At 55.7% G+C, this 123,937-nt stretch overlaps 8 protein-coding genes and 1 long non-coding RNA gene across 24 annotated transcripts; 3 read left to right on the top strand and 6 right to left on the bottom strand.

Moving 5' to 3' along the window:
* The first annotated feature begins 3,061 nt into the window (after nt 1–3,061).
* SLC34A1 (solute carrier family 34 member 1) lies at nt 3,062–15,914 on the top strand. 4 transcript variants are annotated; one of them, XM_032336879.1, is made up of 13 exons: nt 3,062–3,135; nt 4,336–4,456; nt 4,579–4,728; nt 4,818–4,946; nt 5,019–5,162; nt 6,045–6,156; nt 6,280–6,475; nt 6,557–6,652; nt 12,193–12,262; nt 12,542–12,709; nt 13,918–14,034; nt 14,138–14,262; nt 14,893–15,914. In XM_032336879.1, the coding sequence occupies exons 2-13, from the start codon at nt 4,348–4,350 to the stop codon at nt 15,394–15,396; spliced, it is 1,920 nt and encodes a 639-aa protein (XP_032192770.1). In that variant the 5' UTR covers nt 3,062–3,135; nt 4,336–4,347; the 3' UTR covers nt 15,397–15,914. The 4 variants fall into 4 exon arrangements, with proteins under 4 accessions (XP_032192770.1, XP_032192772.1, XP_032192773.1 ...); XM_032336880.1 differs by having other exon boundaries at nt 3,110–3,135; nt 4,291–4,456; XM_032336881.1 differs by lacking the exons at nt 14,138–14,262; nt 14,893–15,914 and having other exon boundaries at nt 13,853–13,936.
* Nucleotides 15,915–16,985: 1,071 nt separating this feature from the next.
* On the bottom strand, nt 16,986–17,528 carry PFN3 (profilin 3). The gene has a single exon (XM_032336886.1). It carries the CDS (start codon nt 17,443–17,445, stop codon nt 17,032–17,034), a length of 414 nt encoding a protein of 137 aa, XP_032192777.1. The 5' UTR covers nt 17,446–17,528; the 3' UTR covers nt 16,986–17,031.
* A 924-nt stretch (nt 17,529–18,452) lies between these two features.
* On the bottom strand, nt 18,453–26,170 carry F12 (coagulation factor XII). 2 transcript variants are annotated; one of them, XM_032336883.1, is made up of 14 exons: nt 26,050–26,170; nt 25,627–25,684; nt 22,214–22,313; nt 22,004–22,074; nt 21,595–21,705; nt 21,326–21,457; nt 21,072–21,176; nt 20,729–20,912; nt 20,451–20,653; nt 20,132–20,354; nt 19,791–19,927; nt 19,544–19,693; nt 18,863–19,011; nt 18,453–18,766 (listed from the first exon to the last, which is right to left on the bottom strand). In XM_032336883.1, exons 1-14 carry the CDS (start codon nt 26,104–26,106, stop codon nt 18,599–18,601), a joined length of 1,848 nt encoding a protein of 615 aa, XP_032192774.1. In that variant the 5' UTR covers nt 26,107–26,170; the 3' UTR covers nt 18,453–18,598. The 2 variants fall into 2 exon arrangements, with proteins under 2 accessions (XP_032192774.1, XP_032192776.1); XM_032336885.1 differs by having other exon boundaries at nt 20,747–20,912; nt 26,050–26,169.
* Nucleotides 26,171–32,453: 6,283 nt separating this feature from the next.
* Nucleotides 32,454–59,705, top strand: GRK6 (G protein-coupled receptor kinase 6). 3 transcript variants are annotated; one of them, XM_032336868.1, is made up of 16 exons: nt 32,454–32,665; nt 36,325–36,420; nt 37,607–37,719; nt 37,839–37,916; nt 38,211–38,311; nt 38,609–38,701; nt 38,808–38,871; nt 39,004–39,144; nt 39,430–39,620; nt 40,345–40,382; nt 40,492–40,581; nt 41,441–41,649; nt 41,758–41,895; nt 45,469–45,606; nt 45,688–45,822; nt 59,620–59,705. In XM_032336868.1, the coding sequence occupies exons 1-16, from the start codon at nt 32,614–32,616 to the stop codon at nt 59,638–59,640; spliced, it is 1,698 nt and encodes a 565-aa protein (XP_032192759.1). In that variant the 5' UTR covers nt 32,454–32,613; the 3' UTR covers nt 59,641–59,705. The 3 variants fall into 3 exon arrangements, with proteins under 3 accessions (XP_032192759.1, XP_032192758.1, XP_032192760.1); XM_032336867.1 differs by lacking the exon at nt 59,620–59,705 and adding an exon at nt 46,494–47,628; XM_032336869.1 differs by lacking the exon at nt 59,620–59,705 and adding an exon at nt 46,015–46,585.
* On the bottom strand, nt 42,474–53,544 carry LOC116586651. The gene is made up of 3 exons (XR_004284097.1): nt 52,046–53,544; nt 48,237–48,277; nt 42,474–42,754 (listed from the first exon to the last, which is right to left on the bottom strand). It is a non-coding gene; the product is annotated as an uncharacterized LOC116586651 (long non-coding RNA).
* A 131-nt stretch (nt 59,706–59,836) lies between the features above and the next one.
* On the top strand, nt 59,837–61,053 carry PRR7 (proline rich 7, synaptic). Its single transcript, XM_032336878.1, has 2 exons — nt 59,837–60,272; nt 60,477–61,053. Exons 1-2 carry the CDS (start codon nt 59,861–59,863, stop codon nt 60,872–60,874), a joined length of 810 nt encoding a protein of 269 aa, XP_032192769.1. The 5' UTR covers nt 59,837–59,860; the 3' UTR covers nt 60,875–61,053.
* A 267-nt stretch (nt 61,054–61,320) lies between these two features.
* On the bottom strand, nt 61,321–76,186 carry DBN1 (drebrin 1). Of its 2 annotated transcripts, XM_032336864.1 has the most exons (15): nt 75,870–76,186; nt 71,192–71,247; nt 70,468–70,580; nt 70,212–70,286; nt 69,949–70,095; nt 69,726–69,803; nt 69,315–69,466; nt 69,167–69,230; nt 65,474–65,533; nt 65,268–65,391; nt 64,397–64,534; nt 63,894–64,058; nt 62,775–63,451; nt 62,406–62,508; nt 61,321–62,208 (listed from the first exon to the last, which is right to left on the bottom strand). In XM_032336864.1, exons 1-15 carry the CDS (start codon nt 75,953–75,955, stop codon nt 62,138–62,140), a joined length of 2,109 nt encoding a protein of 702 aa, XP_032192755.1. In that variant the 5' UTR covers nt 75,956–76,186; the 3' UTR covers nt 61,321–62,137. The 2 variants fall into 2 exon arrangements, with proteins under 2 accessions (XP_032192755.1, XP_032192757.1); XM_032336866.1 differs by lacking the exon at nt 64,397–64,534 and having other exon boundaries at nt 75,870–76,183.
* A 6,955-nt stretch (nt 76,187–83,141) lies between these two features.
* PDLIM7 (PDZ and LIM domain 7) lies at nt 83,142–99,085 on the bottom strand. Of its 6 annotated transcripts, none has more exons than XM_032336871.1 (13): nt 98,977–99,085; nt 97,913–98,019; nt 94,154–94,305; nt 94,043–94,073; nt 93,435–93,553; nt 92,659–92,795; nt 92,461–92,497; nt 91,425–91,495; nt 91,033–91,279; nt 89,897–90,077; nt 83,885–84,005; nt 83,671–83,786; nt 83,142–83,499 (listed from the first exon to the last, which is right to left on the bottom strand). In XM_032336871.1, the coding sequence occupies exons 2-13, from the start codon at nt 98,006–98,008 to the stop codon at nt 83,413–83,415; spliced, it is 1,395 nt and encodes a 464-aa protein (XP_032192762.1). In that variant the 5' UTR covers nt 98,009–98,019; nt 98,977–99,085; the 3' UTR covers nt 83,142–83,412. The 6 variants fall into 6 exon arrangements, with proteins under 6 accessions (XP_032192762.1, XP_032192763.1, XP_032192764.1 ...); XM_032336872.1 differs by having other exon boundaries at nt 91,425–91,486; XM_032336873.1 differs by lacking the exon at nt 93,435–93,553 and adding an exon at nt 93,042–93,058.
* Nucleotides 99,086–104,956: 5,871 nt separating this feature from the next.
* On the bottom strand, nt 104,957–112,172 carry DOK3 (docking protein 3). 4 transcript variants are annotated; one of them, XM_032336861.1, is made up of 7 exons: nt 111,762–112,172; nt 111,437–111,597; nt 109,928–110,123; nt 108,709–109,014; nt 106,246–106,345; nt 105,964–106,136; nt 104,957–105,863 (listed from the first exon to the last, which is right to left on the bottom strand). In XM_032336861.1, exons 3-7 carry the CDS (start codon nt 109,991–109,993, stop codon nt 105,165–105,167), a joined length of 1,344 nt encoding a protein of 447 aa, XP_032192752.1. In that variant the 5' UTR covers nt 109,994–110,123; nt 111,437–111,597; nt 111,762–112,172; the 3' UTR covers nt 104,957–105,164. The 4 variants fall into 4 exon arrangements, with proteins under 4 accessions (XP_032192752.1, XP_032192751.1, XP_032192753.1 ...); XM_032336860.1 differs by lacking the exon at nt 111,762–112,172 and having other exon boundaries at nt 111,437–111,751; XM_032336862.1 differs by lacking the exon at nt 111,762–112,172 and having other exon boundaries at nt 109,928–110,039; nt 111,437–111,751.
* Between the last annotated feature and the right edge of the window lie 11,765 nt (nt 112,173–123,937).

The following is a 123,937-nucleotide window of genomic DNA, read 5'->3' as shown; positions in this document are numbered from 1 at the left end:
CCTCTCTGCCTATTCGTGATCTCTGTCTGTCAAATAAATAAATAAAATCTTTAAAAAAAAAAAAAAAAGAAAGAAAGAAAGAAGAAGAAGAAGCAGCACACCAGGGCGCCTGGGTGGCTCAGTGGGTTAAACCTCTGCCTTCAGCTCAGGTCATGATCTCAGGGTCCTGGGATCGAGTCCCACATCCAGCTCTCTGCTTGGCACGGAGCCTGCTTCCCTCTCTCTCCCTGCCTACCTCTCTGCCTACTTGTGATCTTTCTCTGTCTCTCTCTCTGTCAAATAAATACATAAAATCTTAAAAAAAAAAAAAAAGAAGCACCCCTAAGTTCATAAAGAGCACCTCGGATACAGTGGCTCCTGCTCCGGGTCTGATCAGAGCAGGGCAGGAGAGAGGAACATGGCCTGTGGTCGAGGTCCTGGACCCAATGGGGATTGGGGGTGCCAGGCACCCCTAGACAGCCTCTGAGCCCAGTGTGACTTCACCAGCACTTGTGAGCCCGAGGACGATTCTGACACGAGAACTCAGCAATGACTACCTGCCCCTGGCTCAGCAACACCCCTCCCACCCATGCACCCCAATCTTTGCCAAATCACTCTGTCCAGTCTGGAGAGTTTCCGGGACACCCGAGGGATCACTACATAATTAAGTTTCAGAACAGAACATGATGCAACCATTAAAAACAACATTGGCCCTGAGTGTAAATACACAGGGAAGGTAATATGCAACGGTAGGTGGAAAAGAGCAAGACGCAGTCTTTCATAAACAAAAAAATCCAAATAGGTGAGAGAGGTACAGAGAAAAGGCTGAGAGGCGGTGTTCTGTGACAACAACGGGTTGAAGAAGCAGGATTGTTTTAATTTTCTTTTTTCTGTGAATGGAGACCTTTCTAGGATGCCCCACGTGGCTGATTGCCTGCCTCAGTTCTTCAGAATCTCCCAGAACAGGTCATAAGGCTCTATGGCTGATTTTCCAAACCAGGGCATTTTTTAAGTGAAAGGGAACTGTGGGCCAACAGTCATCAGCCAGGACTTGGCCAGGCAAACCAGGACTTATGGTCACTCTATCCAAAACCGATCCAGTTGCCCCTCTGCCCACCCCTCCCTGGTCCCCTGGGGCTTCTGTGGCCTAAACTGACACAGCCACAATGTGGAGGGGCCGGGATCCAAACCCAGGCTGGCCTTGTTGTCTGCTCTTAGCCACTCCAACAGAAACTCCATTATGAACACTAGCCAGCAGACAACCCCACAGTGTCCTGCAAATTAAGTACAAACTAGCTGACTTTTGTCACGTTAGAGGGGAGCTGTGCAGAAACATCCATCCACCTTGATGAGAAAGGCTGGATTTGTGTCACCCCAATATATGTGCGATATAATAGGCTGCAGCTCTGGGGGACCCTGAGCAATCAAAGGGCAACCGGTGAGCCCAGGCAAGTTGTTGACCTGAAATAGGGTTGCGAATCTAGAGGAAGTGGAGCCGTTCCCTTGGTGGGGACACTGCAGCCATCCCCGGGACAGTAAGAGGGGCACACAAGCGTGAAAAGAACGCACATGCTGAGGGACTCTTCTAGTCACTGAGATGGGTCAGCTAGCTCATTGAATTCAACCACTGCAAAAGAACTGCTGATTGCCATTTTATTATTATTTTTTTTAAGATCTATTTATTTGAGAGAGAGAGAATGAATGAGCAGGAGGTGCTGAGGGAAAGAGAATCCCAAGCAGATTCCCCACTAAGTGTAGAACCCAATGCGAGGCTCGATCTCACATCTCACAACCCTGAGATCATGACCTGAGCTGAAATCAAGAGTGAGACACTTAACCAACTGAGCCACCCAGGTGACCCTCTGATTGCCATCTTATACCCGAAGTGACTTGCCTCAGCACCCCAGGCTAACCCAGGGATTAGACAGGAGAGAGCTGACCTAGCCAATCTTGGCTCAGCACAGAGTAGGAACTCAACTATTGTTCTTGGGAATGGAGGGACAGACACATGACTGGCTGGCTAGGTAGCTGGGGGTGGTGGTGGTGGATGGATGGATGGGTGGTTGGACAGGTTACTCAGGCAGTTGTCCAAGCTAGATTTTGAGTGGAACCCACCCCTGCTGGATCTGTTGTATCTTTCTCCCTCAGAAGGGAATATCTCTTCTCATCTCTCTTGTACAGCTGGACCCTAATTCAAGCTCCAGAGTCCTGTGAAAGGGAAACAAGCTTCCCAAAGCCTCCCTAAGAGTCCTCTCTGGGTTTCGGGAGTTTTGCAACAGACCCCATACCATCATCAGCATCTCAATCCAGCAACCCGGCTGTCATATAGCTCGTCTATCTGCCGTGCTCCCCTCCCCCATTCCACTACCCAAGTATCCCTGGGATGGAGCTACTCATCCCTCCTGGTCCACTGGATTCAGACCCCATCATCTCTTCTCTAGACCATCTCATCAGCCTCTTGGCTGGTCCCTATGCTTCCAGACTTGCCCCTTTGACGGACAACCTCCCGCTAAAGAAACCATTCTAAAATGCAGACCAGGCCCTTCCTGAACCAGGCCCTTCCTGGAACCAGGGGTTCCACATTCTCTCAGACGAATCCTGGATCTGTGGTTGCAGGCTAGAGACTCTCCCTGACTCAGCACTATGCAGCCTTTCCGGGTTTCTCTCCTGTTACTTCTTCCATCGCATGCTCCCTCTCCTCTAAATGCCCCCAAGACCCACAGACAGACCCACAGACATCCAGATGCATGGCAAGGCTATTCCCACGGGGAGTCGTGTTAGGCCAAGAATGAGGGGAAGGGGCTGGAGCCGTGAAATTTCCTTGAGGACTATGGGAATAAGGTGCCTAAGTAGCATCAGGATCTCTGCTTGGGGGCAGAAGAGGTACCCTAGCTGGGTTTGGGTCTCTGTCAGGCTGAGTTTCTGTGTGGGGAAAGGGAAAGTTTGATCATGGACTCCCCCAGCAGAGCTGACGATTAGTAATTAACTGGGAGGAATCTCAGGGGGGGAGGTTAATCGGGGAACAGAGGGAGGGCAGCTAGGGTTTTAGGACTTTGCCCTTGACCCAAGGGTATAAAGAGGAGGGTCCCAGCCCTTCCTCAGGCCCCTGGGGCTTCCTTAAGCAGCTGAGCAGGAGCTGAAACACAGAACCCCAAGGTAAGCCCAAGGCTCCCCTCTCCCAAACCCATCCCCAAGTCTTAGTAGGCAATAGCCTATCACTCCTGCTTCCTCTCCTCTGCCCTAATTCTGCTTCCCCTTCCTGCTCGGGCCCAGTCTAGTCTGGCTTACCCCCCACCCCAAAGGAAAGAGGACTCATGCTCTTCCAACACTTGGAATTTAGCTCAGCACCCCCACTCCTCCAAACAGCCAAGGGCCCCTGGGACAATATAGGGGTGTGGGATTATGGGTAGCTGATAGAGGCTGGGGTACTCCCACCCCAACAACCAAGAACTCCTGGGACAGTTCAAGGGGCCCTAAAGCAAACCAACGGCTTCTCAGATTGGAGATAATACAGGGAAACCTCCTTATCTAAACCAGCCTTGGTCTGAAACTCATTCATGGGAGAAAGGCCATCAGTGTTTGTTTATTGCTAGGAGGCAGGGAGGCAAGTGGGGAAAGAAATTCAGTTGTGAGGGTAACCCAGGAACTCAGGATTCTGGCCAGTAGACCCTTTCCTGAGTGCATGTCCAGCTGGTCCCAAGAGCCAACAGGTGTCCATGTCTCCTCATGGCTCTCAGAACGGTCAGAACTCCTCCTGCATGTGCAGCCTTGGCCCATATCCGCAAGCTCGGCTAACACACGTTCCCCGGCCCCCGCCGGCTGCAGGGCACTCCCAGCTCCTTCCTCTCCAGGGGCCCCTGCACCCGCGCCCTTGTCCCTTGCCATCCGGCCCCTCCTACTCATGTTCATCTCAGCTTGATCATGTCTCCCCTCCACCCCCTGCCATGGGGCACACTGGTAGCACTTGTATCTGTCATTAGAACCCTTGGCCCTATTGCCACAAGAGATTATTTCATTGACATCTGTCTCCCCGTGAGACTTGGAGCTTTCTGGGGGGCAGGAGCTGTCCTTGTATTTAGCCATTGCTCTACCCCAGCGTCTAGTCCAGTGCCTAGGCTACAGCAGATTCTTCATAAATACTCACTGCCTGATGAGTACAAGCATCTGGCCCGAGTACCTGAGCATCTCTGCTATTATGGGGTAGAGGGCATACTTCCCTGGGTGTGTGTCTAGGGGTCACACACCACGGGTATGTGTGCGTGTGAGTATGGGGGTATGGATGTGGACAGTGGGTGTGTGGGTATGTGTAAGTTTTCAGGACAGTAGCTGTCCCTCAGTGTTGCTGCCACCCCACAGTGTGTGCCCAGGATGATGTCCTATGGAGAGAGGCTGGGGGGCCCGGCTGTCTCCCCACTACCAGTCCGAGGGGGCCACATGATGCATGGGACAGCCTTTGCCTACGTGCCCAGCCCTCAGGGTGAGTGCTCCTCCCATCCATGGACCCTGAATGCCCACAGTCGCTCACATCCCAGTGAGGTGTCCACCCCTCTGAGCCTATCCCAGGGCTTCTGGGAACTCCTAACCAGCCTCCCTCCCCAGTGCTGCACAGGATCCCAGGGACCTCCGCCTACGCCTTCCCCAGCCTGGGCCCTGTGGCCCTTACCGAGCACAGCTGCCCCTACGGGGAGGTTCTGGAGTGCCATGACCCCTTGCCTGCCAAGCTGGCCCTGGAGGAGGAGCAGAAGCCAGGTGGGTCCGGGCCGGGGGTGGACAGCAGGGGTGGCAACATTCAGTACCCTAGCCCCTGGCCCCAGTGCTCATGCCCAGCCCATCTCCAGAGTCTGGGCTGGCCCAGAAGCTGTGCCGGGCTGGCATGACCCTCGTCAAGGTGCCCCTGATGCTCGCCTTTCTCTACCTCTTCGTCTGCTCCCTGGACGTGCTCAGCTCCGCTTTCCAGCTGGCTGGAGGTAGGGCCAGGGGGAGGGGATTGGGACAGGGTTCCTGAAGGGCATCACGCAATGCTGGCTCCTGGTCCTCAGGGAAGGTGGCTGGTGATATCTTCAAGGACAACGCCATCCTGTCCAACCCAGTCGCGGGGCTGGTGGTGGGGATCCTAGTGACCGTGCTGGTCCAGAGCTCCAGCACCTCCACGTCCATCGTTGTCAGCATGGTCTCCTCTGGCTGTAAGTAGGCCCGCTGTGGCTAGGGAAAGGGCGTGGGGGGCTGCGTGCCCTGGAGGGGGCTGATGCAGCATGTCAGGGCTGGGGCCAGGGGGAGAAGGGGGCCAGGGAGTTAAGAGCAAAGGGCAGGACTCCAGCTTCTCGCACTCCATTTTCCAAGCTGTGGCCAGGAATAGTCTCAGCCAGGAGGGGTGTCTGAAGATCTGGAAAGGGTGACAGGTGGGGAGTCCTGCCCCAGGAAGGCTCAGCACCTTATCACCCATAGTCACTTATTCCACTGGCCAGGGAAACAGAACCTGCTGGAGCTATACATATGATTTATTGCAAGGAATTGGTTTACATGATTGTGGGGCTGGCTGAGCAAATCCAAAATCCATAGGGCAGGTTGTTAGGAAGGGTAGGCTGGAACTCTTGGGGGAAAGCCAATGCTGGATGGCCTCCATTTTGCTCTTAAGGCCTTTTATCTCGCTGGATGAGGCCCACTGAGATCACCAAGGGTGATCCCCTTCACTTAAAGTCAGCCGGTTGTAGAGGTGAATCACACCTGTGGAATACCTTCCAGCAGCAGCTAGATGAGCATCGGACTGAATGACTGAGTCCTGTAGCCTGGCTAAGCTGACTCATGAAACTAACCACCACGCTCGTGTACCATGCACACATGGGTACAGATCTGTCTCCACGTGCCGGACTTGGGCCCTCGGATCCACACGTGCACGCACAGTGCATCTGTCCACCGTGCTTGGTCACACACGTGTCCCTGGGACACCAAGGCTGGGCAGTATCGTGGCAGAACTGCCCAGGGGGGGCTGGGATGTGGGCAGGTGTTTCCGGGGCAGGAGCTGGTGGCCCTCACACAGTCAGTGAAGGGCTCTCCTCTTCTGCTAGTGCTGGAGGTGAGCTCTGCCATCCCCATCATCATGGGCTCCAACATCGGCACATCTGTCACCAACACCATCGTGGCCCTGATGCAGGCAGGGGACAGGACTGACTTCCGGCGGTGAGGGGGTAGAGTGGTGAGGGGCCTGTGTGTGTTGGGGGAGGGTGGTCCCCAGGGCCAGGAGCCCCCAGCTGAAGTGCATCCTGACCCCGGCCCGCCCTGTAATGTGGCCTCCCTGCCCAGGGCCTTTGCAGGGGCCACGGTGCATGACTGCTTTAACTGGCTGTCGGTTCTGGTCCTGCTGCCCCTGGAGGCTGCCACCGGGTACCTGTACCATGTCACTCGACTGGTGGTTGCCTCCTTCAACATCCATGGCGGCCGCGATGCCCCCGACCTGCTCAAGATCATCACAGAGCCCTTCACCAAGCTCATCATCCAGGTGGGGCAAGGCTGGCGTGGAGGGTGATGTGGGATAGTAAGGACCCCTCTCTCACGCCCCCCACCCACATCTTGTGCACAGCTGGACAAATCTGTGATTACCAGCATTGCCACTGGCGACGAGTCCCTGAGAAACCACAGTCTGATACGGATCTGGTGCCACCCAGACCCCACAGGGGTAAGTCTCAGGTCTGGCCACAAGGAATATTGTACCAATCCCTTCCAGTCCCCCAGCGGCTTTGGGGAGTTATTACCAATCAACTTGAGTTGGCATGTCATTGATCTAGCCCAGTGGTTCTCAAACTGTGGACCAGAGGCACTTGTGCCACCTGGGAACCTATTAAAGCTACAAGATATTCAGCCTTTCCCTAGACCTAAGTAGGTCTAGGAAAAACTATCAGAAAAAACTTGAGGGGATGGGACAGAGCAGCCTATGTTTCAACAAGTCTTCTCAGTCAGCTCTGCGCTCAAGTTTGAGAACCACTAATCTGGCTCTACCTTCTGGCTTCACAGGGAGAGTATAGGTTCTGAAAGGCTGAGACACTTGCCCGAGCTTGTCCTACCATTTCAGGGCCCTGAGGACAGATCTAGCAGTCTAGGGCTCTCTTCTCCCCGCCAAGATGCCAGGGGTTCGTGACTCAGCTGTGCCACGTTTAGGGGCCCAGGTAACGTGGCAAGGGGGTGAAGGGGTTATGAGGGTGCCTGGGAAAGCTGGACAAACAGGAACAAGAAAAGGGGGCTGTGTGGAGACCTCCCTGGAGACACAACAGCGACTAGTACTCTTGTCGGGGCTCTTCCCCTGGAGACTGCCACAGGCATGCATCCATGTGTCCTTCTGCACCATTTCTACTGCCCAGAACGGAGACCTGTTTGGATCAGTGGGACGCTTGTGCACCTGCCATGACACCAGGCTCACAAGAAAGCAGGCGATCGGCGCACTTTCTCACTCAGCCACGGAAAGGGAAGTGCTTCATCAAAACCCTGATCCACGGTATTTGCTTTACCTCAGTTGCCACATCCAAGAAGCGACTCCATTCAGAACAGAGCGAAGGCAACCCGAAGCCCAGGGCTCAGCAGGCCCGGCCCCCTCCTCCTTCCTACTTGCTACTTGATATCACTGGCCCTTGATCCCAGCGTGAACACAGAGCAGCCTTTCAACCCACCTTCTGCAGTGGCTTCCTTCGCATCAGAGCCGTGCGCAGCTCTGGTCTGGCACTTCTGAGTGTTTCAGGCAGTCGGACATCAAAAAGCCCATGCGGGCAGCTCTCAGGCTGGCTTTGTGACCCCTCCAACATGGTGCTGCCTTCTCACCTGCCCCCTGGGCACTCTCTGAATTGCCCAAAACCTCTTCACTCCATAGCAGAATGGGGGCGACACAGACATCACACCGCTGGATCTTCACAGGAAACAAGCCACAGGAGGGAGCTCCTGGGCTGCGGAGTCCCTCCCTGGTGCCTGCCTGCAGCTGTGCTCAGCTGGCCTCCCCCCACTGCAACAGGTGCACCAGACGCTGCCTGCCCCTGCTGGAATCCTCACAATGTAGGGCAAGGTAGACGGACAACCCATCTTCTGCAGGAGAAACCCGGGCCTGCTTGCGTGAAGTCAGCCACCCAAGTTTACCTGCCCAGGTCGCTGTCCCCACTGCTCCCTACATCACTTCCGAGTGCTGGTCTCGCAGCCCGCTGTCCCAGAAGAATGGGTCCGCCACAACAGTATCCATACGGGATTTCCCTGGCTTGAAGAGTAGCAGACAGGTGGCATTCGAGCTCCCTTTTCTCATCCTCTCTTGAGGTCAGTCCATGTGGAACATGGCTCCGCAGCCCCGTGCCTGCTCTGTCCATGTGTGCTGGGGGCTCTTCCTACACCAGACTCGAACTTTTCCTGTGACCACCATGTCTCCCTTCCAACCTGTCCTGGTGGCCTCCGTTCTCCGCCCCCCAACTGGACCCAACCTCACCCAAGCCAGTCTCCAAGAAACCCAGTCACCAAAATCAGTATTGGGAATCTGAAGGTTTCCAGATGGTGGAAGAAAACCCAGAGGCAATTTTAACGTTCCAACACCTCTTGACACTCCAGGGGCCTACCCTTGTCCTGGGAATTACCTTCTTATGTACTCACACTATGGACTGCCAACCCTACTTGCCTGGTTTAAACAAGCATTCCTCAAGGACTTGCAGCCAGGGACATAGGATTTATCTCTGGTCCTTTTTTTTTTTAAGATTTTATTTATTTATTTATTTATTTATTTGACAGAGTGCGATCACCAGTAGACAGGCAGACAGGCAGGCAGGCAGAGAGAGAGAGGAAAGCAGACTCCCTGCCGAGCAGACAGCCTGATGTGGGACTCGATCCCAGGACCCTGAGATCATGACCTGAGCCCAAGGCAGCGGCCCAATCCACTGAGCCACCCAGGCGCCCTATCTCTGGTCCATTTTATAGGCTCAGAGCGGCTTGCCCAAATCCATACCATGGAGATAAGATGAAAATCCTGGTGGAATCTGGAGCCCATGCTTCTGAATCTCCATCTCACTGCCTCTTCCAGAAGTCAGTCTGGTGTCCTATCATGTATGTCCATTTGCTACTCTGCCCATCCCGCCTGAATGCCACAGCTGACCACAGCCAGAGACTTCTCCAGCAGCAGTAGGTGCGGCTCTAAGGAGTTCTCCACTTTGCCACCAGATGGCGCAGCTGGCACGGTGATTTCTGCTTCCAGAAAAACAAAGACACTGAGCTCCCCTTCTGCTTCAGGCTGAACTACGGCACAGGCTCACATCCTGTGTGTTTCTCCCAGGGAGAGGATTCTTGGAGCCTCACAGTCTTCTGCGAGCTTAATCGTGTCCTGCACCTCCTACTGGCACTTAAATCCTAACTCTCTTCCAAGAATCCTCAAAACAAGCCCCTGGGAAGCGGTGGGCAGCGTTATAGACCTCATGCTCCAAGGGAAGGAAACTGGGGCCCAGAGAGGTTAGGTGTTTGGTCCAGTATCACAGAGCTGGGAGTGGCTCAGATGGAGTTTCAGCTTAGGACTCTTGGGGCTCATTTATTCTGTTCTTCCCACAGAACTCACCCCTCCTACCACATCCCCAGGTCCAGGAAGGATGGGCACACCTAGGGGTATGTCCCAGACCCTGGGCTGCCCAGTTCTTTGTCAGGGCTAGAGGAGCTCCCACCTTCTTGACAAGGAAGCCCTGGGCCTGCTCCCTTCCCTCACTCAGTACCCACTCCCAGCCTGACCATACAGCCTACACATTCTCTGGCATCGCCCCTCCTACTCCTCTCTAGCCCTTTACAGTCTCTGCATTCTACCCACCTCCCCACCAGCTCAGCCAGAGCCACATAACCCAAGCCAGAGGCACAAAACCCTGGCAGGAAGGTCAAGGGTCAAAACCCTAGACCTTAGCCCTCAGGTTTGCCCTGCCCACACACAGCCAGCCCTGAGTCAGATGATACCCCCTGAGTCAGATGATACCCCCCTCCCATGAAGTTCCTCCCCTAAGAGACCCTGGGCCCAGCCAGGTCAGTGGGGCACAGGCTGATCAGGTACCCATTTGTCTCAGGGATCATTTGCCCAGGGCTCCAAGCTAGTCCATCACAGTGTTCCCCAACAGGGCCAGGACCCTGAGACACTGTCAGGAGCTATTGATCCTAACCTAGGACATCAATCTCACACAAACACATAAGCACATGCTCTTCCCACCATGTGGTCCTAGATGGGCCCGGCAATGGAGGGGGTCTAATCCTGATTAGGAGGCATGATGTCTTACTGAAGACTTAACATAAGTCTGCAGAGAGCACTTGGCACACATTTCCTCCCGTAACCTTTACAGCAGCTCTCTCTTTCTCTCTCTCTCTCTTTTGTTTTTAAAGATTTATTTATTTTAGAGAGAGAGAATAGGCAGGGGAGCAGCAGGCAGAGGGAGAGGGAGGAGGCTCCCCGCTGAGCAAGGAGCCCAACGTGGGGCTCGATCTCAGGGCACCGGGACCATGATCTGAGCCGAAGGCAGATGCTTAACCGACAAGCCACCCAGGCACCCCTTTATAACAGCTCTTATGTCATCTGCTTTAAACAGGCTGAGAGGTGGCATGATTTGTCCCAGGTCGTTGGCACAAGAAACAGGACTTGCTCACATCCACTGGACAGCTGACACACGGCTTTCCCCCTTACACCCAGCTCTCGCCTACCCACACAGCAGTTACCATGGCCTCCCCAGCCTGCTTTTCCGGTGGAGTCCACCAGAGACTACTCTCTCCTAGTTTCTCAGCTTGCAGCGGCGGCCTGGGTTTGAGGGTGCCCCAGGGCCCTTGTCTGGCCAGCTAGAACACATATGAGTATACTGCCTCACTCACAGCAGCTCAGGCCACTAAGAGAAACCAGATTTCAAGCCAGGTGCCAGAAATAGTTCCCATTTCTAGCATACATTTTATAAATGACATGATTTGGAATAAACCCTAAAGGAGCCATGACATTGAAGGGCCACGGCCCCACCTGAGACATGACCCTCAACACAGGAAAGGTCTGGGGCTGTGCTGTGGAGGGCAGAACTTCCTGGGACCAGTGCCCATATCAGCTCCCAGAGGTGGCAGAGGGTGAATAAGGAAAAGGTGTAGCTCTGGCATTTTGCTTGGGGCCCTAGGCGTTCTTGTCCCTTTCTGGGGCTCAGTTCTTCCTTTGGGCTGGGATCCTCAGTGCAAGGAAAGGCTCCCCAATTACATTCAAGAAAAAATAATTCCTCAGTCCAACGAGGCTGCAAAGTAGTGGTCCAGACCAATGTGGCCCTCACATAATTGTAAAGAATGGGATTTCTCTTGCAGACTCGGGCCATTTGGCCATGCAGGGCTTCATCCCTGGATGGCGACAGTGGCCTGGAGCTGAATGGCTGCTGCCCGTATAGGACCAAAACGCAGTCCTCCACCTCCTCCACGCTCAGCCTGAGCCCCTCAGTTAGGCTACCTGCCTGGCCCTGGGCCCTCTGAATTGGGGGGCTCTCTCCCCACTTAGTAGGTGGGTAAGAAGTAGGTGGGGACTGGACTTCTGCCCCCTGGTGGTCCTCCTTCCCCATACCCCAACCTTCCCCATAAGGATTTGAGCAAGAGGACAGTGAGCTTGGACTAATGGTGCCTCTGGCGAGAGGATGGGGGCACAGGTGCTGGGGAAGGGGGCAGGGCAACACCAGGAGAGGGCTGGTAGTAAAGAATGGGGAAGGGAGAATTTTCATAAGGAGGGCCATGGTCAGAAGCACCCAAGGCCAAGGAGAGGTTGAGGAGAACAAGGACAAGAAGCCACAGGACTGGGGCGTCTGGGCAGCTCAGTTGGTTAAGCGACTGCCTTAGGCTCAGGTCATGATCCTGGAGTCTCGGGATAGAGTCCCACATTGCCTCCCAGCTCAGCAGGGAGTTTGCTTCTCCCTCTGACTCACCTCTCTCTCTTCGTGCTCTCTCTCAAATAAATAAATAAAATCCCTGTGGGCCCCAGTGAGAGCCAGATGGGTAGATAGGACAGAATATGCAGAGGGCTGACCGTGGCCAGATTCTTGTGTGGCAGGTATTTCCACCCTCAACTCTCCAGCAGAAGAGACAGGCCAACTGTCCAAGGGCATGTAGTCAGGAGGACCACCTCCACCCCCTACCCCCACCCCCCGCCTCTCCCTAACCTTCCCCCTTATCTCCAACCCCAGGCTACATTTTCCTAAATTCTAAGTCAATCTCCTCTTAATCCAGGTTCCCACCCCACTGCCCAGGGCAGAGGCCAACACCAGCTGGACCGTTGGAAATGTCACCATGGAGAAATGTGAGTGCCTGCATCACAGATGTCTGGCATGGCAGGGGCACAGCTGGGCAGAGGAAGGGCTGCACCCACCCCTGCCCCCTGCCACTGCTGCTATCAGTCCCAGGAAAACCAGCTATCAACCAGCTCAGGTCTCGGGCTTGGGTAAATCCCTGCTGTTGAGGCTAAAGGAGCCTGGGGTGGGACTTTAGGCTCCAATCCTAAGAAGGCATCAAAAGTGGGGGGCTGGGAACCAGCTGTGGGGGTTCAGCTCTCAGCTGCTTGACACTTCCCCCCTGCCAGGCAACCACATCTTCGTGGACACAGGGCTGCCTGACTTGGCCGTGGGGCTCATTCTGCTGGCCGGCTCCCTGGTGCTCCTGTGCACCTGCCTCATTCTCCTTGTCAAGATGCTCAACTCTCTGTTGAAGGGCCAGGTGGCTAAGGTCATTCAGAAGGTTATCAACACAGGTGAGTCCCCAAGAACTGCATGTGTAGACCCCAGGACAGGACCTTTCACATCTTACTAAGTCCCACTGCTGCTTTGCTGTGTGATCTGGGCAAAGCCCTGCCATCTTGAGCCTGTTTGTCCCTGTGAGCAAAGAGGGGGCAGAGTCAGGTGATTTCTGAGGCTCCCGAGGTGCTGGCAGCTGGTCATCTGTGGCTGCCCCTGACTGTGGTTCCATTCCAGTAGGTGGCTCGAAACAGATTCTCAGTGGCCACGGACACATTCAACAAATACTCCCTACACCCTTGGCACTCCCTACACTCTGGTGCCAAGGGTCCAGAGCTGAGCCCCAGAGACGGTCCCACCCTCAGGGAATTCCCAACCCAGAGGAGGAGACAGATGTGTAATGAAAAATAAATGATCGAGGGGGGATACATTCATATTGAGGGGTGACTCCCAAGGAGAAAGCAAAAATGACAGAGTATGGAAAAAGTTGCTTTCAGTGGGCAGTCAGCAGCCTATGTGAAGAGGCCAAAATGAGGAATAGCAGTCAGATGTGGCTGAAGAGTGTTCTGCACAGAGGGAACAGTCAGTGCAAAGGCAAAGAGGCGGGAACAGGCTGGGCAGAAAGATGGCCAGCAGTGTGGGGGGAACTCAGTGATCGAGGTGGGGAGAGGTCAACAAGATCACAGGGAGGGAGCCGACCCTGGGGGCCCCCACAGGCTGTGATCAGAGCCTGGACTTTAGTAAGGGTAACGTGGGCCCTTGAAGGGTTGGGGTAGGGGGGTGACATGGTCTGATTTTCATCGGAAGCTTCATTTCAGGCTCTGGGGACGGTGCCTGGCACTGGCAGAGGTTGCGTAATGAATGCTGGGGTCAGGTGCATTCATGGATCTCTGGGAGCTTCGGGATGGGAGATACAAAGTCTGCCAGAGGGCCAAAGGTCAGGGAGGGCTTTTCAGCAGCCTTGTATCCACACGAAGCCCTGAGGAGGAACATGAAGTAAGAATGATATTCTGGGCAGAGGGGACAGTCTGATGCAACCAGGCTGAGAAGGGCCTTTAATCCAAGACCAGGGAGGGCGAGTAGAAGCCCCCGCAGTTGAGCAGGGGACTGGACAGACAAGGCCCCACCTGAAAGCTGGTACCCAATACCTCCTCCCTAAGGTAGGTCCTGGCTCCTCTGCCCATGCCCTCCTCCTGACCCTGCTGGGACGGGGGTGTCCTCGTAGACTTCCCCGCCCCCTTCACCTGGGCCACAGGCTACTTTGCCATGGTGGTGGGCGCCGGCATGACCTTCGTTGTTCAAAGCAGTTCTGTGTTCACCTCGGCCATCACCCCACTCATTGGTGAGTGTCCATGGCATGGTGGGGCAGGGGGAGGGGCAGGCTGGCAGGGAAAGGGCCAAAGGAGGTGCCTGGGAGTGAACCTAGCCTCTCTGTCTACCCCCAGGCCTGGGTGTGATCAGCATTGAGAGAGCCTACCCCCTCACGCTGGGCTCCAACATTGGCACTACCACCACGGCCATCCTGGCTGCACTGGCCAGCCCCCGGGAGAAGCTGTCCAGCTCCTTCCAGGTACTCTGGGAGGGTGCCTGCCGGGGGTGAGACAGGGCTGGGACTGAGGTGTGGCACCTGACACAGGGTAGGACACCACATATGAAAATTTCTGACTGCCTACTAAGGCCCACCCACTATCCTAGGCTCTGTGGAAACCGAACGGGGCAAAGTCGGCCTGGTGCCAGCCCCAAGACCTTAGCATCTACCGGGCAGGATTTACCTAGATAATCAAGCAAACAGCAGCTAGTGGGATCTGAGCTCTGAGGAAGGGGTGCAGCAGGACGGGGGGCTGGGCCATTCTCGGGGACCAAGAACAAGTAGGGGGGCAGATGGCAAAGGGGTTGCTGTCCTAGGAGCAAAGGAGTGAGGACAAGCCTAGGGCTGGGGCCAAGGAGCCACGGAGCCAGAAACTAGTATGCATCTCTTTGCTGCTGGGTTCAGGAGGATCTGCTGGGGAATTTGCGAGAGGGGTCAGTGGGAGGAAATGTGTAGTGTTAGGGCAGAAGTGTCTCAGTATTTTCCTAGGAGCACATCAGCCCTGATTTTGCTGCTGCCCAGGCTGGGCCAGACTCCCGTTATCCAGCCGTGCAGGCAGGACAGGGAGCGGGGGCCCATGCCTATCTCAGCCCTCTGCCCTCTCCTCTACAGATCGCCCTCTGCCACTTCTTCTTTAACATCTCGGGCATCCTGCTCTGGTACCCGGTGCCCTGCACGCGCCTGCCCATCCGCATGGCCAAGGCGCTGGGCAAACGCACGGCCAAGTACCGCTGGTTTGCCGTCCTCTACCTCCTCTTGTGCTTCCTGCTGCTACCCTCGCTGGTGTTCGGCGTCTCCATGGCTGGCTGGCAGGCCATGGTGGGTGTGGGCGCACCCTTCGGGGCCCTGCTGGCCTTTGTGGTGCTCGTCAGCGTCTTGCAGAACCGCAGCCCTGGACACCTGCCCAAGTGGCTGCAGACGTGGGACTTTCTGCCCCGCTGGATGCACTCGCTGCAGCCCCTGGACCGCCTCATCACCCGCGCCACGCTGTGCTGCGCCAGGCCTGAGCCCCGTTCCCCACCGCTGCCTGCCAGGGTCTTCCTGGAGGAGCTGCCCCCTGCCACCCCCTCCCCCCGCCTGGCACAACCTACTCAACACAACGCCACCCGCCTCTAGCCTGAAGTGCTGCCGGGGGGCAGAGAAGGGCCTGCACTGGGTGTCTGCTGTGGACGGGTAGAAGGGTGTTTCCGAGCATACTGGGCATGGGCCTGTCCTTGGGTGGGTCCACAGAGGTCTGGGCTTGTGGGACTGAGAGTCCGTGGCATCCTGCATGTGTGGACTGATGCACCCGTGGGGGGCTGTGAGCAGGCTGCAGGGTACCTGGCTATGACTGTGAGTCCTTGGCCCCCAGGGGGGTCTTGTTTGGAGGCCTGTGCTTGGCTCTCCTGTACACACAAGTCCAACTCGGCAGAGCGGGGAGTAAGGGTGGGTCCGGAACGGGACTTGCAGCTGTTTGCTTGCGCAGAGATGCGGGTGCCTGAGTCACTGGCTGAGTTCTCACCCCTCCCCGTCACCTTCCTCCCTCCATTATACCACCCTCCACATCCTCACCCCGATGTTCTGCAGTACCGCCACAACCCTTTCCCGATATTGTGTGATGAAAAAGGAATTAAATCCTCATTATGCATTTACAATTCTGTGTGCTCTCCATCTGGGGAGGGAGGGAGACCATGGCTTGGGGTTCAGCAGCACTATTACCTGCAAGCTCAACAGTCCACCTAACCCTGCCTTAATGAGTCCAACTCCTGATTCAGACTTCCTGGGAGTCCTTCCTAGGGGCCGGGGCCACCCCCAAGGCAAGTATAAGGAGGGCATTCTGTGCCGACTCCCTCCCCCTTTCTAGGATAACATTAGTGTTCCAGAAAACAAGTGACAGGTGGGGGCTTGTCAGGAGAGATGGGGTGGGGGGGACAGGAAAGGTGAAAATAGGCAAGAGAGGCCATGCCCTGGGCCCTGGAGCATAGTGGACAGGGGACCTACCCTCCCTCCCATCTTTGTCCTTTCCCTTTGGGCAATAAACCAAGCTTCACTTAAACCCATCCAAGATTTTCAATTCCTCCTTTTCCATGGGGGCCCTGGAGCTGAGGCCTGCAGAGTGAGGGTCAAGGGGTAGGCAATACCTAAGTTCTTCCTTCTAGTCCAGAGAGTCCTCTGGGGTCTTTGGACTCCAAGAGGGAAGGAAGGCCCTAGGGCCCCAGATCTCACTGTGATGGTCTTGGACATGTGCTCTCCTTCCGCTCCCTTTGGGGTATGTGGAAGGAGACCCAAGAACCCGAGAGCCCTAGAGGTGCTCTCCAAGCTACCAGCCCCACTCCATCACCCACTCACAACACTTGCAAAGGCTTCCTCCTGCCAAGTGGAGGGGGTGAGAAGTGCACCGCCCTCCAGCCTTCCTCCTGACTCCCTGACACCCCATAGCGCCAGGCTGGGGTGCACCTGCGGAGGGATGTGGGAGGGGCTCCCTTTATAGTGGGTCTTGCACACAGGTGTGGAAAGTTATTTTGGGAAAGGACTCTGGGAAATCAGGCCAGAGGTTTCTACGGGGCACTCATGGGTAGGAGGGCCGGGTCTAGAGTACGGGAGGCTGGGATGCCTCTGGACTCAGAATCCCAGCCCATCACGTAACCCTGCCTGCAAGAATCTTCCAGGGAAACTGGTCTCATCTGCAACTGCCCTGTGCACAAATACAGGATGAGCTAGCCACGTCCAGCATTTATTTTGCCCGTGCCGCCCCGCTGCCTAGCTGTCCCGCTAGGTGCCCTGCTTGCGCAGACCCTTGATCAGTTCATGCACCGTCTTATTGAGGATGCCCCCGTGCACGCCGCGCCTGCCCATGAGCACGAGGAGCACGCGCGGGGTGTGGCCGACGCAGACCGCGCGCCCATCCAGCCCCTTGGTGCGCGCGTCCAGAACTCCATCGCCCTCAGACAGCAAGTGGTCGCGGATGACGCAGCAGCGGCGGCCCGCCACGCTGAGGCCCGACAGCAGGAAGGTGCGCCGGTCATGCCCTGTGAGCACACCCACCTCCTGCGGCGATATGGCAGCCAGAAGGCCTCCGGGGCGCGATGCCCACACGCAGCGATTGTCTGAGTGACCCACGATGGCCACGTCGTCAATGCGCTGGTCACGCAACACCGCACTGATATAGCCCTTCCAGTCTCCCATTCCGGCTCAGAGTGCGCCCCCCCGCGTCTGGCCGCACTTTCCCGGGCTATCCGGCTGTTCCCGGTGCCTGGAACCCCAGGCACTGTGACGCTCGTCGGGGGGTGGGGGGGTTGTGACACTGAGGCATGGCGATGTCACAGAGAGGCTGCATGCACTGGAGAATGTATACGTGGAGCGAGGGGAAGGCGTGGTGAGGTTGGAAAGTTAGCCTAAAAGAGGAAATCGCGTCCTCCATATAACCCTTGAAAAGCTAACTTAATTGGCTCACCACGCACAAAGTACACATGGGTTTAAGAACAAAAAGAGCAAGTCTGGACAGCTAGACCTCGCAGCCTGGTAACCATTCAAACCCCAGAATCCCCAGTTTGGTTCAACGTTAAGGAAAATCAGACTCTCCTGGAAATCTGTTAAACAGATTGCTGGGTCCCAACTCAAGAGTTTCTGATTCAGTAGTATGGGAGGCAGCCAGAGAAAAATGCGTTTCTAACAAGTTCCCCATTGATGCTGCGACTGGTGGTCCAGGCACAGTTTGAGCCCCACTGCCCTAGTGCAAGTTGGTGGGGGAAAGGGGTATCTTCCACATTGCCAGCTCTGAGTCCACACCCGTGTTTTAATGTTAAGCCTTTCTGGCCCTGGTTCTCCGCTTCCACTGCATATGGAATCATCCAGAGAGATAGAGAGATACTGATTTAATTGATCCGAGGTAGCTCTCAGGCATAGGTTCAAAAAGCTCCCCAGATGATTCTGGTGTACAGTAGAGGTTGAGAACCTTTGTTCTAGAAACTTCCAATGTTAATATTAGTTTCAAACAAAGAGTAAATAATATGGAGTCAGCTTGCTCAGGGCTTGGTACACAGTACCGCTTAGTAAAAATCCACTGGACATGAATCTCTAATATCTTGTTTAAGATCTCAATAGATCCTGTTCCCTGAGGGGTGTGGAGAACTGCACGGATTTACTGTCTTGGCGTCTCCCATCGGGGCCCCTGCAGAGCTGTGCCTCTCAAGCATTTTCAAAAGTACTTTATTGAGTGCCTACTCCAGGCCTGGGGCTAAGAGGAATGGAACACAATCCCTGCCATCCATAATCATGGGCCAGCCACCCTTCCGTTCCAGAATTGCTCAGGAGGGAACGATGAGTCCCTGGACGAATCTCAGGAGTTGATGTGCTCCTGGATCCAGGTCAGGTAGCTGGCCACGTCGGTGTACACACCTGGCTTGTAGCGGTCGCCACAACCCGAACCCCAGCTGATGATACCTCGCAGGATGAGCTGGCTCTCTGTGGCATCGTCCTCACACACTAGCGGGCCCCCAGAATCACCCTGGGTCGGGGATACGCGCCTCAGCACCCTTGGTCTGGGGTCTGCACTTGACCAGGTGGAGGAGGGCGCCAAGCCCAAGCCCGCTCAGGGACTCACCTGGCAGGCGTCGGTGCCGCCCTCGAGGAAGCCAGCGCAGAGCATGCCGGGGGTAAAAGAGGCTCCGTGCACTTCAGGGGCGGAGCAGCGCTCCGAAGGGATGAGCGGCACCTGCGCTTCCTGCAGGAAACTGGAATATTCCCCCGCCCCTGCGAACCAAGAGCGCGTTCCTCACACCCAGTGCGACTCTGCTTGCCGCCCACTAATTGGCCTCTATAGCAGCAAGCTCGTGAAAAAGAGAGTTGCTCTTAACACCATTTTATAGACAAGAAAACTGAGACCAGAGAGGACCCGGGATTTGAATGCGCGGGGCGGAGCAGGACTGCTTTGGAACACCACCCCCACTAACCCCCCCCCCCCCAATGTCTCAGAACAATGCTCGCCAACTAGCGAACCGACTGCCCCAGCGAGGCCGGCATTCTTGGTAGCTCTTGCATCGCAGTGCCCAGAAAGAACCAAGAGAAAGTGTGATTCTCTCTGTACCCCTTAGGAGACGCCCCCACCAAGCACTGAAGCCCAGGCCCTGGCAGGAAGGGAATGACTGCAGAGACAGGGGCCCTGCGAGTCCTCCCAACCCACCAGGTCAGCGCCACCTGTCCCCAGTGGTACCCAAACTGCGGGTTTCTCTCGCCTACCCCAGTGGCCAGAGGTGTCCCTACCAACCCCAGCCGTTCTGCCTACCCTCGAACTGGTGGCCCCAGCCGGCCACCTCGCAGAGCGCGGCCTCGGGCTCGGCTGGGCTGGCAGCGCCGCTCGGCAGGCACACCGGCTGAACGAAAGGCGATGGGAGCGCGCAGTGGCCGTCCGCTGTCTCCTGCAGGCGCAGCAGCGCTAACCCAAGCGGGGAGGAGGGTGAGACCCCGACGCCAGGACTCAGAGCCCTCCCCCACGCTTTTCCCCTGGTCGCCGCCGGGGCGCCCCCACGCACCCAGGTCGTGCTGGTAGGTGATGGGCGAGAAGGCCTCGTGCAGGCTGTACGCGCGCACGGCCAGCGTCTGGCACTGCTCGCAGCTCTGGTTATGGCGGTCCTGGCCGAGCACCACCGTCAGCTCCTCAGGCGCCGGCCTGCAGGCGGAGGGGGTGCGGGGGGGTGGGGAGCGTTCTCAGGGCAGGCCATTTATCTTCTGCTCCTGAGCCCTTTGCTGGGTTTCAGCTTCCTTCTGGGGGGCTGGGGAAGGGTGCGGGGAGGTAGGGCAAGGGTTGGGGCGGGGGGCGCGCGGGAGCCGGGCACGTAGGAGCCAGGAGCTGAGGGTCCGGGCGGGGACTCGCCGGTTCTGCAGGCAGTGAGCTGCCGTCAGCACCCAGCAGGAGGCGATGAGGCTTCCCGCGCAGAAATTGTGGCGCCAGTACAGCGCGGCGATGTAGGGGTGCGCCCCAGGCAGGGCCACTAGGCCCCCGACGACGCGGCTCAGAGAGGACAGCCGTTTCCGGAGCCGCTGTCCGCAGCCCGAACTGGGCACAGAAATGGGCTGCTCCGGCGTGGCGCCCGAGGCTGTGGGAGCAGCTCAGGCTGAGTGCTGGGAGACCCACCAAGGGCTGGAAGGTAGCTCGCCGTGCACCCTCCGATTTCCCGCCCCTTCCCAACTACCTGGGGTCGGGGGCTGAGGCTTCTGCAGTGCCAAAAGCGAGGGCAAGGGAAGGTCCGGGTGCCCAGAGGGAACCCGGCTTGGAGACAGGTTCTGAGGAGCCGCCAGGTTTGGGGCCCGGCACCGTGCCAGGCGGCAATATTCCCAGCTCAGCCGGTCGCCACTCCACACGAAGCACCACGGGCGGGTGTCATTGTCCGGGTTCCTACAACCGCGGTAGGGGGCGCTGTTAAAGCGCGAGGAGCCGCAGAGGGCCCTGGGGCAGAGGGGGACGCCCTACCCGCCCCATCCAGAGCACCGGCAGAAGGCATGGTTGCCCAATCCCCAGTTAAGCTCTTGCTCTGCAGTCACTTTCTGATAGGTGGCCTCGGAGACCCACGGTCGACACCGGGCACCCGAGAGCGCAGTCGCGGCTCTACCGCGGTAGTCCTGCCCGCGGCCTTCGTAGCAGTGCGCCTCAGTGTCTGGGGAGGGAGGAGGCTCCTTGCAGTCGGGAGGCGGTATGGCTTCCCACCACCCTCTCAGCCCCTTTCCCCACTCACCCGACTCCCGCTCCCGGAGCCCTTCCTACCTGGGGGCGGAGCTTCTGCGTCCCCCAAGATCCCGACTCACCCACCACTCACCCACGTCGCACATGCGTCCAGCGTAGCCAGCCGGGCAACGGCACAGTAGGTGGCCCTCCGCTTCTAAGCAGCTGCCCCCGTTGAGGCAGGGGTTGGTGCGGCAGACTGGCAGATGGAGGGCACTGAGCCACCTCTGGGCCCAAAGACCCCACAGAGAATTTCCCTTTCCTTGGACACGCCACCCCATTTCCTAACAGCTGCTCTTCCCGACCTTCAGCTTTCCTCCCAGGCCAGTTCTCGACCCATCCACTCACCCTGGGTGGCCAGCAGCTTGCAGTGGGCCTCAGGACCCTTGCACTGGCACTTGGCCACACCTGCTGGCTCGAGCCTATGCCATATTTCTTTCTCGTGGAAGAACTGAAGAAGCTGAGGCTCAAAACACTTCTCTGGGGACAGAGGAGCGGGAGCAGTGGTCTCAGGAGAGGCTGGGATCTTGCCCAGTCCCTGGGGATCCAGAAACCAGTAGGCCCAGGACTGCCCTATTTCCCCAGGATCCTCTCCCCTGACTTCACCATCTCCTTACCTCTCTCGCAGTGCTTCCCAGTGAAGTGTTCTGGACAGATACAGTGTGGGCCATGTGGCATGTTCACACAGGTCCCTCCCTTCTGGCAGGGGCTGTGTTTGCTGCAGTGGTCTGAGAGATGGACACAGTGAAAGGAAGAGTGGAGAGCCTGAGTCAGACAGCCGGGGTCTGGGGGGCCAAGTCCCTACCCAAACCTGCTTGTCTTGTGACCTTGGCACTCCCAACTTTCCATGCTTTAGTTTACCTACCTGCAAAATGGGGCTACCTTCTCTTAGAACCTTCCCCTCCAGAGGGAGGGACGGGTCTGGATGGGACCAAAATACCAGGTGTATAGGTGCTAATGACACCCAGGAGAGTAACTAGTGGGGAGGAGAGGGCCCCGGGCCACCCCAAAGGCTGTGTGTAGCACCTTGCACTTTCTTGGGCTCCAGGCAGTATCCCCATTGCTGGTCCTGCTCGAAGTTGGGGGTGGTAGCACACCTGTAGAAAGAGATGAAGCTTCCCTCCTCTGCCTTCCCCTGTCAGAGCCCCTCTCTCCAAGCAGGCTTCCGGGGACAGAAGGATGGGCAGGCTCCATCTTCCACAGGCCCCGGCTCCCACCCTTTCTGGGTAGTCTTACCAGGGCCGGGGGCCGGGCCGGCCCCTGTGGATACATTTATGGTACAGCTGCCGGTTGTACTGGAAGGGGAAGTAGCAGGGTTCCCCAGTGACCGTGAGAACTGCAGAGATAACACAAGCCCTGATGACGTTCCCCCTTCCCCACACTGCCCAGGTGCCACCCCTCAGGGTCTGGTTGGAAAACAGGACCCTTGAGAAGATCACTGTGCCTTCAAGACTGCATTGTGCATAAGAGCTTCAGCTCTGCAGTCAGACAGCTGGAGTGGACTCCAATTTCACCACCTACTCGCTGTGTAACCTTGGGCAAGTCTGCAGCCCCAGGTCTAGAAGAGTGCTTGCCACCCAGTAGGCACTTAATAAATACTAGTCGACTGCAGAAGTCGCTTGACTGCTCTGAGCCTTAGTTTCCTCCTGTGTAAAGTGGCAACGATAATAATATAGTTGACCCTTGAAAAACCCAAGTTTGAACCACACAGGTCTGCTTATAAGTGGACTTTTTGCAATAAATACAGTACTACAGATGTGTTCTCCTTATGATTTTCTTAATATTTTCTTTTCTCTAGCTTACTTTATTGCAAATATATATTTTTTAATACATTTAATATACAAAGTATGTGTTAATTGACTGTTTACATTATCAGTAAGGCTTCCTGTCGGTAGGCTACCCTAGGCTATTAGTAGTTAAGTTTGGGGGAGTCAAAAGTTTTACATGGATTTTCTACTGCACAGGAGGGAGGGCATCAGCTCTGCTAAGCTTGTGGTTCAAGGGTCAACCATACGGTTGAAGAGCTTCGGTTTTGCAAGATGAAAAAATTTTCTGGAAATGGAGGGTGGTGATGTTTGCAGGCCAACAGAATGTGCTTAATACCACTGAACTGTATACTTAAAAACGATTGTGATGGTAAATTTTATGTAATGCATATTTTATAATAAAAATAACTTTTAATAATGCAGATATCCTAGTACAGAAAACATAATTTTAAATGAAGACCAAGTTAAAAACAGCATGTCAAATGTGGACCTATTTTTGTACAAATATATTTACATATGCATTAAAAAGAAATCTGGAAGGACATGCTCCAAAGTTTGTAGGAGTGGTTTTTTAAGAAGATAGTGGATTACAGAGGAATTTTTTCTTCTTTTGCATTTCTGTAATTTCTAAAGTTTTTACAATGAAAATATTGCTATTATTATTTTCTAAAACTGTACCCTCAAACCTCTCTATTTGCCATATTTGCAAACCTGCCTTCTTGCACAAATTTATATGTATTCCCAAAACCAATTCTCAAGATGCTTTTCTGGTCATTCATAGACATGCACAGAACAGTGAAAAATGTGAGGTGGCTGAAACACATTCCTAGCTGAGGGGAAACAAGGTAACGCTCTGCCTACTGTTTCAGCTCTTCTCCTGTAAAGAAGTGTCCTTTAGGAGTGCCTGGGTGGCTCAGAGGGTTAAAGCCTCTGCCTTTGTCTCAGGTCATGATCCCAGAGTCCTGCGATTGAGCCCTACATCGCATGGGGCTCTCTGCTCAGCAGGGAACCTGCTTCCTCCTCTCTCTCTCTCTCTCTCTGCCTGCTTCCCTGCCTACTTATGATCTCTGCCTGTCAAGTAAATAAATACAATCTTAAAAAAAAAAAAAAGTGTCCTTTGGGACTCCTGGGTGGCTCAGTCATTAAGCATCTGCCTTCGGCTCAAGTCCTGATCCCAGGGTCCTGGGATTGAACCCTGCTTCACTCTGGGCTCCCTGCTCAGTGGGGAGCCTGTTTCTCCCTCTCCCACTCTGCCTGCTTATGTTCCCTCTCTGGCTCTGTCTTTCTCTCTCTGTGTCAAATAAATGAATAAAATCTTAAAAACAAAACAAAACAAAAAACCAAAGAAGTGTCCTTTTATGGCCTACTTAGAGCCACATTTCTGAAATCTTGTACTTCTGGTAGATGCTTTTACTGTTGAAAATGGCCCGCAAATATAGTGTTGACTTTCCTAAGTGCAAGCAGGTCATGATAGGTACTACGGAGAGTGTTTCTGGGTGAGATAAGCTTTGTCCAGGCATGAGTTACAGTGCTGCTGGCCACGGCTTCTGTATCAATGATGTAACAATAGATTAAGGAAAGCGTCTTGAAAGAGAAGCACACATAAAACGAGATTTTCTATCGACAATTGATGAAAATGCCGTGACTGGAGCTCACAGGAACCTCATCTTATGTTTCCTTTAGGAACAGCCATTCAGTATTTGGTAATTCAGTGGTCTTGGTGACTTTACCGAACATGACAACCAGGAATGACAGGACTTGAAGATCTACTTCAGAGAAGGGTTGTGAAGCTTACATGAGATAATATCTATTGAGCTCTTAGCACAAGGTCTGGCCCATAGTATGTGTTGAATAAGCATCAGCTGCTATTTTGTTTCTAAAGGCACAGTGGCACCTGCTGAGGGCCAAACCAGGAATAGGAGTAAAGGAGAAAGTTTTAGATGGAGCTTTAAGATGCCAATGGGATGGACAGAGAGGAGGAGGACCTCAGGTAGGTGGTTAGGCAAGGGCAGGGCACCTAGGTTGGCTCAGGCAAGAGAGAAGGAAGCAGTTCAGCGGGTTGCAAAAGGATGAGGAAAGGAGGCAGAGGCAGGCAGTGTTGGGTGTGGGGGGCCCTAGTGCCACACTGAGGAGCTGGGCCTGGCCTCACTACACAAGGGTTACCAGGGCAGGGTCCACAGGATTTCACAATTCTAGGCAAATATTGAGAGCCAGGAAGAATGAAAGCAATGGAGAGTCGTGGCCTGGCTTGAAGGGGAGAGATGCAGACATCCCCCTTTAAAAGAGAGCTTGGTAAGTAAAAGCTAATAGAGTTTAATCATTAACCAGGCCGCAATCTGTGGGCCGAGTGCTTCACAGGGATTAACAACTCATTTCTCGTCCACAACCCTAAGAGGTTTTACTATTACCAGCCTTTATGGTTGAGGAAACTGAAGCTTGAAGAGGTCAAGTCACTTGCCCAGCACATAAGGGATGAAGCCAGGGTTCAGAGGCATTTAGGTTCCGGAGCCCTGCTCTGATCCTTCCTTGTTCATCAAGCCCCCCAGCCTCTGTGCGGCATGACTGATGCCCGTGAAATGTACAGAGGGAAGGGGAGGAAGAGGAGAGGCTAGGGAAATGAAAGACGATGGGAAGGCACTGGACTGGGCACTCAGACACAGCTCAAGGCCTGCCCTCAAGGAGCGCACAGTTCACTGGGGGTCCCCAGTTCCCATGGGCACGAGCCCGGGTGCACAGTAGACACACTGGTTTGAATACCAGCCAAAGTGGAGACAAAGTGAAGAGTGTCGGGATCCCTCCCCTTGCTCCAAGGGCCCAAAACTGTTCCTCAACATGCTCATTCCCACCCAAGAGTCTCTTAGGAAGTGCAGCCAGGGTACTTACCCACTGTGTGCTCATCCTTTCTGTGCTTATGCTCCTTGGGGGCTTTCCAAGGTGGAATCTATAAGGGAGAGAAGAGGGCAGAGAATTTTCCCAGAAAGTCATAGCCTGCCTCTGATCCCATGCCAGTTCTCAGCTTCCTCTCACATCTCAGAAATGCAGAAATTTCCTCAAAAGACCTGGACCCTTCCTCTTCCCCTTGTCTCCTCAAGGTCCCTTCCCCCAGAAATGAAGTCCATGTCTTCATATCCACCAGCTCTGGCTGTCTCTCTCTCTTTCTTCCTTCTGGGCCTTATGGGTTATTCTCACCTTTCCAAACAGGCCTGCCAGTCCCCTGGACCAAAAGGACATGAGCAGAGGCCAAGGCTATGATAGGAACCCTCAGGGCTATCCCAGCACAATCCTCCTGGTTCCCAAAGCCCTCACCAAAAGCGCTGACTCCAGGCTTCCCAGCAGGGACCCCAGAAACAGCAGAGTCCTCATGGTGTCTGTCTGTTAGTCCAGCTGCTTGCCCAGGAGTCCAGGTCAGCAGAATTGGTCAAAGGTTCCTGAGTCCTGGGACGTGGAGATTGGCCAAGCCGCCCTCCTGAGCCTTGCAGGGCACAGGCTGTTTGTGGAAAGCCAAGCAGAGCAGCTTTCTCACTAGGCTCCCAAGGGCGGAAGAGTTGGGATTTGCAGTGTGTGGATAGAGCGATGAGGAGCTGGTCTCCCCATCTATTTCACAGATAGTGGGAAGCAGGAAGAGGGACCTTATGTTTCAGGTCCTCCTGAGGGGAAGTTAAAGAGATCGAGGAGAGGTTTCCTATTTCAGTGATCTTAGAGTCCATGGCAAGTAAATTCATATTCTATTGCTGCCAAAAATTAACAACAAACTTTGCAGCTTAAAACAATACCCATTTAGGGTGCCTGGATTGCTCAGTGGGTTAAGCCTCTGCCTTAGGCTCAGGTCATGATCTCAGGGTCCTGGGATGGAGCCCCACAACGGGCTCTCAGCTAGCAGGGAGCTTGTTTCCACCCCCCTCTCTCTGCCTGCTTCTCTGCCTACTTGTGATCTCTGTCAAATAAATAAATAAAATCTAAACAAAACAAAAAACAAAACAAAAACCAATACCCATTTGTTCACAAATCTGTAGGTCGAAAGTCTGGCACTGTGTGCCTGGGCTTTCTGCTCAGGGAATCACGAACCTGATCAAGGCCAAGTTCTCTGGGAGGTCTGGGGTAAAATCCACTTCCAAGGTCATTCAGATGATTGGCAGAATTCAGTTCCTTGCATTTGTAGGACTGAAATTCCAGTTTCTTTGCTGACTGTAAGCCAGGAGCCAGCCTCAGGTCCTAGAAGCTGCTTGTATTTTTGCCATGTGGCCTCTTCCATCTTTCAAGTTAGCGACAGATAACCTCCACCATGTTGATTCTCTCTCACACTTTGAATCTCCCTTGCCAGTTAGAACCCCATTCCATTTAAGGGCTCACCTGATTGGGCCAGGCCCACCAAGGATAATCTCATTTTAAGGTCAGTTTATTTGGTACCCTAATTACATTTGCAGCATTCTTCTACACAACATCTAGATTTGTGTTGGGTTGAATAACGAGGAGAAGGTATGTATTCACCATGGATCCTCGGGACCATCTTAGAATTCTACCTACCACAGAAAGGGAGCCAAGAAATTAAATAATCCCATGAGAAAAATGCCAAACCAAGAGCTACTACTAAGAAGTGCAGTTGGAGCTCAAGGGAGGGAGATAGGGTGGTATTATTGTTTCTCCTGCCCAAAAACCATTTACTGTGGTTTAGGAGTGACACCTGAATTTTCCTTTGGGAACCAATCTGCCTTCATCCTCAGTTCTAGGGCTTCCAGCTCTATCCTCAGTTCTAGGGCTGGCCAGTCAGACAGCATGGTAACTCCAGATCACAGCCATTAGTTCAGGGATAAGCATATACATGTTTGGCCAATCAGACTCTGCCTTGGGACTTTTGCCAGAACTTTTGGGAAAGAGACCCTTTCTTCCCACTGGTGTCACCAGGAATGCAAGCCCGGAGATGTTGTTGGCCATCTTTGTCACTGCTTGAGGAGAGTCTGCCTGACAACGAAGCCTACGCACAGGAAAAGTGAAACAAACAGGGAAGGAAGGAGGGAGGGATGCTGTGGGGGTCAGATGTTCCCTGTCGAGCCTCACCTCCTGGTATGCATGCTTTGTATAGTCTCTTCCCACACCAAGTCAGAGTCAGAGCTGTTCTTTGTGTCCAAGAGAATATGGCGGAAGCCCAGGTCATAAAAAGGATTGCGGTTTCTGCCTTGGTTTCCTGGATTGCTCCCTCTAGGAGAAGCAACTACCATGTTGTGAGGTCACTCAAGCAAGCCTACAGAGAGGCCCATGTGAAGAGAAAGTAAAATCACCTGCCAACAACCAAAGCCAGTCTGAATGGGCCACTTTGGAAGTAGACACTGCAGCCCCAAACGACATCTGGTCTGCAGCGTCATGGCAGACCTTAAGCCAGAACCATTCAGCTCAGTTGTTCTGACTTCTTCTTCTTCTTTTTTTTTTTTTTTTTTTTTAAGGTGTAATTGATTCTTGAACTTCAGAAACAGTGAGAAATGATAATTGGCTGTTGTTTTAAGCCATAAATGTTTGGATGATTTGTTACCCAGCAATTGATAACTAATACAAATGGACTGATTCCTAATGACTCACCCCATCCCTCAGCTGAGGCAGGAGTGGGAATGTGATCCATACCTAGCCAATCAGAACACTGCCTCTCTCTGCCCTCAGTGATTGGCTCAAAATGAGCACCTGACCCAAATCAGACCAGTCAGAGGCAACCTCAGGATTTTTGCTGGAATCTTCAAGGTAGAGGCTTTCTCTTCCTATAGAAGTTGCCTCATTGGGGTGCGTGGGTGGCTCAGTGTTTGGCTCAGGTCATGATCCCAGGGTACTGGGTTGAGCCCCACATCAGGCTCCCTGCTCAGCAGGAAGCCTGCCTCTCCATCTCCCACTCACCCTGCGTGTGCTCCCTCTCTCGCTGTGTCTCTCTCTGTCAAATAAATAAATAAAATCTGAAAAAAGAAAGTTGCCTCATTCATAAAAAGTGAGCATGGGGCTGCTGGTAGCCATCTTTAACATCTTAGAGAGTAAACTTGAGAATAAAGACAATGCAGATTGAAAGCAGATTAAAAGTCAGAATATGGGAAAGACAAATTTTAAGTGACACTATTTGAGACCTGGGATCCAAAGACACATAAAATCAGAACTACCACCTCTTCTTTTCAGTTACTTGAACCAATAAATTCCCTTTTTTTGCCTAAGCCAGTTTTAGTCATCACCAGAAGTCCTAACTGTTGCAAGACTTCATGTATTGTTACCAGGAAGTTCCTAAAACAAAACAAAACCTCTCACAATCAATCTGTAAGTCAGTAGTTTTAAGTAGGGAAATAATGACCATAGAAGAAGGGACTGGAAGAAAAAAACCAGTAGTGAACTTGAATCAGAAAACCTTCAGTTCTACCTTGGCCACTGATACCCACCCCACAGTGTGACTGTGGGTCAGGGGCTCAGCTTCTATTAAGCTTTTTCAATTTTAAAAAAAATTTTTTTAAAGATTTTATTTATTTATTTGACACACAGAGAGAGAGATCACAAGTAGGCAGAGAGAGAGAGGCAGAGAGAGAGGAGGAAGTAGGCTCCCTGCCTAGCAGAGAGCCCGATGCGGGGCTCGATCCCAGGACCCTGGGATCATGACCTGAGCCGAAGGCAGAGGCTTTAACCCACTGAGTCACCCAGGTGCCCCAAAGCTTTTTTTATTTTTTAAATTCAAGTTAGTTAACATATAGTATAGTATTGATTTTTGGAGTAGAATTTAGTGATTCATCACTTATGTATAACACCCAGTGCTCATCAGAACAAATGGCCTAGAGTCCATCACTCATTTAGCCCATCACACCACCAACTTTCCCTCCAGCAGCCCTCAATTTGTTCTCTATTGTTAGGAGTCTCTTACGGTTTGCCTCCCTCTCTGTTTTTTTTTTTTTTTTAAGATTTTATTTATTTATTTGAGAAGGATACAGAGAGAAAGAGAGAGAGAGAGAGAGAGAACATGAATGGGGGGAAGGGGCAGAGGCAGGGGGAGAAGCAGAATTCCCGCTGAGCAAGGAGCCTCATGTGGGACTCAAACCCAGGACTCCAGGATCCTGACCCGCACCGAAGACAGACCCTCAACCGACTGGGCCACCCAGGCAGTCCTCCCTCTCTGTTTTTATCTTATTTTATTTTTCCTTCCCTTCCCCTATGTTCATCTGTTTTGTTTATTAAATTCCACATATGAGTGAAATCATATGGTATAATCAGATGATATTTGCCTTTCTCTGACTGGTTTATTTTGCTTAGCCTAATACACTCTAGTTCCAACCATGTTGTTGCAAATGGCAAGATTTCATTATTTTTGATGGCTGAGTAATATTCCTGTGTGTGTGTGTGCGTGTGTGTGTGTGCACGTGCACGTGAGGGCACGCACCACACTTTTTTTGGAGAGGAAGAGAGAGAGAGAAAGAGAGAGAGAAAAGGATGGGGGTTGCAGAAGGAGAGGGAGAGAGACAAACTTAAGCAAGCTCCACGCCCAGTGCATAGCTGGATGCAAGGCTCAATCTCACTACCCTGAGATCATGACCTGAGTCAAAATCAAGAGTTGGGGGCTTAACCAACTGAGCGACCTGGGGGTGCCCCCACATCTTCTTCATCCATCCATCAGTCAATGGACATTTGGGCTCTTTCCATAATTTGTCAGCCTCTATGAACCTTAACCACCACACCTCTCTAGGGAGGGAGGGACACTCACTGCCTGGCCAGCTTGTTGAGATGGCTGAATGGGGATGCACTTGAAAGGGCAGAGCCTGGGGGCACCTGGGTGCTACAGTCCTTAAGTATCTGATCCCTGTTTCTAGCCCAGGGTCCTGATCTCAGCAGAGTCTGCTTAAGACTCTCCCTCTCCCTCTGCCTCCCCCCAACCCTCCCCCTGCACTCTCTCTCAAATAAATAAATAATAAGTCAGGAAGAAAGAAGGAAGGAAAGAGGGAAGAAAGGAAGGAAGGAAGAAAGAAGAAAGAAAGAAAGAAAGAAAGAAAGAAAGAAAGAAAGAAACTAGCAGAGCAGAGCCTCGCATATGGTTAGGACTCAATTTACAGAAATTTGCGAAGAAACTTTCCCATATAGACACACTTCCCCTTCTCAGCAGTTTCTACACATCTGCCCCAGTTCTTCCTGCACATCTGGATGTCTTCCAACAACTTATATTAGAGCAGAAAGGCACCGTTCTCTTGCCCTGGCTTCCATCTTTGTACAGCTGGGGCATGGGTCTATGGGATAAGAAGTCAGAAGCCATCAGGCTCCTGCTCACAGACGTCTGGATACCCACACACAACAGCCCACTTCTCTCTCACAGAGACTTGGGGCATAAATTTCAAAAGGTGGCAGAACTGCCTGTTCAAAGACGAGTTTAGGGGATCAGAAAGTACCTCCTCAGTTGGTCGCACCGTCTTTCTCCGTTATTCAGGCTGTCACCACGGAACCTTTGTACAAATGGAAGCCATTCCTTCTTCCAGACTAGTGCTATCTGCCAGAACTTTCTGTGATGATGGAGATATTCTCTGTATTGTCTATCACGGTAGCCACACGTGTCTATTGGATCTCCTCAAATGTCACACCCTAAGACCATTATCCCCTCACACTTTAGTATTTTGTATTTTAGTATTTTGTCTTAATGTCTTAATTGCACTTACCACTCTCTGTGACCATCCTGTTTATTTATAGGACTAACCTTTACCACCCTTCTAGCATGTAAGCAGAGAGCTTGGCTGACACTACTCTTTTCCCCAGCACTGTGTCAATGCCTGGCACAAAGCGAGGGCTCTGAATTTTTGGATGAATGAATGGATAGGGATCAGAGAAAACTGGCTGAACTCGGCTCTGCCTTACTCTTACTCGCTCAGTTTAGGCAAGTCTCCGTTTTGTGTTGTGTGAAGTGGGAGTGGAGGGAGTAGGATGTTGGCCTTGTTTTCTTCCAAGCTTCTGGCCTCTAGTCAGCTGCGGGACTTCTGACACTTCTGTTCACCACCTGTATAATGGGTGTGAGCTCACCCCAACGTCTCGGGGTGGTAGCGCTGCCTTATAAGGCCGCAGAGCCAAGGGCGGGCGAGGCCGTGTGGGTGGAGAGAAATCACAACATCCGGCTGCAGGGGCGGGGCGGGGGCCCGGAGGCCAAGGAGCCGCTGGAGAGGCCAACCACCTCCTCGGGTCCTCTCCCCGCTTCCGATGTGCGCTCTCCAGAAGGGGCCAACTCAAAGGAATACGGCTGAACACATGGTTCAAAACAGTTCGAAGCCGGCCCGCAGGAGGCCCAAGACAGCAAACCTTCGCAAAGCCCAGGCTGGTCACAGGGACCCCGACCACACCATCTGCCCCAGTTAAAGTGCAGCAAAGAGAAGGACTGACGCCCCTTTTATCCAATTAAACATCCGGCCTCCAGGGCGTGATCCAGAGGCCCCACCTCTGTTGTCCTAGTAGAAGGCTCGGCCCTAATTGGCACTTGGCTGTCCTACCAAGGCCCAGAAATTCGAACCTAGGGGCTGAACCCCACAGCAGACCAACCAGGAAGAGGTGACGTATGAAGTCCCGCCTCCCTGCTCCTTTGGGCGAATCCCTGGCTTGGAAGGCGGGGGTTAATAAGGAGGCTGTCTAATGGGAAGACGGCGCGGGGAGCACCCGCCTGGTTACTGGCCGCGTAAAGTAAACAGAGGGCAGGGCTGGGCGGGCCGGCGCCGGGGTGGCCCCCAGGAGGGGGCGGAGTGTGCGCGGCGGGCGGCGGCGGCCGGGGAGGCCCGGGAGGCCGCGGCGCGGTCACTGCGAGCCGAGCCGAGCCGCGCCGATCGCCCTCCGGCCCCGGCTCCCGCGAGCGATCCCGGCCGGCGGCGCGGCCCGGCGGGCCCGGCGGCGCCGCAGCCCATGGAGCTCGAGAACATCGTAGCGAACACGGTGCTACTCAAGGCCCGGGAAGGTGAGGCGGCCGAGAAGGCGGCCGGGTGCGGGGAACACGGACGCGCGGCCTCCGAGTTCGGCTGGGCGCCCCAGTCTCCAGATCTCGTAGGGCAGCGCGCTCCGCGCCCTGCACCCCGCGCAGAGGCGAGCCCTTCCGGCCGGTCGTCCTCCGCACCTGCCCCGGGGTGCCGCGGCCCAGGAAGGGGCGGGGGTCAGGCCACCGCCCTCGCGGCGCGGGCGGGGGGCGGGGTGCGGTGAGGGAAAGAGAGAGGAAGGAAGAGGGATGGGTGGGACCTGGGTCCTTGGAGAGCCTCTCTGAGGCCTGTCCCAGGTGATAGGTGAGAAGATGTCCCAAGAAAGGGTAGCCTACCCCACGTGTCTCAGGCCCAGACCCTAGCGCCCAGCCTGGATCCCCACAAAGTTGGTGCAGGATAAAGGTTGGAGAATGAATGAGCGGAGCCACTACGGTACCACAGCCCACCTGGTTTGGGGGTAACTGCTGGTCACATAGGTTGCTTTGTGCCTCAGGACACTTGGGGACAGAGGCGAATGGGTCATGATTTTTGTCCTCAGGAAGCCCATGGTTTAGTGGGCTAAATGGGCACAGAAGTAAGTGCGAGCTGTGTTTTGAAGGCAGAGAGCATGTGGGGCTGGCAGGACTTAGTGCAAGGCCTGGCAGAGGGAGCAAGTCTGGTGAGTGTGTACCGAGCTTCTCAGGACTTCCGCCCCAAATGTTAGGAGACACCTGCTCTCTGAAGGTCCTGGGGGACACAGGACCAGACTTGGTCCTCACTGCCTTCTGGTCAGTCTGGCCCTAACCTGCCATGGTCCACCTCAGTAACATAATCACGGAACACTCATTCTGTGCCCTGTCCCGTCTAGGGTGCTGGGGACCAGCGGTGAACAAGACCCTTCTTTTTTGAACTCTAGGGCAGGGAGGTCATGACATGGTCATTTTCCACCCTTTGCTGGGCTTCCAGGCTGAGTCGTCTGCTTCACTTTTCTGCTCCATTTTACAGGTGGGAAACAGGCTCAGACTAGGGACTAGCCCCCAAGTCATACAGTGAGACTGTGGTTGACCCAGGCCTAGGACACAGGATGTCCCCAATATAGTCTGAAGGCAGCCCAGAGGAGCCCTCAGATGGCACAGCATCTGGTACCCTCTGCCTGCCTAGCGTGTGTTGCCCCCTGGGAGGTGCTGCCTGGAAGTAGGCATGACAGGCTGGGTCCTTAGTGCCCAAAGCCTTCCTTATCTCCTGTCCCTTATCGAGTCTCAGGGCTAGGCCTTCCTTCTAGCCTCTGGGGGCATCTGCCGATTCTGTTCTGCCTCGTCATCTAGCCAGCTAGGGAGGAGGGGTGGGGAGAGCCTGGCCAGGCCTCCCTCCCTAGGGCTGTAGCCAGTTCGGGCCTTAGGCCTGCTGGGAGCACTGCCTTGACTGGCCAGAGAGTGTGACACCTCAGGACAGGCTTCCTCAGGCCATGGGTGAGGTGTCGTGGGGTATGGCCAGACCTGGAGTGCTGCCTTCCCTGAAGAGCCCATACCCAACCTGGTTCTGCCCCTCCCACCTGCATGGTTCTAGACAAGTCTCTTCTCTCTAAACTTTAGTAACACTTTTTGGGGAAAGGTTGGGGATGGGACATGAAAACTAAAAGAAATCCGTGTTGTCACTGAGCCCTAAACCCTGGCCCATAGACTGGTTGCATTGGAATCCCTTCATCAGCTGGCTGAGAGCTTGGGGCCTGGCCTTTGCCACCTCCCCAAGGGGTCTGAGGCCCTGAATGGTTTGGGAGCCCTGGGATGGCTGGCGTGGCATGTTTGGGGTGGGGAGGAAGCATGGGTTGTGTTCCTAGGGAGATGGGTTTGAATTCTGCATCTGGCACCTCCAGGCTTGGTTATCTTGGACAAATTGATTCCTCATTTCAAGGCCTCCATTTTCTCATGAGGTTGTATCTAGTGTGGCAGCGTTGCTGAGGATGAAGTGGGGAGCACTGGTGGGGGGGAGAAGGGAGCAAGCCCTTGTTTAGTCCTCCTTCCTTGCCCAGGCACCCAGAGGCCCAGGGAGGGGGCCAGCCTAGGCCAGGGAGGAGTCCCACTGACTCTTGGTGGCAGTTCCAGGACAGGATATTTGCATGTGACTCTTGTTGCTGCCTTGATGTGGCTGGGAGGAGGGGGAGGAGGAAGTAACTGGTGGGGGGAGGCCAGCGGATGGAGGGTTGGGTGAGGGACCTGTGGGGGTGGGGGAGGAGTTCCCCTTCTGGAGAGGCCTTGCCCAGGCTTGGGGGTGGGGGTCTGTTGCTCATTCACAGTGGAGCAATGACTGTGGGGTACGCTGTGTGCAGGCTGCTGCAGGGCTGCTAGTGGGTTTCCCAATGGGTGTCCTGCAACATTTCCTCCTCCAGGCGGCTTAGGTCACAGAATCCAGGGAGGCACCCAGCTCTGCCCCGTCCCTGGAACAGCCCTTTCCGCTGTGCCACCTGCCTTCAGTCAGGCCAGATGAAAATAAGGCTGGCTAAACCGAGGGGAAACTGAGGCCAGGCAGGGCAAAGTGGCTGCCTGAGCTTGACATGAGTTGTTGGAGCCGAGACCCTCCTCTTGTCCCAGCCTTGCAGAGTACTAGACACAGACTGTCCCTGTCACCCTGACAACACCTCTGGAGGCAGCTTTGAATCCAAAGTACCTATGAGGGTATTGAGGTCCATAGAGGGCAAGTGATGGGCCTTAAAGTGTGAATTAGAGATTCAGACCTTTGACTGTGGAGTTCCAAGACTCGGGCCCTTCCATTTTCAACCTCCTGGCCCAGGGGCCGCATCTGGCTAGCTCTCTATCAGGTTTAATTCATTTGGCTGCAGTGGGTTTTTACAAAAAATACAAACCAGTATTTCCCATAACAGTCCAGATTCCCAGATTCCCAGCTAGCCACACTGAGCCTGCATTCCTGCCTGGCAGCAACCCAGGCATGCTCGGTGCAGTTCACCACACTCCCCACCATTCCCTATTTTCTCCCACCTGGCCCACATTTATTGTCCCATCTGGCTCTGTAGGCACCTGGGCTGCTACTCTGGTCTCAGCAGCTACAGGTAGGGAGTCAGATGGGTAAAATGAGGCAGGTATCAGAGCCACGGAAACCCTTGTGTACTGAAGTGGGCACCCTGAATGCCAGCCCTCTTGCCACCACGTTGTTCGAGTCTCTGATAGTTCTGGTACGGGGCCAGGTAATAGGGGCCTGAAGCCTTCCCAGGGACCCAGGCTGCCCTGTGCCTCTGGCATGTCTCAGGCAAGTCCCACATGTTCTAGAGTCTCTTCCTTCTGTGCCTTGACTTACCTAGTTCCCACCACTATTATGTCCTCTACTTTCTTCTCCTGGGAACCTCTTACCTGGTAGGAAGCAGCTAAGGCTTCCTGGAAGCTCCCCCTTCCACACACACCACCCCCATCCCCTACTTCCAGTGGCCTGTCCCTGCTACCCTCTTGGCTCTTCGGCTCAGGAGCCCCCCGAGCAGGAAGGCCCAGGGGACCGTGTGTGTCCCAGAGTCCAGCAAAGGCATGCTGATGCATGTGGGATGAAGACCTGAGGTCCCTCCTAGAATGGGCTGCCAGAAGGCTTCCAGATGCCCCGCGTGGGGAGGGAAGTGGGGTGGTGGTGGGACTGGAGACCCAGCGCCCGTTTGCTCCCACAGGTGGTGGTGGGAATCGCAAAGGCAAAAGCAAGAAATGGCGACAGATGCTGCAGTTTCCCCACATCAGCCAGTGTGAAGAGCTGCGGCTCAGCCTCGGTGAGGCCTGGGTGAGACTCAGGGGTGCTGAGGGGAGCCTCCCCTGAGACCTCAGCCTGAGGCAGGCAGGGTTGGGGGGTTCTGGGGAGCAGGAAGATTGAGGCTGCACCACCCAACCCAGTTTCAGTTCCTGGGCTTGAGATGGGTGGAGAACACGGTGCAAACAGGACAGCAGAGGAGGTTGGGTGGGTGGGTAGGGGGAGTAGGGCAGGGTCAGATTTGGGACAGTCTGAGAGAAGCCGAGGAAAGGGGGTCAGGCCTAGGGTTTGAGGGACAGAGGGCACAGCGGAGGCTGGAGCCAGCCCAGAGGGGGACTGTGTGAGGATCCCCAAGCCCATGTTTAGCACAGGCCACCTCAGAGGGGTATGAGTGGCAGGTGTTGGGGAGGGGGCAGCAAAACCTGGACCAGAAGAGCCAGGACCCCTGCTTATCTTCGCTGAGGCCCCAAGTCTGCACAGCACCCAAGGTTACCTAGGCCCCTCTGACAGCCCGCACGTGGGCAAGGAGTATACCATGGCTGCTTCCACGGCCTAGGAAGGAGGCCCAGCCTCGAATTCGCCGGAAGCCACAGCTTCCTCCTGCACTTTCGCCAGGCAGGCAGCAGGTTTGGGCCTAGCCTGGGCCTGGCCGGAACCTCACAAACCACACCCAAACCCAGCACTGTGACGTCTGTAGGTGGTGTGAACCAGGAGATAGCAGGTGGAGGTGAGGGCCTAGCTCTGGGGCCATACTCCGGGCTGTGTGACCTTGAGGTAATGACTTGGCTTCTCTGGGCCTCAGAGTCCCAAGCTGTGATGGAAATAAGAGTAATGTTGGCATACGTGGGTGGCGCAGTTGGTTAAGTGTCTGCCTTTGGCTCAGGTCATGATCCCAGGGTCCTGGGATGGAGTCCCACATCCGGCTCTCTGCTCAGCAGAGAGTCTGCTGCTCCCTCTGCCTGCCACTCCCCCTGCTGTGCTCGCTCTCTCTGGCAAATAAATAAATACAATCTTTAAAAAAAAAAAAAAGAAACAAAAAGAGTAATGTCCACCTCAGTGTTGTGGTGAGGGTTCTAAAGAAGATAATGGCTTCCATACTACAGGGCTGGAAGCTGCTACTGGGGCTCAGGGCCTGGTGGTATGGACAGGAGGGCCCCACCGGCAGGCTCCAGGTCTGGGAACCCAGTAGCTCCTACCCCTGCTTGCAGAGCGTGACTACCATAGTCTGTGTGAGCGGCAGCCCATCGGGCGCCTGCTGTTCCGTGAGTTCTGCGCAACCAGGCCCGAGCTGACCCGCTGCATTGCCTTCCTGGATGGAGTGGTGAGTGCAGCCCAGGCCAGCCCCGAGGGTGGGCAGGGGCCCCTAGGCCAAGTGTGTTCCATCTTCCCATACCTGTTGTTCTGCCCAGACCCCAAGCTTCCCTGCCTCCCACCCTGCAGGCCGAGTATGAAGTGACCCCCGATGAGAAGCGGAAGGCCTGTGGGCGGCGACTAGTGCAGAATTTTCTGAGCCACACGGTGAGTGAGCCGTGATGGAGGGAGGACAGCAGTGGCCAGAGCTCAGTGATGGGGAGAGGAATGACTACAGCCTGGGCAGAGAGTGCTCTGGAGCTAGACGGGGTTCACCAGGCAGACCTCGGGCAGAGAGCCCAGGAGGGTGGGCCAGGCCGGGCAGTCTGCCAAGGGCTCTGCTTCACCCTGCCTCAAGGGTAGCATGGAACTGAGTCCAGCAACTGGGCAGACTGGCGCAGCACTCACCTACAGCAGGCCAAGGGAGCCCCCTGCACTGACCGCTTTATTGCCTGTCCCTAGGGTCCTGACCTCATCCCTGAGGTCCCCCGGCAGCTGGTGACTAATTGCTCCCAGCGGCTGGAGCAGGGGCCCTGCAAAGACCTCTTCCAGGAGCTCACCCGGTAAGCCTCTCCCTGCCCACAGGCCTGGAATTGTGTCCTGAGGAGGGGGCTTTTGTGGGCCTGGAAGGCTGTGAACAGCTCAGCAGCTGGGGAGGGAGCTCAGCCTCCCACCCTGGCTTTGCACATGCTGTGTGAGCTTGGATGGGTTGCCTTCCCTCTCTGTGGCATCTTCAGCTTCTGCAGGGTGCATGCTTCCCACCTCATCGGGTTAGCAATGCACATAACAGGGGTTCTGGCCCAACAAACTGAGAACCTGGGGGTTCAGAGGCTGACCCACGGGCTGGGCCCTCTCAACAGGCTGACCCATGAGTACCTGAGCATGGCTCCTTTTGCCGACTACCTCGACAGCATCTACTTCAACCGTTTCCTACAGTGGAAGTGGCTGGAAAGGTGAGTGCCTTGAAGGCTGGGCCTCGGTAGGCTAAGTTACTGGGAACTCTCACAGGCCTTGGGCCCCTGCTTAGCCAGTGTTTGCTCTGAAATCCCTTGCCCACAGGCAGCCAGTGACCAAAAACACCTTCAGGCAGTACCGAGTCCTGGGCAAAGGCGGCTTTGGTGAGGTGAGTGGCCAGGCCAGAGCCCCTGATGGAGAGGGGTGGTGGGGTACAGTGGTACAGCACCCCTTCTCTGAACTCCTATAGCCCCAGAAAGGGCACAGCTGATCCCTATTTGCCCATCTACCTTGGTTCCAGGTGTGTGCCTGCCAGGTGCGGGCAACGGGCAAGATGTACGCATGCAAGAAGCTGGAGAAGAAGCGGATCAAGAAGCGGAAAGGGGAGGCCATGGCACTGAATGAGAAGCAGATCCTGGAGAAAGTGAACAGTAGGTTTGTAGTAAGTACAAACAGGAGACCCCTCCCTTGCTCCTGGCCCTGCATTTGCCCTGCCCTCCCCATGCCCTGCTAGGTCTCCTGCCCTGCCCTATCCCCTCCAGGCACCACGTTACCACCTTCTGAGATGCCTGGAAAGGGCGGGTTTGGGGTGTCGACACCAGGCCTGGGGAGCAGGCTGGGTCCCAAGGACTGGCACTGAGAAGGATTTTTTTGGGTGGTCGGTGCCAGCCTTTTTGCGGGGTGGCCTCTGGCCCCAGCTTGAGGGCTCCGGTCCCCTTGACCACAGGTGAGCTTAGCCTATGCCTACGAGACCAAGGACGCGCTGTGCCTGGTGCTGACGCTGATGAACGGAGGCGACCTCAAATTCCACATCTACCACATGGGCCAGGCTGGCTTCCCCGAGGCGCGGGCTGTCTTCTACGCTGCGGAGATCTGCTGTGGCCTGGAGGACCTGCACCGGGAGCGCATCGTGTACAGGTGACGGCCCTGAGCCTGCCCGCAGGGGGCGCTGCAGTGGGGGCATGGGCGGAGGCTGCCAAGGCGCACAGGAGCCCGTTTGAGCCCTGCCACACTTGCCAATGCCCAGTGCACTTGACCGCCTCTGGGTCTGGCTCGCTCCCATGAATGCTGGTGTTGTCACCCCTCTCTGTGTGACCCTGGGTTAGTCGGCTCCCTGCTCCATATGCTCTTTACTTTTCTGGGAAGCAGAGACTATTAATTCCTGCCTTGCAGGTGGTTTTAGGGGCCAGATGAGATAACGCGGTAAAGTGCACAAAGCCCGGCGTTAGGCGCTTGTCAGCGGACAGCTCGCCTGTCATTACGGGCAGTGATTTCATTTGAACCTCACAGTAGCCCCATGAAGGGACAGATGAGTAGCCCCATTGGACAGGAAAGGTAGTGTCAGCCACCAGAGTGGTGGGGGAGGGTGGGACTATATCATCACCAGTGGAGAACAAGGCTCCGGCTGCTGTCCCCCGACGGAGCTGCTCTCCACTTGCCTGGGGAATCCCAGGAAGGGTGTCCTGACTGGACAGATCCTGAGGCTGCTCCCTCAAGTTGGGGCTGCTGCAAGGGAGGGCAGGGCCTCCTCTCAGCGCAGCAATAAATGACTCCCGCACCTTCCTGCACATTCCATCCCAGGAGACAAGTGAGCTAGGAGGTGGTGGTGTCAACATCTGACCCTGCCCTTCTCTCCCCACAGGGACCTGAAGCCGGAGAACATCCTACTGGATGACCACGGTGGGTGAGGGGGACCTCAGAGGTGGGGTGCTGTGGAGTAGGGCAGGGTCTGGCTCACCTGCTTCATGCCCTACCCCCTGCCCCGCCCCGCTTCTCCACCCACATTCAGGTCATATCCGAATCTCTGACCTGGGGCTGGCGGTGCACGTGCCAGAGGGCCAGACCATCAAGGGTCGTGTGGGCACTGTGGGCTACATGGGTGAGTCTCCCTCTGCCCTTCCGCCTTGCCTCTGGGGTTCCCTTGCTGTCCTGGCTGGACCCCACCACTTCTGTTTGGGAGTCTTCTGTGTCTTGGGAGTAGAGAGAGCTGATGGCCCTCTTGTATAAATTAGGCCCGAGACTCAGCCAGGGGCCCCCCACACTGCGGATACGTGTTCATTCACCAGATACTGAGCTCCTGCTCTTGGCTGGGCTTGCCGGTGGCTACCAAGAAGAATGAGAAGGGGCTGAATTTAGCGTCCCCATCCTGCCCTCTCCTGAACTGCCCAGGTCCTGAGAGGAAGTGCCCATCTGCAGTGCCAAGATAGGCCCCATATTCCCCTTGGAGACCATGAGACATGGCAGACAGCCCCAGTTGCAGGGCCCACCTCTTGTTTGTGACGTGTCCTCAGGCCACATATTGCTGCTCCCAGCCCCACTTGGCCCAACTGTAGAGCAGCCATACTGGCTCCCAGAGTGGCCTTGAGGATGCAGAGAGGCAGGAGGGGCAGAGATCCCCATGTGCCCCGCCCAGCAGGTGTAGGTATGCGGCAGGTGAGTCTCTTCTATACTAAATCCCAAGATTACAAACATAACCACACAGGCCTGATGTGGCCTACACTTGTGTTTAAATCAAAGTGTTTTTAAAACAACTGGAATGGGTTACCAACATATGATAGGCTGGACACCTTCATGTTAAAAACACAGATTTCTGACTTCTCTTGAAAAGTTGCCAAACCTGGCCTTCTGCAGGGCCACATTGACCCCTTTTGGTGGGGCAGGGGCCATCCCATGTTCTGACGTTCCTCCCAGGCGGTGCCTGCCGTCGGGCCCTCACTCCTCTTTACCCCACTGCCCAGCTCCAGAGGTGGTGAAGAACGAACGGTACACATTCAGCCCAGACTGGTGGGCGCTGGGCTGCCTCCTCTACGAGATGATCGCAGGCCAGTCCCCCTTCCAGCAGAGGAAAAAGAAAATCAAGCGAGAGGAGGTGGAGCGGTTAGTGAAGGAGGTGCCTGAGGAATACTCCGAGCGCTTTTCCCCACAGGCCCGCTCGCTCTGCTCCCAGGTATGGTGGCCATCAGGAGGCAGGCTGGCTAGGCGTGGGGACGGGGGTGGGAGGGTGGGGGGGCGCCACCTCTCCCGGGCCACCTTGACCTCCCCTGCCCTGCTGTAGCTCCTGTGCAAGGACCCTGCTGAGCGCCTGGGGTGTCGTGGAGGTGGTGCCCGTGAAGTGAAAGAACACCCCCTCTTCAAGAAGCTGAACTTCAAGCGGCTAGGAGCTGGCATGCTGGAGCCACCCTTCAAGCCTGACGTTAGTGCTTTCCACTCCTGCTGAGGGCGGGCCGCACTGTGCTGGGGCAGGCGGTGGGGGGCTCGGGGTTCAGGGCTCTCGGAGGCGCGGTCAGGACACCTTGAGTTTAAGTGTCAGGAAACCCAACTCAAATGGCCTGGCCGGCAGGACAGAATTCAGTGGGCTCTCATAGGTGGAAAGCCTCCGGATTGATCTTGCTTTGGGCATGCCGGGACCTGGGGCTCCAGCAGTGTTGCCAGGGATTCCCTCTTCCTCCCCCACCCCGCCGGACTGGCCAGCATGCGGTCTTTACTCTCTGGCGGCTCTTCTAGGGTATGGCGGAGGTAGACCCAGCATTTCAGGTCCACGTCCTACCAGCTCAACCAGCCCAGGAGACACAGTGTACCTCTTGCCCAATAATTTCAAAAGAAGTCCTAAAAGGGGGTTAAAAAGTCCTAAATCTAGTGCTTATGGCCACTGATTGTTCGGAAGCCCCTCAGCGGCCACACTTGGATCACTTGCCCACCTGACCCACAGCCAGTGGGGGAGGTTGGGTTCCTGATGGAAAACCAACATGCCCATTGTCAGCAGGGGTCAGGGGCTGAATATCGGCGCCCACCACACCTCGTGGTGCTGATCTCACCCATTTACTGAGTATCTTGGGGGGTTAGGCATCCCATGGGCAGAGACATCCTCGAGTCATTATATTCCAGGTGGCAGAAGCCCAGCTAAAGCTTGTGTCTGGCATGGAGCTCATTCCTTCATTTGGCCAGAAGGTCATAGCGTTGAGCCCGCATCAGGGTTTCGTGCAGTGTTGCCAGGACTTGATCCCTCGGCTCTGCTTCATCCTGTGAATTGTCCTCCCACTGAGTTCAGGCTTCTGTGTGTGAAGTCACAGGGAATGTTGTGAGTGGCCAGGATGAAGTTATGTGCTTGCCCTCCTCCCATGTGTAAGAGGACTGGGTCCTGGCATTGACGGGTCACTGGCAGGCCAGCCTGATGGCTGTCAGCCACACAGTGACTGTTTATTCATTCAGCAAATGTCTGAGTGCCCATAAGTGCCAGAGCTTGGAGATAAAGAGGTCAGCAGGACCCAGTCCTGCCTTCCTGTTGTAGAGAGGAGCGTGCGGAAGTATGCACTAAGAGAAAAAGAAGAACAGCTAATGTCAAAAGGATAAATGTGGCTAAGAAGAGATAAGGAGTGATGGGGGTGGGAGTATTTTTAGACAGGGTGGACCTGATGGTTAAGCAGAAGCCTAAAAATGTGAAGGAGAGAGCTGGGCCGAGTTTTGGGGTGAGAGCATTCCAGGGAGAAGGAGAGGTCTCGAGGGAAAGATCAGCATGGAGGCCAGTGTGGCAGGAGTGAGCGTGGGCTGGAAGAGGTACAGGGTTTTATTCTAAGTGTGACAGGGCCTGGGGGCGGTGGGCGGGGGTTGAGCAGGCCTGTGAGGGGTTGGGGCAGGGCTAGAGAGGGTGAGTACAAGTGGGAGGCCAGCTAGGAAGAATTGTGCCTTGTTGGCCTCACCAGCATCCTGGGGTGTGGGCCTTGCTGTGAGTGATTGAACTGAGAGCAGCCTGCCTTGGGGCCGACCCCACAATCAGGTTTCCTCCTGCTTCCGGTATACTCTTCTCATCTAACCTTGAAATCATCCCACCACCCCGAGTCTTCAAAGTTAGAAAATCGGTGCTCTGGACTTTAACTTTTTAGACAGAACAGAGAAGAAGCAAGTTTGATACTGATACTATTTTAATAGCTTTGTTGAGATTTAATGCACATACCCTATAATTCACTCGTTTAAAGCGTGTGACTGAATGGCTTTTGGCATATTCAGAGTTGTGCAACCATCACCATAATGGTTTTAGAACATTCACATTACCCTTTCCCTCCCACCCAACAAAATGAGTGCCCATTTTCCTCTCCCTGTGGCCCTGGCAATCCCTCGTCTACTTTATGTCTCTGTATATTTGCCTGTCCTGGACATTTCATGCAAATGGTGTTATACAATACAGGGTCCTTTGTGACTGGCTTCTTTCACTTAGTGTAATGTTTTCAAGGTTCATCAGTATTATAGCCTGTACTTTGTTCCCCCCTTTTTTTTTTTTTTTAAGATTTTATTTATTTGAGAGAGAGAGCACATGAGTGGTGGGGAGGGAGGCGCAGAGGGAGAAGGAGAAGCAGACACCCCCTGAGCAGGAAGCCTAATGTGGGGCCCGATCCCAGCATCCTGGGATCGTGACCTGAGCTGAAGGCAGATGCTTAACTAACTGAGCCACCCAGGCCCCCCAACCCCCTGGCTTTTTTAAAAAACTATTTATTTGAGAGAGAGCAAAGCAGGGGAATAGGCAAAGGGAGAGGGAGAAGCAGACTCCCCACCGAGCAGGGGTTCCCTACATGGGACTCGATCATGACCTGAGCTGAAAGCAGACACTTAACTGACTGAGCCACCCAGGTGCCCTACTTTCTTCCTTTTTAATTACCGAATAATACTCCTTTGTTTTAGTATGCTGCATTTTGTTTATCAGTGGATGGACATTGGAGTTGTTCCCACTTTGGGCTTATCGTGAATAATTCTTCTACTATGAACACTGGCATGCAAGTGCCGGTGGGGACATATGTTTTCATTTTTCTTGGATATATACCCAGGAGTGGAACTGCTGGCTAATATGGTAACGCTGCATGTAACCTTTTGGGGAAATGCCAGATTGTTTTCCAAAGCAGCTGTACCATTTTACATGATGATGTGTTGTTGTTTTTAAAGAATTTATTTATTTATTTGACAGACAGAGATCATTTCATTGGCAGAGAGGCAGGCAGAGGGGTGGGGGAAGCAGGCTCCCTGCCGAGCAGAGAGCCTGATGTGGGGCCCAATCCCAGGACCAGAGCCGAAGGCAGGGGCTTAACCCACTGAGCCACCCAGGCACCCCTTTGACGATGTTGTTTTAATTGACATCCTTAATAGCAGAATTTAGAAAACAACGCAAGGATAAAAAAGACACTGGCCTTCTGGAGTGAGGTGGGCTCCCAGGAGGGGCCCTGAGGGTGTGGGGAGTTGGGAGGACTGTTCTAATCCTCCTCAAGTTGGGAAGCTTGAGGGGATAGGGCAGTCCGTTGGAACATCCTGGGACAGAGGACCCGTCAGTGCCAGGCCCTGCATGGGGATGCTTAGCTCAGGCAGCTAAGATCCTGCCTGCACTGTACCCCCAGATGGCCATGTGTGGGTAGAGGGGGTACCTGTCACTGATTCTCTAAGGCACTGCAGGGCTGCTTGGCTGCAGCCAGTCAGCTCCCATTGACAGGGAGAGGCATGGCCTTTATGAAGCCTCACCAGTCAGAAGCAATGAGGGTTAATAACCTCCAGTTTGCAGAGTGGAAAAGACCTCAACGAGAAGGGACTGCCGTGCTTAGTAAGTGCATGGGGCACCTAGATTCTGACTCCCAAATCTGAGAGCTGCAAGGGTTAGGGCACAGCCAGGCTAAGGCTCGGGTGACTTTCAGGGCTGAGTTGCCCGTGTGCATGTAGGTGGGCAAGCATACGGGTGTGCCTGCCTGTGAGTCTCTTGCTTCCGTCTGACCGCTGTTTCGGTCCCCACCAGCCCCAGGCCATTTACTGCAAAGATGTTCTGGACATCGAACAGTTTTCCACAGTGAAGGGTGTGGAGCTGGAGCCCACTGACCAGGACTTCTATCAGAAGTTTGCCACGGGCAGTGTGCCCATCCCCTGGCAGAATGAGGTAAGGAGCTGCCTAGCTGGTGGGCTGGGCTCCAGAGCAGAGGCCTGGAGCCGGCTCTCACCGCTGCCTGTGCTTGGGCAGATGGTGGAGACTGAGTGCTTCCAGGAGCTGAATGTCTTTGGGCTCGATGGCTCGGTTCCCCCAGACCTGGACTGGAAGGGTCAGCCCCCTGCGCCCCCCAAGAAGGGACTGCTGCAGAGACTCTTCAGCCGTCAGGTAAGCCCCAGTGGCATCCCGGCCCTGCCCCTCACCTAGCTCCAGGGGACGGTGGGCGGGAGGCAGAGCTGGTGCCCGCGCGTGCTGGGAGTGGGCCTCTTCCAACCACGCCACGTGTGCCCAGGGTCTCTGGCCTCGTTCCCGCCTGTCCCCTACCCCTGGCTGGGCTCACGGCCTCTTTTCTCTTTCCAGAGGTGAGCAGTGTGGGCTCCCCGTGGGTTGGCCTTGCTGCCGGGCCTCGGGGAGCCACGGGCAGCCCTTCCATGGCAGAGGCAAGATGTGGGCGAAAGAAGTCTGGTGCCCGCTCCCCCCCTTCCCCCAACTACTTCGTTCCCTGCACCCTGGCTCCTTCAAGCTGCTGGCCTTGCTTAGCCATCTGTCTCCCCATGCTCTGCCTCCACCATCTCTGGGGGAGAGGGTGTGGACAGGGCCTTGCTCTGGCAAAGCCCGAGATCTGCCCGGACCCTCTTACTTCAGCCTGCTGTCAGTATCCTCTGCGCTGATGTCCACACATGTCTGGCCTGAGCTGCTGCTCCAGGCCCCTCGCAGGGAGCCCCCAGCCCAGAGCATGGCTCCAAGCAGCTCCTGGCAGGGCCGGCCTGGGTAGTAGCACTGGTGGCTAATGGCACTCGCTCTGCCTCTCTCCCTCCGTGTCTTCCCCATCCCTCCAGGATTGCTGTGGGAACTGCAGCGACAGTGAGGAAGAGCTCCCCACCCGCCTCGAGCTCCCCACCCGCCTCTAGCCCCCAGCCTGAGGCCCCCACCGGTGGTTGGCGGTAGCAGCTACTCCGAGCGCTGTTTACAGTTTTGCACAGTGGTCTTCCCCATTGCCCACGCGAGTTGTGGCCTGGGGAACACAGCCGGAGCTGTCCCCAGTGTCCTTTGCCCCTCAGCCCCTGGTCTGGCTGGGTTCGGGCAAGGCCTGGGCTGTCCCTGGGACAAAGGTGCGTCCCTTCTGCTCTTCTCTGTGGAGCTTGGGGCTTTCTGTATTTATGTATTTGTACGAATGTATATAGCAACCAGAGCGTTCTTAAGACCCACCCTGGAGCTGGCAGAGGGGCCACTGCCAAACTCAAGGCTCCTTGGGCCCAGCTTGGACAGGCCGAGACTGGGCCAAACAAGGCCCTTGAGCCCCCAGCACTGTGCTCGCCACCGCCGACCTCCGAGTGAGACTCATGACTGCCTCTGCCGCCCTGGGCTCAGGCCACCACCTCTGGGGTCCATTGTTGTCCCTTCTCAGCACTTGTCAAAGCTGGATCTGGGGCCTCTGTATCCCCTAGGCCTGTGCCAAAGTGTGACCAGAGATTGGGCTGACCCTGGGACCCATCAGTCCACTGCCCAGGCTGCCCCAGATGGGTCTGCCTCTGCCTTCCAGCTCCCAGGGTGCCTCGTCCCTCATGCTGGGCCCTGTACTAAAGACACCTCTTGCAGAAACGCCCCAGCCCAGGCCGTGGGAAGGGGGGAGGAGGTTGTCCCTGCCCAACTCTCAAACATTCCAGACTCCCCTCTTAAAAAAAGACACATGTGCCCAGCAATAATCCATCCCTCCCTGTGTGTGCCTGTGGGGTGTGTATGTGAGTGTGTGCGTGTATGTGAAGGGGGTTGGCCAAGGTGTGTGTGTGCCTGCACCCCAGGCCCCGGTTCTGGTCCTTCCCAGATGGTAATGGCCATCCTGGTCCCAGTGTTAGGGTAGCATGGGATTATAGGGCCCTGGTTTTTCCGTATTTAAAGCCAATTTTTATTACTCATTTTGTCCAATGTAAGCTGCCACGTGTCTCTGAGTGAATACAGTCGAGCACAAACCTGGCCAGCCGCCCTGCCTGCCTCTTTCTTGCTCCTGGTGTTCCAGGGGTCTTCCTGCTTCCCTCGCCCTGTTGGAAGTGGGAAGGGATCGGAGGTGGGCCTGGGGGGGCTACCCTTCCAACATGCCCTGGACCCCCGCCCCTAAAGCTGATCTTAGACTAGCCTCTCCAGGCGGCCAGGCCTCAGTGGCCTTTGGGCTCACCAGTGAGTTTCTCAGCTTCCTAAATGGGATGAGGCCTGAGGGAAGAAGCCTTGGGTCCCCACTAGGGTGAGAGTTGGGCTCTACCTGGACTGGGGAGGCCATGGGAGCCATGGCCAGGGTGGTCTGGTGACCAGCTGTGGGCTTGGAGTAGCCTGGGGAGAAAGGTGGATGCTGCTGTTAGAAACATCCGCCATTGCTGTCCTGCCCGGACACCTGTTGTATGTGCAGCCCAGGGCCAGTGAACTAGAGCCATCCTTCAGCCCTGGAAGCAGGAAATGTGGCGGGCAGAGGTGAGACAGTGGTGATGCTGGGAGTTAGGCTGTGGCAAGTGTGGGTGGGGACCAGCCATGAGGGCATTAGGCAGGGTTCTCTGAAAAGTTGAGCCAGGTCTTAAAGGAGACTTACTCACCTGGGGACAGAGGAGTTGGGGAACATTCCATAGCATTCCACCTATGCAGGGAAGGAGAGGACAGTCTTGACAAGTTTGCCCCAGACTTCATAGATCTGTTGCCATACTATAGTCTCCCAATGCTCCCAGCCCTCTAAGGATGCTTTGTAACCACAGTAACAAACAAGTTTGTTCCTTGCCTGTGGGCTGGGACCAGTGCCACAGGTTCACATGCATTCAGAAAGTTCTGGGTTCAAGTCAGCCAGGCCACTTTTCAAGCTGGCTTTGCATAGGCCCTTCCCTTGTCTAGAAAAATGGGTGTGATACCATCCCCTCTCAGGGCAGCTGTGAAATGAGAATCTGTGAAAGCAGCCTGTCACCTTTTGCTCCTGGGTCACTGACAGGACTGTTGCCAATTAGGGGAGTGGGTGCTGGATGCCAGGCTGACAGCCATCTCAAGGGCATCCAGAAGGTTTTAAGCACTGACTTAGTGGAAGGGGCCTCTCTGGTGGTGGTCCACTTCTTGATGGTCTGTGGAGCATGTGCTGCTGCTTCCGTTAACTTGAGGGAAACCGGAGAGGGCCATGCCCAAGGTCTTCCAGCTGGTCAGCCGAAGATGAAGTTGGATCCTACTCATGATGTGTGAAGTTGGGGCCTGAGGTGCATTTGCCCGTCTATTTTGGTGGGAGGGCAGTTAGGTTATCAGTTGGCTGAAGCCCAGCCCTGAGCAGGTGTATAAGGGCGAGTGGGTACCAGTTGGACCAGTAGGTCCCTGCACTCTGCAGATGGGTCAAGACCTCCCTCCAAGCTCCCGCCTTGGGCTAGAGAGGCATCCAGGGAACTTGTTGGCTACAGTTTAACTCACCTTAAAGCTCTTGGCACAGTGAGCCCAGCTCTGTGGTGGGAGCTGGGGTCCCAGATGGAGACAAGGGCCCCACCAGTTTGGAGCTCAGCCTGGTAGGGAGACGGAAATGGGAACAGTTTAAGATCCAGAGTGATCGGCACTGTGGCAGAGATGGTTCTAGAGCTGGCAGGGCTGGGAATGCTAAGTGGCAGGGGCTGGGGGTCAACGCCAAGCAGGGAGGCCTCTTGGAACAAAAGTCTCAGAATTGGTGCCCTCCAGGACACAGAACCAGATGTACCTGGTTGGAGGAGCCATATGGATGGTCTAGGACCTCCAGTGGCTTAGGATGGCTTGAGGTAGAGTGGGTGGTTATGGGTGGGTAAAGGAAGCAACTGGAGCCAAAGTCTGTGAGCGCCATGCAGGGCTCTGAAAGCCATGTTGAGGATGTGGGGCCTCATCTAGAAGACAGGGGCAGCCCTAGAGGATTTCAGCTGGTTGTGTTGGGAAGTCTGCCTAGGATGTACCAAAAGCACCCCATATTTACTTTGGGAAACCTCCTGTCTTAGTCCGTGTGGTTTCGACGGGTCTGGGTTTGCACCCCCTGCATACATAGACACCTAGTGTGTGTGACCCAGGTGAGGCTGTTAGAGATCTTTGGTTGCAAGTGACAGAATGGTCCTCCAACTAACAGAGTGTTAAAAGGATATGGGGGAACATGAAGAACCAGGACTGGGGCACCCTAGGGTCTTAGTTACAGACCCCATTCTCATCAGGATACGATCCCCAGAAGCAAGATGCAACAGACATGTCCATGTCTGCATTGTTGAGCTGGACTGCAAACCCAAGGAGTCCAAAAGGCCCAGCAGGAAATCTCACTGTGTACTCAGGGAGAAGTACCCTTGGGTTCAAAGGCCCAGCCTGATGACACCCATGGCATGCAGTCAGTCCCCCTGATGAAATAGGGTGCTTATACCCAACGAAAAGGAAATGGGTACTGGGTGGCTGAACATATATCCCCTCGCCTAGGCATGACCAATTGGATTCGTTCACCAATGGATACTAAGCCAAAAAGAGTCTTTTGGAGGGCTTGCTAGAACTATTGGGAAATAATTGGGGTTCTGGGGTTGGGTGGCAGGATATACACCAAGAGCAGTGGGGTCATTCTTGCCACCACCTGGGAATTTTCAAGAATGATGCAAACAGAAGAATGCAGAGTGGAGAGAACAGTCACATGTCTGATACCATGGTGGGACACCTGGAACCAATTGTAATCACAGCTAAAATCTGCCTCTGGACTTTTTCAGTTAGATGAGTTAGATGAGTCGAACACCTCTGAGCTCAAACCTATTTGTTTTGCCGTTCTGTCACTTGCAAATCAAAGTGTCCTAGCTGATACGATGGTGGAGGTAGTTTTTGGAAGATCACCGTAAGTGTGACAGAGAAGTTGGACCAGAAACAACCCAATTAAGACTGATGAGCCTCCAGGTTTAGACTCCCCGCTAAACAGTGGGGCCCTTACTAGGCTTCACTGCTATTCCTTGGGGATGAGTGGGGTCCATGAAGACCAGGGCTGTGTTCTTCCTGTGCCACTTTTTAGTAGACGTGTGGTGATGTATGTTCACCGGGGACACACTGGGAGGGGCTGTGAGTTGGGAGGGGACCGTGTATTGGTAAGCTGGAACGACACTGGGGGGCCTGCCTGCTCCAACCCTTGCCCAGCGCATGTGTGCAGTGCCTCTCCAGATGTGGCTGGGGCGTGGACGTGTGTGTGTTTTCCGGGTTGAAGTGTGTGTGTGTGTGTGTGTGTGTGTGTGTGTGTGTGTGAGGGTCCTTGACCTCGGCTGTTTGGCTTGAGCATCCTGTGTGCTCAGCCAACTGTGTACACCCGGTCTGCCTGCGTGCGCCCCGTTCTGGACAGCCTGTTGCCAGGAGCTGTGCGGCGTGGCGCGTGCTTTCCCTGTGCAGGGTGAGCCCGGCGCTCCGCGTGCGAGTCTCCACGCGGCAGGTGGGTGCCAGGGCCTCCGCCTCCGGCTCCCAGGACAGCCTCCTCGGCGGCGAGTGGCTGGGGGTGGGGGCCCTCTGTCGGCTGCCGCGCGCGCGCGCACGCCGGGCTGGTACGCGCCGTGTACGCGCCCGTGCGCGCGCCCCACGGCTCCAGCCCAGCGCTCGCAGCCGCCTTCGTGCCACAGCCAGCTCCCCGGTGCCGCCGCCGCCTCCCCCACGGCCGGGGGCTCTGTCCGCGGGGCCCGCGCCACTTGCCCCGAGCCAGGAGGACAAACTCGAGGAGGATGCCTGGGCCCGTGAGTACCGCGGCGGCGGCAGGCCGGGCGGGCCCGGAGCGCGGGAGGAAGATGATCCCGGGCTGAGCCCCTCCCCGCGGGCAGCTCCGCGCTCTGGCCCTGGGTCGCCGCCCCGGACCCCCGCCCGGGCCAGCCCCTCCCCCAGCCCACACCCGAGGTAGGGAGGGAGGGAGGGAGGGAGAGAGGGAGGGCGCCAGTGAGCGAGGAGCCAAAGCCGGGCGCGAGCCGCCACCGGTTCGCTTGGAAACGGTTGCCACAGCAACGGGGTTGCGCTCCCCGGCAACGCGGCTGCGGGGCGGCGACGCCCCCTCCCACCCCTCCCCCACCCCAAACGGGTCCGCAGCCTAGGGGCGCAGGGGAAGAGGGGGTGCGGGGACTACCCTGGAGCGGTGGGGGTAACTTCGCCAGTCTGGGTGTGCCTGCCTCCACAGTTCGTCGAAGATGGGGGTGGGGGGTGAGCGGCCCCGTGGGCACGAGCTGGCTCCCACGTGGCTGCAGTCGTCGCAGCAGGGCTCCTGGGGTGGCTGCAAACGTGGGGGCGGCCCAGCCCCTGGGCCTGCCTCGGGAGGAGGAGGCTTGGAGGCTGGGTCCGGCGTCTGCGCTCCAGCACCCCCACCACCTCTACCACCTCTCGCCTGCGAAATAGCCAGACCCGAGTTGGGTGCCACAGAGGCGATGTTCCTTACCCGGGGAGAAGAAAGAAGCTCACATCCTCCTCCTCATGGCCAGGGCATATGTCAGACCGCGACTAAGGCCGGTTGTGGGTTTCTGCTCCGTGTTCCAAGCCACCATTCTCCTGGGAGTGGTGGGAGCAGAGTGGGCAGGAGCAGAGGAAAGGACATTGCTGACCCAGGGAAGATGAAGCTCAGGCCAATGGGAGCGCCCCGGCCCATTGTCTGGATCACAAGTGTCTCTTTCTTGTCTGAGCACAAAGCCCAGACTGTACTGGGTGGCATGCAGGTTGGCTGGCAGGCAGGCCAGTGCCACATGGAGATGCTCTGTCCTCCAGGGGAGCTCCTCTGGGAGGAGAATGGCCGCTGAGTCAGAGGAAATGACCTCTGGCTCCTCTCCCAACCTCCCCCAGCCGGCAGTGGCAGAGTGCTGGGGAGAGAAATGGTCCTCCTGCCAGCTCTCCCAGACCTGACTCAGCAGACGCCCGCCTCCAATTGTAGACCTTGCACTCAACATCCCAGTGACCACAACCATCCTTGGGTTTCCTCTCCCATCCAGGAAAGTGTCTTGGGCACCAGAGATGACCATCATCCCAGGCATTTAAGGCCTTGGCATAAGATGCCCTTAGATGGGTGGTGCCCTGAGTCAGTCCTGAGTCTCCCTCCAGCAGGCAGGAATGCTTTGGGGATTATTCACTGGCTCCTTTCATTCTGTCCCCGGTCTGTGTGAGACTTGTGTTGAGTGTTCTGCATCCATTATCCCTTAATCCTTTCAACGGTTGTACAAGGTAAGTTTATTATCCCCATTTTAGAGTTGTAGACTCCCGAGGCTCGGAGAGGTAAAGTGATTTGCCCAAGGTCACACACTCAGTAAGTCGTGGAGCTAAGTTTTCAGAGAAGGTTTTCTGCTGGCACAGCTGCTCTCTGCCTGCCACACACCATCTCTTGTGACCCAGGCAGAAAAGGACTGAAGGGCCTTCTAGAGGAACAGCCTTAACTTTCTTTCATATTCTTCCAGTGAGGAAATTACCATGTCTTTCCAGCCTTAGCACACCTTTCCTTCTTCCAGCAAAATCAGTTAGATTCTTGCTCACCCAGATGCTCTATGGGACTGTGATGCTGCTGGGCTGGCTCCCTTCCTCCATTTTCTCTCTGGGTGAACCTGAGCAGGGAGGGCTACTTCAGTTACCTGGGAAACCCCCAAGGCCCTAGTTCTTGGTTTTGGGGCTCTGTGGCCTAATCAGCTTGCAACCTTGGCTGTAGTCGAATTAAGCAATGATGGGTCTGTGTAGTGCTAGCTGCTGTGGGTGCTCACTCTAGTTCAGGGACTGGAAACCAAATGCATCTAGGGCCCAGGAAGCAATGGAACCAGGTGGGCCAGGGAGCTACTCAGCTACAGTCTATGTCACTCTGTGAGAATGTGGACTTGGAATGACCAGATAATTTTCAAGATGAACCAAAAATCCAGACTTCTATGTAAAATCTCCTGGGTTTTAAATTTGGCAACTGATCAGAATATTTTAAAAAATTGATTGTGGACCCCAAAAACATGCCCATGATAAGTGTCCAGCCTGAGAGTCACCAGGTGGTGACCTCTGGTCTGTGGAAAGGCAATGGCAGTTTTTACTGGGCCCCTCCCAGGCTTGTGTAGATTAGCACCATGGGCTGGTTTCCATATTTGAGCCTCTTGAGGCTGCAAAGTGCTGGCATTTGGTTTGTCACGTGCAGCTGTGTACACCAGTCTTGAAGGATTTTCAGCAGTTCCTTCAGCAGTTTTGCTCCTCCCTTGGCAATGCTAGGCTGATCGCATCATCCCTGTCTTATAGGCAAAGAAACTTCAGCCCAGGAGTGGGATGGGGCCACACAGCCTGATCAAGGCAGAAGCAGGATTTGAGCCCTAGGCTGTCCTTTCAGTGCCCTGCATGTTACATATGCTGCCTCTCAGAAGAGGGCGTCCTCATCTCCCCCAGCCCCTGAGGTGTGGCTAACTCCCTTGGAAGGACTGATGTGGGTATAGTAGACACTGAGCCACATAGGGCCTTTCTGCCTACAAGCTCTCTGTGATCCCAGTCTCTGTTGTCCTGTTTGCAGTTTCCAACCTCTGGGTTCCAGGCCCAGTGCCAGGGTGGGGTCACAGAGGTGTTACCTATAGGCAAGGGTGCCAAGCCAGTACCTTGGCCGAGCTGGAATGAGGCTCTGGTCAGCTCTATGCCTGGCTGACTGTCGCGGCAGTCCTCTCTCTCTGGCCTCAGTTCACGTGTTGTGGTGTGGGAGGAGTGTAAAATTGTCACCAGGCCCTGCCTGAAATGCCCTTCCTGCCCGGACAGGGGGCTTTGCAGTCACCTAGGCGTCACAACCACCTGCCTGTGTGGGCCTGAACTGGCCCCACTTCCTTTTCTGGAGAATTGGGATGGCAGCAGCCACCTCCTGGGTGTCCCTGAGATCACGAATGTGAAGAGGCCAGCAGTGGGCCTGGCGTGTGCTGGGCATGCAGGACAGGTTAGCAGTAACTTTTCCCATGCCATCCTCACTCTGTGCCCCACATTTGCCCTCCCTCTGCTGTCCCCTAGTCTGAGTCCCTGTCCCTTCACTTGACCAGCAGCTCTGGCCATATATCTGGGGAACATTATGACCCAGAGCCCTGCTGTCTGGGATTCCCTCCGTCCACTCCAGAGCCCCTGACATAGGCTTCCAATTTCCTCTTGTTCACATGGATGCAGGGATCCTCATCTCATTTGTAAACTGGCTTGCGAGGGCCAAGGGCTGGATGATGGCATCTCTCTCTCAGTGACTTTATGGTAAACAGCTGACCTTTCCCAGGAGTGAGTGGGTTGCAGACCCAGCTCCTGAGGTGCTCCCTGTCCTACGGCTAAAAGACCAAACAGGGAACTGGGCACTGGGCATATCTAGTCACCCCAATAAGTGGTATTGGAGCGGCTACATGCCAGATGACAAGACAGACGCCACCTCTGGAGTTGCACACAGGCAGCTAGAGCACACTGCCCTATCCCTGGGCTTCTCATCTGACCCGGGGAGTGAGGTGGCCTGGAGCTGACTTGTCCAGCAATGTTACAGTGAGGCCATGAAGGTGAGAAGTGTGGGGGCAAGAGCTTTGAGGCTGTGTCTCAGGCCCCTCGGGGGGGAAGAAAGCAGGACTCTGAACAGCTAGGATGGGAATACGGGCTGGTTACAGAGGGAAGGGCACTGAGAGGTGAGGCTGCAGATGCCTTGGCAGGAACTCCTCCCAGAAGCCATGATCTAGGTCAGTTCTTAAAGTGTGCTCTCTGGACCACAACATTAGTATCTGCTGGGAATTTGTTAGAAATGCAAACTCTCAGGTCCAACCCTGACCTACTGAACCAAACACTGGGAGCAGAGCCCAGCACTCTGTTTTAACGAGCCCTCCCTATGGCTCTCATGCCCATTCAAGGTTGAGAGGCACCCACCTAAACTGTCTTAAAGAGCTGGGCTGCCTCCTGAAGTGGTGGGGAGTTGCCAGAGGGCTCAGGCAGGAGAGGGCCTGGGGGAAATGGGTGACATGGAAAGTGGGTAGGCTGGGCAGGGACACAGCATGGAAGTAGAGAGAGCAGTGGCAAGCATGGCAACAGGGCCCAGGTGAGAGATGATGGTGGCTTGACCAAGGCAGTGGCTGGGGACCAAAGGAAGTAGACAGACAAAGGCACAGTGCACTGAGTGTAAAAGGAACAGGATTTCCTTTTTTTTTTTTTTCTTTTTAAGATTTTTTATTTTAGAGAGAGAGGGAACATGACCAGGGGGAGGGGTAGAGGGAAAGAGGGACTCTCAAGCAGACTCTGCACTGAGTGCAGAGTCCGATGCAGGGCTCAGTCTCAGACCCTGAGATATGACGTGATCCAAAATCGACAGTTAGATGCCTAACTGACTGAGCTGCCCAGGTGCTCTGCAAAAGACCAGGATTTAGTGGATGGAGTGGATGGTGGGCTGTTTACTGAGATAAAGGATTTAACAGATCTTTGGGGTCTAAGACTGGAGTGGTGGGGTTCTTCATGCAGAGGAAGAAGGTGGTAGGTGCCCCCAGCAATGTGTCAGGCCCCAGAATAAGAAATCTGTGTGACCTTGGGTACCACTGAGTCCCTGGGAGCCAAGTGCTCTCATCTGTCAAATGGAATGCTAACTAGTTTGAGGATGCCTGAGAATGATTTGTGATGTCCGGCCTTCAGGCAGAGTGCCATAAGGACATACACATCTCTGTATCCCCAGCTCAGAAGCCGCCATCATTCACATTCATGTTGTTGGGCATCTCCAAATCCTTGGCATGAACTAGGCCAGTTTTCACCATGGTCACTGACAAGGAGACTAGCATCACAGGGCTTAAGACACTCATCCTCTAGTATCTCATTTTTGTCCTCCCGCTATACTCCCAGTGAGTGTGTGGCCTAAGAAAACCATACAGAGGGGCGCCTGGGTGGCTCAGTCATTAAACGTCTGCCTTGGGCTTAGGTCATGATCCCAGGGTTCTGTGATGGAGCCCTGTGTTGGGCTCCCAGCTCAGCGGGAAGCCTGCTTCTCCCTCTTGCTCTGCCCCTGCTTGTGCTCCCTCTCTTGCTGTCTCTCTCTCTCTGTCAAAGAAATAAAATCTTTTAAAAAAGGAAAAAAAAAAAACATACAAAGCAATACACTCACAAATTCTACAAATAAATCAAGATGGAATCCTAAAAAATATTCAAATAACCTGCAAGGTAAGGAAAGAGAATGAAGAGACCAATCATAACATGGCAGGCTTAAGGATGAGTCCATCAGAAGGCACCACCCCTAGCACACAGTTGGAGCTGGACAAGTGCAGCATTGGCTCTGGACAGTCTGGAGGGGGTGGGGAAGTTGTGGCTGTGAGTAAGAGGCTTCAGGTGGCGTCTGCGCAGAAGGGCTCCCTAGACAGGCAGGAGCATGCCCAGAAGCATGGAGGAAGCTTAGAGAAGCCTGGCCTGTCAGGAGGAGCCTCTGGAAAGGTCCAAATGACTCTCTTGATGTTTATGTATTGAGCATAAACTGTGGATTAGATGAGATGTACTGAGCAACTCCTGTGGGCTAGACAAAGGCAGGTGGGAGGCCTCAGGCAGGATTCATGCCCTCTGGGCCTGTCAGAGCACCATAGAGTGAAGTAGCCCAGGAGAGAGTGTTTAGCATCAAACCCCTAACCACTCAAATTGGGTGTTGGTACCAGTGTGACATCAGAGAGCCTTTCTTTCTCCGACCTGCAGTGGCCTAATCTGTAAAATATGGCAGTGGGTCCTGCCTCCTGGCTGATGAGCCACACTGGCACTTAGGGGGTTCTGGATGGGCCTGCAGCCATACACCCTAATGCTCTCACTACCTCAGGGTGGTCTGCCCTTTGTTCCCTGTTAACTTTGGAGCTGCCACCCTGTTTCTCCACCCTAAAGCCTTTTCCTACTCTTGAGCTGAGGGCTGGTGGCCAGAAGCACCAGGGTCTTGCTGGGAAGGAACAGGAAGGTGTGTTTTGCCTACAAGTTAGCCGGCTGGCCTAGTGTCTCTGTGGCTGCCAAATCTTCACATACCAAGTGCTCACATGCATTGGGCTCTTCATCTACACCCCAGTGGCCACATAAGGGAAGGTATCTTGACAGACTCTGGACTCAGACTCAGGCTAAATCCTAGCTCCTCCCCTTATTAGCTGTGGGACCTGGGGCAGGTTGTTTCTCTATAAGAGCCTATCTCCTCATCTGTCAAATGGGCCCCCGCTGAGCAGGTGGCATTACATATCACATGAGATTCTGAATGGAAAGTGTCTAGAACAAGGCCTGACATGCAGTAGACAGTTCTTGGCAGGTATTTCTATTTCTAATTCAGCTGAACTCCATCACCTCCAGCCCCTTAAGTACCTTTTCTGACCTGGAGCTGTTCCTGTTGTGCAGGCCAAGGGGCCCTCTAGTCATTGCCAGCTTCCTCAGAGCATTCCTGAAAATTCCTGTGGGCTCAGGAAAAGGAGAACAACAGATTTAATTAACTCCCAGTGACTGGCAGCATCGTGTTTTCATCCGGGCTGCGTCGCCATGGCAGCTTCATGGCAGGGTTGTGGAGGGGGCGGGTGGAGCTATTGTTCTTGTCATTGTCTGTTCTGGAACACAGGCCCAGGAGAAATGGACTGGCACGGGGACCAAGTGGCACATGGCACAAGGCAGCCACAGAATCAGACAGGAGCCATCTGGGGAGAAGTGTGGGGTGGCCCCTGGCCTGGCTCCCCCCACAGCCTGTTACCAGAACAGTCTGAGATAGCTTGATGTGGAGACCCCTGCTTAGGGCTCAGGCCCACCATGGCCCCCAAAGCTAAATGTGTGTGTGTGTGTTGGACATGCTGACGAAGGGAGGGGGGTCCATGGGGCTCTTGGAAGAGGCCCACAGAGTAGCTCAATCAGCAGTACTCTTCCACCCCTGGTTAGGGTTTTGTGGCCAGGCTCGGATTCAAATTAAGGCACTGCCATCTGCCATTTACACACTTAATTGCTTCCCCCCTCCCTCATCTGTAAAATATGAATAACTATAGTTACCCCAAAGGGTTGTATGTGAAAGCCCTGGATAGTTAGAAGGCATTCAAGAAGGGCACACTTCTGTTCTGCAGGGGTGGTGAACAGTCGCCTGCCACCCGTCACTCCGCAGTCAGGGTTCCCTCCTACGTACCTCTTAAGATGCAAGGTTCCCCTCTAAACCCTGGCTGTGGAGAGGAGGAGGCAGAACTAGACGTGCCCATCTGGAGTGATGAGAGACCAGGTGATACAGTAAGCAAATGAACTACTTTTCCTACCCTCTGCAGAAACGGAAAGGGATTGAGGGGAAGCGATACGAAGCACAGGAGATAGGAGGGTAGGTCCAAGTGGGGCTGCGAATTGGTAGGAGGGTGGGGAAACGGAGCTGGGAGCTGGGATGTGACAGGCGGAGGCGCCTAGAGGAAAGGAAAAGAAGGAACGGCCCACGCCTGGCGGTGCAGACGAAAGCAGGCCTGTGACACGCAGTAATATCAGGAACGACCCCGCCTGAGCCCCCTTTACGAGAGCGGCGACAGCCAGGAGCCCGCAGTGCGAGCCTGGATGTTCCATGCTCTGGGTGGCCAAGGGTAGGAGTGGGTACAAGGCCTAGAGTGCCAGGGGCTGCAAGGCGTATGCACTGGGCTGAAGCTGGGCGTCAGTGGCAGACTGTGGGACTGTAGGAGGTGGGGCGCCCGCCAAGACGCCTCCTCTGCGCCCTGGGGGTCTATCCACCGGCCTCTGAAACCCTTTCCGAACTGTGGTACCCTCTGGAGTGGCGAACCTCGCGCACCCACTGAGGCTGAGTCTGGCTTTCGCACGCCCTCTGCTGGTGCGCCTGGAGTCCCCTAGAGCGGCAGCGGCAGCAGTGGCCGAGTCTCAGATCCGGGAAAACCCTACCGGGGAAACCTCGATGTGTGACGTCATCCTCCTCGATGACGTCAGCGGCCCCCCGGGGAGTGCGGGGGTTCCCACAGAGGAGGCTTCCCCGGAACTGCGCAGGGCACGGGAGCGGGCAGGGAAGTCGTACGGGACTGCAGCGCGCCTTTACCGCGCCCTGTGTCTGTCCTACAGGTCCCGCGCGGCCCTGAGTGAGGCCCGCCCGCGCGCCCACCGGCGCCATGGGAAGGAGCGGGCGCCAATGCTGCTGTCCCCCGCCGGCGCGCGCACGACTTGAGCCCCGCCGCGGGCAGCCCCCGGCCGCAGGTCCCCGAGTGACGCTGGCGGCGCCTGGGAGCGTGGCTCGGGCCCGGGGCCACGCAGAGGAGCCCAGTGTCCAGTGAAGCAGCCGAGGACCCGCCGCCCCGCCGCCGCCATGGTTATGTCCCAGGGCACTTACACGTTCCTCACGTGCTTCGCCGGTTTCTGGCTCATCTGGGGTCTCATCGTCCTACTCTGCTGCTTCTGCAGCTTTCTGCGCCGCCGCCTCAAACGGCGACAGGAGGAGCGACTACGTGAGCAGAACCTGCGCGCCCTCGAGCTGGAACCCCTGGAGCTCGAGGGCAGCCTGGCTGGAAGCCCCCCAGGCTTGGCGCCGCCGCCACCACCGCAGCGCGGCCGCCTCGAGGCGCCGGCGCACGCGCATCAGCACGTGCACGTCCACCCTCTGCTGCACCACGGGCCGGCGCAGCCACACGCACACCCGCACGCACACCACCACGCACTTCCGCACCCGCCGCCGGCGCACCTAGCGGTGCCGCCGAGGCCTTGGAGCTACCCACGCCAAGGTAAGTCCAGACCTCCGCCGGGGGGTGGAGGTGCAACGCGGGCCACTAAGGGTGGGCGGGGTCTCTGCTGACCAGTGAGGCTTCCACTGGACAGCCTCTCTGGGTATCTTGGAGGAAGCGGGCTGGGCCTGGGGTTGGCAACTGGCCAAGGCCTCCGTAGGGGGACCGGGGGCCTCACCCTTCGGACCGCTTCCTACTCTGCAGCGGAATCGGACATGTCCAAGCCACCGTGCTATGAAGAGGCGGTGCTGATGGCCGAGCCGCCGCCGCCCTACAGTGAGGTGCTCACGGACACGCGCGGCCTCTATCGCAAGATCGTCACACCCTTTTTGAGCCGCCGAGATAGCTCGGAGAAACAGGAGCAGCCGCCGCCCAGCTACAAGCCGCTCTTCCTGGACCGGGGTTACACATCGGCACTGCACCTGCCCAGCGCTCCACGGCCCGCGCCACCCTGCCCTGCGCTCTGTCTGCAAGCGGACCGTGGCCGCCGGGTCTTCCCCAGCTGGACCGACTCCGAGCTCAGCAGCCGCGAGCCGCTGGAGCATGGAGCTTGGCGTCTGCCGGTCTCCATCCCCTTGTTTGGGAGGACTACAGCCGTATAGAAGGGCGCCGGGCGTTCTGGGCCCCACCCGCGCGGACTTGTGGCCTGACTGCGGGGCTTTTTAAATGCTTCCCTTGGACTGCGGGGGGGTGGGGGGGAGGGATTTCTTACCCCGTTTGTTACATTTTGAGGAAAATAAAGGTGTGTGATCTGGTTTGGTACAAGCGGAGGGGACACCCACTGCTTGCGCCCAAGGTTCTGGTAGCCAGGCGTGCCTGGGCCTTGGTGGGACAGAACCTGAGGGCACCTTTTGTCTACAAACTGGCCTGAGGGTACGGAACCTAAGTTCATAGGCTGGTTCCCCTGGAAGCTCCAGACTTTACCTTTCCTGCCCATCAGATCAAGGTGAGGGTGGCCCCAGTGACCTTGGAGGTGGGAAGAGTTGGGAATTGGGGTCAGGGCAGGCGGCACACCCAAGATCTGCCCCTGGAGGCCCGGAGCCGCAGGCCCGAAGGGATCTGGATTTCTTTATTAACAGACATGAGCACGACCCGTTACAGAAGTTTGTGCTTTCCAAAAAACAGTTACTGAACGTGAAAAAGGAACCCAAGCAAAGAGGGAGGAGTTGGGGAGGGGCCGTCCAAGCCCCGGGCCCCACTGACAGCCCTGACCTGATCCGCGCCTAGGGCCTCCAGCTTGGGACCTGCCCAGCAGGAGGGGGGCAGGAAAGGGCCTGGAAGCTGAGGGGCCCCAGCTGGGCCGACTTCCTTTGGGCCAGGCAGGGAGGGGTCAAGAGATGGGCGGGGAGGGGGTCCCAGGGAGCCAGAGCCCACGAGCCATTTATTGCCATGTTTTAAAATTCGTGCAAAATATCTGAAGCCCTGGACAGAGAATACAAAGTGATATTTTTCCAAGAAACATAAAACTAGGAAAAGAGGTGGGACATTTTCCCACCAGAGCTCCCCCGACGCCAGGCCCCAGGTAGGGTGAGGCCTCCACCCCGGCCAGCTTGAGTGAGCAGGGAGGACTAAGAGCTACAATCTGGACCGGGTGGGGACGGGGTAGAATTTGCAACAGCGTCTCAACTACCAACGGGAGGAAAACCAGTCAACTGTACAAGTCTCCTATCAACTTTAAAAAAAAGAGAAAAGCTGTAAAAGTCAGGCCCTGTGGGTAAGGAAGCGGCCAAGTCCCGGGCCAGGGCCGGAATCCGGAGTGGGTGCCAGGCGGAGCTGCTGCGAGTGCAGGCGCGGCGGGCCGTCTGGCCAGAGGCCGGCACAGGTGGGCGGCCTTGGCAGGGGCAGCCTGAGGGCGGGCGCCACCGCTAATCACCACCCTCGAAGCCCTCTTCCTCTTCTGGTACTGGGTCTGCATCCCAGCAGGTGATGTCGATTTCTGTGATATTGGGAAGGGAGGGGAGTTAAGGCCCGGCAGATCCACGGCTATGTCCCCCAACCCCTGGGAGCCGTGGCTGTGTGTGTGCAAACACTTGAACCCAGCACCGCCAACCATTGTGTGCGTGGACGTGCGTATGTTCACACCGGAACCCAGCCCCTACCGGAATTCCTCCCATCTCCCATCCCAGTACTCACCTGGAGGTTTGTTGTAGAACACAGGTGGCGGGGCCTTTGCGCAGAGCTCTTCAGATTGGGCGAACTCCTCCTCCTGTGATTGGCTGAAGTACCCCTCACTGGCCTGCAGGAGGAAAGCTCCAGGTCACTGGGTCCCACCCAGGAAGACTAGGGCTGACCTACCAGGCCTGAGCTCGTTTCCCCAGCAACCAGTGATTCCATCAGTGGTTTCCAGGGAAACATATGCCTGCCTTGACAAAAAAGCAAAGCAGGCCCAAGGAGGAAGTATTGTATGGAGCGTCCCTCCAGTAATGTGGGTGACAGAGAAAGGGTGTACCCCCTGCTAGAAGCCCTCCCATCAACCCTTCCACCAGGCTGTCCCTGCCCCACCTGAGTCCCCTCCTTCTGGGTGGTCTCGCCATTGGTCAGCAGGTGGGGCTCTGGCTCTGGCTCCAGCTCTGGCTCCTGATCCAGCTCCTCTAGAGCCGAGGGCAGAGTTGGGACCTGGGGGGAAGCTAGGGGCTCCCCTTCTATTTCCTCCTCTGGGTCACAGAAGGTAGCTGGCGGCTCAGGCAGCTCATCAAAATTGAGAAGATTGGCACAGCCTTTGCCTGCCAGTGGCAGTGGCTCCTCAGCCCCCTCATCTAGCAGAGGGACCTCTGCCAGAGTGACCTCGGCACCCAAGGGAGGTGTGGGCACCCTAGGCTCAGCCTGGGCTGTGGAGGCCTCTTCCCCATTGCCAGGCCATAGGTCAATGAGGCTGGCCGTGGCGGGGGTGACAGTGTGGGCAACAGTGGTGTCAGCAGTGGCAGTGTCGGTTTCAATGGCATCAGCGGCCGGGGCATCAGCTGCGGCGGCGTTGGCCACGGCAGGTTCCAGAGGGGCAGCCAGGACAGCCTGCTCTGGAGACGTGAACATCAAGTCCTCCGTGGGGCTGCGCTGCCCCGGGGGAGGCTCCGGTGCCTGTGGGGGCTCCTCCGTGGGGCCGGCCCAGGATTCAGGGGCTGCTGATCTGGCCTCTTGGCTGGTCTCTTCACTATCCAGGCTGGGCCCAGGCTCCTGGGTCTCTGTCAGAGCACACATGGAGGATAGGCATGTGGTCACCATCCTGAGAAAGGACGCAGGCCTGGGGCAGCCACCCTACTCTACTCAGCCCACCCACTGAGGAGTCACTGGCTTCCAGAATTGAAGGCTTCCACTAAGAGCTCCACACAGAGCGCCTTCCAGCACACCCCCTGGGCCCTGCAGCCCCCTTTATCTCCTCAGGTCTTCAATCTGCTCAGCAGCGCCAGGAGGAAGGCCGATCCCCGCTGCAGGGAGAACCGCTGAGGTCGAGAGACAGCAGGTTGGACCGCAACACCAGGGCTCCTCCCGGCCACAGCCACCGCAAGACACTCTGGGTGGTGGCGGAGGGCTCAGATCCCTGAGTTGTCACCATGGCCCCATGGGGGTGCCAACCCAGGGACTGGTGGGAGCCCCAGGGCAGCTAGGGTGTAGCCCCTCACTCACCTTGAGGGGGTGGCGGTGGCAGTGGCGGAGGCTGCGAGGATGTGACCTCATCCAGAGCCCGCTCAATCTGTTCGGCAATAGGGGTAGAAGCCGTGCTGGAGTCCGATGGGCTCCGGGTGGGGATGGGGGTAGGGGCCATCCTCCGGTGGCTGTCCAGGTGGCTGCCTGTGAAACAAAGCCCCAGGATGGTCAGGGAGGGCCAGGGAGCCAGGTGGGACCAGGACTGTCCACATTGGGGTCTGGCCAGCACCTCCTGTGTGGAGTCTGGGTGGGGGCTGGGAGCCCCCCAGGCCCCTCAGGGGCCAGACCACAGCTCCAGATCCTATAAGCCAGGCCCCTTGGTGCCAGAGCCCCTTCAGGGCCAAGGGAAAGAGGCAGGTAGTACCTGCTCTGGGGACAAACACCAGAGATCAGCGGTCAGGCTAGGGGAGTGAGGGTGGGGGCACTGCTGGGAAGCGGGGCCCTCCTTACCCCTCCCACTGAAGCCTGGGGCTGCTACCTACATGGGAGGGAGGAAGAGAGGTTTGGGGTGCGGTGACAGGTGATATAGGGAAAGGGAGTCCGTGGAGGGGAGGAGGAGGAAGAGGAGGAGGAGGAAGGCCCACTGTCCGATGCCTTTATGAAAGGGCAGTACGGACGACCTGCCGAGAGAGACAGACAGAGAGAGACAGAGGACAAGAGAGGGTCAGTCTCCCCCACCCCCGCCCCAAGGCCTCACCCGCCCCCAGAGCTGGCCCTAGAAGTCCAAAGTGCCTTCAGCTAGGGCACACAATCAGCCACACTAGGCCACAGCCTCAAGCCATCAGATGACTCCCCCCAGCACCAGGCACACACAGCAATGAGCCTGCCACACCAAGCCAGCCTCTAAGCATCACGGGACAGCGGGCCCCACCCCTGGAACCCCAGCACAGGGCCAAGCACACAGCAGGGGCAAACACGCAGAGCAGCGGATGGAGTGGAAGGGTGCTTTGTGGAGGGAGGTGGAAGCTGCGCTGGGCGCTGGTTCCAGGCTGCTTAAACTCAGGCCTAGGGTCAGAGCCTGCCCCACATGCACCCGCAGCCCTTTAGGCAAGACCTAGTTCAACCCCAGTGGGGCAGCTCCCTGCAGCCAGGGGGGTGCCTCAGCCCATGCCAGAACTGCCCAGATGACCTCCAGCACTGCCCACTGCTCAGCCGAGGCCAACACCGACCCCGGCCTGAGCCCCTCTCGGTCCTGCCACCGTGGAACCGGTGGGTGAAAGCACACTCAGTGAATGGCCTTGCCTTCTCCAAGGGGTCCTTGGGCAAGGCTTCCCTTCCAAGAAAGAGTCGCAGAGAGGCTCAGGCCCCAAACCTGAGAAGTTGGGGTCAGGTGGGGGTGGGACCTGGGACTACCTGGCCGGTGGTTGAAGGGTGAGGGTGCATCGCAGCTGCCTGCAGAGGCCGATGCAACTCGTTCCTGCTGCTTGAAGAATTCCCGCGGGTTGTCAGGCCGCTGGGCAATAATGGCCGCTGCCTCCTAGGCGCACGGAGGAAGGGTGAGGGCAGGCCCAGAGGAGGCGAGCCCCGCCCACCTCACTCGTCCTCTTCCCAGCTCTCACCTCTACCTCCGATTCAGACTTCTTCATCTGGGTTTCTTCCTCCTCATCCCGCTGGTCACCCTGGAAACCAAATGGACAGTGTCCTGGGCACCCCACTCCCCCTGAGCTGTTGGCTGCCTTACAGGCCCCACGTTTTCTCCACAACCTGGCAGGAAGGGGCCTCGTGGTGGCACCTCTGGCTCCCTGCACTAGCCGGTCACGTAGCTCCTTCTTTCCACCTGCAAAGCCCTGGGCCACCTCATCTCCAGCTCAGACAGGCCGCTGCGTACCTGGCTCAACTCCTCCTGCTCCTTCACCCCCAGATCTGACCAGGCATCCAGGACCATTCAGGAGCCCTCCCTGCTTTGTACCCAAGTGCTCTTGGGCCTCCTACTACAGCACCCAGTCAACCACACCCCCCATCACTGCTGCCCTGATCCTGGCATCATGACCAAGGGCTTCTCACTAGCCACCTGTCCCTCGCTCTCCTCTCGTACAAGATCTTTCCAAAATCCACATCAGACCAGGACCTTTTCTAGCTCAACATCACCAGTATAGTGAGTACTTGCTCAGTACGGCCCACAGACAGCTTTTATTTTGCCAGTATGGTATTTTAAAAACATATTAGTTGCTACCATTTAAAAATCAGGAGTTTCATACCAAAATCAGGATCTCTAATTTCTCTTCTAATGCCAGAAGTCCTGGCCACAATGGACACACCCCAAAACAACTATTGGCCAGAGCTGTGCTGCAGGAACCCTGACCCCAGGCACATGCTGCCCGCTCACTGCAGTCCCCATCATTCCCTATTGCACTGTACCAGCTAACTACACTGCAGTTTTGAGGCTGCTACCGCAGCAGTAAATGTAGATGGGGCCCCTTGTTTGTCTCATGTCCCCTTTCCCCTTGTCTGATCTAGCCTGTCACCTCTCTAACACCCGCCTCCTGCCCTGACTCACCCACACACCCGGTAGCATGATGTGGTCACAGTTCCTGGAACAGGCACGCCATTTCCCCCCTCCACGCCTTCACACAGGAGCTCAAGCTCTCCTGCCCCAAATTCCCATCTCCCACGCCAGGTCCAGCTCTTCCCGCTTCCAGCCTCAGTGTGAACACTGCCTTCTGGGGAAGAGGTCCCTAGCCTATTTGGGTCTCCACGAGGTGGTCCAGGCACACACTGCAGAGTACACTGTATCTTAACTTCCTTTTTCTGGGATCCTTGCCCCATCCTCCGTGTGTGACAAGGACCAAGCAGTCAGATCTGTGTCTCAGTGGCCAGAGGCATGTGGTGGCACATGTCAGTGGAATGTGCTTGCTCAACCGAACTCACAACAGCCAAGCTTCTGGATCAGTGCAGCTCCTGCCGCGAGTGTGGCAAATGGGGCACGAGGGGCTGAGGCCAAGGGGGGAAGAAGCTGTAGGTAAGGTGGGGGAGTCGCAGGGCTTCTTTGTTTTGCGCCCATAACCTAAAACTTAAGCTTTTCTCTCAGGATAATTTAAGACAGTGACCCTTCCAAGTACCTGCCTCTAGAGTTGTCCCTCCAACTACAGCTTTGAATCTTCCAGAACGAGATCTCAAGTCCTTCTCCTACCTAGCTCTCTCCTTCCAATCAAATTTCCCTTGCTCCTCAGCCCACTGGGATCCAGTCAGGCCCCTTGCCTTCCCATAAATTATATCCCACCAGCCTCTGCTGGTATTCCAGCCCTGCCTGGGGGACCTCACCGGATTCCTCTGCCTCATTCAGAAAAAGGACTGGAGGCAAGCTCACCACAAAACCTGAACTACCAACAAAGAGCAAAACATTGAAACAAATTAGGGCTACAGGGTGGAAAGTGAGATCAGTACACTAATCAGAGGGTCAAAAGCTCTGCTGTGCCCTAGCATTTTCAGATACATGAGAGCTCCCTGGCAGCCCAGGCAAAATGGGAACTCAGACAAGGCAGGCAATTCTTCACAGAGAAAAGAAAGCAGAACAACAGCTTAAGCAACAGGAAAGCATTTTATGGTTCTAAATTCCAAAGTTCTCACATGGGACCTTCTTAAGAGGGCCTGAAGTTGTAGGGTACCACACAGACCTGCTAGAACATCCATTGTCACTGTCATATGAGCCACACTTGAAGGGCTGGATGAGACTAATAATGGCACGAGACTTTAAGACTTTGCCTGAAACTCTGACAACTGCTGAAGAGTGATCACTTCAGGGAGTCACCATACTAGGCTATCAGGCTTTGTATGTGTGTGTGTGTGAAATTTTCTGTCAAAATAAGCTTTTTCAAAGTGACCTCGCTTTGAATGGATAAACAAAATGTGGGCATACATACAATGGAATATTATTAGCCTTTAAAGGAAAACATTCTGAGGCGCCTGGGTGGCTCAGTTGGTTAAGCTCTGCCTTCAGTTCGGGTCATGATCCTGGGGTCCTGGGATTGAGTCCCACATCAGGATCCCTGCTCAGTGGAGAGCCTGCTGCTCTCTGTCTGCTGCTTCCCCTGCTTGTGTGCACTCTCTCTTTCTCTCAAATGAATAAATAAAATCTTTAAAAAAAAAAAAAAAGGAGGACATTCTGTCATGTGGATGAACCTTAAAAACACTGTACTAAGTGAAATAACCTGGTCACAAAAGGAAAAAAAAAATCACAATTCCATTCAAATGAGGTACTTAAGAGTAATCAAATTCACAGAAAGCAGAAAGGCAGCTGCCAGGGGCCTGGGGGAGGAGAGAATGAGGATGGAGTGTTTAATGTGGACAGAGTTTCAATATGCAAAGATTGAAAAAAAAAATCTGGAAATAAACAGTGATGACGGTTGTACAAAGTGAATTTGTTGGGAACCTTAACGCCACTGAACCGTACACTTAAAAATGGTCAAGATGAAACATTTTACGGACATTTTGGCACGATTTAAAATAAACTTGCTTTATCGGTTACTTTTATGAAAAGTCTTGCCCCGCTAATGAACACTTAAAGTTGGAGCTCACTATCCACTCACCGTCCCCACCAACAGGGCTGGTGTGACTGTAGGGAACTGTGACAGCCACTTCCAGCCAGGGGCTGCAGGGCTGTCTGGCCTCCGCCCTCCCAGCCTCCTGTCTGGTTCCTCATGGCACAACTGGCCAGCACAGCCCCAGCCAGATAACTGGCCGCCTCCCAGTCGGAACTCTACCATGCTCCCACCTGAATGACCTCAGCTCCGAAATACAAAATTCCATTCAAAGCATGAAGACTCAACTCGAGTGTGACTTTGTGGGCCATGCCAAGGTGTGGAGGCCAGACAGCACCCTTCGAACGATACCCACGTGTGCACCCAAGGCTGGCCCAAATTCAGTCATGTGGCTCTGCAGCACTACTGCAGTGGGACTCGGGCCTCCAGCCCACCAAGTGCAGTGTGTCTACTTCATCCCAAGCCTCTTAGGCTCCAAGTGGGGTGGGGCTGGTCAGTGAGGGTCTGGGTCAGGGTAGATTTTCTCTATCAGTCTACAGAATAAGCTTCTTCAAGGAGGTCTCTTTCCACAGCCAGGGACTAGAGACCTCCATGGTCAGGTGACTGGCCTGATACTCTAGGACACTCTGTGCCCATGCAGAGGTACTCCGAACACCCAGAACTGTCCCCAAGCCACTGATAACCATGCTTCCCAGACCTCCTGCCAAGGCCCAAGCACACAGGGACTGTTCTCACTTTTCACCAGAAGATGGGGAGCCCTGGCCAGAAACTTACAAAGATCGACTGCTCCTTCAACCGCCGCTTGGCCTCCTCGGCTTCTAAAGTCTGCTGTTTCCTCCTGGAATGATAAGCCGGCATGCACACCTTAGGGTGGGTCCGCACGAGGCCTGGCACAGGTGGCGTAAGGTGGGGCAGGGCCAACCTGTGCTCCTCGATCTGCTGTTCCCGCTCTCGGTAGCGCCGTTCCCGCTCCTCCTGCTCCTGCCGTTCCTGCTCCATCCGCTCTTGCTCAAACCTGAGTCTCTCATCCAGGGCCTTCTTCCGCTCCTCCTCCTTCCTCAGCTCTTCCTCCTTCTGCAACCCCCCATACCAAGGCAGTGCAGGCCCTGAGCTGGGGCCCGCCCCCACCCCTCCAACCCACCCTGACCTAGGACCGGAAGGTTCTGGGAACTACGCCTTATGGGCTAAGCCAAAACGACTCCCTCTTTCAGCTGGGGTAGCGCACAAGGTGGGACACATGAGCAAGGGACTTGGGGACAGAGGCCAGATCTGTGCCTTGGGGTGGGATCAGGGAGGGGCAGCTCAGCCTGAAAGCTGGGGCCGGGGTCCACACCTTGGCCTGCTCCCAGAACTGCTCACGGTTAATCCGCTTCATTTCCACAGCTGCATCAGTTTTCTGATAGGTAGTGCCCTGCAGAGTCAAACAGCTTGGCATGAGTGAGGAAAACGGGCTGAGTGCTCTGGGAGCTCCCCTTCACAAAAGGGTGAAGATGAACAGGCACAGAGGAGGCAGGGGAAGCCCTGGTAGGGCTGGCCTGCCCCAGGCACACACTGACCACCGGCTCGGCGTTCTCATCCTCACGCAGCCGCAGCCGGTGCAGCACAGGGCTGGAGAGCCGCGCCAGCCCGTTGGAGAGCCGTTGCCCGATGGCACCCGCATCTATGTCTTCCACACTGCTGGCATTCACAATCACATCGACACCCTGCAGCAGGAAGGTGTATTCAGGTAGCATGGCTCTATCCCGTGACCCCCCACCAGCAGAGAGACGCTGCCCTGGGGGTCTGGCCCCGCCCCCACAAGTCCTAGCCCCACTCGCACCTGGAAGAACTCAGCCACCTTAGCCACATGGCTGGCACAAGCGCATTTTCGGGCATCAGGCACATCTTCACCAACCTGCAAAGTACCCAACAAAGAGGGGGTTGGGAAAAAAACAAGAGGGGGCACCAGCCTGAGAGCCTGGGTTCTCTTCCCCAGGGACTAGTGGGGCTCTCTCTGGTGGCGTCAGTAGGTGAAGTGGGGAGAGGGGCAAGTGTCCTGGGGCCTTCCCTCGCCTCCCCAGCCCACGGCTGCATACCCAGTTGATGAGCACGTATTTGGGCAGAGCAGCCTGGGAATCCTTGACGCTGCAGAAGCCGTACATCACCTTCTGGTTCTCAAAGTGGCCGGAAAGCTCCTGCAGACCCCCATCTGGGGGAATAAGAAGGGTATCAAGCCAGACTCTCCATCTCCTGAACCCTTGCCCTGCAAAGGGCCTAGAACCCGAAGGAAAGACTCCTCTCATGGGCTCTGCAAGCACACTCAGAGATCTGGAGGTCCCACAGCTCTGTGCTGCTGCGAGACAGGGACAACAGGCAGCAGCAAGCTTTGTCTGAATCCCCCAGGGCCCGATTTAGGACCAAGGAAGTGTTTGTTCTTCACACACCCCATGTCTCACTTTTCGCACATCATCACCTCTCACACAGTGCTATGCCCAGTGAGGTAAAATAAAACTCTTGGGCTCTGGAGAAAGTGGATGTGATCTGGGCCATCCTTGCCAGGCCCCTTCCCTCCTAGCTATGTGACTTTGGGCAAGTCACTCTCCGTTTCTGAAGCTCAGTCTTCTCATAATCAAAGAGCAAGCATGGCTCCCTCCCTCCCTACCCTGGGGATCTTTGGGGTGGCTGGAGGAAGGACACAGGCAGACAAGTGTGGGTCTGCTGGCTGCAGGCAGGGAGATGGCCCAGAGCCAGGAGGGTGGGAAAGAAAACAACCGGAGGAGGGGGCGGAGAGGAAGGCAGAGGAATGGCTGGAATTCTTACCTCCTGATGCTGCGAGCTTGAGGTCATCTGAGCCATCCTCATATGTGTACAGGGCCCTGGGGAGAGGGAGGGATGGCTCAGAGTACTGACAGGGCCCAGGCCGCCAATTTGGGCGGGGATGGCTCCAGAGAGGAGGAGGGACCCAGAGGAGACAGGACAGGAGTAGGGGTTCTGGTCTAGCGCTGCCATGTCATCATGATAGCAGGGCTAGGCCCTAGTTCTGGCTGAAGCCCCGTGGGGGGGGCAGCCTGGGTCTTTGTAGAGGGAAGCAAGAGTCAGGTGGGGAATAGGCAAGGGGGCAGAAATCACTGCCTGGTTGCTGGCTTTGAGGGAGCCCATGTGTCCCATTCTCAGAGCTCGGGCCCTGGCAGCCTACAACCCAGTGAGCGGGTGTGAGATGGAGACTCCAAGGCGACGGTTCCTTGGTTACCGTTCCCTGGCTACCAGGATCCTCAGCCCCCATTGGCCAGCGCGGGGAACCTACCTGGCGTGTTCTCAGTACCCACGACCCCTCCCCCCAAGGCAAGGAAGGGGGAGGAGAACCTGGTGCTCTCTTTGCTGGGCATCCCTTGGTAACCATGACAACCTGGCAATTGGCAAATGACGGGCCCACCCTAGCCACATTCTCCTGAACACAAAGGACCCTGGGGACATGCCCTTGGCCTCAACCTCTGCCTCTCAGAAATGGGGATGAGGTCACCGCAGTCACTCTCGTCACTCTTGCCCAGCCTCAGACCCCCGGTGGGAATGTTCTCCTGGCCTCCCAGCCCCAGGCCTCTGCCAGAGCTCAGGAGGCCTTGGCCTCCTGGGAGTGCTGGCCTTTCCTTCTGCCTTAGTTTCACCAGAAAGCTGACCCTAGGAGCCTTCCTCCTTCCTCTTCCTCCCTAGCTTTTTCTGCCCTGGCTCCCCGCCACCCCCCAGCGGCACTGGCCAAGCACCCACTTCATGGAAGGGAAGGCAGAGACCTCTCCTCCTGGGAACCCAGTGGAGCAAGGGTGAGGGGCCTTGTCCCGGAGGCTCAGGAGGTATCAAGCCCCTTCCACATGCTCTCCTTTTCTACTTCCAGAACAGGCAGAGGAGGGAGGGGGTTAGAAGGAGAGACAGGGCGATGGAGAAGAGAATGGGAGGGAGAACCTGGGAGAGGGGGACGACGAAAGAGAAGGGAAAGGAATGAAGTGAAGGGATGAAGAGAAAAATGAAAGAGGGAGGGAGGGAAGGGGGAGGAAGGGGAAGCGGGAAGAGGGAGGAGGGAAGGGGGTGGAGGAGGAGGAGGAGGGAGGAGAGAGGGAGGAGGAAAGGAAAGGAGGGCCTGGCTCAGTTTCAGATGAGGTCAGCACAAGTCATTGTCAGGGCCAAATGATCCCCAGCCCCCACCCCACCCCCTTACTCCGGGAGCCCTCCCTCCGGAAAGGGACACAGGTGGGCTGTGGGGCTGGGAAGCTCCTGGTCCAACTGTTGCCTGGGCCCCAACCCTGGCAGCTGCCTCCCAGCACAGCTGTCCCACCACCTGTCTGGCTACCCTAACCACCACTGGGAACAAAGGGCCCTCAGAGAAGCAGGGGTCTGCCCCTCTCCATTCCACAGACCAGAAACAGAGGCAGAACTCAAAGACCCTGGTTGCCAGACACTGCTCTAGGTAGCACACCCCCGTGGGACAACTCGTCAGCCTCTCTGAGGGCCAGGAACACCAGCCCTGCCAAGGACCCCTTGCACGCTCAACCCTTGCCTACCCACCTCTGGCCAACTTTTTCTGCTAACTGCTACAGTCCTTGCTTGGCAGAAACAATACCTAAGTTCAAAGCCTTTAGCAGACCTTCAAATCCTGACCTCTGCCCCTGCCCGCCTTTCCAACCAGACCTCCAGATCCATACTAAACACTTGGGATTGCTGCATGGTTCCCTAATCACAAACACAAGTGGACAAGTTTCCCACCAGAGAGCCTCTGGCTACGTGGTTCCCTCCAGAGAAGGGCCAGACCTACTTCTCTACCTCAGGGCGCCCCCCCACCCCCTGCTGAAATCCTTCAGGCACCCAATACCAGCTCCCAAGGAAGTCCTGCCCTAAGCTGCCCCTCCTTAGAACACCCACCATACCCCAGCATGGATGGCAAGAAGCCTCTGAGCCCATCGCAGATCTCATTAGATCTGAGCTTCCAAACACATCAGAGGCAGCCCAGGCCTGAATGAGTAGGAACTGGTGAAACCACAAGGTATCAGGATGGGGGGCCCAGGAATCTACATGTCTCTTCAGCTTCAACCCCTCAAGATAGACAATGCCTCTAACTGTAAGCTGTGTGAAGCAGAGATAGCTGATTCAGACAGTTGACACCTCTCACTCACTGGGTCCCGGGGCCAGCACAAGACAGCCCCCGTAAATATCCACGATATTGACACCAACTCGCAGAAGAAACTGCGCAGGCCAGGGACACTGAGCGAGGGTGAGGTGGGGCTGGAATGTAGCCACTGCATTCAGGGAGATCCTGCATTCAGCTGAGGTGGGGGGACCAAAGGCAGGTGAACCCCTCAGGACAATTCTACTCTCAGCATGTTGGAGTTGGAAGTGCCCTGGGGGCCCCAGATAGGGCAGAGTCCTATCCCTGCTTTCTCTTTTCAAGAGGTCCAGAGAGGAGGAGACCCTTGTGTGTGGTCAACACAGTGAGTAGTTGGAGCAACAGTCCATTTCAAAGCCTCTGCCACCTAGAAGTGAGCTCCCCCTAGGAGGCAAGGTACAGGAGGGCAGTGCCCATGCCCCTGACCAAGATAGCAACTGTACCCAAGATGCTCTCCTCTGGTCTCTGAGTGCAGGGTCTGCCCCTGCGTCTTAAGACTCCACTGTACCCCTGGCTCTGTACTGGGCACTGGGAGTACTCATGCCCCACTCTGCAGGATGGGACACTCACACCCTTTTTACAAAATGCTATCCAGGCCCTCGGGATTGACCAAATGTGTGTATGTGCAAGGGGGTGTGTGTGTGTGTGTGTGTCCCACACACAACCCAGATGGGGGGTGACGCATGCCAGTGATGAATAACTTGCTTTGGCCACATGGATGCTGCTAGGAGGTAGGAGCCCAGGCTCCAGCTAAGTAGGAGATGGCCCAGCAGTGGCTGTGTGTCCCTGCACTGGGCTGCCAGAGGTTAGAGGGAAATGGGGTGATGGTAGACAGTAACCACCAGACCAGAGGGCGAGAGAGGGGTGTTAAGGCAAGCTGTGCCTCTCTGCAGGCAAGGCCCCTATCCCAAGCCTAGCTCCTCCACCAGGCCAAGCTGGCCACTTGCCCTGAACTCCTCCCATGATCTCAGCCCCCTTGGGGCAGGGCTGGGACAATGGGTGGGCCGCCTGCCGGCTTAGCCTGTGCTGGCCTCTCCTGTGACTGACCCGCAGGACATGAGAGCTTGTCTCCCGCGTCCATCCCTCCAGGCCTGGCTGTCCGCCAGTGCTGCAGTACCTTGGCATGGACGCCTGGCCATCTTGCCCCGCCTCCAGCCCCCAGGTCACTGTCCCTACCTAACTGCCCTCCTGGGATAAGGGTGAAGCCAGCCCCAGTGAGGTCCCTCAGACCTATCCTCACTCTGTGCCTCAGTTTCCCACCTCCTAAGAGAAGATCAGTCCTAGAGAAGAGAACGGGCACCTGTCCCAGGACAGAGTATTTTGGGAGAAGAGGATTACTGAATGGGGCAGTGTGGGACCCCTTTGCTTCCATCCCCCACCTTCGGAACTCCAGCCCAAGAGCAGGTGGTCCAATCGCTCCCACAGCTCTGGGGAAGGGGGAGAGGGTAGCTCAGCTTCTCCCCCACCAGGTTGCTGAGAGCCTCTGGCCACTGGGCCACGAGGCTTAGGGGCTCACTGGATCTACTCACTCTCTCATGCCTCTTTCGGGGCTCCCTCCACACTTGTGTGCCTGAGAGCTCTCCATCAGGGACCCCAGCTGGCCACCTAGCCAGGCAGTTCAGTCCCTGTGGCATCTCTCAGCCCTGCTGTCTAGTCCCCGCAATCCCCTTCGGGGTCGGGGAGAGGAGGACTCATCTCTGCCTCCTCCGCGACCCCTGAGGGGAACAGGAGTCGCTTGGTGGTTGCTATGTGGAAATGAACGTCTTTCCATCACACCCCAACTCGGAGAGGCCCCCCGGTGGGCGGGGCGCCCCGGCCCCCAGCCCGCTCGGCTCCTCCCCCGCCCTAGCTTTCCTTTGTGCTGTGGCCGGGCCGGGCTGGGCCAGGCAGGCTGCGCTGGCTCCGATGGCTTGGTCCCCGCCTCGTCCCCGCCCGGTCCTCGCCCGCTCGAAGGTGGCGAAGGTGCCCTTGGCCGCCCCGTGCACACCTGTCCCCCGGGCCCAGGGCGGGAGGGCAGAGGGCGGGGGATGGGCTTCCGCAGGGTCATGCGGCCCCGGGCCACACATCTGGAACCTGCATCTCTCCGGCCGGCGTCCGGCCACCGCTCCCACCGCACAACTGGGACCGCCTGTGGGCTCTCGGGGCCCGGCAGTGCCCCGCCTGGCCCGGCCCGGCCCCTCCCCCGGCGCGCACAAAGGCAGCCCCTCCCTGGCCCTCCCGGGCCGCTGCACCATTTCGGGGTCTCCCCCTCCCTTCTTGGCTGCAGGGCGGCGGAGCCGGGTGGAAACAAAGGCGCGGCGGCGGCGGCGCGGGGACAAAGGGGCCGGGGGGCGGGGGCGGGGGGCTCACCAGTCGGCCGCGCTCTCCTCCCGAATCACCTCCTCGTACGCCGCCAGCAGCTCCAGGCGGTGGCCGCTGAAGCTGACGCCGGCCATGCTGCTGGCCGGACCGAGGCCGAACGGACAGACGCACAGACGGACGGACGTCCAGTGGAGGAGGGAAGGAAAGAAGGAGTCGCCGCCGCCGCCGCCTCGAAGCCTCTGCAGCGTTGCGAGCGGAGCGAGCCAGCGGCCGGGGGAGGGGAGCCGGCCGGCGGGGGGCGGGGGGCGCAGGCTCCGCCCGGCTCGCTCCCTCCGCGCGCTCGGTCCTAGCGCCGCCCTTGCCCGGCCCAGGGGGAGGGCCGCCCCCCCCTTCCCGGCCTGCCCCGGGGCGCCCCCACGCCCCTCACCCACCGCCCCTGCGCGCCGCGCCCCGTAGCGGATCTGCCCTTCCGTTCCCTAGGCGCGTCTCACCCACGTCCCAAACCCTCGCCTACCGTGTTCCCGACGTGGGCGCTCACCCTCTTCCCCAACCCCATACCCCGCGGCGACCCCACCTCACCATGATTCCTGTCTGCAGCCACTACCCAGGCCCAGTGTCACCCCTCTTCCTTTCCAGCTGCTGATCCCAGTCCCAAATCCACTTCATTCCAATTGGGCCCAGCCCCACTCCTTGCTTAAGTTTCTCCCCATCCCAGCCTCATCCACCCAAACCAGGTTAAATCCATTTGTGTCCAAACCCCCAACCCCAACCCAACTGGACCAGCCACTATGGCCCATCTGCAGCCCATACCCACCACTTCTGAAAGGTCCACTCCTAGACCATCCCCATCACTATCCACTGCCATCTGTGTCTCCAGGCCACATCCAACCCATTTCTTTCCTAGCCTCTCTCAACCCCATGCACAGGGCGCACCATACGCCTTCTCTAGCAGCACCCTCCTCAGTCCAGCCTACCTGATTCCCCTGGGGTTTCCAGTTTCCAACCACACCCCTCCATCCCTGCCTCCTTGATCATGCCATGCCCAGCCCCAACCTACATCAGTACTCCAGCATTCCCAACTTCTTCTCCGTCCCTGCCCCACCCCTCTTCTGGGCACCCCTCCCTTACTAGCTGCCCCCAGGGCCGTCTCAGATGGGGCCAGCCTAGGAATTCCTTTGCCTTCTCTCCCAAGCCTCAGGCCTCTCAGAGGAATCCCAAGTACAGTTCCAGAAGCAGCATCTAACCCCAGACTCCCAGGCAGGGTTCCTCCAATGACACCACAGGACCAGCCTCCCGCACCTTTATTTCCCAAAGCTCCGAGTATAGAAGTTCCCTATCAGGGAGTGAGCACCACTGCCTCCTGGAACATCTCCACCCCTTGCTGAGGTGGGACCCTGAAACCCTCCCTAGCTCTGTGAAGCCTTTCCACCTCCTACAAAGCCTCCCACCCCCATCTTCTGGGGGAAGGTGACAGAACCAAGCAAGCTTACTTGGTCCAGTCTGGGAGATGGAGGAGGAGGAGGTGATCCCCAGCTGGGCCTCTGAGTTCGGAGCTGGGTAATCAATTACACCAAGAGGAGAAAGAGATCAGTGTAGGTTGATCAGAAGTGAGTCCCAGTGCTTAGAGTAGGCATAACCTCTTCACGTACCCTGTATTTCACAGACACCTGCCTGGGGAGCTCTGCACCCACTATGCCTATGGACCCCTGGCCCTGACAGTTTCTCCACAGCCCCCACTTGAAGCAAGTCCTGGGCAGAGTCAGTGGGATTCTGGGGCAGGAGGAGACCACAGGAGGGCCAAGGGGTGACTGGTAGGGGTAGGTAGAGGGATCTCAGGCCTCATTCCCCTCCTGCTTCCCTTGACGTGTCCCAGCTCAGAACTCCCCACCACCTCCTCCTCCCTAGCCTCCTGCTCACTCAATTTCACATCCAAAAAAGAGAAGTCCAATGAGCATGCTCTCCCTTCCTCAAATTCCTGCTTCCCCTCAGCCACCTACAAACTCTCTCCAGCCACCCCACTCTCACCTCTTTGCCATCTATATTTTTAAATAAACTTTTAATTTTAGAACAGTTTTAAATTTACAGAGAAATTACAAAGATAGTACAGAGTCCTCATATGTCCCATGCCCCGTTTTCTCTATTTTCAGGGGGAGAAAAGAGGGTTCCCTGCTTACAGGTCCTGGAGCCTACTCCTTCTGGTCTTCTTACCCTTTCCCCCTCCACATCATCTCCATCCTATAATTTGTAGATCTGCAATCCATCTCCTCCTGCTCCTGTTGCCCCTGGCACTGCTCCAGCCAAGGGTACTAGGGATCCTTAAGTTGCCAGATTTAGTGGCCCCATAATAGTCTTCAGTTTCCTTTGTCAGTGGGAGGAAGGTGGCCACTGATTGCCCTCTCCTCTGTGAATCTGCCTTTCTTCAGCCACATGCTACCGCCGAAACAAACCCATGTGCTCAGCTTTGGTGAGTGGGGTTCAGTGCCTCCTTGGAGGTCCTTCCACCAGGCTTTCATGTCTCCCACTCCCAGCACTGGTCACCCTTCACATCACTAACTTATTGGGTCTCTCCCATTGCTAGAGCACAAGTCCCCCTCCACACTGAGAGGCTGGTCCAGTGGCTTCTGGAGTACAAAAGTCAAGAAAAAGGGAGGATTCAGACCTAGAAGCTCATCACTTACTGTGTGACTTGGCTAAAAGGCTTCCCCTCTCTGAGTTTTCTCTTTGATGACTTCTAAGGACAAAATGTGACTGGATGGAAGCTTAAAAGATGAGAATTCCCTCCCCTTCTCCTCAAAGCCTGGCTGTCCCCCACATCCCATGCCTGTCTTCCCATTCTGTGCTTCTCCACAGCTCTCAGGGAAGGTTTTAAGGCTGACATGTCGACCTCAGCAGAGCCTTCTCTGCCCTTGTCCAGTCTCTGCCAAGTTCCAACCAGGCACTCCTTTAAGAGTGCCCATCATTGCTCCGGTGCTCACCGCATTTCCCAGGCATCGGCCCCTGGCATGGGGCCAGCCACCCGACCACGTCAGCTCTGCTCCTGGTAAGTCCATTGCTGTCACAGCACAGGGCACAGACTTTGCCAACTGGGTGACCTTACACTTGTTGCTGGACCTTTCTTGTCTCCCTCCTCTTCAACTTTATATAAAACAGAGATGGTCATGATGGTGCCTATCTTACAGGGTCTGTCTGAGGATTTAAAAAAAGGAGCAAGTGCCAGCTGCACATAGTAGGTGCTGTTGACGTTGGCAGCCGTTATTGTTTCACAGCTGGGAAGACTGAGGCTCAGAGAGGGGCAGTGACTTGCCCTGCGGCGTGCAGCTGGTGAGTGACAAAGTCTGGATGGGAACCCAAGCCTGTCCTCTGTCACTTGATGCCACGGGCTCTCCCTACTTCCCCTCTTAGCACTCTCATTTCCAGGGGTTGTGGCCTAACCTAGAGTTTGGTCTGAAGTAGTTCTTTAGGCTACAGCTGTGGAGGCTAGGGATGGGACTCAGGGGGAGTCTCCCAGGCTTGGAGGGGAGGAAGTGTGCCCAGTGCTAGGGATGTCCACAGTTAGGTGTCCCTGTCCCTGTCTTCTGGCTGTTTTTCCATGGCAGGCTTCCGAGGGGAGCACATAGTCCTGAGTTGGTGGCCCAAGGCAGAGACTGCTTCTGGGATCGACATGTCTCCCAAGTCAGTCCCGTGGGCGTCGGCTCTGAGACTATTGCTGGAACCATCAAGAAAGGTTCCACTGGAGCTACTGGGCAGGCAAGATGTGGGCCTGGGGCTGGTTGAGGGCCATCTTTGCCAATAGTGGCAACACCCACCTGCGAATATAGCCAGCACGAAGAAAACAGGGCTGAGAAATAGTGAGCAAGAAAGCAAGCTGAGAGAGACTCCTGCTGTCATTGACCTTTCCAGTTAAATGAGACAAATTATCCCTATTTTTGCTAAAACTAGTTTGAATGGCAGCTAAAAGGGTCCTTCCTAATCTACCTAATCTACCCAAGTAGTACTTACTTTTGTCCTTGGCAGGGACATGGGTGAAAGCTGAACTGGCCTTTTAGTGCCCCGCCCTGCCCCAGCCCTGAGAGGGAGGACCTCTGTGGCCACTTTGTGGTGACCTCACCATACAATCTCCCAGGGCTAGACCAGCCCGCTGCAGCCCCCGCCCCGACCCACTGCACTGCCCCCCGCCCCAGTTCTTCCCAGACTCCCAGCAAGCTTCTTGCTCCGCTGTGGCCCCTGGAGCCCTGGCCCCCACCCCTTCCAGACCCTGTTAGGGAGGAGCCCTTCCTCGCTCACGAGGTTGTTGGAATCCCAGCCTAGCGGCTGATCCCTGAGTGCTGTGGGGCTCAGCGCTTCAGCCCACGGCCTCAGCTTCCTTTCCCTAGCAGAGCTGCTTGGAGGGGTCCACAGGACTGTGAATGTTCCAAGGCTACGTGGGACCTGGCACTGAGGAGGCAGCCCCAGAATCATCAGTTCTCTATACTCTGTACTCTGGTGAAACAGTCCCTCGCCCTGCACCGCATCTCTCCCCGCTGACTTCAAATGAGCTCAAACCGCTCAGAGCGGGCAAAAGCCCCTCCCCTGCCCGCCGCCTCTCCAGTTGCCCACTCGTGCCCCCCGTCGTGGGCTCTGCCCCCTCGGTTGGAAACTGTACTCTCCAAGGGCGCTAATGGCCTCCCTGCCTGGCACAGGGACATTTCCCAGTCCCCATAGCCTCCACCCACACAGCCTCACACCCCACCTTTGGAACACAGTGATCCCTGCAGCTCTTTGTGGGGCGGGGGGGGTGGGGGGGCAGCTGGGAGGTGTGGGGGGGTGCACTGCAGGCTTTGATCCTTGGAGCAGCAGACCCAGGCCATTCTGGCTGAGTGGCTCTAGACAGGTCACTCTCTGAGGCTCTCTCTTAAGTGATATTCTATGATTAAATTATATATGAGGTATTGCTCTGTGGTTCCTAGCAGAGGGTTGGGGCATTCAGAGCGGGTACCCCCACGCTATGTTTATTTCCATCTAGGCTAGCTCCTCTTTCCTGAGATGGTGTTTGGGGAGCGGGGGGGGGGTGGGTGGGCAGGGGGGCAGCTCTCTGCTCTTCACCCTCCCCTCCCAGTCCACCCCCTCCCCCAACTTCCCCTTCTTTACCACCTTCCCTGGGCAGAAGCCTCCCAGCTTCCTCCCTCCACCCGTCTGGGCCACCCAGCTGACCCTGGCTGCTGGTGGTCCAGCTTCCTCCTGGCCCACCACAGCCAAGCCTCTTAAGAGCTGTCTACAGCCTCTCATCTCCTCATTCCACAGCTCACCAGCCCTCCTCCTTGTTCCTCTCACCCGGCTGCTGCCCCAGCTCTGCTAACTGATCTGGCAAGTGTTGTCGCTCTGTTGTGAAACGCAATGCTATGGGGACTCCTTGGCCTTATCTGCCTGTATGACACTGTTGGCAACTTCTGGAAACACTCCTGCCCTGCCCCTGCCTCCCTACTCCGAGCATTCCAGAGGCTATCATCTGTCTGCTTCCTCTGCCCACTGCTGGGATGTTGCTGCTTCCTGGCCTCTCCTTTCTTCCCTGGCTGTCCTCACATTGGATCTGTTCCACGTTTATTATTATTTTTTAACAGGTAAAAAATAATTGAATTTAATTGCCAACATCCAAAAACCAGATTTCACATAAAAGTCTGAAGCTCTGGATGCTGTTGGTAAACTGTCGGGTTTGGCACCACTGGGCATTCCTACATGGTGGCCCTTGCTTGGGGCCGAGGGTGGCTGCCCAGAGAAGACTTCCCCCAGACTGCTCCTGGCAGCACTCCCCATCATCCCCTGGGCTCTTGCTCACCTGTATCCATGGAAACCAAGGATGGACTGAGAGGGCTTCACGGTTCAAGAGAAGTGGGAGAGAGTACATTTCTTTGTGGAAGTGAAAGATACTGTGTTTAATATGCTAAGGATGTCTCAGTTGAAAGGAAACCACATCTTACCTGCTTGACTCCTGCTGTGTGACCTGCCTGGGCCCTGCTCCTCAGCTCTGGACATCAGTTACGAGCATCTGTGACCTCCCTGGCCCTGTCCCCAACTCATTCCTGAGTTGAATATGAGGTGAATAGGGACTGGAATCTTCATCTGCTCTCTGATCACATAAATGTCCCACAGGCACCCCATGCAGTCATTCAGCATTCACTGGGCCTCCACTGTGTGCCAGCACTGTTCTAGGCTCTGGCGAGGTGTGATGAAAATAACACATGAAGCCCCATCTCCGAGGGTCCTCAAGAGAACGCAACAGAGAGGCCATCTCTTCTTCTGAGAAGGATGGGTCCAGGGACCTGCTGAGAATGCCAGCAACTTCAGACACGCTCAAATGTCCTCGTGCCACGTTGTCCTGGCTCTAGTCTGGGCCTCTCCTCAGTCTCTCTCCAGTCCAGGCTTGAGATGGGAGGGAGAGATGACAGTTCTTCTAGGGTGGGGGAGGGCATCAGTTGGAAGCAAGAAGCCCCAGAGAAAGATGGGGCCACTGCCAGAACCTCCAAGTTTCAAGACAGCAGGTGGAAGGGAGTTTCCAAGGGGCACTCGCTGAAGGGTGCCCAGCTTCAGGCCTCTTGTCCAGTCTGCTCATGGTTCAGGAGCCATGAAATCCTCAATCAGGTCTCCTCAATGGAGAAGTCCTCAAATCGGAGCTCTTTTCAGCTCCACAATGAGAGTAGAGCCCTCCCAGGGCAGCTGGAAGGATGGCTGAGCTAGTGTAATGCCTGGTGTACTCCAGACGCAAGGCAGAGTTGCCTTCCTGCCTCTCCACACCCCTCATCCCTCAGGCCCCCACTCTAGGCTCCCTGGGACTCCCTGGGTCCCATCTCTGCCAAGTCACTTTCTGCTCCTCTCTTTCCACGGCCCCTCCTCCTAGTCCCCCCTCCTTCTGTCCACCTTGCTCACAGATCTCGGAGCTCTTTCACGGGTTGCTTCACTATTTCATACTCTTCTGTGCTCTGACCCCCCTTGCGATGCAGTCCTAGCTCCTTGGCCAGGCACCTGTGGCCTCCTAGGCCCCGGGGGGCTGGGCTCTCCAATCCCACCCTCTGCTGTGGCATTCGGCCGACACCTCTGGGCCTTCGCTCTGGTTGTTTTCCACCTCCCATCTCTGCAGACGTACCTCCAACTCCTTTTCTCTGTCCCTCAAGCCAGTCCCAATCTGGCACCTCCACATTCCCCCTTGACCTTCTCCTGCTGACCATGAGCTGTCCTCATAACAAGGATGACCAGGATGGCCAGCCCTGGGAAAACCATCTTATCTCCACCCTTCTGCAGGCCTCCAATCCCACCCTTCCTAGTGCACAGGCAGGAGCACACGCCGGACACGGCTGGATATAGGTTTATTGTGGCACTGGGTGTGAACAGGGGCTGGTGTGGCCAGCACCAGTGTGTGATGGTGGTGGAGGGAGTGGGGGGAAATGGAGGGAGTGCGGGGAAATGATGAGGGGAGAGGGCAGGGCCCAGGGAACCCCAGGCTCAGGCCAGGAGTTGGGGGGGGGTGAGCTCTGCCAGCCCTATCCAGAAGTCTGGGTCGAGCCTCGGGAAGGAGCTCCCTCTGGCTGGGCTGGAAGAGGCGGCCCTGGGTAGGAGTGGCTCACACGTGGGAGAAGGCGTGGCTCTTGCAGAGGGGCTTGTCCTTCTTGGAGTAGAAAGTCTTCCCTTCCAGGTTGATCTGGCATATCTGAGGACAGCCAGGGTCAAGCCACATGGGGCTGGGGGAGGCAGGAGGGTCCCCTTCCCAGCCTCTCATGAATTCCAGAGGCAGGGAGTGGAAGGGAGGCTGGTGAACAACACCGGGCTGGGTTGGGTGGGTGGGTGGGGCAGATCTGAGTCCAAGGCAGGGGGCACTCACCGCACACACGAAGCAAGTATCATGCCAGCTGAAGCCCAGCGCCTCCAGGAAACGGTCCCCTGCATCGATCTTGAAGTCACAGCCCCGGCACTTCGTGCCAAACATCTTCTCATAGTCTGAAGATGAAGGCAGAGAGGAAGGGGGCCCTGGGTTTTCAACTGCCCCCACCAACCCCTTACCCACGGCCACCGCCCCCCCCGCTGGGGCCCCCTACCTCGCTCGCAGTAAGGGGCACCTTCCTCCATATAGAAGGCCCTGTTCCGAATGGGCGTCTTGCAGGCTGCACAGGTGAAGCACTGCACGTGCCAGGTCATCTTCAGGGCGTGCATGATCTCCTAGGAGGACGCTACAGTCACCAGGCAGCTTGGCCCCTCCTCTCCAGAGCTGGGGACACAGGAAGGCTGGCCATGGGCCCTCTTCCTTCCCATGGTAAACGTCACATCTGCACACCCATCACATCTGCACACCCACCCTCCCCACTCTACCTCCAGCCCTGTAGTCTCCCCAAGGTCGGCCACTGTGCCTTGCCTCTGCACCCCAAACCCACCTCTCCATACAGCTGTCCCCAGCTCAGCTGGCAGCAACTCCCTCCTTCATCTGCTCAGCTGAGATGCCCCTTTTTTTCATACACCCCATCAAAGCTGCCAAGAACCCCTGTTAGGTCCTCTGTCAAGGTGCATCCAGATCCCTACCACTTCTCATTGCCTTCCTGATGTGGAATGTGAGCCTCGGGCATCCTGGCCCCGGTGGGGGCCGGAAACGCCCCTCTGAGCTCCTCCTGCCGCCCCTGCAGGCTGAGGTCAAGCTGAGCGAGGCCACATTGCCCTCTGCTGGAATCCCAGCCTACGCTGCATCCTCTGCTCTCCCCACATTGCCTCTGGCCCTTCGCTGGTGCTCCAGTCTTGGGGCTTCACACGGGCTGTCCCCTCCACCTGACTGTCTACCCCACGTATGTCCCAGGTCTCACCCCTTACTGCCTTCCAGTTTCTGCTCGTGTCCCCTTCTCCAGAGGCCTGTTCTGACAACACCAGTTAGTACTTCCCATAGGCTCGTCCAAAGCTACGTTCCCAAGATCTTTAATTCTGTTCTCTACGTCCCTCGGCAGGTTTTACTAACACAGGACCCCATGATGTACTTATTGCTTAGCATTTCCTCTCCTCCCTTCTTCCTGATCAAACGTAAGGTCCAGGAGGGAATGAGGTGTGATACTTCTAGAAGCTGATACGCAGCAACAGTGCCCATCCCTGTGGGTGCTCAAAACCTGCTTAATGGCCTGGGGAGGAAGCCGAGGCTTGGGGAGGATCTGTGATCTCTCTGGGCCCAGGCTGTCAATCTTGGGGGTCCAACCAGACCTTGCTTCTTAGCTGGGCAACTTGGCCCATAGCATTACTTTCTCTTGACACTTGGTTCCTTCCCTTGTGAATAGGGAACCTAATCCCAGCCTTGCAGGTTGTAAGGATGGCCCCATGTTTGAAGCTGGGGCTCCCACTCCCCATGCCTGCTGGGGCCTGGAAGTGTACCCCACAGGGCAAGATGTTCCTGGGGACCACCTGTTTCTGCCTGTAGGGACAGTGCTGAGCAGTTCGTGCAGAAATGCCTGGAAGGCTTAGGTTGAAATCAGGGTGTTAAAGTGAAATCTGATTTTATGATACTGCCCGTTAATTTAAAATGCAGGTGTAGACCAAGCAAGACACATGGGCAACACCTGGCTCTCCGATGGCCTGTCGATGCCCTCCGCCTCTCTGTCACAGCTCACATACACCTCGCAACCACCCTGGCCAGGAAGTGACTGCCACCATGTTGGTGAGGCCCAGGGAGAGTGACCCACGCCAGGTCACAGAGTCACTAGATCATAGGAATGGGTTTCATGGCCAAGTCCAGCTATCTCCAAAGCAGGCTTTTCCACTGCCTGGTGCTGCCTCTTTTCAAGAAGCAGACAAAGGCTGTGGGGGAAGGAACTCGGCTGCAAGCTGGGAGGATGGTGGGCTTGGGCAAGAGCGGGGGTAGTCCAGAGCTGGGACCAGTGTGTAGCAGGAAGACAGCTTTCTGCTGGTATTCAGAAGGACCTGGAAGCCAATTATCAGTATTTATTTTAATGCCCTAGTTTCCTCAATCTGTCTGCCTTTCCCCTCTCCACTGCCCTGAGCCAGGCCCCAGCAGCCTGTTCCCCTCTCCAGCTCAGTCTCCCCTTGCCCAGAGGAAGCTTGCTGTGGCAGAGCTGACCTCATCAGCCCCAGTGCCAAACTCCTAACACGGCCCCGCTCACCTCTTCCGTCTCATCTCACACCCTTCCCAGGTGTTACCTTGTGACACAAGCTATTCCTTCTGCTTGGGGTGTTCTCTCCTGATCCTTCTCCAAGCCAGTTCCTACTCATTTTTAAAGTTCGGCTCAGAGGCCACTTCTATCCAGTCCTTCAAACATTTACTGGTCACCTCCTGAATCTAAAGCACGATATAAAGCAGACCAGCCGTGGTCCCAGCCCACAGAGTTCACACCTAGGGAAAAGATGGGACAAAGGACTGGGGAGTAGTAAGCAAACTGTGGGGCCTTTGGTCTGGTGGAAAGGGTGGGTATCAGGGAAGGTATTCCTGAGGAAATGAAAGGAGTCCCCGATGAGAAGGAACAAGGTAAAGAGGGTGCTAAAATAGTAATCCTGGTAGAAAGCACAGGCTACGTAAGGGCCCTGTGGTAACAGAAACAGCACATGGGCAAAATGAAATGGGCCACATGGCTGGAGCGCTGGAGAGGGGCAAGTGGTGAGAGGGGACTCTTAAGAGCACAGGGTTTCCGGCGGCCCCCAAACCAGGGTAGGTCTCCTCTAATGTGTCCCTCATGGTGTGCCGCTTCCCACCAGCTCCCCGGAAACAATCTGCCCTCTGTTTCTCTCTCTGTGCTCCACACTGATCTCCCCAGGCAGCCACAGTTCTGAGCTCTGGGCACATATAGGAATGGAGCCCCTGTCAGGTTGGGGAGGTAAGCCTTCCCCGCTCCCCCCCCGCCAGGGTGAGGTAGGGGCTTCCTAGAGTTTGTCAGACCCTGAGTCCCTATAAGAGAGAAGCTAAGGGCCCCTGGGCCTGTGGAACTTGAGCCTGGGTAAGAGTTCCTGGGGACAGAAGAGGGTTTGCCACCCAAGGCTTACTCCAGGATCTGGGAGCCAGCCAGGCCCTATTTGTCTTGGCTCCTCCTCTGTGTCCTGGATGATAACCCTGTCCACTCAGGACAGGGGTACAGCAGGATAAGAGTACAGGGTAATGCAGACAAAGCAGTCACTGAAGAATGGGGCCTTGATCTGTAGATGCCCAGCTCAAGAAAGGTCCTGGGATCCAGCCCATTCTCTTAGAACAGTCCAGTGGGGCATGGCCCAGCCTGGTGCGAAAAGGACCGTGATCTGGGGCAAAACTCCCTCATCTAGAAGATGGGAATCACCACAGTTATTTCCTACGGTAGGACCGTGAAGTGGAAGCCCCACACACTGTAAGTGCCCCACAACACAAACTGTCACTATGACAAAGACTGTGGTCATATCCATTCCCCCCTTTCGGTCTACTGATGGAATCTCTGTTTTTGTTGCTGGCCACAAGGCTGCCCCAAACAGACGGTCTCTCCCAACCTCCCTTGTAGCTCAGCATGGTCATGTGACCAAAGTCTGGCTGACAGGATGCTAAAATGGGGGTTGGGCAGCAGCATCTTCTCAAGATGGCTGCCACGGGCCCCCCATCCCTTCTTCCCCTTCCCGCTTCCCGCTGGCTTTCTGAAATGTGGCAATTTTGGCCAAGGCTCGAGAGTCTTCTCAGACTACCAGTGTTAAGTAAGTGCAGAGAATGGCCAAGAAACAAGACACAGAGGCCTAGATCTGCCCATTAGTCCCAGACTGCCCACCCCTGGACTTTCTTAGGTGGAAAAGAAGCTGCCACTATTTGGAGTCTTCTACTGCTTGTGGTCAAGGTAATCCTTGCTAATGTGAACATCACCACAGAGCTCTCTGGCCACATTTGGCAGCCCTGCCTCGGTATCCAGAAATAAGGAGAAGCAGGAAATGTGAGGAAGAGCACAAGCTGAGAGTTGAGAGCGCCTGGGGCTCTTCCAGCTTAGCCCTCGTGCTCTGCAGCCTGAGGCAGCTTCTGCTGCTCTCTGGGCTTCAGTTTCCATACAGGTGCGACAGGAACCCCATTAGCTTTTCACCCTGCCTGGTTCTGCCCCCTTTTCCTCTGGCGGTGCCCTTGACCCCTGACACCCTCTGAGTCCTACCCACCTAGTAGGAACTCCTGGGGGCAGGGCCCAAACCTGTTACTTCATGGGGCATTCTCGAGCATGGAACACACTATTTGGCACACTGTCCACATTAAATAAAGAGAATGAACAAGTGAAGGTAGATGGCCCATCATACTGTGCCCGTGACACACCAAGCCAGGCTCCAAGCCTGGCTCCTGTTGGGAGCGGGACTGCCCTGCAGAAAACATGGCCAGGCTCTGTTGTGTGTTTAGACTCAGTGGGAAGAATGGGATTTTTGAATCACAGATTTGTGGCTGGGTTTTTGGCTTCGGCACTCCATAGTCCTACACCCTCCAGGCACAGTAAATTATCCTTCAGAATTTCTGTCTCCTCGTGCACTGGAGGTGGCAGAACTGTGGGTCAGCTTCCTCAAAGCCTGTCACGACCCCCTTCCTTTTTGCCTTCTTCCCATGGAAGATGAAGGCTCAGATACTGGGTTTGCCAACCTCCCCTGCAGCCCAGGTGCTCACAGGATAACAATTCCAAACACTGAGATAAAGATGCAAGTTCCTGGTTTTTCTTCCAGAATCAAAAGCAAAAACCTTGTTAAAATCGTGCCATTTGGCCTTGCCCTCTCCTTCCCACCTGCAACAAGAACACAAGGCCTGGGGCTTGAGCAGTTCTTGGGGAACTGTGATATGAGAGGCTTGGGGACAAGGGTCTACATGCTACTGATTTCGGAGCCAAAGGCAGGAAAAGTCTAAAGGCATCCTGAGCTGCAGTTTCAGCCCTGGAATTCTTGTGAGTGAAGTAAATAGCCCCTTCTGCTGAAATCTCTGTGGCGAGGTTTTATTACTGTCGCTGAACACAACCCCATTGACTAGTTACTGGGATCCGCGCAGACCTCCCTCTGCAGGTCAGGCCATCTTGTTTTACTTCGGGGAAACAATCCTCCCTCAGTCTGTCTGTGGTGCGGGTGGGACCACCCGACCTCTGCTCCACTGGGTAGCACCCACGCCCGGCTAATCCAAGTCCTGAGGCTCGGGCCAGAGATGTGCCTGTGACACAAGTTAGTCCCACTAGCATCAGCACCAGGACCGCTGATGCATCAGCTGGCAGGGGCACGCCTATCCTCCCTGCAGCGTGAAACTGGGGTCACGCTGGAGCCACTGTGGCGCCACCTTTGCCACTTTCTAAGGACAAGTAGGCAGGGAAGGAAGCCAACACAGATGACAGAGGCAAGTGTGGGAAAAGTCCTGATGATCCCAGGTCCTGCCTTCAGCTGGGCCTGAAGCTAGTGCCCCTTGGGCTTTCTGAGTGTTTGAGCCCATATACAGAACCTTCTGCTTTTCAGAAGTCAACGTTATACTTCACTTTTATGACAGACTTGCTAACCAAAAAAACACCCAAAAAAGAATTTTACTTTCACAAAGAAAGGTATAAAGTGAAAGAGTGTTCAGCGCTTGTTTCGTAGTGAGCCATCCCAGAGGCAGCACACAGCCCTCACCTGAGCAAGGGACCCTGCCCGGCTCCTGCCCCGGGAGCCATACTCCGCATCCGGGCACCAGGCCACATCCTGGCACCAGGTACCCACGGCTCTGAGCTGTGTCTGCAAGCATCTGTGCTTTATCTTGATTTACTTTGTGCATCTGTTAGCAAGATGTGTCCGAAGGTATCAGGAAAGCCTACACGAGGTTATTTTTTAGGCCTGGGAATGCTCAAATTTTCTTCCACATAAATTAACAGTACTTGCTTCTTCACTATGCCATTTCAGCTTGTGGAAGTTTTCACGGGAACGCTCTACTTTCAGAGAGCTGGGGAAACCCGTGCCACTCTCGCTTGCTTGAGCCCCTCAGAGTAGGACTTCGGTCATTGGGAAAGATCTTGGCTAACACAAAGTGAGGCTAGGAGAGCATCCTGTTTATTAAGATGCTAAGGACCCAAAGGAGTCCCGAGAGGTGAGCCCCCAGGCCCAAGCGCCCTCCCCTCCGCCCACCCACCAGCCCCACTCACGCCTGTGATCTTCTTCTTGCACTTGGCACAGCTGGGCGCATAGCGCACATCATAGCAGGGTGGGCAGAAGATGGCCCCCTTCTCCTCAAAGAAACCGCCCTCTTCCAGGACCTTCCCACACTGGCTGCACACAAATTCCTCGGGGTGGTATGCGTGGCCCAACGCAACCAGGTAGCGGCCCCTGAGAGGGAGGCGAGGCCAGTGAGAGGGGGTGTATGCCTAGTCTGCAGAGGGTTAGTGAATACCTACTCTGAAGCCTGGAAGGGAAATTCATTCTCCCCATCTTCCAGATAAAGGAGAAACAGGTTTGGGAGGTGACCCAAGTGATGACACAGTGATGAAGCCACCCTACTCTGATGACAAGACACGGTGCCCGATGGTGTTGGGATGAAGAGGAGGTTACACTGTGTGGGGGCTGCTGACCCGGGGCCCAGTGAGATAAACCAGAGGAACTGGTGCCCTGGGGGCAGGAGGCCCAGAGTGCCCAGCGGCTCTGAAGACCAGTGGGTACCTGAGCCGACCTTGGTGCCCACTCTGGCCCACTTGCCTGATCCATCTGGCCTGGGGAGGGGCCTGTAGGCCCACATCAATGTCTGAAGAAGGGGGCTCTTCGCAGAGCTGAGAGCTGACAGGAGTGAAGAGCAGTGCAGAACAAGGGCTGAGCACTAGCAAGATTCTAGGGAGCTAGCATGCCAACTCTGGGCCCCAGGGAACAGGACAGGGAGGGAGGGGCCTCGGGTCTGTCTGCTCTGAGAGCAGAGGTTTTGGCAGGGATCAAGTGAGCAGGAGGGAGAGCAGAAGGGCTGAGAGGGACAGGCCCTTCCCTGCCCGGAGAGTGGTCTTTCTAGGGGTGAAGCCCGAGTGTGCTGTGGGCACATCCTCCATTTCAGCAGGGCAAATGCTGACAGAGGCTGACATGGGGTGGGATGGGTTGGGGGAAGGGATGCAGGATGCAGAACCTGAGGACCTAGGCCAGGTCCCTGCCCCCACCACAACTGGGAACTGCATCCTTATCCTCCTACAGTGATGGCTGAGATGAGTGGGGAGACAGGCGGAGACGCAGAGGTCGGAAACATACCAGGGCCAGGCTTTAGGACGGGAAAGGCCAGAGTAGGAAAAGGAACAGGGCCACCCACCGGATGACCTTGTGGCATTGGTGGCACACAGGAGTCTTGCCATTGTTGCCACTACCGGCTCCTGGGCCCCCTCCAGCGGCTGCCTGCACGATGGATGTGCGGTTCTGCAGAGGCGTGGGTGTGGCTGGCTGGCTGTGCCGGGTCAGCACCGTGCTTGTCTTGTCCGGGGCGTAGCGCTCGGCAAAGGCGGGGTCCACAGCCCAGGGTGGGCGGCTAGTGGGACTGGGGGTGGTAGGGCCTGCCGGGGCTAAGGAAAGTGGCTCCAGGGAGGTGCCCAGGGACCCCAAAGGTCAGGGGCTTGAGCCTGGGGCAGCCTGGAGGGCCCCCACCCCCATCCGCATTCCCCTGGAGGCTACCCACCCTTCTCCAGGCCCAAGCCCACTCTCTCTCACCAAGCCAGGGTTCCTGGGGTGTAGCTGAGGCTGGGGCTGGGGCTTCTGTCCTGGACACCTGGCTGCAAGATCTGCCATTCAAGGCCTTGTATGGTTGAGGCTCCTGGGGTGGCCCCACCCCCCCAACCTTGGTCCTGCTGGCCCCACGGGAGAGACGCCTGGGATCATGGGAGCTGCTGGGCTAGATTCCGGGTCCCACAGGGGTAGGTAAGGGCAGGGCAGCTCCTCCTAGCCAGGTTCCAGCTGGCAGGTCTGTCATACAGGGCTGGGAGGTGGAGCAGGGCGCTCTCCCTGCTGAGGTGGTTCTTGGGGCTTCCTCAGCCCCCAGATAGAGCTCTGACGGCAGGGCCTCCTCTGCCAGGTACCGCCCCCCACTGAGACCCAGACTGGCACGGCCCACACTGGGTCTGAACCATCTAACACCCCCACACCCAGAACACAAACCAAGCCCACGAAGATAGAAGGCAGAGGCAGAGGAAGCAGGGCTGAGAATGTTTATTTCCATGCTCCAGCCAGCACAGACCTGGCAGAGAATAATACCACAGGGCAAAGAGGTAAGGCGGTGTCAGACAGAGCCAGGCCCCCGGCTAGGCCAGCAGGAGGCTCAGTCCAGGGGCAGGAAAGGAGGGAGTGAGGTAGGCGGAAGCTGCAGCAACCAAGAAGGGGGTGCCCTGGGTAGAAGGAACAGAGAGAGAGAGAGAGGCAGAGAGGGCAGTCGGCCGGTGAGGGCCGAGCTACGACTGCACGTTGAGCACGTGGGCAGAGCGCTGGTGGTGCCAGTCCCGGAGGCGGGTGTAGCGTGGGCTCTGCAGCTCCAGGACATACTTTTCCCTGGGGGGGCAGAGAGAAAAGGAGGAGGAAGTAGGAGGAAGGAGAGATGGAAGGGAGGCAGGGAGGGAGGATGGAAGGGAGGAAGGCAGGAAAGAAGGAAGGAAAACAGAGAGCCCTGGCTGGGGACCCTCAGGAGCAGACACAGGGTGGTGGCTGGAATGGGCGAGGCAGGAGGTGAGAGAGGGGCTACTGTGCATCCTTTTACCTTGATTTCTTCAGGTGCTCCTCATCCGGGTCTTGCACTGAGAGGGCAGAGGCAGGCATTCACCAAGAGAAGATAGAGGGCCACCCCAGCCCTGAGCCCCAGCAGAAGGTCACAGGGCACCAGAGCAAGCTCCAGCGGAGCCCGGGCCCAGGCTGGGGGCCAGCAGGAGAGTCCGCCCTGCCCTGGGCTGCCACTTACTGAACTCGGTGCCCGTGAGGTGGGCAAGGATGCGGAAGGAACGGGACTGGCCTGTCCCGGGCCGAGGCCGCCAGTCCTCTGTGTCCTCCATCAGCCGCTGCTTGCTGGCATCTGGGACCAGCGACCGGAGCGGCTGTCTGTGGGGAGGGTGTGGCTCAGAACCTCACGCAGGGAGTGGGCCATGGGGGCAGCCCCTCCCGGGATTGGTGCATGTGGCTTATGGTGCTGGGAGAGTGGGGGAGCGCAAGGCCAGGGCCCTGCTTGGTGTGGGGGGGGTAGGGTAGCTAAGTGACAGGAAAGGAGGGCGGCTGGGGTGGGGAGGGGCCACCGCCCAGAATGCCAAAAGGAAGGAAAAAAGGAACAGGCAGAGGGGGCTCACTGACTTGTCAGGGGTCTGCACCTGTGAAGGAAATAGACAGATGGACAGATAAAGGGACAAAGGGACAGACACAAGGAAGAAGAAAAATGGCAAGGGGTCAGAGTAGCCAGGGGCAAGGCTGCACTGAGTGTCTGGGGCTCAGTCGCCCTACACCACACCCCAACCCAGGGCCACCAGCTGGGGGGCGATGCCTGGCTCCCAGCGCCCAGGAGGGTGCAAGAGCCACACCCTCGGAGGGGCCCAGTGCCTACAGCCCCGCCCCGGCCGCCAGGGGTCGCTGCCGCACGGTTCCAGCCAGGCTGGGGCGCAACGCAAACTGAGCAGCAGCAGGGGCGTGGGGCCTTAGACAGAAGGCGTGGGCGGGGGCGAGGGCAGTGGGTGGGCAGGTCCGACGTACCCATTCTGTTGCAGGGCGCTGTCAGCGGGCAGGGGCGCCCCGAAGGGCCGGGCCGTCTTGTTGAGGGAGGCGCTGGGTGCAAAGGTGTACCGCGGGGGGTCCGCGGCAGGGGCCAGGGCCTGGGCAGAGACAGAGCTGGGCAGGGCAGGCAGGGGCGGCGATGCTGGACCGGAGGGGGATGCCCCCCTGGAGTGGAGAGGACAGCGGTTCTCCAGCCCCACACTGACACATCCGGCCAGGAGCATGGGGGCCGGGGCGGAGGTTGGGGGCGGGGGGGACGACTCAGTTTTCAAGGGGCCCATGTGGGAGGATGATCTCAGCCCACCTGGGCCAAAGGGCAGATGAGTGCGGCTTGTAGCACAGGCCAGCGAGGAAGGCAGCAGACAGACAGGCAGACATGCGTGGTGCCCAGACCGTGCGGCAGCTCCTGGCCCAACTCCCAGTTTCCCAGACTCTCCCAGCTCTGGCCCCCACCCTCTATTTCCAGCCAGGAATGGGGTTATCAAGGGTATCAAGGCTCCTTGCTGTGGGAGAGGGCTAGTCAGCTCAGCAGTCCAATCCCACCCCTCCCATCACACAGATGTCACCCTAAGACGTCCTAGGCCTACCTTCTGCGGTTTGCTCTGAGGTGGCTGGGCCCTGGAGGAGAAGGGGAAGGGGTAATAGCAGGCCAGGCCTGAGGGTGCCCTCACCCGCCAGGTAGACCAGGGCCCTTGTACCTGCTGAGACCCAGGCTGAGGCGATCCCCACAGGCACGAATCCTGTTCTGGGCTTCAATGTGCGTGAGGCTCCCCGCATTCTCCCCATCGATGCTCAGCACCCAGTCACCCACAGCCACACCGGCCTGTGCAGCTTTGCCTCCAGGAGTGAGCTGTGGGGAGATGGAAGGTCACGGCAGCCCAAGGCCTTTGCAGACCAAACTGAGGCCAACATTAGTCAACCCTGTTTAAGCTGTCCCTCTTCTAGAACCCAGAGGCCTCTTCATTCAATGCATTGCTCAGCAGCTGCTGAATACTGGAACCTGGGAGGGTGGGGTTCACATGAACTTCATAAACACCACAATCACCTCATTTGTTCACCTCCATGACCCCCTTTCCCCATGGTGCAGAACTGCTGTGATAGTCACCAAGCAGCCAGCGGTAGGTGAAGCCCCCAACTTCCTAGCTCCAACCACAGTCTTTGAGGTCCCTGTTGGCCTCCTGCCCAAGCTGTCTCACCCAGCCCGTGGCTTGTGTATAACGCCACTTCCTCCAGGACACTAGATGTCCTCTCACTGACCTCCTACACTCCCAGCACCCTGTCCTGGGGCCATCTGCAGGGATCTGCCAGGACCCTCCGAGAGCCAGGAATAGGCCCAGGTACCCCATGAAGTGACTGAAGGGGGCCTAATGTGTCAGCTAGGGCTGTAAATGAGTGTTACCCTGAAGCCTTCGAATGCCACATCACCCTCTCCCCCAGTCATTCGGGCTCTGCCTTGGGAATCCCTGGTTCCTATGAAAAATGAAGGGTAGTAGGGGGCTGGCAGTAATGGTCACCACCAGCATGAACTGAGACAGTCATGAAGGAAGCAGAACTTGGCCCTGAGGTTAGGAGGGGCCATCAGGCCTTGGAAAGCCCCAGTGGGGTACTTCTCAGAGCCCTGGTAGAGGTAACCCTGACAAACCCCACTGGGCGCTTCTAGCCCTCTAGCTCCTCAGAAAGGATGATGCAGCTGTTCGTGGGTCCAGCCCACAGAGCTGCCTGGGCATCTGGCAAGGGACCTAGCACTAAATACACTTCTACAGGCCAACTGGAAGGCCAATTCACATTTCATAGGAGGGAGGGTAGGACTGAGAGGTACTGGCTGCCCGTGGCCCGGGAGGCTTCTCAGGTGGGCTGATGCACAGACTGAGTTCAGGCAGGGAGAGGGGAGGTAGGAGGTTCTAGAGACATTTCCAGAAGGCAGAGAGACCAGATGCAGCACAGCGGCAAGAAGGGAGAGCTGGGTCTATTTCATGCTTGGGAAGTTAGAAGGGAAAGACAGCTGGGTGCCTCCTTCATCTGCTAAATGGTAAGAAGAGCAACTGACATTTATGGAGCACCTAATACTGTCACATGCTAATACTGACACTTCCAACAACCTGTGGAGTAGAGTCTGAGATTATATGCCTTTCACACACGGGGAAAAAAGGGAGTTTATGTAACTTGCCTCAAGCCACTCCATTAGTAAGAGGCAAAGCCAGGGCTGACCCTGACCCTAAGGCTTCACTACAATACACTACCTCTGCTGACTGTTGGGACCCAACTCAGAGGTCAGCCTACCTAGAACAATTCCCTAAACCCCTGGTCGGGTCTGGGGCCTAGATCTTCTTTCTCGCTTTTAGTTCAATCCAACAGCCCGTTATAACAAGCATAGAGAAGTGACACCCTCGAAAGGAAGTGACTTACTCAAGGTCATGATGAGTCACTAGAAGGGAAACCTGGTCCAGCCACTCCCTACCCACACAAGCTGGCTCCTGGGATGTGTGGGCTAAGCCTGAGGTAGAGGTCTTAGGGGTGAGCAGGAGCAGCTGGCTCCCAGGGAGGGGTGAGGATCTGGGGACTACTTCCTTTCCTGAGTGAGGAGGACAGGAAGCACAAAAGGGATAGAGGAGTGGTCAGAGAAGTGGAGAGGGAAGCAGGAGAAAACCCTGCTGGGTGTGAGGTGGGGGGCTGGAGAGACAAGAAGGCCCGAGTCAAGGAGGGGGAAAGCCAGAGAGCTGGACACTGCAAAGGGTGGGGGTGAGTCAGCCTGAGGGCTCTAATGAGCAGCCCAACCCCCAAGTCTCAGACATTACCTCATCTCCCAGGCCTGGGCCCACAGCCAGCCCTAGCCCCTCCCTCCTCCCTGGGGTCAGGGGAGAGGGAAGGGCTGGCCCAACTCAGAAAAGACCACCCCACCCGCCCACCCACCAGGGCCTAGGTCCAACTCCAGCTTTGGGCTCAGCTTGTGGCCCCACCCACAGCTAGGGCCGCTGACAAGGGAGCTCAGACCCAGAGTGCCCCCAACAGGCCACATCCTAAAGTCCATCCCTCAGGCTATTATGTTGCCCATCCCCTCCAATGAAGAAACTGAGTCTGAGTCCAGCCAAGGCCTACAGCTCCCCAGCTACATGGGCTAGCACTTTCCCAGAGAGGGGGATACAGAACACGTTTTTAGGGCTAGCAAAGCTTGACAATTATGTAGGGTTGGGTTTGTGTAGTCAGGAGACCTAAGCTACCCATCTGGCAGGGCAGTTTCCAGGGGAATCCCACAGAAAGGTTCCTGGAAAGAACAGTGACCACCCGCCTGCCCTGGCCACCAAGCCCAATTCCCACAGACAGACTTGGCCTTGGGGGCCCTCTCAAGCTGGGCAGTGCCTGGACAACCTTCTGGCCCCCTCCAGGCTGTGCTTGCCTTGGGCTTCCTGCCAACAGCTGCCTGCCCAGTGGGCGCCTGGGTGGGCCTCTCTGGACAGGCGGATGTGGGGGCAGGAAGTCCCCGCCCCCTTCTGACCCCCAGGCCACAGACACCAGTCCAAGGGCTGGCCTCATTCTCTCTGGGCACCCTCTTTGTGTCCCACAACTGACCCTACTACAGTTGGAGCCATGTCCTCGTGGTCACCAGCTGAGGGGCCCACTAACGGTGTTTAGGGGTTTAGGCCCCAGCCAGCTTTTTTCAGTTCTGTGGACTCTAGTCACCAGCTGGCCTTCCCAGCGTGGGGTTGCATTCTTGGGCTTATAAGGCAATCCCCCTGCCACAGGGAGGAGCCAGCCCCAGCTCCACCCCTTCCAGGGCAGGGGCTCAGGAGCTGAAGTTGGAACCCTAGATCCCATACCCCTGATTTGGGTCAGGGGCCACTGCATCTCGCATAGGACCAATGGATGAAGATGGACAAATCTCACAGAGGCTGGGAAGTGCCCCCCCCCCCCCCCCCCCCCCCCCCCGCCAAAAAAAACTGCAGACTATCCCAGTGCCCGAATTCCAAGCCCGGCTTTGCCAAGGAATCACTGTAAAGGCCCCTCTACCTCTCTGAGCCCTGAGTTCCCACATCTGGGAAAAAAGGATGACAACTGCTATACCCTGGGTGGCAATGGCGCTGAAGTGAGATCCTGCAGTCAAGAGTGCCCTGGCTGGGGTTTAGCTCCAAGCATTGCTCCTTCAAGCAGCTTAGATACTTCCCAGAGACCTCAGGCTTCCCTCCTGCAGAATGGGCATCTCCCTGGGGCCTCAGAGGTGGCCCCAGGAGCTTTGTTGAATGGCATCAAGTACTGAGCAGTGCCGGGGAACCTTGGGTGCTCCTCTCCCAGTATCCACCTAGTTGGGAGCCTTTGTGGCAGGTGTCTGCCACATCTCTGGAGCCAGATACCTCCTGCTCTACTGGACCTGGCTCACTCCTGCTCAGACTCCTTCCATCACCCATCAGAGACCTGAGCACCCAAAGACACCTGGGGGAGCTTCTCCCCCAACGTTGGCTCACCCTGGAGATGGAGAGGGGCACATTGAAGTCCTTGCCCCCCTGGAGCCGAAAGCCCCAAGGTGCAGGCCCCTCCAGCACCACCTTGAAGGACTCCATGGTGCCTGCTCCTGGGAGGAAAGAAAAGGTGAGTGGACACCATGATGGGGGAGCAGGCAGGCCCAGCTCTGGACACCAGCCGTGGACTGGTGCCAGGCAGGCACGAGCAGCGGAGCAGCCATTGACACAGCCAGGGCCCCTGTAGGCGGGCACCTTGTCAGGTGTGGCTGGGTTTCTGGCTGGCAGACCTCATTCTGGGAAGGCAGGGGCAACTCCCCTCCCCCAGTGACTGAGATGATGAGGGGTTCCCCTTCTTCAGCCTTGAGGTTCTTATCATGCACAAATGGGCCACAGGGCTAATTTGACACGGGCTCCCCCCAAGCCAGCCTTAAGCCTCGGACAGACTGCGGGTGAGTCAGGGGCCGGGCGCTCCTCTCCCCCGCCCCCAGGTCCCGACAGGCAGGCCGCGCTGAAGCCTGCTCGGACTATATAAGGCGTGTAAGCTGACACTGCGAAGCCAGCGGAGGGAGCACACAGGGGCTCGGGACGCGAGGGGGAGGGGTGGAAAGGGAGGCGGCTGGAGCGGGTCCTAGCCATTCCCGGACGGGTCGAGGCTGATGACGACCCCCGGGCGCTGGGAGAGACCGGGCGGGGCCGTGGCCCCTGAGGAAATCGGTGAGGGCTAGGACCCCAAAGCGTGGCCAGATAGGGGACTCATCCTGGAGCCCAGCTGGGGTGGCGCCTCCTACACAGGCCTAGTAGCATCCGGACGTGACTCAGTTTCCCCCGTCCGCCGCCCGGGCCCCATGCATTGGCCGAGTCCCGGGCGCAGGAAGCAGCGCAGGCGCCAATCTGCTCTGCCGCAGCCGGCTTCGCCGCAGGAAGGCGGGGGCGGGGGCGGAGGCACGGGCCCAAGTTCGCTAAAGGAAGCGCAGCGCTGGCCCCGACCCCATTGCCCTCCGTGGTCCCCAGCAGGCTCTTGCCCTCAGCCTGGCCCAGCCCGAGACGCCCCGCGCGGTCGCCAGTACCTGCTCCGCCCCGCCGAGGCGCTGCTCGGTGGCTGGCCCCAAAGTGCCTCGTTGGGATCCACCACCCGTGTTCTGACCCCGCCCCCGCCGCCGCCGCCCGCTTTGAGCCCGCGGGAGGGGGCGGAACCATAGGCCACGCCCCGTTAAAGTCGCGGCCGCTCTACGACAGGGAAGCCACACCCAATCCTTCTGCCCCGCCCAATCACGAAGTCCCGTTTTGCTTTGAGCTGGGAGGTCTGGCCTGCCGGGGACCCCCTTGGCGGGGCGGAGCCTGGGCGGGGTCTGGACGGGATCTGGGCGGGGACTGGGCTTCAGGTCAACTCGTCTGGGAGCCTGCGAGAAGCTCGCCCAGCCCCTTGCGCCTCCTTCTGGCCGAGCAGAAAGAAAGCGGCCTTCGAAACCAAGCGGACCTGGACATCCTGAATCTGTTTCCTCCTCGGAAAAAATGGGGTTAATAATACTAACCTTGCAGGTCCATCGTGAGGATATGCATTGTTTGGCATAGGGTGCAAGTCATCGGCGTCTCCAGAATTTCTAGGTCGGAGGGACTTGCGGGTATGCAACACCTCGAGGTGGAGTTAGTTGGGGTGGGGACAGGGGATCTTGAAGTTAGGTTTGTAAAACTCTACAGACGGCAGAAAATAATGGCAAGAGAGGACAGAGTTGGAAGGGGACCCTGGCTGGAATCTGAGCCTGACCCCAGGCAGTCAACATCCCTTTGCTTTGTAATGACTCCACACTGTTGAAATGTTCTGTTGCCTGGTACCCCACTCCAGAGAAGGCAGCACCTGCAGTGGGGATGTAAGAGAGTGAGTGACTCTAGCAGAGGTGTTGGAGACCCCACTTTGTCCCTAGTGGTCATCTCAGGCAGCTAGCACAGGTGGCAGGGGAAATGGAGCAGAAACAGCAGTGTGTGGCTGAGTGAATAGGTGTCTACCCCTCTGTTCCTTCTAGGGCACGGGGCTGCTCTTCTCCCCCCTCTGCCATCATCACATTTCCCTCTTTTGTGCATCATTTCCCTCACTACACAGACTGCTGTAAGAGTTACCTTTAAAGAAATCCTCTCTTGACCCCACCTCCCCTCCAGTTATTGCTCTTCTATTTTACTCCATTTTCAAAAAATTGATTTTATTTATTTGACAGAGAGAGAGCGCAGCTGGGAGGGAGATGGAGAAGCACACTCCCACTGAACAGACTCCCGGGATACAGGATTCCAGGATCCTGGGATCATGATCTGAGCCAAAGGCAGATGCTCAAACGATTGAGCCAGGTGTCCCTTATTCTGTCCTTTTGAGAGTACAGTTTCTCAAAGGAGTTGTCTATAGCCCTTGTCTATAGCAAGACAACTGCCCTTGCTATAGACAACTGCACTTGTTTTCCTCCTGCTCTTTCTTGGACTCATTCCACTCAGGCCCTTGATTCCACCAGTCCTCTAAATTAATTCCCTCTTTTCGGGGTCTCCAGTGATCTCCAAGTTATCAAGTCAATGGTGATTTGTCAGCTTTCCTTTTACCCTGCGTGGGAGTAGCACTGGCCCAGGTGCCTTCCCCTTTGCCTCTGGCTTCATGCCTCCTCCTGACACTGGTTATTCCTTCTCCACCTCCCTTGGCAGGCCTGCATCTGGCTCCCAACATGGCCATGAAATATTCCCTCACTGCATTCATTTGCCTGGACCCCATCTTGTCCTGTGACTATCAGTAACACCTATGTGCCAAGGACTCCCACGTTATATGTCCAGTCCTGACCCCCCTTCCCAAAAGTCCAGGTTCTATTATAGAACATCGTATCCACCCTCTGTTTACAGGTCTACCAGATACCTCAACTCATCATATCCCAATTTAAACTTGTGATTTTCCACCTCCCTAATTTCTTCCTCACCTTAGTAAATGACATCACCATTCATCCACCTGATTCAGTAAAAAACTATGACATTATCCTTCCTTTCTCTGTTATACCCTAAATTCTACAAATTCCACCTTCAGAATATGTTCCATATTTGGTCACCGCTGCCACTGTTGTTCCAGCCATTCGTCTTGTGTCTGGACACCTTAACGGTCTCCTAAAAGATCTTCCTGCTTCTACCCTTACCTAACCCGGAACCTCCATGCAGCAGCTGTGATATTTTTTAAGCAAAAATCACACCACATCACACTCAGCTTTCAGCATTCCAGTAAGCTCATGTTGCACTTGAAATAAAACTAAGGTCCTTAAGATGTACATGACATTAATAAGCTGAGTCTACCTCCCACTGCTCCCCTCCTCGCTGAGTGTACCTCCCACCGCTCCCCTCCTTGTTCACTCTACCCCAGCCACTCCAGCCTCCTCACTGTTCCTGCAGCACGTCAAGCATATTCCTGCCCCAGGGACTTTGTACTTGTACCCCCTTCTGCTTGGAACAGTTTCCCCTGCTACCTAAACAACAGGCTCTCTCACTTTGTTCAGATCTTTGCTCAGCTGTTGCCTCCTCCAAAAGGCCTGCCTTCCCTGCTCACCCTATCTAAAACAATAGCCCCTTGACATGTCACTCACATTGGGCGCGTAGCCCCTTACCCTGTTTTATTTTTCCCCATAGCACTTAACACCACCTGACATTATATTTGGTGTTGGCTTCTTTCTTTCTTTTTTTAAAGATTTTATTTATTTGACAGACAGAGATCACAAATAGGCAGAGAGGCAGGCAGAGAGAGAGAGAGAGAGAGAGGAGGAAGCAGGCTCCTTGCTGAGCAGAGAGCCCTATGTGTTACTTGATTCCAGGACCCTGGGATCATGACCTGAGCCGAAGGCAGAGGCTTAACCCACTGAGTCACCCAGGCACCCTAGGTGCTTGTTTCTTCGTTGCCCTTTGTTCTCATTACAGTGGGAGTCCCATTAGAGCAGGGGTTTGTCTGTCTTATCCACCATTTCCCCAGTGTGTACAGAGTGGATGTGACTGAAGAGATGAAGGAAGGATTGAGAAAGTGAAAAAGCAAATGAGTAAAGGAACAAGTGGCAGCCTGGGGCTCCTGGCAGTCCTCCAGCAGAGGACGCCAGGGTCCCATTCCTTGGCTGTGCAAGGCTAAGGCCTGGATGAAGCCACCAGTGTTCCCTGCAAAGGCAGCCCAAGGGGAGAAACGGGCCCCAGGCTAGGACACAGTGCCCCCTAGTGTCCAGGACACGTGCAGCTCCAGGGCGAGGTCTTAGAATCCTTAAGATTTGCAAAGACTTTCTGTTTTACAGATTGGTTGGATTCTCACAAAAACTGCCATAAAGCAAAGAGTCTTAGATTTGTAATAAAAAAGCATGCCAGGAAAGAGACCCAGAGTCCTACGTTCTAGTTCTGGCCATGACCCTAATTCTCTGGGTAACCTTCAGTGTCCTAGGATTTGCTGAGTTGTCAAGGGCTGGCTTGTCACCGTAGGGCAGAGGGGTCCTTGCTGCAGCCAATGGGACTAGGAAACCTCCTGGCCTCAGCGTGCTTTATGGCCGGCAGCCTGATCGATCATGGGAAGACTTTCCCTGTCATAGGGAAGACATTCCCCCCTCCCATGAGCGGGGCATAAACCTATCTCCCCCTGCCTCAAACATCCTTCCAGGCTTTTGTCTCTGTGGCACAGCACTGAACCCTGGCGCCCACAACCTGCTTTCACACATTGCCTTTGGAGACGTTTTTTAGACATCTGGGAGTCTGGTGTGCAGTTGGAGTCTTAAATCTGGAGTTCAGCGGGACAGGTCTGTGCTGAGATGTACTTTTGGGAGTCCTGAGCCTTTAGATTGTCTATGAAATCTGGAGAAGGAATTGGCTCACTTATAGTGGTGGTTCTCCACCTTGGACTCCCAACTGATGAAATCGCAGCTTCTGGGTGTAGGACAAGGCAGGGGCATTTTTAAAAAGGCTCCAGGTGATTCCGTGTGCAGCCAGAGTTGAGATACACTGAGGCTGAAGCCCCAGGCAGGACTCTGGCAGGAGAGGGGCCAGCAGAGGCTGGGAAGGAGAGATCTGTGGGGAGAGAGGAGAGCCAAGTGAAGATGGTCTTTTAAGGAGGGATGTCAAATGCTCCTGAGAAGTTGGGGAGAACATGTTGCTTTTGTTTTGGGGAACAAGAAGTTGGTGACCATAATAAGAGGAGTGTAATGGATCCTGTAATGGGCCTACAGGGAGACTTGAGTTGGTCAAGAGAGAATAGGAAAAAGTGGAAATGAAAGTAATCAACAACTCTTTGGAGGAGTTTCGTTGTGAAGGGGAAAAGGGAACAAGGAGGTGGCTGAAGCAGAATGCAAGGTCAAAGGTTTCCTCTGAAGATGTGAAATTTGGAATCGTTTGCTTGTGGTTGGGAAGGATGACATTGGCTGTGGAGTTCATGGGCTGAGGTGAGGGGACGGCTTGGTTTGCCAGTCTGTGAGGGGAGGGGAGCTGGGGTCAGAACGTGTGGGGTGGGGAGCAGACACTGCTGTCCCTATAGGCCAGGATGGAGATGGCGTGGCTCCTTCACTTGCTAATGAAGGGCTGGGAAGCTGGCAGCGGGGTGGGGGGGTGGGGAGGGTGGGGGGTGGGGGTGGGGGTGGGGGATGGTTTGCTGCTGTCTACTGCCTGCCATCTCTCCAAGACACCTTTGAGATGAGAATGAGCAGGGATGGAGAGAAGAAGGTGAGAAGGTCTTGGGATGTCGGATCTCTCTGGAGGGCCTGTCTGTCTGAGCTTTGAGATCACATCGTTAGAGAATGTGGCAAGCCTGGTCATGTGGATGTCTCTGGCTGCAGGGGCACATATGGAGAAGAGGTGGGTTTCCCTGAGGTTGGGCACTGTGCCTGACAAATAAGACGGAAGAAGAGAGGAGCACAAAGGCTTTGCAAAGAATCCAAGTTGGACAAGGGTGGCGTTGCAGAGAGCAATGGCACAGATGGTGGGGAAAGGCTCCTGTAGGCCAGTGTGGTTGGAGGGGGGCTCCGTGGGTCATGCCAGCCCACATGAAAGAGACAAGGAGGTGGCCAGAGGTGGATGCTTGGAAATGAGATTGCGAAGAGGGAGCCTCGCGGTCATGGAGAGGTTTGCAGTGTGCCGATGGCAGGGACGGCAGAGGTGGGGCTGAGGTCAAGGGGCTGGGGGCAAGACTCTGGGGGGCATGAGGTTTTGTGCATGGAACCCTCGGGCATGGTGACAGGAGTAGCACGGGGGCACCAAAGTCTTCAAGACACTTGCTTTATCTCCCTCTGGAGCGTGAGGTCCTTGAGAACAGAACTCCCCTGAGTTATGAGGTGCCTGGGTGGCTCGGGCCGTTACACAACTGACTCTTGATTTCAGCTCAGGTCATGATCTCAGGGTTGCGAGATTGTGCTCCGCTTTGGGCTCTGTGCTGAGCATGGAGCCTGCTCAGGATTCTCTCTGCCTCTGCTCCCCCCACCTCATAAACTCACACCCTTCCGCACCCCCACGCATTACCTCCTCCCCCACTCAGGCTACCTGGTCTCCAGTTGGGCTCCCTCAGATTTGTTTTCCACACTGCTCCTTCCATAATCTGACTGTGTCTCTCTGCTGAGGAGGAGACCAAGCCCACTGAGGCTCATCAGGCCTCTCTTGCTTGGCCACCAACTCCCTGTCAGCCCCACGCTTTTCCCTTCATCTCTGGGCCAGTGCAGACCCACCTGCAGCCGGGGAAGACCTGGGGCTTTGCTGCCCACCTGGGAAGGCGCCCCCCCCCCATCCTTCACATTGAACTCAGAGGGCACCTCCCCCACTGCCAGGCCCAATTTCTGTTCCAGCCTGACTGTCCCCGTCATTTTTGTTGCTCAGGACTGAATACATGGGCCCCAATTATCTGCATCCCACCCCTCTGCTTGAGTGGTTCTGAGCCCACGGGTCATGGAGGTCAAGTCCACATTGGGTGTGTCTGCGGCACCCAGAACGGGTGCGGGAGTGAGGGCCCGCGTGCATGCAGCTGGGTGAGTGCCACCGTCAGGAGCGTAAGGGAGGAGCTGAGGGCTGTGCACTACCTGTGGGACCAAGAGCAGAGCTGGGAGGTTTTATTACCAGCAAATCTCTACACTGTACATGGCAGTCGGGGGTGGTGGGTGGGGTCCCCCCCAGCCTGCCTGCCTTACCCGCCCGGGGCCAGCGTGGATGCAGGGGTGTGTCCCAGATGTCCACTGTTGGCCCTGGCCCGGGAACAGCAGAACACCTTTCTCTTCTCCTGTCCCAGAGTCACACAGGACTTTCAGGGCCGGTCACAGGGGGCCGGGCCCTTCTTCCGCTCACGGCTCAGGAGCGTTACCAGCTTGGCCTTGAAGCCTGTGGGAGCACTGGGGCGGCCAGAGCTCGCAGTTTCATCACTGTCGCCCAGCTCCAGTTCCAGCAGCCTCCGGTACTGCGCCTCCAGGCTGCTGTCATGGGTGGGGCCTGGCCAGCCCAGGTCCTCGCTGTTGTGGTAGATGGGGCTGGCCAGGGGGCTGCGGCGGCTGGAACCCTCCTGCCCTGGGTCCCCGTCCCTGAGCAGCACGGGGCCTGCCTCCAGCATGCACAGGTTCTCATAGAGGTGCTCGGCGTTGGCTGGGGGTCCACTGGCCCGCTTGCATACCGATGCGTAGAGCCCAGACACCGGCTCATCGTGGGGCACCGGGTTTAGCTGTGGGGGCAGGCTCTGAGGGCCCGGATCTGCTAGTTGTGCCCTCCAAGAGCTGGGCGGCTCCAGCCCTGGGGGCATCTCCCGAAGCTCTCCTGGCGGGTCCAGTGAGGGCAGGGAGGTGGCGCGAGGCAGGGGACAGGGCCGGGGTCCAGCCAGCTCTGGCAGCCGTTCCCGCTGGCGGGCAATGGCAGCGGCCACTGCCCTGCACAGGTCAGGGGCTCGGGGGCTACTGAAGGCGAAGAGACCCTCGCCCGAGTCACAGCGGCGTCCAGCTTCAAAGGAGAACACGTCCTGGACACAGAGTTGGGGTGGTATGGGTGGGTTAGCGGCAGAGGGACCTAAGCACCCCTCCACCCACCAGCTTTCTGGCAGGGCACTCCCTGCCCCTCACCTTGTCAGAGCCGAACTTGCGCAGGAAGCGGTAGGGCCAGGTGTAGAGGGCCTGGGGGCTGGAGGCTTCCCTCAGCTGGATGGTGTCTTGGCCTAGCACTAGGAGGTAGGGCCCTTTCAGCTGGCAGCGGGTGGCAGCTTCGGTCCTCTGCACCACCACTGGAAACTCGCCTGCTGCAAGCAGGAGGGCAGCGAGGCCATCAGGTATAGCACGCCTGGGCCCCAAAGATCCCAGCCCCGTGTGGAGGACGGCTGAGGCTGCCCCTGCACCTCCCTGACTCACCTTCCTGCCAGGAGGAGTAGATGGAATTCTCCTCCATGAGGACCAGGCCCCTCTTGGAAGCTTCCACCTCCCCTGGGCCTGAGGAACTCTCCCCTGTGCCCTGGAGAATGAAGAAAGGTCGGAAGTTAGAGCCCTCCCCCCCTCCTCTTTCCACATCCTTCCCCTGGGTCTAGTAACCCAAGACTTCAGGCCAAGAACATCCAGGGACCAGGGTGCCACTTCCAGCTCTGTTCCTGACACACTGTGCCACCCTGGGGACCCCTCTGCTTCCCCACCTGCAGCCCCCCAGGCGCCCCCTTGAGGCTGCTGAGAGTTGTAAAGTAAGTGACACATGAGAAGGTCCCCACTGCACTGGTACTTGGCCAGGGATGGGGCCTGCCTGTGTGTGTCCCTAACAGCTTGGAGTGATTAAGGGGCAGGAGCTTCAGGGGTGGCACCTGTGAGTGAACTGGCTTTTCCAGCCTTCTCCAGGCCGCTTTTACCAGCTCCTCTCTATCCTCTGAGCTCTGTCAGCATCTCCACCACAACCACCGTGGCCCACAGTAGCACAGCCACGGTCACATGCAACAGCTTCCTCACTGGTCTCCTTGTTCTTGTCCATTTCCTTTTTTGTTTTTGTTTTTTTTTTTTTTTTTTGCTTTTACCTTAATATATGGTGATAGGGGTGCCTGGGTGGCTCAGTTGATTAAGTGTCTGCCTCCAGCTCAGGTCATGATCCCAGAGTCCTGGGTCCCTGCTCAGTGGAGAGCCTGCTTCTCTCTCTCCCTCTCTGCCCCTTTCTCTGCTCATACTCCCTCCCTCTCTGTCTGTCAAATAAATAACATCTTAAAAAAATATTGTGGTAAAATACACCACGTAAAATTTACCATTTCACCATTTTAAAGTGTATAACTCAGTGGTTTAAGTATAGTCACAAGATTATGTAATGGTCACCTTTACTTAGTTCCAGAATTTTTTTTATTTTAAGATTTTATTTACTTAATTGACACAGCAAGAGAGAAAGAGGACAAGCAGCGGGAGCAGCAGGCAGAGAGAGAGGGAGAAGCAGGCTCTTTGCTGAGCAGGGAGCCCAACATGGGACTTGATCCCAGGACCCCAGGATCACGACCTGAGCCGAAGGCAGACGCTCAACTGACTGAGGAACCCAGGCGTGTCTAGTTCCAGAATTTTTCATCATTCCACATGGAAACCTATTAGTAGTCACTCCTCACCCTCCCCAGCCCCTGGCGAACACTAAGCTACTTTCTGTCCCTATGGATTGGCCTATTCCAATGTGATTGATATACATAGAAGGATACTAATGTGTGGTCTTTTGTGTCTGGTCCCCTTTATTTAGCATGATGTTCTCCAGGTTCATTTACGGTGTTAGCATGTATCACTACCTCATTCTTTTTTTATTTTTTTAATGGCCAGGTAATATTCTGTTGTATGGCTAGATTATATTGGGTGTATAAGTTAGCAGACATTGAGGTTGTCTGCATCTTTGGCTATTGTGAATACTGCTGCTCTGAGCATTCTCATACAAGTTCTGTTTGAACACCTGCTTCGATTCTCTTGGGTATACACCTACGAGTGGAATTGCTGGGTCATATGGTAACTCTATGTTTAACTTTTTGAGGAACTGCTAGGCTCATTTCCTTTTGGTCCGTCATAGACCCTGTGAAGCTTATTTTTTTTTTTTTAAACGATTTTATTTATTTATTTGACAGACAGAGATCACAAGTAGGCAGAGACAGAGAGGGAGACAGGCTCCCCACTGAGCAGAGACCCCAATGCAGGGCTCGATCCCAGGACCCTGGGATCATGACCTGAGCTGAAGGCAGAGACTTTAACCCACTGAGCCACCCAGGTGCCCCGACCCTGTGAAGCTTTAAAGCTCTCAGCCCCTGTCTCCCCAAAGAACCTCCCCCCGCCAAAGGCATCTGTCTCACTCACCCCAGACTCTGCATATATCCCAAAGTAGTTCCAGCTGGCTCCCACCAAATTCTCCATCTTTGCCTTCTCTTGGGCTCCCTCCCATTACTTACCCTCCAGCCATGATGGCCTTTCTGCCCCTTGAACACACCAAACTTTCCCATGCCACAGGGTCTTTGCCCATGCTGCTTCTTCTGTTCAAGACACTCCTCAGACCTCAGTGTCTGGATCACTCTTGCCTCAGATCTTTGCCTGATGGGTTCTTATTTGTCCTTGAGGACTCGGCTCACTGTCCCTTGCTGAGAGGTCTTCCCATCTAACATCCTGCCATTCACGTCTGGTCCCACCACCCTTTCATTTTCTCCATAGCGTAAATGGCCATCTGAGATTCATTTGGGGCACTTCGGGGCTATTTCCCCAAAGGCTTGTGGGTGCTCGGCAGGTGCTTGCTGAGTGACAGGGTGTGAGTGAGCATGGAGATGAACGAGGCCAGCTGGCCCACCTCTGGCCTCTGCCTCTGGATGCCCTGCCCACCCACCTTATGCTCACCTGAAAGGCCAGCTGGCAGATGGGGCCCATCCATTCCTGGCGATGCTGTGCGGCCAGTAGGTGGCTTCGCTCTGTGGTGGTGAGCAGGAAGGCGCTGGTGTCCTTGGGGCAGCTCTCACCGTCAGCCGGCAGCACAGACACGCAGTCTGCCAGGCGGATGACTCGCCGTTCCCCACGCCGGCTGGGTCCTGTAGGCCTGTCCCCTGCTGGCCCCAGGCCACCTTCCCGGACCTCCCAGCTCTCCAGCCGTGCCACACCTGATGGGCTTCCTGCATACAGCAGACCCCATACCTTCCGCCAGGACTTCTGTGGGATGGGGGAAAGACACTTGGGTGGTGGTTCTCCCGGTAGTTCAGCTCAGCACCAGCAAGGGCTCCTGGTCACCTGCCTGGCCTCTGCTTCCCCCAGATCCTCAGGGCCCTAGAGGAGGAGGCCCTGCCAGGGCCAGAGGAGCAGGGGGAAGAGTCCGTGCTTGGGGCTGGTCAGCTGTGGGTTCAAATCCACACCACCAATTGCCTCACTGGGACCCCTATGAGCACTAGTGCCCTCATATCTCAGAAGCCATGGGAAGACAAGGTTGGGGCTTCTACTGGATTGTGTCTCCGATGCGGTTCAAGCAGACCACCTGACACTACCTTTACATTGGTGGCCCCTACGCTCTCTCCATGAAGAGAAGGTCACCTGGGCCATGGGACAAGGGCTGAGGCAGGAGGGAGGCCTCAGGCTCACGATGGTGAGGAAGGAAACATGCAAATAGTGTCAAGCAAAGGAAACAGACTGTTTATCTCCCTGGGCAGCAGCTGCAGCCGAGCAGTGAGGGTGTGGGGCCTGCTGCCCGGGGAGAGAAGTGAACTCCCCAACTGTGGCCGGTAACAGGGCTGGGAGGAGCTGAGCCCTCTTCTGCAGGGTGGGCCTTCTCTACAGGGGCCACAAGGCTGAAGGCTGCTGGGTCATCCGACCTCTCAGCTCTGCCCTGCCCCAACATTGGGATTCTCAGATCCTCTGCGCTCTTGGCTTCCCCATAGGTAAACAGGGCAGGCTCTCTAAAAGGCCCACTTAGCCCAACCCTCTCAAGCTGAGAATGGGGCTCTGTTCTACTCCCCAGCTCCTTGGTTGGGTTCCCCACCGACTCCCTTCCCCATTCTCCCAGCTCCGGGGGGGCTGAGGCTGGGGCCCACGCCTACTGTCCTGGGCAGCTCCTGGAAGCCAGGGTCCCCACCTTGCCGAATTTGATGTGCTGCTGGTAGAGGATGCCGTCCTTGACGGGAGTCTCCAGAGGCTCCATGGCCGCTGCCAGGCCCCAGGACTGCCTCTCCGAGGGCCTGAGGAGACTGGTGACAGGCCGGAGGGGAACTCCTCACACTTCCCCTTCTGGCCACTTCCCCCTCCCTCTGTCCAGAGAGGCAGCTGCAGGGCTTGGGGGGAGGGGAGCCCGTCTTCAGTAAAGGAGCTCAGATAGGGGGTGGGGACATCACATACTTCTTCCTTGGGGTCCTGCCGGCTCAAGGTGCCCACCTGTGCCCAGCAGGGGCTTCAGACCACCGGAGGGCACCTGACCTCTGCCTGAACCTGGGTCAGCTGGCTGTGAGTCAGAAGCTCCGAGCTCCCCTCTGTGCAGGGCAGCTATACACCCTGCCACCTGACATTCCTGCCACCCGGTCGCTGCCCAAGAACCTCCTCTGGTCAGACTGGCCAGCTCCTTGCTTTCCTACTCTTGAGCCCTGGTTGGTACCCTCTCAGCGCCGCTCTGCTTGTCTTTATCTTGGAAATATTTCTAATATTCACCTGCTCCCCTCTGTCTTCACAGTCCCTGTCCATTACCAGCCTCTTAGCTCCCCATTGAACCACTGCCCCACAGGGCCCACTGTGGTCCTTTCCACCAACCCCATACCAACCCCTCCAACTCCCCCCATGCCCGGGGGTGTAGCCTGGGCTCCTCAGCCCTGCACTCAAGGTGGCCTGTTCTGGCCTCCACCTCCCCTCAGCCCAGTGCCTCCAGAGAAACCCTTACCGCTGTGCCACTTAAGCTCTGGGCTGCCTTTTTCCCTGGGAGGCCCCTCTTGACCACCCAACACTGAGAACAAGGGCCCCACCAGTGAACCCGTCCTCACGCCACAGCCCGGTCATGTGAGTGTGGGTGGCATGCCCCTAGTGGGTCCCTGGAGAGCTCACATGCTCTTTTGAAACTGCTTCTGGCTAGGCACCTATTTATTTATTTATTTTTGCCTCACCTTGCTGGAGACTACCGTTGGGGCTCTGAGTGTGTGTCTGAATTCTGGGGACAGCCTCTTGTCACTCATTCAATGCCACCTTTAGGAAGGCCTGGGTAACCAGGCTGAGCAATACCATTTGGGGTCACATATGGGGTGTGGGCAGGAAGTCTTTTCCAAGGGCCTTTCCACCTGACTTTGTGTCCCTTGTGGCCTGGGAAGCCTCAAGCTCCGGCAGCCGGACACCCTGTCCTTTGCATTCTCATTGCCATTTCAATGATGAGGAAATTGAGGCTCAGAAACATTAAGTAACCTGCCCAAGACCAAACACCAAGTGACAAACACGACTTGAGCAACTGCTGTCCTGCCGGGATAAGCACGTGGTCTCGCACATGAAGTGCCAGGCCCAGAGGAACTGCGTGCGGCCTGTGCTCTTCCTCTGCCTGTCCCTTGCCAGATGCTGAGATCCTGCACCATCTGCCACCCTGTTATTCCCAACTCCTGTTTCTCCCACTTACCTAAGAGCCTTCCAGCAGGCGTCTCCCTAGATGGCCTGGATCCTGAGCCCAGCAGAGAGCCAGGCACAGAGTGAAGTCAGTGAGTGCTAGCGGCATTAGTGGCTGTCCTGTGGTGTCTGCTGCTCCCTCAGCAAGGCAAACAGAGGGATCCCCCTGGGAGTCTGTGTGGGCAGGCAAGCGGGCAGGGGGCCTGAGGCAGGAAGTCACCTCCCAAGGGGCCCCAGGAGCTTCATACAATTGACAGGAAGAGGGAGGCTGGGGCAAAGTTGGAGATTATAAGAGCCAACCAGAGACCAGAAAATCTACCCATTTCCCCCTGGCCCACCAATATGGTCTCTCCCTGAGTCACAAATCCAGCTAAGTCCAGAGGAGATACCCAGGCCCCCGCTAGGGAGCCCTGGCTACGTGGCTCTCCCCACAACTAAGGCCCTGCAGGCCAAGTGTTGGCAGTAAAGGCGGAGTCCTGCGTTATGGCTCAGGGGTCCCCAATCTGGAGGGCTTGAGGGCCAGGCCTCGGAGGATGGAAGCCTGAAAACCCAACCGAAGTTTAGGGTTCGGGCCTAGGCATGGCAGGTCCCAACTGCCAGGGCTGTGGTTGGATTCCTGGGGGGCTGAGTAGAGGGCAGGTTGGGTCGGCATTGGGACCGTTTAGAGTGCTTTCTCACAGGCTTCAGACAACACCATGCGGGACCCTGGGCCAGGCCTAGGCGGCTCCCCCGAAGGCCCCCACCGCTGGAAATGAGCTCGGCAGGGCTTTCGGGCCAATTCTCGTGAGCTTTCTGCTCAAATCAACACCGATGTGGGCAGAAAGCTCGTGAGAATTGGCCGGCAGTGGGTGGTGATTCAGACCGTGAGAGGGCCCCGCGGTGGGAGCGCTTTCTCACTAGGTGTGTGTTGGGACCGTGTGGGACTGCGGCTGGGCCCATGCGGCTCCCTGAGGGCCCTGCGGAGGAAAGCTCCCCGGGGGCAGAGTTAAGGTAGGGTGTGAGCATTAGCATCAGGCTCCCGCTATTTTTAGCAAAAGGGTACGCTGAAGGTGAGGGTGGCCTGAGGTGGGCCTGCAGGTTCCTCTGGCTCTGAGAGTTTCCCGCAGCTCCCAAGGGCACGGTTTCCTCCTGGGTGGCTGGAGGGCTTGAGGGCCAGGCCTCTGCGGAGGGAAGGCTGAGAACCCAACCCTGGGTTAGGGTTCGGGCCTAGGGGCATAGCAGGCCCCACCTGCCAGTGTGAGGCGGGCTCCCTGGGGTGCTGAGTAGAGGGCGGGTTGGGCCAGCATTCTGAGGCGACCTGGGCAGCGTGGGCACCCGGAGTTTAGAGAGCTTTCTCACAGGCTTCAGGTGACACAACGCGGGACCCTGGTCCTTTCCCAGGTGGCTCCCCAGAAGACCCCCGCCACCGGAAGCATGTTTGCCAGGGCTTTCCGGCCAATTCTCAGGAGCTTTCTGCCCAGATCAATGTCAATTTGGGCAGAAAGCTCGTGAGAATTGGCCGGCGCTAGGCGGCGATTTGGGCCTCACGCTTGCGCCTGCTGGGAGTGCTTTCTCGCTAGGTGCGTGTTTGGGACATGTAGGACTGTGGTCCAGGTCCAGGCAGCTTCTCTGACGGCAGCCAGGGAGGCAAGCTCCCCAGGGGCAGAGTTGAGGGACGGGGAGAGGCTGAGCCGCCGGCTCTTGGTTTGTAGCCCAGGGTGGTGCAGAGGGTGGGGGTGGCCTGAAGGGGGCATGTAGGTATCTCCCACTCTGAGGGTTTTGCACAGGTCCCAGTGTTACGGCCTCCTCCTGGGTGGCAGGCCGAGTCCTGGAGTGTGGCTCAGGGGTCCCCAGTCTGGAGGGATCGGAGGGCCAGGCCTCTTGGGATGGAAGACTGACAACCCAAACTAGAGTCAGGGTTCAGGCCTTGGTGCATGGCAGGCCCTATGTGTTGGTGCTGTGGCGGGATCCCTGAGGGGCTGAGTGGAGGGCGTGGTTCAGACGGGGCATCAAGTCTGGGTTTGTGGTTCAGGGGGCCGCCAATTATGGGGGTTGCATCAGGGGTACATGCAGGTTTCTATGCTCTGAGGGTTCTCTGCAGCTCCAAAGGGCACAGTTTCCTCCTGGGTGGTAGGCAAACTCCTGGTGTGTGGCTCAGGGGTCCCGACTGGGGGGCTTGGGGTCCAGCCCTCTGGGGATGGAAGACTGAGAACCACACCCATGTTAGGGTTTGGGCCTATGGGCATGGTAGGCCCATCTGCCAGTGCTGAGGTGGGCTTCATGGAGAACTGAGTAGAAGAAAGTCTTGGCCAGCGTTTGGAGGCGATCTTGAGGATTCCCAGTCCCCCTAGCACACCCCCAGTCCTCCTGAGTGTCCCTTGTCATGGCACTTGTAACACGAGGCTGTCATTTTTGTCTCTCAATCTGTTCTTTTTGCTTGGAGTAGATCTCTCTCACAGATGCCTGGCTAGATGACAGGTGGATGGATGGTTTTGGGATCTTTTGTCCTGAAACAGCAGGCATCCCTCAAAACCCTGATGGGCAGGGGGAGTCTCTGTCCCTCTGTGTGCCCCCAGGCTTGGTAGAACCTAGTGTCCAGGGCAAGGGATTTGGGAGTTCTCCCAGATTAATATTGTTCTACGAAAGTGGCTTCCTTCCGAGATCACTACTATGGAACCACATTGCGTGGCTGTTCCTGCGGGACAGAAAGCATGCTGCTGTATTGTATCATCCTTGCACACTGTGGCTACCAAAGAGGAAACGCACGCTCACCCTCACAAGTTCACACTTACACCTCTGTTTCTAAGCATCACTACACGGAAACGACAGTGAATTCCCGTTGGGCTGGAGACCTGAATAGACATGCCATTCAAGGTGTCAGTAGAGGAGGATGGAGATGGTGTTGTGGCAAAAAGGATGGAAGTCCTTGCCTCTGGGGGTGAAGAAATTAGATTTGACCCAGAAGGCGTTACGATCTACTCAAAGAAGGGACATGATCCTAGGGTCCTTGAGACCAGGGATCGGCACAGGCTTTTCTGGAAAGTTTTCTGTAAAGATTTTCTATTAGGTGTTGCAGTCCACGTGGTGTGTCTGCCAATGACTCCACTCTGGCATTGTGGCTTGAAAGCAGCCAAGACTGTCCATAACTAATGTTCCAGCCACACTAGATTGAAAGAATACGGGGGGGGGGTGTCCCATCGGGCCCATGGGTGATAGTTTTCCACACCCCAGATCTGCAACATGATGGGTGATGGAGGAGAGGCCTCCTCTTTCCCAGTGGCAGAGTGGGAAGACACTGGGATCCATCCTGTCTGACCCTGGCCCCTGCACTTGAAAGAAAGAAAAGATGATAGTGAGCTTGGCCAACAGTGAAGGCCTCAACAATTCCCTCCCCCACTGCCCATGTCTCTGGAGGCCTTGAACTTCCCACCACACGTTTGTCTGTGGTTGAATTCCGTGTAGGTATTGTTTGGCTGAGTCAGTCCCCATTGCCTGGTGGGTATATCTTGCGGGTTATGTACCACGCAGAGGGTCATCTTCTTCAGGCCAAGACCCTGAGCACCTTTAGGGTTCTCCTGAGTTAGCAGAGGATCTAGCATGTGTGGACTTCAGGACAAGTCCTACTGAGCCCTCTGCAATGTTATGGTGCACCTGGATTCCTGGGCCCTCTGTGGCATTGCACGGGCCTGGCCTAGGCCTCTTGTGCAGTCATGATGGAAAAGCCTAGCCTTTCCTATCTTCCTCTATCCTCTGTCAGCATCTGGGTTTCCCACCCACTGTGTCTTTGCAGACAAACTCTGAGATGGTCTATGGCTTGGGACTCCATTGACATCCCAGAGTCTCATTATACCCAGTGTCAGAGCTGACATGACCTTAGTTCCCAGAATAGGCCCCATGAAGAGTCCCAGGAGAGTCTTGGTGTGCAGGAAAGATCAATGGGTGATTGTGGCTCTAGCTAAAGCCACACCGGGGAATCATGCTGGAGGCCATCTTCCATCTCAGTCTGGCTCTTCCCCTGATTGCCCAGATGACCTAGGAGAGTCCCTTCATTGGAGCTTGAGGCTCATCCTTTCTCAAATGGGGAAATATGTTTAGATGAATTGATTCATTCAAGACGAGGGAATGAACTCCTAGGAAGTTCAGGGCAGTCTCCAAGATGGATTCTACCTCAGGAGTTCAGACTCCCACGGTCCCCGCTCCTATGGACTTCCCCCATTGGACACAAGGGCTGTTCAGTGGAGATACCCCAGGGTGACACTGGGCTGGTGCCTGTCCTCAGGGTGTGCCCCAGGCCATGTGTTGTGGCTGAGGGGCCATGAGCAATTCTGAACCCAGACCAAATTTTCAGCTGTGCTGCCTTCCTTGAACACAGATAGCAGTGCCTGGCTCAGGCCTTCACTGCTACAGCTGAGCCAGCTCAGTGAGGACCTTGGCCTGGGACACTAGCCCCATGACACTACGAGGGCACTGGGAGTCCACAGTAAAGTCATGCAATGGGACAATGGCTTCTGCCTCAGGGTAGATGATGCGAGGTACTGTTTCACAGCTAACATGACCAAGAAGATCATTTAAATGACAGAATAGTAAGTAGTTCCACGTACTCTGTATGATGGTAGTGATGGGAAAAGTGAACGATGGGGTCAGAAAGGGGAATGGGAGATCCAAGAAGCAGGCTGGAGTCGTCACAGGGTAGGGGGTGTCTCGTGGAGGGAGGGACCAGGAGGCTCATCATGGGTTCCAACAGTGCAGCATCGGGGTGTGTGCTTCAGCTGACCCTTGACCCCTGCAGGCATTCTAGCTCCACAGGATGTGCAGAAATGCAAATTGGCCTGAGCAAAAGCCCTTCTGGTCTATCTTCTTGGTTCCTGGGTGTGGCTCTTTCTTGGCTTCTGGAGGCTGTTGATTCTCCTTTGTTTTCCTCTGTGCTGCACTATTTTGTGTGGATTCAGGGCTTTTAGTTGACACAAGTTCTTCCTGCAAGGAAGTGGAGAAGAAGCCATCCTTGTTTCCTAAGTTGACCTGAATAGATTCCATCATCATAGCCCTTTCCTAGGCCTCAACAGCCTTCATGTGCTCTCCGAGTATGAGATTTGAGAAAACATCTTCTATTCTTAACAGGTTGAAAGAATTAGTTTGGATTTTAAAAAATTCAACAAAGTCACACTTTTCATCATCTCTACCATGGTCTGTAAACACTGAACAAGGTTTGACAGCATGAAGGAAGAAAGGGCTTTGCCATGGGGTTAAGGGCACTGTTTACTCACTGCTGCCCCCGTGTGGCCACTCTCCAGATGGCACGTGGCCGAATAGGTTCTGATTTACAGGATTCCAGGGAGAATAAGACAAGAAGGTTGGTCCCTAAATTCCCTCCTAAAAACCATCCTCTAATTTATGAGCAGTTTTAAGAATAGAGTGTCTCTTAACTAGATATTAGGGTTAGGGTCAGGGCCAAGTTACATGCATTAACTAGGGGCAGCTTTTTGTATGTCAATCTTACCTGCCTAAGGTGTTTTTAAAAAATACATTGGGAGAGGATATAGTCACCAAGGCACTGAGCACATGACCTGACCCTGGAAATAGGTCACTAAACGTAATGATTGTATCATTGGAGCTGAGCACCAGGAGTTGGTCCTCTAGGTACTTGGCTGGTAGCCTCTGTGGCCAGCTGGCCATCTCCTCCCGACAGCCACACCCAGCTCAGCCCATCCACTGCTCTGCTCAAGGGCAGCAAACAGATGGACCAGGGGCAGGTGGGACTCCCTCCTGTCAGGCATGGCTTGCTTCAGACAGGTAGAGAAGTGGGCCAGCTCCCATGCACATGACATGTTCCTTTGGTTCATTACATTGGCCTCCCCTTTCTGAACCTTTCTCCTGAAACTTTCGCTCCTGGGAGAACTTGGGTTTGCAGATTTCTGTTGACATTTCGAAGTGTAGATCTGTGTTGCCTAGATCTGAGGTCAGAGATGAAGGCAGGAAAAGTCATCCTACTCTGAAAGCAGCCAAAAGAAAGATCAAGTGTGCTCTGTCCCTGGCATCTCAGGTTTGAAACCCATAGCCAACTACGTACTTCATGTTCTACACGATCAGCTTGATGGACTCACGGATGCATGTGACATGAAATCATACTGAAAGTGGGGCGCCTGGGTGGCTCAGTGGGTTAAGCCACTGCCTTCGGCTCAGGTCGTGATCTCGGGGTCCTGGGATCGAGTCCCACATTGGGCTCTCTGCTCAGCGGGGAGCCTGCTTCCTCCTCTCTCTCTCTCTCTCTCTGCCTGCCTCTCTGCCTACTTGTAATCTCTGTCTGTCAAATAAAATAAATAAAATCTTAAAAAAAATTATAAAAAAAAAAAAGAAATCATACTGAAAGAGATCTCCTTACCAAACCTTTGCCTTGCAGAAGACAGTTTAGGGACACCGCCCCTCTCCTGCGCTGTCATTTCCAGTCTGGCCAATGCCCAGTCACACTGACACATGTAGCCACCCAAGGGCTCAGCTGTGACATCATCCTGGAGCACCCCTGGTCCCCCTGCTCCCAGGTCTGGCCAACCCTACACACCCCCAGTCCTCCCCAACATCCCCCATAATGACACAGCTGTGACATCCTCCTGGAGCAATCCTGGCCCCCCTGGCCCCCAGGATACCCAACCCTGCACACCCCCAGTCCTCCTGAGTGTCCCTTGTTATGGCACTTGTCACACAAGGCTGTCATTTCTTTTCTCTTTGTTTGTCTTTTCTCCTTGGCATAGATCTCACAATGCCTGGCTGGATGACAGGTGAATGAGTGGTTTCAGGATCTTTTGTCCTGGAACTGTAGGCGTCCTTCAAAACCCTGATGGGCAGGGGGAGTCTCTGTCCCTCTGTGTGTCCCCAGCCTCAGTGGAACCTAGTGTCCAGGACAAGAGACTTGGGAGTCCTCCCAGATGAAGTTTGTTTTATGAAGGATGCTTTCTTCTGAGATCACTATGCAACCACATTGTGTGGCCGTTCCTGCGGGACAGAAATCATGCTGTCTTGTATCCTCCTTGCACACTGTGGCTACCAAAGAGGAAACGCACGCTCACCCTCACAAGTTCACACTTACACCTCCATTTCTGAGCATCACTACATGGAAACGACAGTGAATTCCCATTGGGTGGCAGACCTGTAGACTTGCCCTTCAAGGTGTCAGTAGAGGAGGATGGAGGTGGCATTGTGGCTAAAAGGATGGGAGTCCTTGCCTTTGGGCTGAAGAACTTAGATTTCACCCAGAAGGTGCTATGTTCTTCTCAAAGAAGGGACATAATCCTAGGATTTGATACCATGGATCGGCTCACACTTTTCTGGAAAGTCTTCTGTAATGATTTTCTATTAGGTGTTGCAGTCCGTGTGGTGTCCATGACAATGACTTCACTCTTGCACTGTGGCTTGAAAGCAGCCACAGACCATCCATAACTAGTGTCCCAGTCACACTGGGTTGAAAGAATATGGGGGGAGGTCCCTTTGGGCCCATGGGTGGTAGTTTCCTACACCCCAGATCTGCATCATGGTGGATGTAGGGGGAGAGGGCTCTTCTTTTCCAGTGGCAGAATGGGAAGACACTGGGTTCTATCCTGCCTAACCCCGGCCGCTGCACTTGAAAAATAGTTGATAGTGAGCTTGGCCAACAGTTAAGGCCTCACCCACCTCCCATCCCCCACCCTGCCCATGTCTCTGGAGGCCTTGAGCTTCCCACCACACATCTGTCTGTGGTTGAATTCCATGTAGGTATTGTTTGGCTGAGTCAGTCCCCATTGCCTGGTGGGTATAACTTGTGGGTTAGGTACCACGCAGAGGGTCATCTTGTTCAGGCCAAGACCCTGAGCACCTTTAGGGCTCTCCTAGTTAGAGGAGGATCTAGCATGTGTAGACTTCAGGAGGAGTCCGACTGAGCCCTCTGCAATGTTATGGTGCACCTGGCTTCCTGGGCCCTCTGTGGCATTGCACGGGCCTGGCCTAGGCCTCTTGTGCAGTTACGATGGAAAAGCCTAGCCTTTCCCATCTTCCTCTGTCCTCTGTCAGCATCTGGGTTTCCCACCCACTGTGTCTTTGCAGACAAACTCTGAGATGGTCTTTGCAGACAAACTCTGAGATGGTCTATGGCTTGGGACTCCACTGACATCCCAGAGTCTCATTATACCCAGTGTCAGAGCTGACATGACCTTAGTTCCCAGAATAGGCCCCATGAAGAGTCCCAGGAGAGTCTTCATGTGCAGGAAAGATCAATGGGTGATTGTGGCTCTAGCTAAAGCCACACGGGGGAATCATGCTGGAGGCCATCTTCCATCTCAGTCTGGCTCTTCCCCTGATTGCCCAGACGACCTAGCAGAGTCCCTTCATTGGAGCTTGAGGCTCATCCTTTCTCAAATGGGGAAATATGTTTAGATGAATTGATTCATTCAAGACGAGGGAATGAACTCCTAGGAAGTTCAGGGCAGTCTCCAAGATGGATTCTACCTCAGGAGTTCAGACTCCCACGGTCCCCGCTCCTATGGACTTCCCCCATTGGACACAAGGGCTGTTCAGTGGAGATACCCCAGGGTGACACTGGGCTGGTGCCTGTCCTCAGGGTGTGCCCCAGGCCATGTGTTGTGGCTGAGGGGCCATGAGCAATTCTGAACACAGACCAAATTTTCAGCTGTGCTGCCTTCCTCACACAGATAGCAGTGCCTGGCTCAGGCCTTCACTGCTACAGCTGAGCCAGCTCAGTGAGGACCTTGGCCCAGGACACTAGCCGCATGACACTGTGAGGGCACTCGGAGTCCACAGTAAAGTCATGCAATGGGACAACGGCTTCTGCCTCAGGGTAGATGATGCGAGGTATTGTTTCCCAGCAAACATGACAAAAACCACTTAAATGAAAGAACAGTTAAGTAGTTCCGCATACTCTCTATGATGGCAGTGATGGGAAAATTGAACGATGGGGTCTGAAAGGGGAATGGGAATTCCAAGAAGCAGGCTGGAGTCGTAAGGGGATAGGAGGTGTCTCATGGAGGGAGGGACCAGGAGGCTCATCATGGGTTCCAACAGTGTAGCATTAGGGTGTGTGCTCTGCCTGACCCACGCCCCCTGGGAGCACTGGGGGCATTCTAGCTCCAGAGGGTCTACATAAATGCAAACTGGCCTGAATTCTATTAATTTGGGCTTGGACTCTTGGGTTTTTCTCATAAAGTATCATGTCATCTGGGAAGAGAGCATTTGACTTCTTTGCCAATTTGAATTGCCAATTTGCCAAGTGAATTATTTCTTTTTGTAGTCTGATTGCTGAGGCTAGGAGTTCTAGCACTGTGTTGAACAGCAGTGCTGAGGGTGGACATCCCTGTTGTGTTCCTGCTCTTCAGGAAAAAGCCCTCAGCTTTTCCCCATTGAGAATGGTATTCGCTGTGGGCTTTTCATAGATGCTTTTTATAAAACTGAAGAATGTCCCCTCTATCCCTACATTCCAAAGAGTTTTAATCAGGAAAGGGTGCTGTGTTTTGTTAAATGCTTTTTCTGCATTCATTGAGAGAATCCTATGGTTCTTGTCTTTTCTTTGATTAATGTTCTCTATCATGTGACTGATTTGCCTATGTTGATCCACACACTTGGATACCAGGAATAAATTCCAGCTGGTCATGATGGATAATCCTTTTAATGTCCTGTTGGATCCTATCAGCTAGGATCGTGTTGAGTATTTTGGCACCGATGTTCTTCAGGGATATTGCTTGGTAATTCTCCTTTTTGATGGGAATCTTTGCCTGTTTGGGGGATCAAGGTAATGCTGGCCTCGTAGAATAAGTTTGGAAATCTTCCTTCTGTTTCTACTTTTTGAAACAGCTTCAGAAGAATAGGAATTATTTCTTCTTTGAATGATAGCCTTGCTGGATAAGGTATCCTTGGCTGCATGCTCTTCTCATTTAGCATTCTGAATATGTCTTGCCAGCCCTTTCTGGCTTGCTAGGTCTCTGGGGACAGGTCCGACATTATTCTGATGCCCCTCCCTCCATCCATCACAAATCTCTTCCCCTGGGCTGCTTTCTGGATTGCTTTCTTGGTTCAAAGATCTTCAAGTTTTCCATTTTTAATTCTAATAGTGTATTTATAGATGATTTTATATTTTCTATGTACACCCTCATATGATCTGTGAATAGTCACAATTATCCCCCCAATTCTTATTCTTTCTGTTTCTCTGGCCTTATAACACTTGGTAGATTCTTCAATGCAATGTTGACTAGAGTAGCATGGTTTGAAGATTTTAATATACCTTTCTCAATAGCTGATAGACAAAGCAGATGAAACATTCATAACAAATGTGACTTAATTGACATATACGAACCATTACACATTAAGTACACAATACATTATTTTCAAGTGGTCCTAGGATATGTACCCAAGTAGGTGAAATGTTGGGCTGTGAAGCAAGTCTACACATTTTAAAGTCTGAAATTAGCTAGATTATATTCTTAGACCACAGGAGAATTGAGCCATATTCATAATGAAAAGAAAACCAGGAAGTCCCTCAATGTTTAAAAATTAAATATAACTTTGCTACATATCCTAAGGGCCAGAGAGGGAATCACAAGGGAAATTCTCAACCTTTCCTACATCAGAGCTTGCAGACAATGGCACTCTATCTGGGAAGAGCAGTATAATTATCTAGACTGGAGTTGAGCCTTAAGTCAGAGTTCTGTCTGCCCCAGCCACACCTGGCAGCCTTGGCCTGTGGTCCCCCCACAGCTGCCCTTTCTGGTGGCCCTGAGCTAAGGGGGACAATATGGCCACATGGAAATGGGAAGCTCCACACCCTGAGTGATGATGGTGCTACTGTATTGTCCTCACCAGTCCAACAGTATGCTTTCTGAGGTAAATATGACAAAATAACAGGTTCTTGACCTTCCTTAAGGCTTGAAAATCATCTTGTAAGTCATCTTTTAGAAACACGGATTCAACATGTGTTCTTCCTTCTGGAAAAGAAATAGACCCTACTCGTAATCATGGCTTCCTGAGCACCTGCTCTTGAGAGCCATCACACCAGCTCTTTGTGGAGTTCTCCCTCTTAAACTTCCAAACTATGATGTAGGTATTACTAGTCACATTTTCTAGATGGCTAGATAGGGGCTCAGAGCTGATTCGAGTCACAGAGGATTTGAGTCAGAAACCTAAGTGGGATCCCCAAACTGACTCCAAATCCCTTGTTACTCCATACACGGTACTATTTCCCTCATATCTCTGGTCTTCTCAATCTGGAAACATCTCAAGTCTCAGGATTTTCTTGTTGTGTGGTCACCTGGAATGAATTCAGCTGGCCTTATTACTTCTGCCCATCATGATCATCAAGCATGGAGGACCTCTGAGTAAGATACACAAAGATCCCTAGGAATAGATATATTATAATATTTTTCTGATATTAAAGTCACTGAAAGAACTATCTTTTCAAAATTGATTGCAGTTCTGGTATGTTCAGAGTGTGCTGCAAGACAGGTCTGACACAGTATTTAAAAACACTCAGCTCGGGACGCCTGGGTGGCTCAGTTGGTTAAGCAGCTGCCTTCGGCTCAGGTCATGATCCCAGCGTCCTGGGATCGAGTCCCACATCGGGCTCCTTGCTCCGCAGGGAGCCTGTTTCTCCCTCTGCCTCTGCCTTCCACTCTGTCTGCCTGTGCTTGCTCTCACTCTCTCTCTCTGACAAATAAATAAATAAAATCTTTAAAAACACTCAGCTCAGCCTCTTCTACAAAGTGAGACAATGCTTATAAACTTTATTAAGCTATTCTCTTACCCACCATTACTTACTTCCCAACCATCGTAGTGTTTATATGGTATGACTGTGACGTACATTAGTTGAAATTTGGAGGGAAAGAACTAAGACAATGTGTCCAAGCTTTAGGGAGACTTCATGTTTCAATTAGTGTTGTGACCATGAGCTACTCTGTTTTATTCTGTAATCCAAAGGAATGGTGCCAGACATCTCTAAGATCTTGGGAAGTTCTACAATTCTGACTTTAAATTATCTGTGTGCTTCAGAAATTTGGGCAGGAGAAAGGGAGGAGCCGAGCTTCTGTGAACACCTCTGTTGACCATGGAACAGGTAGACTTCTGTAGGCATCATTTTGATTTCTTAGTAGGATAGTTAAAGGTGCTTTCATCTCAAGTTTCTCTCTTTAGTAGTAATTAGAATGGTAATGGACATTTTTGTCTTTTACCATCCATGGACCTGGATCCTGGGCTCCCAGGGAAACTATCTTTTAACATTTTACCAAGCTCAAAATGACTGGGCAAAACCTCAGAGCATGGGCCCTATTTCTGCCCCAAGCACATGTTGTACATACATCTCCTTTGAAAAGAAAAGAGAACCAAAAAAATACTATATGCAAACATAAAGATAAGAAAAACAAAAGGACCTCTCCTGTTCCCATAAGATTAAAGTCATACTGACTTGCACATACTGAAAACATAAGAAAAAGTCTGTAACTTTCTGCAGTGTTCTTCCTCATGATGATGTGTCACTGTGTATGTAAAACAAAAGAGACCGAATATAGAA

Source organism: Mustela erminea, chromosome 3, assembly GCF_009829155.1.
Source record: "Mustela erminea isolate mMusErm1 chromosome 3, mMusErm1.Pri, whole genome shotgun sequence".
In the NCBI taxonomy this organism is placed as follows: domain Eukaryota; kingdom Metazoa; phylum Chordata; class Mammalia; order Carnivora; family Mustelidae; genus Mustela; species Mustela erminea.
Note: the sequence above shows the minus strand (reverse complement) of the source record. Positions and strands in the feature narration are given on the sequence as shown.

Coding starts and splice junctions, on each gene's coding strand:
- PDLIM7 (XM_032336871.1), bottom strand. CDS start 98,008: ATGGAGTCCTTCAAGGTGGTGCTGGAGGGGCCTGCACCTTGGGGCTTT. Junction 91,280..91,424: donor ACCCCAGGAACCCTGGCTTG/GTGAGAGAGAGT, acceptor CACTTTCCTTAG/CCCCGGCAGGCCCTACCACC. Junction 84,006..89,896: donor GCAAGAAGAAGATCACAGGC/GTGAGTGGGGCT, acceptor GCGTCCTCCTAG/GAGATCATGCACGCCCTGAA.
- DBN1 (XM_032336864.1), bottom strand. CDS start 75,955: ATGGCCGGCGTCAGCTTCAGCGGCCACCGCCTGGAGCTGCTGGCGGCG. Junction 64,059..64,396: donor CCTCTCTTCCTCCCTCCCAT/GTAGGTAGCAGC, acceptor TTTGTTTCACAG/GCAGCCACCTGGACAGCCAC. Junction 63,452..63,893: donor GCCACCGCCACCCCCTCAAG/GTGAGTGAGGGG, acceptor GTGCTCTGACAG/AGACCCAGGAGCCTGGGCCC.
- DOK3 (XM_032336861.1), bottom strand. CDS start 109,993: ATGGAGCCTCTGGAGACTCCCGTCAAGGACGGCATCCTCTACCAGCAG. Junction 109,015..109,927: donor AGCACATCAAATTCGGCAAG/GTGGGGACCCTG, acceptor CCCATCCCACAG/AAGTCCTGGCGGAAGGTATG. Junction 106,346..108,708: donor TCTGCCAGCTGGCCTTTCAG/GTGAGCATAAGG, acceptor TTCATTCTCCAG/GGCACAGGGGAGAGTTCCTC.
- PRR7 (XM_032336878.1), top strand. CDS start 59,861: ATGGTTATGTCCCAGGGCACTTACACGTTCCTCACGTGCTTCGCCGGT. Junction 60,273..60,476: donor TTGGAGCTACCCACGCCAAG/GTAAGTCCAGAC, acceptor CCTACTCTGCAG/CGGAATCGGACATGTCCAAG.
- PFN3 (XM_032336886.1), bottom strand. CDS start 17,445: ATGGGAGACTGGAAGGGCTATATCAGTGCGGTGTTGCGTGACCAGCGC.
- GRK6 (XM_032336867.1), top strand. CDS start 32,614: ATGGAGCTCGAGAACATCGTAGCGAACACGGTGCTACTCAAGGCCCGG. Junction 37,720..37,838: donor TTGCCTTCCTGGATGGAGTG/GTGAGTGCAGCC, acceptor CCCACCCTGCAG/GCCGAGTATGAAGTGACCCC. Junction 45,607..45,687: donor CCATCCCCTGGCAGAATGAG/GTAAGGAGCTGC, acceptor GTGCTTGGGCAG/ATGGTGGAGACTGAGTGCTT.
- SLC34A1 (XM_032336879.1), top strand. CDS start 4,348: ATGATGTCCTATGGAGAGAGGCTGGGGGGCCCGGCTGTCTCCCCACTA. Junction 4,947..5,018: donor CGCTTTCCAGCTGGCTGGAG/GTAGGGCCAGGG, acceptor CCTGGTCCTCAG/GGAAGGTGGCTGGTGATATC. Junction 14,263..14,892: donor AGCTGTCCAGCTCCTTCCAG/GTACTCTGGGAG, acceptor TCTCCTCTACAG/ATCGCCCTCTGCCACTTCTT.
- F12 (XM_032336883.1), bottom strand. CDS start 26,106: ATGAGGACTCTGCTGTTTCTGGGGTCCCTGCTGGGAAGCCTGGAGTCA. Junction 22,075..22,213: donor CGGCCCGGCCCCCGGCCCTG/GTAAGACTACCC, acceptor CTCTTTCTACAG/GTGTGCTACCACCCCCAACT. Junction 19,928..20,131: donor GCTCACTGCCTGCAGAACCG/GCGAGTCCCCGC, acceptor CTCCGCCTGCAG/GCCGGCGCCTGAGGAGCTGA.